The sequence below is a fragment of the Ceratotherium simum genome, chromosome 22, assembly GCF_057802395.1.
Source record: "Ceratotherium simum simum isolate JZ-2026a chromosome 22, ASM5780239v1, whole genome shotgun sequence".
In the NCBI taxonomy this organism is placed as follows: Eukaryota; Metazoa; Chordata; class Mammalia; order Perissodactyla; family Rhinocerotidae; genus Ceratotherium; species Ceratotherium simum.
Window position 1 is genome coordinate 26,174,329 of NC_141921.1, and position 128,145 is coordinate 26,302,473.

At 53.1% G+C, this 128,145-nt stretch overlaps 2 protein-coding genes and 1 long non-coding RNA gene across 13 annotated transcripts; all 3 read left to right on the plus strand.

Annotated features, from left to right (window-relative positions):
• Positions 1 to 20,484: 20,484 nt before the first annotated feature.
• Positions 20,485 to 45,581, plus strand: SPOCD1 (SPOC domain containing 1). The gene is made up of 16 exons (XM_087446387.1): positions 20,485 to 20,740; positions 21,500 to 21,963; positions 34,420 to 34,461; positions 35,682 to 35,858; positions 36,306 to 36,347; positions 36,504 to 36,564; positions 36,865 to 36,955; positions 37,704 to 37,863; positions 37,978 to 38,094; positions 39,681 to 39,806; positions 41,669 to 41,822; positions 42,046 to 42,196; positions 42,522 to 42,657; positions 43,219 to 43,308; positions 43,605 to 43,791; positions 44,743 to 45,581. Exons 1-16 carry the CDS (start codon positions 20,629 to 20,631, stop codon positions 45,405 to 45,407), a joined length of 2,775 nt encoding a protein of 924 aa, XP_087302513.1. The 5' UTR covers positions 20,485 to 20,628; the 3' UTR covers positions 45,408 to 45,581.
• Positions 45,582 to 48,372: 2,791 nt separating this feature from the next.
• LOC147914095 (uncharacterized) lies at positions 48,373 to 68,775 on the plus strand. The gene is made up of 3 exons (XR_015555713.1): positions 48,373 to 48,849; positions 68,127 to 68,286; positions 68,569 to 68,775. It is a non-coding gene; the product is annotated as an uncharacterized LOC147914095 (long non-coding RNA).
• A 2,949-nt stretch (positions 68,776 to 71,724) lies between these two features.
• ADGRB2 (adhesion G protein-coupled receptor B2) lies at positions 71,725 to 112,167 on the plus strand. Of its 11 annotated transcripts, XM_087446392.1 has the most exons (32): positions 76,402 to 78,793; positions 79,000 to 79,810; positions 91,166 to 91,249; positions 91,503 to 91,667; positions 92,871 to 93,035; positions 93,659 to 93,823; positions 93,906 to 94,073; positions 94,149 to 94,250; positions 94,392 to 94,498; positions 95,276 to 95,470; positions 95,644 to 95,712; positions 95,790 to 95,898; positions 96,211 to 96,544; positions 96,901 to 97,006; positions 97,194 to 97,237; positions 97,484 to 97,610; positions 98,046 to 98,149; positions 98,235 to 98,337; positions 99,062 to 99,212; positions 99,387 to 99,456; positions 99,865 to 99,931; positions 100,074 to 100,159; positions 100,451 to 100,549; positions 102,554 to 102,725; positions 103,049 to 103,144; positions 103,480 to 103,519; positions 104,200 to 104,819; positions 107,230 to 107,265; positions 107,571 to 107,669; positions 108,237 to 108,416; positions 108,756 to 108,944; positions 111,958 to 112,167. In XM_087446392.1, exons 1-32 carry the CDS (start codon positions 78,737 to 78,739, stop codon positions 111,976 to 111,978), a joined length of 4,941 nt encoding a protein of 1,646 aa, XP_087302518.1. In that variant the 5' UTR covers positions 76,402 to 78,736; the 3' UTR covers positions 111,979 to 112,167. The 11 variants fall into 11 exon arrangements, with proteins under 11 accessions (XP_014639575.2, XP_087302518.1, XP_087302514.1 ...); XM_014784089.2 differs by lacking the exons at positions 76,402 to 78,793; positions 111,958 to 112,167 and adding an exon at positions 71,725 to 72,108 and having other exon boundaries at positions 108,756 to 109,506; XM_087446388.1 differs by lacking the exon at positions 111,958 to 112,167 and having other exon boundaries at positions 108,756 to 109,506.
• Positions 112,168 to 128,145: the final 15,978 nt, after the last annotated feature.

Here is a 128,145-nt window from a genome sequence, read left to right on the forward strand (position 1 = left end):
TCATTTTGGTTTACTTCTTCTGTTACGTGTATATGGTCTCTCTTTGTAATTTTCTCTTGTCATTTAAACTTAAAAAAAAAATCTTTTTGGGGCCGGCCTGGTGATGCAGTGGTTAAGTGAGCGTGCTCTGCTGCGGTCGCCCAGGGTTCACTGGTTCGGATCCTGGGTGTGCACTGACGGACCACTTGGCAAGCCATGCTGTGGTGGCATCCCATATAAAGTGGAGGAAGATGGGCACGGATGTTAGCCCAAGGCCAGTCTTCCTCAGCAAAAAGAGGAGGATTGGCAGATGTCAGCTCAGGACTGATCTTCCTCACACACACACAAAAAAAGATTAAAAAAAAATCTTTTTGTTTCATCTTCCTCACTTCCCTCATTTCTATCCCCCCCCGTCCCTTAACATGCTTCAGCAGAGTCTGTTCTCTTTTATGCTATTTTCACGTTGACTTTCATTTCTGCCATATTGTAACTTTTCTTAGCCCTGACAGCTTGTTTTATTTCCTTTTGTCATCTTGCTATTATTTCCATGAGCTCTTGTATCTCTTCTCTGTACTCTTGTTTTAGAGAAATAAATGCTTCATTGAGGATTTTTGTTTGGTTTTGTTTTTATTCTGGTCAATGTTCTTTGGTTTTTGTTTATTTCTTTTTTCTTTTCATTTCTTTGCTTGTTATTGTGCTCTTTTTGTTTCCTGTATCTGTGTACAGATCTTGAGATGGTTCGTTGTTGATTACTGATATTTGAACGATATAAATTTTCCCTGGACCAGCTATTTGCAAGAGGTTCTTGTTGGGGAAGGGCCAGAGCTATTTCAGGACAGCAGGAATTAGTCTTATGACCCAGGGGTGTATATGAGTTCTTTGAGCCTTTACTTCTCCTTCACTAATGACGATAGGGCTTTTCACAGTTCAGAGTCCTTCTCCTCCCCCAAACCTTATTTGTCTGTGTGTAATTCTAAACTCAGCCTCAATTCCCCTGTTTCGTGAAACCCAAACAGGTCCAGGGAAGCTCCTGATGCTGGCCGCTGCCCACCCCATGTATGCCGTTTCCCTTGCGGGGTGCTTCTTACCATCTCGCTCTGAGATATGAATTCTCTACTTCCTCCTGAACTCCTTTCCAAGCCTTCCAGATTTTATCTGCCCTTCCACCTAATTGTGATTCGATTTCAGATTTCTTCTGTCTTCCTCGAAGATGGGCTTTGTATCTTTTCCCCCCTTCTTGTTGCTTTCTGAGAGGAGAAGTGGGAAAGTATTTTCTTTAGCATATGCAAACAAGATATTCCAACTATGTCATGAATGCATCCACTTCTCTCCTCTTCAGTGGATTTCCATTATGCCTAAATTAACGAGCAACTGCTCATCATGGCCTACAGTTCTGTTGACCTCTCTGGCCTCATTTTCATTGCACTCCACTCTGGCCACAGTCACCTCTTCCGTTTCATTTCCTTGAAAGCCCAAGATCTCCCTGCCTCAGGGCTTTTACTCTCACTTCCCCCTTTTCCTTCTGCTCTTTGCCTGGCTGACTCCTACTCATCCTCTGGATCGCAGCTGAAAAAGTCACCTCCCCAGGGAGACCTTCTTGGCTCCCCAGCCAAGGTTCTACAACCCTGTCAAATGCTCCAGGACTCTGTACCTTTCCTTCTGGTGCACAGAGTCAGGACACATTGTAATCTTTCCCCCACGTTGCTCTAATTCCATCCAAGAAATGACACTGGGTACTTCATCAGCCCATGAGGTCTTGTTCAGGGTGAGAGCACAATTTCTGTCTGGCCTTTTGAAATACCAACAATAGTACCTGGATCCCCACTGAAGAGGTACCCAGAGTTCCTGGGGTGAAATGAGGGTCTTAGTGTGGAAATGCCAGGTGCCTCTCCAGGGATTTTGAATCCCATGTAGAGGGACAGAAGATTCAGCAGGGTTGTTTCCTGGTATTGTTTGGGCAAAACCATGAGCGTCGGCCAATGGCAGGGTGGGGCTCTGGTCCGTGGAGCTCTCTGGAGGGACAGGGGCTAAACTGCCTTCCGGAGACAGCTTTGGTTGTTCTTTTAATTGTGTTTTGATTGCACAAATGACATTTAAACAGCACTAAAGGCAATGTTGAAAAAGAAAGAAAAGCCACTGGACCCTGTCCATCCAACACATCTGATATGTTGGAAAGAGGACTGGACTTGGAGTCCAACACACCAGGGTTGGCATCCCTTTCTGCCTATTACTGGCTGGGCCATCTCAGCCAGTGATTGCCCTTCTCTAATCCTTAATTGCCTTACCTATAAAGGCAACTCCTACCTCATAAAGATTTGGGGAGAATTGCGGAATCAAGGAGATCATGTACATGGAAGCCCTTGGCATAGTGTCTGGTGTATAGTGGACACTCTGTAAAGTTTCTCTTTTTTATCAAGTTAACTGTTTTCATTTTCTTGTATTTTCTGCCAAGCTTTCCTCAAGTCCAGATGAACATTTTGCACACTTAAGATCATGCTTTAAATTTAATTTTGTAGTCTGCTTGTAAACTTAACTATATCATAAGCATTTGTTTCAACATTCTCATAATTATTTAATGGTGAAACACTATGCCATTAAATCAATGTATCATTATTTATGTAACCATTCTTCTGCTACTGGACATTTTTTAGTGTTATAAATAATTCTGTATTGAATTCTATAGTCTATATTATTGTTGCTTCCTTTGTTTCTCATTTTTATTTCTCCTATTGAAGGTTGGATATTCTTCCATGTTTAGTTACTACTCCTATTTCCTCGCTTGAATTGCCTTCTCATGACCTTTGTCCAGATATCTCTTAGCAACTGAGATTTTTTAATTGATGTGTAGGAAATCTTTACATAATGTAGACATTAACCGTTTGCCATTTTCCCCATTCCCGGGTGACATTTTAATTTTAGCTCTTTTTCTAATATACAAACTTTAAAGGTTTTATCTATCAGTCTTTGCATTTGTGATTTCTTTAACTGAGTTAACTGTTTATCCAGCAAACCCTGTGTGAGCATCCGATCTGTGTGACAGGTGCATGGAGAGGTATGGGGTAGGGGGAGTAAAGGATTGATTTCCAGAAGGTCTCAGTTAAGTTGGGGATACAGACATGAAAATGATCACAATGTTGCCCTAATAAGTTCTAGAACAGTAGGATTGCAAACAGTAGCAGCAACAGCAGTCGACTGAGCTATTTCTCTGTGCCAGGCCTCGTTCTAAGATCTTGCATACACTATGTCATTTTAATCTCACAACAACTCTGTGACTTAGATACTATATTATTCCCATTTTATAGATGAGGAGAATGGTCCTTAGAATGATTACCTGACTTACCCAAGCCCCAACAGCTAGTAAGAACTGAAGCCAGTATTTGAAATCAGCCAGTTAGACTGCAGAGCTTGCCTTCTTAATATTAATATTAAATTATTAATATTAATAATTTAAATAAATTAAATTAATAATTTAAATAAAATAATTAAAATATTAATATTAATATTAAACCAGCTCCCCAGGGTAGGGTGGTGGTGGTGGTGATGATGGCGGTGGTAGAGATGGAGTTGTACATCAAGGAAGACCTCCAGGAGGAGGTGAGTCAAAGCTGAGAACTGAAAGATGAAGACACCTCCACCACGAGGCAAGGGGTTGAGGAGGAAAGGACATTCCATAAAGGAGCAGCTTTTCCAAAGGCATGGAGCTACAGCTCCCTGAAAGATTGTAGGTTGGCCAGTCGCCTCAAAGTACAGGTGGCTCTTTTATTTTTTTATTTATTATTTTTTTTTTTTAAAGATTTTATTTATTTAATTTTTCCCCCCAAAGCCCCAGCAGATAGTTGTATGTCATAGCTGCACATCCTTCCAGCTGCTGCATGTGGGACTCGGCCCCAGGATGGACGGAGAAGCGGTGCCTCGATGCGCACCCGGGATCCGAACCCGGGCCACCAGCATTGCAGCGCGCGCACTTAACCACCAAGCCACAGGGCCGGCCCGGGGTGGCTCTTTTATTACCCACATTTGATTTACCTGCTTATTCATCACAGGCTCCATCTTAGGTGCCGGGGAAAGAAGACATTCCAGATACCTGCCCCATGGAGCTTTCATTCAAGGTGGGGGAAATAGATAAGAAAGAAGATGTACTGAGTGTTTGTCATTCATCGCTGCCCAACAATTTAAAAAATTCCTTTCTACATTTTGATCATTCCTTATATCTTGAGTTCCTCCTTCCCAAAGCAGAAGCCAGCCTCCCTTGTAGCTAGGGTGCAGGTGTGTGACCTAGTTTCTTCCATCACACTTGGTACTTGAGCTACCAACCAGGAAATGAGCTATGTGGGGGAACAGCTGCATATGGGGCATCCCTTTTGCCGACCCGGGTGGTGGCCAAGGCAATGTGGTTCTGGAGTCAGTGACAGCGGCAGCAGCTCCCCCATCAGTCCCATTCTGCAATGTACTTCTTGGAGATGCACCTGAAAGCTGCATCTAGAACCTGTTTCTCCACCATCCAATGAGTCTAACGTGCCAAATAAGTTCCCTATCTACTTAAACCGGCCAGAGTGGACTCTGATGTCTGCAAGCAAGAATATTGATAGACGTGCAAACAGATAAATATACACACTGAGGAAACTAAGGGGTTGAGAGGTTAAGAGACTGGCCTGGGATCTCCCACTGTAGAGCTGAGATCCAAGAGATCCCAGGAGAGCGAGAATCCAGAGCCCAAACCCTCGTCTTAGATGCTGCTGGATCGACACCTCTGCCTGTAGGATCAGTCCTACAGGGCTTGCTGGCATCCTCAGATGATCATCCAGGCTTCCTCCTTGCACGTTCAGCCTGAGCAGAAGAGCACAGATTTTCCCTTCCCTTGTCAGGTGCACAGATTACAGGGGGCTGGGAAGAGAGCCTTTGCACATGGTGCCCTGCCCCCCCCACTCTTGATCTCTTGCAGGGACTGCTGTCCTGTCCTCTTCCCTTGAGGGCTGCAGTGTGATGGAATTGTGTGTTTTATTAACGTTATTGTCATGCAATTCTGTATCTATCTCATGGTCAGAAATAAGCTAGGGTGGAGCCTGACTGGACCTATATCCCAGGAGGGGAAGAAGGGGAGAAACAATCCAGAGGGTATGGCCTTGTGGTTTGGGCCATCCAGGCCCTGCATGTCTACGTGAAGGAGGCTGGCTTGGTGCCCTGGAAGCCAGGTTCATGCCCTTTGACATCACTGTTAAGACTAGCTGCAGACAATCTTCCTCAAGCAAATAGAGGACGATTGGCAACAGATGTTAGCTCAGGGCCACTCTTCCTCATCAAAAAAATAGAATTCAGGGCCGGCCCTGTGGCTTGGTGGTTAAGTGCGCGCGCTGCGATGCTGGTGGCCCGGGTTTGGATCCCGGGTGCGCATCGAGGCGCCGCTTCTCCGTTCATCCTGGGGCCGAGTCCCGCATGCAGCAACTAGAAGGATGTGCAGCTACGACATACAACTATCCACTGGGGCTTTGGGGGGAATAAATAAAAAAATCTTTAAAAAAAAAATAGAATTCAGAATGAAGTCACCTTACTTAAAAAAAAAAAAAAAAAAGACTAGCTGTAGAAGGGAAAATGGGGGCTCCTGTCCACAATTCAAGATCTGCTTTAATTAAATCAATGTCTCATCCCTGGAGACAAAACAACTCACCCAGAGCACTGAACTGACAGCAGGGAAGTTGATCACACAGAAGTGGTTTATCCACTGGCGGGGCCAGCCAGTTAGCAGCTCAAGATGAGAGGTGTTTTTCCGTTGGATGCTTTTCTTTGAATTTTCCAAGGCTGGTGGATCAATAACTACAAACAGCTAAAATAAATTTCTGTCTCTTCTCCCCACACCTTCAGATGGGGAGATGGGCCTTTAGTTAACTCAGGTTCCCATCAGGTGTTACTGCTGTCCAGGACCTCTCTAGATCCTCACAACAGCCTTGTGAGGTCAGGGCTACTGTGCCCATTTCAGAGATATGGAAACTGAGGCTCAGAGAGGGGACGTCATTACCCAGAGTCTCAGAGCTGGTTCTTGGCCTCAAGACCTCTGTGCACGTGAGCTGTTTATTACAAACTGTGTTATTACCCTTGTCAGTTTCCCAGGCTAGAGAGTAATAATGATCCTCAGAGAGGGGAAAGTTGCTTGCCCAAGGTCACATAGCCAGCGAATGGCAGGGCTGGAGTTAGAAGCCAGCTTGTCGGATTGCAGAGCCCTCTGCCACGAGACCTCTTGAGCCTGGCCTGGTCCGGCCTCTGCATGCCCACCCTAGAAATCAACGGGAGAAGGGCTGGAGGCACCAACATTTGAGTTTCTCTGAGAGGCCCCTGGAGGGAGAAGCAGGCTCCTTCCCCATCCACAGTACCAAGGGCATCAATTCTCGGCTCTCGAAGGAACTACTCCCCAAGGCTGCAGCTCTATTTTTAGCCTTGAATCCATCAATAAATGGAGCCTGGCAGAGCAGGCAACTCCTGGCTGCCTGATATTAATAAGAAGAGAGAAAGGGACCATTTATTAAGCATTTTCTGTGTGCTGGGCATTATATGAATTGCTTCACATGGATTATCTACTTAAATCTTTACAACATTCCTATGAAATGACTACTATTATTATCATCATTTTATTAACAGGGAACATGAGGCTCAAAGAGGTTAGGGAACTGGCTTGAGGCCACACAGCTGATAAGCTGCAGAGCCAGGATTCAAATGCAGATCACACCCAGGAGTGTGGGACCTTCAGCAAATAATCACAACACCGGGGAGGTTCCGTAAGGCAAGAAGGAGCCACAAGCCTCAGCTGGTTGGTTGGTTTCTGTCACTGAGAACAGACACCTGGACCTGAGAGTCCCTAGATGGAGAAAGGCTGGAAGAGAACTGTAGGCAGAGGGAATAGCACAGGCAAAGGCAAGGAGGTGTGAAGTGCATGGTCTGTTTGGGGAGCAGCGAACAGTCTAGTGGGATTTGGGTTGAGAAGGAAGACGAGGCCGGGGCGTAGAGCAGGGCAAGAGTCTGTAAGATCTTGAATCCCAGGGGGTTTCTGGATTCTGGATTCTGGAAGGATTGTGAGTGGACGAATCACACTGTCATGTCTGAGCTTTAGGGTAGAGGATGGTTTTGAGGGAGAGGCTGGGAGAGGGAGACCAACAACCCTTCCTAATACCAATAGTGATAATAGCTCCTGTTTACTGAGCACCTGCTATGCGTGTTAGGCATCATCTGACCTGCTTTTCACAAGTTATCACCTAATACACGGAGCAGGTGCTCAGTAGATGGGAACTATTTGGAGGCTATTATTATCCCTCTTTTATAGATAAGGAAACTGAGCCTTTGAGCAATCAAGTGACCGCCCAGGGCCACTAGAATCGGAATCCGAGTCTGATTGATTCCAGAGACCCTGAGGCTACACTGGCCAGAGGGGAGGGTGTGTAATAAAAACAGTCTCAGGCAAAAAGACATCTATCTCGAGTCCAGGAATGGAGACGATAAGGTAGGCTTGAAAGATAATAGAGAGGCAGATTTTTTCTTTTGTTTCGTCCTTTAAATAAGTTTACTCACGGGCGGCCCCGTGGCTTAGCGTGGCTTAGCGGTTAAGTGTGTGCGCTCTGCTGCCGGCGGCCTGGGTTCGGATCCCGGGCGTGCACCGACGCACCGCTTCTCTGGCCATGCTGAGGCCGCGTCCCACATACAGCAACTAGAAGGATGTGCAACTATGACATACGGCTATCTACTGGGGCTTGGGGGAAAAAAAAAGGAGGAGGATTGGCAATAGATGTTAGCTCACAGCCGGTATTCCTCAGCAAAAAAGAGGAGGATTAGCATGGATGTTAGCTCAGGGCTGATCTTCCTCACACACACACACAAAATAAATAAATAAATAAATAAATAAGTTTACTCACACACTGAGTATAGAAGTTATGCCACTAAGGTTACAAAGGTTTTCTGGCACCGGAACTGGCAGATAGACTCAGCCAGGGGAAAGGGCATTGTTCCCGCGGGACAGTGGCTGGGGGAGAGAGGAAAGGGCAGGGTTTAAAGTCCTGTGTCCAGCAGCTCCGAGGTCCACCACGATCAGAGGCGCAGCCAGGCCTTGGGGTTCGGAGGCCCAGTAGCAAATAGCTGGTAGGTGAAGGAGGGGGTCAGTCTGAGTCTCAACCGCATCTGACATCTGACATCGGGGGGGTTAAAAGTCTCCATGGGGGTAGGAAATATACCCCCCCACACACAATAATGGCGGAATGTCAAAATGTCAAAGAGACACAAAGCCAATTTAAAGAGCTCCCAGCCACCAAAGTTGGCAAAGTTGGAGCCACAAAATAAATAAAGTAGCATTGGATTATAACTCAAGAGTATAAAATAAATATCCACGAGTCCATACTGATATAAATGAATCATTGAATAAATTATATAAATAAATGATGGAGAAGAGACAAACCTCCCATGTTAATTTATGTAGACATAACAAACTCCAAATAATTTATGTAGATATTCCACTCTCAAGGAGGTGCTGCATGAGCCCCCCTGCTTAGGTGTGGGCTGTGCATAGCGACCTCCTTCCTAAGAGTGCAGTGGGGCACGGGGGGCAGAGTAAACTTTTCAGTGGAGAAACTGACAAACACAACCTCCACCAGGAGATCAAGGTCAACATCAACAGTGATGCATCATGTTGAGATGATCTGTGTCCAGCAGCAGCCTTGGTCAGGGCACCAGAAGCCCCTGGCTGCCTTGGGAAAGGTCCACTTTTCATAAGCACAAAGATATCCACCTGCAGCAGCCACAGCTCTAGTTTACTCCTGGCTGTGTGTCCACGTCCCGGCCGGATGGGGATCAGGAGTCCTGGAGCATCCGGCTGTCGCCGCAGCCCCTAGGACCTCAGAGGCACAAGAAATCCAGACACCTCGGCTGCAGCCCAAGACTTAGAGGTGCAGCCACGTTCAGTGGCCCAGCAGGGCCCGGCAAACTGGACCAGGACCCCCAGCCACAGGGTCTGCAGTGCCCAGTGGCAGCAGGCATGACCTTGACTGCAGGGGAGCAACAGTGTCTAGAGGAGGTCTCAGGGGCTGAGGTCAGAGGGCTGGCGGCGACTGGCAGCCTCAGCAGGGTCCTGCTGGTGGCCCTGAGGTGCAGTGGTGTCCATCTTTAGGCAGGGACTGAGCCTCGGGACACGGAGCTGCATGCCCTGTGTTCTGGAGCCTCCTGCCTGGGGCTCAGAGGGTCTGCTTCTGGTTCTCCAGTTCAAGAGGTCAACAACCTTGAACATGTCTTTCAGCCAATCAGGGAACCTGGGGGGTGGAGTGACTGCGAGCCAGAGGCATGTCCCGGCCGGGCTCGGTGGAGCTGCAAACAGCGGTGGTGACGTCTGGCCGAGCAGCCCCACTGCCTTCTGCTGAAGGGCACTGGGGCTCGGGGTGTGCAGTGCACAGCAATAGTGCCCACTGCTGGCTGGCAGAGGCCCAGCAGACATGGACTGGTAGTGTGGGGGGTGCGTCTGGGGAAGCGTGGTTCCCAGTGACTTTCTGTTCTCTCTCGAGGTGTTCACCTCCCAGCTGCTCAGTGTGGTCCACATCAGCCTCCCCTTTCCCTTGGTTCCACAGCTTGTAAAGCTAAGTTGAAGAATGTGCTCAAAGGCATTCAAGGAGAATGAACTTTTGTCCTCCCTACCCCTCCCCAGCAGCCGGAGAAGCCAATTTACAAAATTCAGTCTATCTCAGGGAAGCAAGACTGAGAGCTTCCCCCAGCTCAATCTACAATGGAATCCAGGGCGAAACACGCAGTGAAGAAGGCCCAGTCTCCTGCGTAATCCACTGAAAGGAATCCCACCGGCTGAGAGTGGCCAGGCGCCCCAGGAAGGGCCCCAGCCCTGGGAACCGCCAGGAAAAAGCAGAGAGAGAGGTGGAGTCCATAGACTTGGCTGATGAGAGGGCGGAGGCAAGGCTAATTGCCAGGCTTCTGGCCGGGGGTACCCTGGGGATGGACCCCAGGACACTGGGATGGGGATAAAGGAGGCAGGAACCAGGCATGGGGCACACGGGCAGGCTAGAGGCTGGGAGTGGAGCTGGCTCCTCTCGGGCCGGGCAGGACAGAGTCCTTTTCTGTCAGGACTCCACGTCTACTCGCTTGGCTGGTGCCCAGCCAGGGAGGCCTGGCCCCCAAACCCCTAATCAATGGCAGTTTCCCTGCCATACTTGCAGCTCCTTGGCCTCCTTCATCGGCGCCCACGTCTCTCCCTGATTCTCAGAAGCCCCTTTGATTCTCCTCTTCTGGGCCCCTTTCCTCCCTCCCTCAGGCTCGTGGAACTCCCAGGGCTCCGCAGCCCACTGAGCCAAGTGTCACTCCCACGAAACCTTCCAGCTTCTGAATCCAGACTGGGCCTCAGCCCACAGACTCTTTCGGGGGAGGAAGGGAGGGAAAGAACCACCAAGGGTTGAGTACCTACTGGTCTAGGTGCTCCTCAGTCCTCATGGGCATTCAGCCAGGCGTGTTGTCACCCTCTCTTACATCTCATAAGTGGCAGCCCTGGGATTTGAATCCACATCTGTCTGGCTCCAAAGTCAGTGTCTTTGCACAAGAGGAGCGCACGGTGATGCCACATGCTCTAAATGCTGAGCCAGCCCCTTGCCCCCGCGTCTCCACCACCCCTCTTCCCCGGCTCCTTCTTATATGGCTATAAACTCAGTGCTCCCTGTCTGGAAATCCTCTCCATTTGACCTTGCAATCCTCTCCTTCCTTTTGCTGTCAAACCTCTTGCTTGGTTCCCGTCTGTCTGTTGTCCCCACCCCTTATCCCTCTGAAGTTTGATCAGCTCACCACCCCCCACCTCCCCATCCCACATCCATCCACTCCCCCTAGAGTCCCGGATAACCTGGGGCATCACTGAGGGCCTTTTCTCAGTCTTTAATCCAGGTCCCCCTGCAGCAATTGACACTCTCAATAGATAAACTACTCCTTGAAAAAATAAAAGATTTATTTCTGCTTCTGAATTTAAAAGAAATACAGGCAAAAAACAAAACAAAACCCCTACACAGACACACATTTATTGCAGAAAGAAAGAAAGAAGGAAAGAAAGGAGAGAGAGAGGCTACCAAGCGTCAGAAAGTGGTCACTAAGAAGCTTGAAAACACCAAGTGATAGACAGGACGTGGATTCACCGGGTTTCTCGTCCACCTCTGACTGCAGTGTGATTTGGCAAAACCACTTGCAAACACAGATGGGCATTAGCTTGCAACGCTGAACATTCTTCTGTCTTGTCTGGCAGTTGCCTCTGGTGCCAGTGTCACATCCGCTCAGCTCACCTTGAATTTAAGCCACGGCTGCAGTCCCCGTCCCTGCTCCCCAGCTCAGGACTCACTCCCCGCTGACAGGTCCCACCTCAGCACAGTTGTACACCTTTCCGTTTTCTGCCCAGGGTTTTCTCTGTCGGGTGATTGGGAGTGGAAGGACTCAGCCCTTACACAAGCACAGCCCGGAAGTGTGGGGAAGGTAACATCCCAGGGGGAGCCCTTGGCCAACGGGGCTCAGGAGCCTGCAGATAGATGCCCCTGCCGTCCATCCTTCTGGCCCACAATCCCGGAAATCATGCCCCCAGCAGTGACTTGGATATTGCACCCTTATGTTATATTTTCCTCCTTCCCCATTTCACTCTCTCTGCTCCCTCCCCCCAACTTCCTGGCATTACTCCCCAAATAAACTGTCTGTCTCTTAGTCTTTGTCTGAGGTTCTGCTTTAGGGAAATCCTGAACTAAGACAACTATGACCCAGCAATTCCACTCCTAGCTCCATATCGAAGAGAAACTCCTACTACGTACATCAGGAGACACTTACAAGTGTGTTCCTGTTAGCACAAAACCACTGGCAGAAGAATAGACACATGAACTCTAGAATAATACACAATGGAATATTATACAGTAGTCAAAATGAATGCAATATGGTTAAACGCAACAATATGGATAGAATTTAGCAATATAATTTTGAGTGATAAAAGTACATCCCCAGGCGCAGGCCCCATGGCTTAGTGGTTAAGTGCTCGCGCTCTGCTACTGGCAGCCTGGGATGGGATCCCCGGTGCGCACCGACGCACCGATTGTCCGGTCATGCCGCGGCGGCGTCCCACATACAGCAACTAGCAGGATGTGCAGCTATGACATACAACTATCTACTGGGGCTTTGGGGAGAAAAAGGGAAAAAAAAAAAGAAATTAAAAAAAAAAAAACAAAAAGTACATCCCCAAATGTTGCACTCAACACAGTATTCTTTTCATAAAAATTGAACACTAGAAGGGCCGGCCCAGTCGTGTAGTTGTTAAGATCGTGCACTCTACTTTGGTGGCCTGGGGTTCATAGGTTCAGATCCCGGGCGCGGACATACGCACCACTTATCAAGCCAAGCTGTGGCAGGCGTCCCACATATAAAGCAGCAGAAGATGGGCATGGATGTTAGCCCAGGGCCAATCCTCTGCAGCAAAAAGAGGACTATTGGCAATGGATGTTAGCTCAGGGCTAATCTTCCTCACCAAAAAAAAAAAAAAAATTGAACACTAGGAAAAATATATAATTTTGGGAAATAGATATAGATGTGATAAAACTACATAAAAAGGAAAGCAAGAGAGCACTGAACACAGGATTCAAATTCACTTTGGGTGGATGGAAGGGAGGAGGACCATATTGGTAGATGCAAGTTCTTATCAGTGTTTTATTTTTCATATTGGGCAGTAGTTCCATGGATCTTTTTATATTATTAAACACACCAATACATACATTCATAAACAACTTAAGGAAGGCCTTACGTGTACCAATGATGAGAACATGTACTACATACCCAATGATTGTGACAAACCTAATTCTATGCACTTGAGGTCCAATAAAAAATTTAAACAAGATTATTGTAAATAAAATGGAAAAATACATAAAATCACAATGAAGAAATAAAAATTACCACCCAGTGATAACCCCAACTATCAACATATAATGAAAGTCTTATAATTTTTCCTATGAATAAATATAACTGTACGTATTGTTCGTAAAATGGAGGTGATCCTATATATAGTTTTTAAAAATTTTAAAAATGTTCAAATCATATACATTTGTTGTAGAACAGGGAAAAAGTGCAGAAAAGCAAAAGAGAGGAAAAGAAGCAATTTAGAAAGAACTCTGTTAACATTTTGATGCATTTCCTCCCATTCCTTGCCTATGCTTAACAACGCATCATGACACTTTTCTCCACGTCATTAAATATTTTTTGAAAACATTACCTCTTTCCGTCTTAAAACTCTTAAAACAGTAACTTTGCAGTGGAGAAGTCCAGAAAACACCATCTTACCATGTGATGAAGGTTAATATCACCTGTGATGTCATGTGGCTGTCACGTGCTCCTGGGACAATGTGAAGAGAAGGCACTTCCCCTCTGTGGCATTCTTGACAGAAAAACATCACAGAAACCCAAATTGAGTCACACTCCACAAAATACCTGATTTGTATTCCTCAAAACTGTCAAGGTCATGGAAAACAAGGAAAGAGAAACTATCACAGACCAGAGGAGATTGGGGAGACATGACAGCTGAACGCAACGTGGTACCAGGGTATCACATGACAGGTAAGCACAGACTGTCCCAGGGCACTTCTCTGGACCCTGAAGCAGAAAAAAAAGAGACATTAACGGGAAAACTGGTGAAATCCAAATAAAGTCTGTAGTTGAGTTAATAGTAATGTACCAATGTTGGTTTCTTAGTTGTGACAAATGTGGCACGGATAACGTAAGATACTAACAATGGAGGGAGATGGGTGAGGGGTATACAGACTCCCTGTATTATATTTGAAACTTTTCTGCGAACCTAAAATTATTTCAAGAGAAATCATTTATTAGAAGGAAAAAAAACCTCACAAAGCCATTACACAGGCCGGCCGCTACAGCCTAGTGGTTAAAGTTTGACTCTCTCCGCTTTGGCAGCCCAGTTTCGGTTCCCAGGTGTGGAACACCACCACTTCTCTGTTGGTGGCCATGCTGTGGTGGCGGCTCACATAAAAAAAAAAAAGAGGAAGATTGGCAACAGATGTTAGCTCAGGGCGAATCTTCCTCAGTAAAAAAAACAAAAAAAAAACAAAAAAAAACCCAAAACACTTTTTCCTTGGCTTCCATGATATTGTGCCACTATTCTCTTCCTACCTCGTGTGTGTGTGTTTTTCTTACTTACTAAATGACGGCTACCACATTAGGGACTGTGCCCTCATGGGAATGTAGTTTAGAAAATCGACTTTGGGTTGAGATGGACTTCAGGTTGAACCACCAGCGGTGCTTCTCCCCAGATCTTGCAGAATCCCAGGCAAGTCACTGCACCTATTTGAATCCCAGATTTCCTCTTCTGTAAAAAGGGAATAATGATGCTAATGCTACAGTGCTGATGTGAAGATTAAATGAGATAATATACAAAAAGTCCCAACCCATAGTAAATATTCAATGAATATTTACCAAAGAAACCATTGGACACCTGGATCATGTGTACAGCCTCCATGTAGTGACTCTATCTCTAGTTTCACTTCTTCTATGGAAGGAATTTAATGCAAGAAGCAACCAAGAGAAAAAAAATAGGTAAATCCTGGTGATAAATTGAAATAAGTATTGACGGTAGAAAAATTAAAGAATAATTTTTCTACCTCTTAAAAGTAAAGATAAAAAAAGGCTGAAATTGAAATAACCAGAAACGGAGGTATCTGGGGAGAAGCGAAAGCATGCTAAGGAAATTGTCTTACTTGGGAAAAGAACAAAAATGTCAATTTAGACTTTCTTAGAGAAATATAAATTAAAGTATATATGTTATAAATTTAAGGGTAACTGTTAAAGATTAGAAATAGGAAAACATAATTTGCAGTTTGGTTGAGGAAAATAAAGGGGGTAAGTATAATTTGATAAATCCTAAAGAAGGCAAAAAGGAAAAAAAGAAAGCAAAGAATTCATGATAAGAAAGCGTAAAAAGCAAAGGTAGAAATAAGACCAACTATATCAGTAGTCCCAATCATACGAATAGGTTAAACACATTGATGGAAGACAAAGATGCTCTGATCGGATTTCTAAAGTCTAGCTCAGGCCACTTACAAGAGGAATAGTGAAAAGCAAAACTACACATAAAGGTTAAAAATAAAAGGACAGAAAAATTATACCAGGTAAATAAGGACCAAAAGAAAGCAGTGTACTAATAGTAATATTGAAAAATTGAATTAAAGCAAAAGAACATTAATAGGAAGAAAGAAGATCATCTGGCACTAATGAAAGTTATAATCTACCATAAGGATGTAAAAATTTATGAATTTGAAAAAAAATTTATGAAGTTGTGTGCACCTTAAAAAGTGTTTGAGATATATAAAGCAGGAACTTACTGAAATAAAGGAAAAAATCGACAAGTCCACAATAATAGTGTGAGACTTTAAAGTACACCTCTCAGAAATTGATAGATGTAAAATAACAAAAAATACTGTAGAGGATAAGGTGGACTGACTCACTCAGCATCTATTCCCGTATCCTAGTGGGCCTTGTTAGACTACAGAGGATGGAAAGCTATTTCCCAGGTTCCTTTACAACTAGTGTTCCAGATGTGGATTAGTTTCCACCACTTGGTGCCACTGTGCAGGATCTGTAATGTGGATGAGAGGCGGGGACCACTGTCCTTTTCCTTTGGCTGTTACAGCTTACAAGCACAATTGCACAGCCATCAGTTTTTCTGTGCCAGCGTCTGGCCTCTAGTTTTGTGAATGTTGGGAAGTAGTGGCAGCAACTGTGTCTGGATCTTTGGCTTTGTTACAACAGCATATTTGGAAACATAGCTCTAGTGGTGGCCTCCCAGAGACCCAGCCTAGAGTGCACTCCTGCGGCCCTTCCCATGACTTTGTAAACACTTGCCGCCTCATTCTGCTTAAGACATCTGGAGTGGTTTCTGTTTTCTGCACTGAACACTGACATCTATATATTCAAGTTACTGTAGATAACTGTGGACTTGAAAAACATGATTAAAAAGCTTGAGTTAATATATAAAGAGGCAAGGAAAGCTTATACCATTAAACTGAGAATTTACATTATTTCAAGCTCACAACAAATACTAACAATGACTGACAAAATATCACAAAGGAAATCTTAAACATTTCTCAAAAATATCAACACCATGTGGACAATTTTATGTCATCACGACGCAGTAAAATTACATTTATTTTTAATAACAGGTAGCTTTAAAATTTTTCATTTATTTGAAAGCTAAATGCATACATAAACCTCTAAATTATCCATGAATTAGAGAGTAAATTATAATGGAAATTATAAAATATTTATAGCTGAATGACAATAAAAGTATCACCACCACTTATCAGGGCTTGTAGGATGCAGCTAAAGAAGTACTTAGATAAGAATGTATAGGACTAAATGAATTAATTATAAATGAAAAAAATTTTTTGAAATGAGCTGAAGGTTCAAGTTAAGAAGGAATTCAAAGAACAGTAGTAAACCAAAGGAAGCAGAAGAAATTAAATAATAAAAGAGCAGAAGATAATGAAATAGAAAATATAATGACAACAACAAAAGAGATAACAAACAAAACAAAAATCTAGCTCTTTGGAAAAAAACCTAGAAAGACTGATTGAGAGTGAGAGAAAAAAAGAGAGCAAGCACAAATAAACAGTATCAGGAATGAAAAGGAAAATATGACTCTGATAAAATAGAGATTTTTTGAATCATCAGAATACCATGAACAACTTTATGCCATTACATTTGAAAACCTAGATAAAATGGACAAATTCTAGGAAAATATAAATGACTAAAATTGGTTCAAAAAGAAATAGAACCGAACAGACTAATAGTCATCTAATAAACTGAGGTAGCAGTAAAAAGTCTCACTCACCAAAAGGCACCGGATAATTTTCCAATGAATTTCATGAAATGTTCAAGGAATAGGAAATTCTCACACACTGTTCCAGAGACTAGAAAAAGAAGGAAACCTACCTAATTCATATTATAAGGCTGGCACAATCTTTACATTAAAACTAGAAAAGGCAGAATAAGAAAATAAAACCATCAGCCTTCCTTATAAACATAGACGCAAAAACCTGACTAAAATGTATCAAATCAAATGCAGTCATGTTTTAAAAAATAATACACCCTATCTAAGTAGGGATTGTATTAGGAACGCAAAGATGGTTCAACATCAGAAAATTCTGTCAATGTATTTTATCACATTAACTCTTTTAAGCAGAAAAACTATCAAAAGATATAGAAGAAAACACAGTAAAATTCAAAATCCATTAATGGAAAAAGTATTTAGTAACTTAATCACAGAAGGGAACATCCTTAACCTAATATATATTATCTACCAAAACTCTATAGCAAAAATTGTGAAAATTTAGAAATTTTCTATTTAAGTAAAAAACAAAACAAAGATTCCTGTGCATCTATTCAATATTGCACTAGAAGTCCTAAACAATGCAATAAGATAAGAAAAAGAAATATGACATAGAAGGAATGGTGCAATCTACCAAAAAGATGTAAATGAAAAAGGAAATACAACTCTGATGCAATACAGCATGGAATTGTCATTATTTTCAGACCATATGATCATATAATTACATACAATTACAAGAGAATCAATAGAAAAATTATTAGAATCAATAAGAGAGTTCAGTAAAATTTCTGGACACACAGTCAAGAAAATACAATTGCCTTCCTTTTCATTGGTAATAACCAAGTGGAAAGGTAATACGAAAAAAGCAACAAGAATTATAAAGTACAGAATAATTTAATAAAAATGTACAATATTTTGATGGAGAAAAATCACAAAAATGAATTGATGACCCAAAAGAAAAGAGAGAAATATATCACATTTATGGATGAGAAGACTTAGTATTATAAATATTCAATTATATCTCTACTCTGTAAGTTCAATGAAGTTTTAATATAAATCCCAACAGAATTCTTCAAGGAACTTGAAAAAAATGATTCTACAGTTCACATGGAAGAATAAAAATATATAGATAGCTAAGACAATTACAAAAAATAGGAATCAAGTTGGGGGTGGAGCTTGCCCCAAGATATAAAGATGTTATCACAAAACCATAGATTTAAAACAATGGCATATTGGTCGGAAATGGACAAATTGATCAATGGAATAGAACAGACAGTCCAGAAATAAATCCATGCATTAATGGGAACGAGGTACACATCAGAGGTACTGTTACGAATCAATGGAGGAATCAGCAGACAATTTGGTAAAAGGCATTGGGCCAAAACCTGGGCAAAACCTTACTTTGATTACTTTTTATGACAATGAGACATTTTAGAATCTCAGGAGATAAAGAGACTGGCTGGGTTCCTAAACCAACTCTACCACTTACTAACCTCTGGCAAATTACTTAATTTTTCTGTGCTTATTTCCTCATCTGTAAAATAGGGATCATAACAGGACTTACCTCACAGACTTGGTGTAAGGTTAATACAGATAAACTAAAATAGGTACACGTAGGATTTAGATAGGCAAAGCATTTAGCTAGGCCCTGGCTCGAAGTAGCACTACATGTGTTAGTTATCACGGTCCTTTTATCCCCAATACCACATGTGATATAACATCTCCACTTTGCCTCCCTTTCTTTGCCTGATGGTGAGAGACTTCCATTATCCAAATTGACCAGAATAACAGTTCACTTGGTCTTAGGGGACCTGGTCCATGTCTCTGCCATCATGACCAGGACATTCCATAGTGGGAGGTCTTCTCACTTAAAAAAATTATTTATTTAGAGCAATAATTGCAGTCATTGGTGACATCCAATCTCAACTCTTACCTCATTTGTGACCCTGACAGCCAGATCATGATAGCTTTCAATATGGATCACACACAGCTTGCCGTTTGTTTTCTTTTTTGTAGCAAACATTTTTAGAAGCATTTTAGATTTACAGGAAAAAACTGAAGATTAGTACAGAGAGTTCCCATATACTCGACACTCAGTTTCCCTTATTATGAATATTATCTTGTTTTTTAAATTCAACATTATGTCTTTAAAATACATCCATGTTGATATATAGATCTAATTTATTCATCCTAATAGCAGTGTAGTATTCCATTGACCTGTAAATTTCTCAGGGTCTCACATGACACAGGTTTAGTGCTGGGGAATTCCATCTCCCTCTCAGTGAGGTCTATCAAATCCCTAGTTCTGCAGTGCAAGTATTTACACAGTCAAAATGTTATAAATGTCGTTTGGTTTTCAGTGTTAAGAATCAATCTAAGGCAAAGTACAGCAAACTGGATTATCTTTCCAGGATAGAATGTACCTGCTTCAAACCTTGACAAAGCAAAAGGAAAAGCTGAGGGGATGGAGGAAGGCAGATCAAGGGAAGTTATTCATTTCACACAGAAGAGAGTCAACAGATTCAATCTAAAGAAGAAGCAGACACTTAACACTATTATTGAAAGTGATAATAGTAACCAATAGAAAAACTAAAAATATAAAGAAAAAAAACTGAGAGGAGAAAGAGCTAAAGGGTGGTTAATGAAATCACACAACAGGGAGTCAACAGATACTGTTAACATTAGTAAATCAAGTAATAGAGGCATGCATATATTATTCACAATTATGAAAGTAACATAAGTAAAAAACTAAAACAACAAACATGGTAAAAAAAAAAAAGGAAAAAGAAGGGTTGCTCTGAAGAGTTGGGAAGTGAGAGGACGTTTTTAACTTTTTATTTCTAATCTTTCTGTTGGGCTTGGATGTGCATTTTCGTCTATATGAATTATATTTGAGATAATAATTTAAATAAATAATTAGGCACAAAATCTAGATCTGATTCTGACATTCTCCTAAGGATTCAGGCACTCTCAGTAACTCCCCATCGCCGTAGGATCAAGTTTAAACTCTCAGGCAGGCCTCTCTCAGCCTCCGACCCCTCGCCCCAGGAACCCACCTAATCCTGCTCAGGAGCTCGAGGTATTGCCACCTCTTCCGAGAAGCCCTCGGGAGGGAGAGTGCGCCCTCTGCCGGAGTAGGCCCGCCAGCACGCTCGGGGTACCGCCCTTTGCGTATCATTAGAAACTCCGCCCCCATTCCTCACCCAGGGCTCCCCGCATCACGTGATCCCAGCCCCCTCCCAGTTCCCCGGTGGAAACCCAGGAAGGGGAGCCGGGGGACCCCAGGTGAGAGCGTCTGGAGCGGTGGGCGCCGGTCCCCTGAGTGGTGGGGGACTGCTCTGGTCAGGCCTGGGACCCTGACTGGAGTGTCTGTCAGAAGGGGACCGAAGTGAGGCGGGCAGGCGGGGTGATGGGAATTAACACCTCTCAGGGTCTGCTCCGTGCCGAGAGGTTGAGAGCTGGGCCTTCTGTTGGGGAGAGAAGCCAGGCTCTTCCACTGCCATCTGCGTGTGCTTGGGCGAGGCACTCAGTGTTCTCGCTGGTGGCTGCCAGCGTGAAATGAAGTAATACGCATAAGTAATTGATAAGTGGTACCTGTTGTTATCACAGCCATTTCAGCAAGAGTATAAACTCTTTAGGGTTTTAAAAGACCTTAGGGTCGCTGTAGCTCGACCCTGTTTGGAGGTGGGTCGCCTCTCCCTCAGACGCTCCGTGATGAAGTCTCTTCTCTCTGTCTCCTCACAGGCCTGCCTTCTGCTTTTGGCCCCTGTAGGTGGACAGACATGTCTCGGGAGGGGGCTGCGGAGAGCCCCAGCACAGAGGACCCTGTTCTCTGCCCCCGACGCAGCTGTGGGCTTTTCCAGGAGGATGTGGCTGAAGTCGGCTCCATGTCAGGTGTGGCATCAGATACCCCAGGGGCTGTATACCTCTGGGCTGGCAGCAGGAAGAAGGTCCTCGAGGAAGAGGCCCACTGCCGTGCCAGCTGCAAGGCTGGGGGCGCTCCTGGGGCCAGCCTGGAGGCTGCCCACTTGATGGTCCTGGAGCTGCAGGCTGTGGGGCAGAGCCAGGATTTGGTGCCTGGCTCCAGGCTCCACATCCAGGTGCCCGCAGTGCCTGCTCAGGAGAGGGCTCAGGTCTCCAGGAGGCTCCAGATTTCTCTGCATGACACCTTAGCTGAAAGTTGGCCCGGGAATCTTTGTGATATGTCTGTGGGTCTCCCAGAGAGAGCTTTGGTTGGCAGGGAGAAGGCAGCAGGGGTGGAGAAGGTGAGCTGCCCCAGAACCAGAGAGGCTAGATAAGGTGGGAGTTCTCCAGAGTGTGATGGAAGAAGCCCCACCCTCAGCAAAGAGGAGCCTCCCAAAGGGGGCCTGCCATCCTCACCACGCCCAGCCCCTGTGGGGGCAAGAAAGGAAAGCAAGAAGTATGAGCCTTGCTCAGAGGGTGGGGAGGGGCTGGTGGCTTCTTGTGGCTTGGTCAGAGCCCTGGTGGGGACAAACCTCAGTCTGTGGGAGGCCCCCCCACAGGATGCTGACCTGGAGTCCTTGGGAGGCCCTTGCACTCCCCTGTCTCCTGGGTCTGGGCCTGGAGATGCAGGTGGAAGTTGGGTGGGATGTGCCTCAGGGACTGAGAAATTTGAATATATGCTTGCTGCAGGGGATGGGGCCCAGGCAGGTGTCGGGTTCCCACTGCCCACTGGAGGAGAGTCCCTCAGACCAGCTGCCCAGGATCCTCCGCAGAGTCCTGCACTGTGCCTGGGAGTGTCTGGAAAGGCTTCCACAGAGTGGCAAGAAGCTGAGCACATCCTGAGGGCTGGTGGTGATGATGGCCCTGCTGCCTCACGCAGCCAGGAGGAGCTGGAGGTCAAGGCTCAGCCGGTGTCCAGGGGGAGGCCAGGGCCAGGACTCACTGCTCCCTGGGACACCCTCGCCAGCTCCCTGGAGCCTGCAGCCAGCAAGGCTAGCTCAGGCTCATCCATGGGGCAGAGAAGATCTAAGTGTGCTAAGAAGTCAAGGAGGGGCCCTGTGCCCCAGGCCCAGAACCAGGGCACAGACAGAATCTCAGACAGCTCCAGCCGGGACCAGCCAGAGGAATCCAGCCCAAGAGGCTGTCCCAAACTGGTAAGTTGAGTCTGAGAGGTCGGGATAGGAAGGGCTGGGCCAGTCTCTCAACGTCATGCTTGGTGGTGGAATTTAATAGAACTACACTAGATGGGCTCTTAATGAACATTATCCCTCACACCCATTTTATACATGAGTAAACTGAGACCCACCAAGTCAGGAAAGAGAAAATAAACTACAATCACTGACATCGTGTGAGGGGTCATTCTCTTTTGGAGTTGATGAGTCCTGGGTTCAAATCTTGCCTCTGCCCACTTCCTAGCTGAGTGACCTTGGAAGATTTTTTAACCTAAATTTCCTCATCTGTAAAAAGGGCCTACTAATTCCAATTTAATGGGTTGTTTTGAGGATTAAATGAGATGATGGTGTAAAATAATGTGCCTAGCACAGCGTAAGGCATAAGGTAAATTATTTAATGTATGTTCAATTTGCTTTCCCTTGATTGTTACAATAGCCCTGTTAGGTAGGCATTAGCTCCATATTTCCAGATGGGGAAAATGAAGCTCAGAGAAGTTAACAAACTTCTCCAAACTCACACAGCAAGGAAGTCAGTGCTTGGCCATGTTCCCTGTATCCACTGCTTCCCTTTCCATTGTTCTTTTACTTATAATAATAATTGTCGTTTTATTAATAATTGTAGCTAACGTGTTTATACACCGAAGGCAGAAGCTGGCACTCCCTGTTTTTAGTGTATATTTCTCACCTAGTTGAATTTTTATCACATTTATTGACTATGTATTATGTGCTAGGTGCTTTTGATTTAATCTTCACATGAAGCCCAGAGAGGTAAGGTGACGGGCCGCAGGTCACACAGCTGGCAAATGACAGAGCCAGGATACAAAACCAGGCAGTCTGTCTTGAGAGCTTGCTGCCCTGCCGGACTGAGCATATTATATTCCCCCTTAGCATCACAGTGGTAATAGCACCTAGCCTGCTTACCATGAGCTGGGTACTGCACTGAGCACTTTATCTTCAATCTTCCTAGCAACCCTATGAGGTAGAGGCTATTGATATATACCCATTTTACTGATGTGGACACTGAGGCTCAGAGAGAGAAAATGACTAGTTCAAGGCCAAACAGCAAATTAGTAGAACTGGGATAGGAACCGATGAGCTGCCTGTGTAGTTTACGGTTATGTGGTAGTATAATTACATTAGAATGCTATTACATTGTAAACATCACTCAAAGACATTAACTTTTAATAAAAAACTAATGTGTTTATCATAGAAAATAAAAAAGAAATAAAAATCCCCATAAATGGCAACATTCAGAGCTGTCTCCTGTTGACATTTTGGTATAGGTCTTTTCTTCCATCTTTTTCCTGTGCATATATATCTTTTCTTCACCTAGAAAAGGGATCATTTTAACTTTTTTTTGATATTTAAAAATAATTTCACAGTTGATTTGTTAACGCAGAATGAGGAATTCTCTTTGAATGCCTCCTTGCCCCATCACCCTTGGTCTGGAGATAATCACTGTTAATGGTTAGCATCCTTCCAGTCTCCTTTTTATGAACTTGTATACATATGTGGACATCTGCATATTGCACCTTTTTGTGTATATTAATAGGCTCATACTACACTTCATTGTTCTGGGACTTGGGCTTTGTTTGTTTTTCAAGGGCTATAGTATTTGAAGAACTTTCCAACTTGGTACATATTGTTCTGCAGAATCCATGCTTTCCTGGAACCCTGCATCACAGCAGTCTACAGACACTTTTATCACAGCCACAGGCCCTGCCAGGACCAGAGGATGGGCTGGGCCTTCCTCTTCTCATTTCCGACTGCTGTCGTGTAGTTAAGAGCACGAAGCCTGGTGGCTGACAGACCGGCACCAGCTTTGCCACTATCTGAACAACCTAGGCAAGTGGCTTCACCTTTCTGAGCGTAATTTCCTCATGTGCAAAATAGGAGGATTAAAAGTCCTCACCTCACTGGCTGGTGGTGAGGAGCAAATGAGATGACCCGTGTTTGGCATTTAGCACGAGGCCTGGTACAAGAAAAATACTGAAAATGTTACCTATTATCGACATACCATTTTGTCCTCCTCTAAGTAATGCTGGGGTGAACATCCCTGCTCACCTGGCTTCTCTCCCCATTTCAGACTATTTATGTGGGCCAGATGCCCAGATTTGGGATTCCTGGGTCTGCAGCGTTTCGAGGGGCTTGTCTGAGCTTGGTGGTGGAGCCAGGTTCCCGCCTGCCTTGACCAGAGGCAGCCCACAGCTGCTCTCTCCTCCAGGCCCCATCCTTGACTCTGCGGCACAGCCCATCGTCCCACAGCTTCCCAAACAACTGTTACCATGGCAACTGGTGCCAGCTGCAGGAGAAGAATTGAGGCTGGGCTGTGACAGGGACGGGCGGTGGTTGAGGACAGGGGTGAGTGGGGCATGGGCAAGCGTGGGTATAGTGTCCAGCTGGTCTGGACACTATAGCGCCCTTTTAGCGCCCTAGCACCTTCTCATGGAGGCAGCCTGACTCGTGCCAGGGGCAGACAGAGGGGTTCAAGGTCAGGCTCTGCTTCTTACTACAGGGTAACTTTAGACAAGAGATGTCTCTTCCCTGAATCTTAGTTGCCTCTTCTAGGAAATGGGGGAATCAGCTGGGCCCCAGAACTGCTGGGAATCTGGTATGAGAGGTAGGTTGTGTTGTATTCTTCTGGCTCGAAATAGAGACTCTTGGAGGGGTGCGAGAAGGTGGGTTGAAACAGTGTTTTCTTCTCTGTCCTGAGCCCCGCAGTGGCCAGTGAGGTCTGGAGCTGCTCTGTGGATGGGACAGCAGGGAACATGGAGAGAGCAGCACTGGCAGTGCCCCCTGCTCTGCCCGTCACAGCCAGGGAGGCACACAGCTCCTCTGGCCCCACCTAGGCTCCCAGGCTCAGGTACCCTGTCTGCAGCTGCAAGGTATTAGGAGGTGTGTGAGGGAGGAGCATGTCTTTTCAGCAGATGGAGAGCCTAAGAATAGCTCTTTTAGTTGAGTGCTTAATATATACCAGGAACTTCCCATATGTAATCATCTCATATTTAATTCTCACAATAGTGTTAAAAGTCAGTGTTAATACCCCTGTTTTGCTGATTAAGAAAACTGGGATTCAGAGAAGCTAAGTGACTCACTCAGGGTCACACAGCGAGTTAGTGGTAGAGCCAGGATTTGAATCCAGGCCTGTACAACTCCAGAGTTCATGCTCTGAGCCAGGCTGTCAAAGGCCTGGCTAAGGGGTTTGGAGTTTTGTGGGACTTTATTATAATTTGTTCAACAAGCAGGGGAACTCCTCCAGGGATCTCATAGTCCAATGGGGGGAGTCAAACAAATAACCAGAGTCAAGATACAGGCTGAATCCCAGCAGACCCTGGATACCCAGAGGGCTATTGAGTTTCCATATATGTGGGATTGATTTCTGGTCTCCCCATGCTCATCTCATTCAAATTTCTTTCCCTTTGCTAAGGTTATACAATATTAATTATAGTAGCTTATTAACAATTCTTAATTATTTGGTGAAAGAAGTCTCCCAACTTTGTTTTCTGGAGGATCTTTACTCTTACATTCTTTTGCTCTTTCATATAAATATTACAGTCAGCTTGTCAATTTCCACACACACACACACACACACACACACACACAAAACCTGTTGGGATTTTGATTGGAAATATATCAACCTCTAAATCAGTTTAAGGAGGATTAACATCTTTACAATATTGAGTCTTTCAATCCATGAACATAGTATATTCCTCCATCTATTTTGATCATCTTTAATGTCTTTCAATAAAGTTTTATATTTTCTCGTAAAAATCTTGCATATCTTTTTCAGATTTGTCCTAGATACTATATCTATATCTATACATAACTTGTTGTTATGGAAAAATTCAAATATATGTAAAAGTAGACTGAGTTGTAAGCAGGGATTGGCAAATTATGGCCCGTGGGTTGGCCACCTCACCAGGTTTTTAAATAAAGTTTTAGTGGAACACGGGCATGATTATTTGTTTACATGTTGTCTATGGCTGACTTCAGGCTACAATGGCAGAATTGAGTGGTTGCAATCGAGACCATATCTTTGGTCTAAAATATTTTCTCTCTGGCTCTTTACAGAGAAGAATTCCCGGCTCCTAGCATGAAATCTCTTGTACTTGTCACCCAACCCTACCAACCATGTGTTATGTTGCCTAAAAGTTGACAATAATTCTTTAATTTCATCAAACATTCGCTCGATATCCAAATTTCCAATAGTGTCACAAAGATGATAATTTATTTTGGTAGTTTATCTTTTGAAAGTCAGTCACACATTGCAATCGCTTGATATGCCTAAGTCTCTTTTAACCTAAGGCGTCTCTCTCCATATCTTATTTTTCTTGCAGTCTGTTTTTGAAGAAACTAGATTGTCCTGTAGCTTCTTGCATCCGCGTGGTATAGTTAAACCTGTGCCTATCTTCTGTATTTCCTGTGAACTGGCGGTTGAATCTGGAGCTTTGATTAGATTCGGATTCAAAGTTTTTGGCTCCACTACTTTATAGGTGGTGGTGTGGTCTTTCCATCTGAAGGCACATAATGTCTGATTGCATTACGTTATATTTTTTGATACGGTTATAAAATGATAACTTTTTTAAAGAGACCTCAGTCTTTTTTTTTTGTGAGGAAGATCAGCCCTGAGCTAATATCCATGCTAATCCTCCTCTATTTGCTGAGGAAGACCGGCTCTGAGCTAACATCTATTGCTAATCCTCCTCCTTTTTTTCTTCCCCAGAGCCCCAGTAGATAGTTGTATGTCATAGTTGCACATCCTTCTAGTTGCTGTATGTGGGACGCGGCCTCAACATGGCCGGGGAGGCGGTGCATCGGTGCGCGTCCCGGGATCCGGGATCCGGGATCCGAACCCGGGTCGCCAGTAGCAGAGTGCGCGCACTTAACCGCTAAGCCATGGTGCCGGCCCTAAAATGATAACTTTTAAAAGTTGCAGTTTCTAACTGTTGCTAGCAGCCCTGGAGGTCTAGTGGTTAAGATTCGGAGCTCTGACTACTGAGACCCAGGTTCATTTCTGGTCAGGGAACCACACCACCCGACTGTCGGTTGTCATACTATGGTGGCTGCGTGTGGCTGTGATGCTGAAAGCTACGCCACCGGTATTTCAAATCCCAGCAGGGTCACCCATGGTGGACAGGTTTCAGCAGAGCTTCCAGACTAAGACAGACTAGGAAGAAGGACTTGGCAACTCACTTCCACAAAAAATTGGCCATGAAAACCCTTTGAATAGGATCTGAACCTTGTCTAATACAGCGCCGGAAGGTGAGAGGATGGCGCAAAAACGCTGGGCAGGGTTCCAGTCTGCTGTACACAAGGTCGCTAGGAGTCGGAATCGACTCGACGGCACTAACAACAAAAATCTGTTGATGGTGTATAAAAATGCAATTGATTTTGCAGAAATCTTTTTGAACTCTTTTACTAATTCATATAATTTATCTATTAGGATTTTGTTTTCTACGTAGACAATCATATCATCTGCAAATCATGACAGTTTTGTCATTTCCTTTCCAATGCTTATGTCTCCCCCACCCCCTTTCCTCATTGTGTGGCTAAGACCTTTAGTATAATGTTGAATAGAAGTGGTAATAGTAGGAACCGTCTTGTTCTGAAGTTTGAAGGACATGTGGTCGTCATTTCACCATGAGTATGATGTTCGCTATGTTTTTATATAGATGCTCTTTATCAAGTTAAGGAAGCTTCTATTCCTGGTTTGCTCTTTATTCTGAGTGGGCAGTATATTTTAACAAATATGTTTTCTCCATTTTTTGAGATAATATGCTTTTTATTCTCTAATTTATTAATGTGGTGAATTTATTTTTTTATTTTTTTAAAATTTTATTTATTTGTTTTTTTTGGGAGGAAGATCAGCCCTGAGCTAACATCCATGCTAATCCTCCTCTTTTTGCTGAGGAAGACCGGCTCTGAGCTAACATCTATTGCCAATCCTCCTCCTTTTTCTCCCAAAGCCCCAGTAGATAGTTGTACGTCATAGCTGCACATCCTTCTAGTTGCTGTATGTGGGACACCGCCTCAGCATGGCCAGAGAAACGGTGTGTCGGTGCGCGCCCGGGATCAGAACCCCGGGCCGCCAGCAGCGGAGCACGCGCACTTACCTGCTAAGCCACGGGGCCGGCCCCAATGTGGTGAATTTATTGAGTTGAGTTTTTAAAATAAATCAGTCTTGCATTTCTGAAATAAACTCAACTTGATCATGTTATATCTTTTTTATGCTTTCTAAATTCAATTTGATAGTATTTGGTTTGGAATTTTTGTATTTCTACTGATGAATTAACTGGCCCGAAATGATTTGTTCTCTTACTATCCTTGTGACGTTTTGGTTATCAAGGTTTTGCTAACTTCATAGAATGAATTGAAGAGTGTCTTTTTCTATTTGCTGCAATAATTTGTATAAGATTGGACTTATTTGTTCTTTGAACACTTTGGTAGAATTGCTGGTAAAAACAAAAAGTGTGAACTGGTGTTTTCTTTAGAGAAGAAGTTTCCTTTCCTACTGATTCAATTTATTTTATGGTTATAGGTTTATTCAGTTTTTTTCCCATGAGTCAATTTTGGCAAGTTATATTTTTCTAGAAATGTATCCATTTCATCTGAGTTTTCAAATTTATTGGCATGTTGGCATAAAGTATTGCACAGTAGCCTCTTATCTTTTTAATATCTGTGCACTCTTGATTACTCATTCCAAATATTGTCCATTGTAGCTTCCCTCTTTTCCTTCATCTTGCCAGAGAATTATGTGGTTTTTTATAGTCTTTTCAAAGAACTGATTTTTGGTTTTGTTAGTCTTTCCATGGTATGTTTGTGTTGAGTGTCATCTTTCTTTCCACTTATTCTCTTATTTTGTAATATCTTAAAAATGATGCTTAGTTCATTAATTTTCTTTTTTCCTTTCGAACAAAGTCATTTAAAGCTATAAAGGAACCTCTAATTATCATGTTAGCTGCATCCACACACTCTAATATATACTCTTTCTTATTATCATCAATTCTCAATATTTCATAATTTTTATTGCAATTTTTCTTTGACCTATGTGTTATTTAGAAGTATATTTCTTAATTTCCATTCATATGGATTTCTTTTCTTTCTCTCTCTCCCTCTCTCCCTCTCCTTCTTTCTCATTTTCTGTTATTGCTTTTTTAAAATAATTTTCTTTATTGAAATCACATTGGTTTATAACATTATATAAATTTCAGCTATACATCATTATATTTCAACTTCTGTATAGACTGCTGTTATTGCTTTTTAACTTAATCATATTGTGGCCTGAAAATGTGATCTTTATCTGAGTTGTCTGATATGGTAGCCACTAGCCACTTGTGTCTATTGAGCACTTGAAATTTGGCTAGTCCAGTGGAGATGTACTATAAGTATAAAATGCACGCTGGATTTCAATGACTTAGTACAGAAAAAAAAAGTTAAAATCTCATTAATAATTTTTTATATTGACTACAGTGTTGAAATGATAATATTTTGGATATGTTGTGTTAAAATATAAAATTAATTTCACTTGTTTCTTTTTACCTTTTTTTACTGTTGCTACTAGAAAACTTTAAATGTACACATATGGCTCACGTTTGTATTTCTTTTGGGCAGTGCTGGTCTAAAAAATACTAATCTTTTGAAATTTGTTGAGATTTGCTTTATGGCCCAGGCTGTTCTTAATTTTTATATATGTTCCATGCATACTTGAAAAGAATATGTGTTCTCTAGTTGTGAGAAGCAGTGTTCTATATATCTACGTAGATTAAGCTTAATTGTTTTCATTAAATCTTTTTTATCCTTACTGATTATTTTGTCAGCTAGATTTATCAGTTGTTAGAGAGATACATTAAAATTTCTTGCTATAATGGGGGATTTGTCTTTTTTCTCATTGCTTTGTCAATTTTTGCATTATATTTTTTGAGATTAGTTATTAGATGCTTATAAATTTAGAGTTATATGTTCCTGGTGAAACTGCTTATCATTATGTAGTGAGATCTTTGCCTCTAATTATTTTTTTCCTTAAAGTCTGTTTTATCTGATATTAATGTAGCTACAAAGCTTTATTTTGGTTAGTATTTGCCCGTTCACATATTACTCCATTTTTTTCTTAACCTTTTTGCATCGTTGTATTTTAGAAATAGGTCTTATAAATATCTTATAATTGAGTTTTCTTTTTTGAAAGGTCTGATAATTTTTTTATCGATGTTTTAATAGTTTATAACATTGTGTAATTTTTGGTTGTACATTTTTGTTTGTCCATCACCATATACATGTCTCCCTTCACCCCTTTTGCCCACCCCCTACCCCCATTGGCCCTGGTAACCACAATACAGTTTTCTCTGTCCATGTGTTGGTTTATATTCCACATATGAGTGAGATCATACGGTGTTTGTCTTTCTCTTTCTGGCTTATTTCACTTAACATAATACCCTCCAGGTCCATCCATGTCGTTGCAAATGGGACGATTTTGTCTTTTTTTATAGCTGAGTAGTATTCCATTGTATATATATACCACATCTTCTTGATCCAGTCATCAGTCGGGGGACACTTGGGTTGTTTCCACTTCTTGGCTATAGTGAATAATGCTGCAATGAACATAGGGATGCATAAGCCTCTTTGGATTGTTGATTTCAGGTTTGTTGATGGATTCCCAGTAGTGGGATAGCTGGATCATAGGGTATTTCTATTTTTAATTTTTTGAGGAATCTCCATACCGTTTTCCATAGAGGCTGCAGAAAGGTCTGATAATTTTTGTGTTTATCTGAAGTATTAGTCCATTTACGTTTGTTGTAGTTACTGGTTTATTTGAATCTGTTCCTACTGTCTTATTTTGTGCTTTGCATGTATCCTGCATTTTCTATACTTTTTCTCCTTTTATTGCCTCTTTTTGATTATTTTTTCTTGTTCCTTTTTATCCTTCTAGTAGTTTTGAAGTTCTCTGTGCACTCTTTATATTCTTTTGGCGGCTGTTCTAGAAATTTTAACACAAATACTTAACTTATCAAACCATAAGGTAGTTACTACTGATACTGGCCTGGGTGGGACCAGAGTCCTGGGTTAGAGCTGGCCCCTGGTGTGGGTCCTTGACCTCCTGCGGGAAAGAATTCAAGAGCGGGTCAGGAGAGCTTACAAGGATTTATTGAGAAAGGAAGATCAGGCTGATTGGGTGAAATACCAACAGATCAGACTCTAGGAAAGCAAGGCGGGCTGATGGGGTGGAAATAAGCCGACCAGCCCCCTCAGGTGTTTGGGGTACCGTTTTATAGCCACTGGGGTGGGTTGCTTCATGTGCTCGAAGCTGGTTGATTGGCAGTTGCTATTCGCCCGTCCCTCGCCCAGGCGCTTGTCTCCTGTTCCCAGAAAAGAGAAAGTGGCTTCTTTGGCCGTTGTAGGGGGAACCGCTTAGAGGAACTTTTTACCCCGCCCTGTCTCACTACCTTTATCTTCCTCTGAAATGATATGAGAATCTTGGAATGCTTTAATTCCAGGCATGCGCTTCCCAATTTATGTGCTGTTGTTATCCAATAAATCGGTCCTATCTTATTTTTTAATCCTACAAATTACACACTGTTAACAGTTTCATATGATCAATGTTTGTTTAGATTTAACAACATATTTATCATTTTCTTTGCTCAGAATTCCTCTTTGCACCTCAGCTTTTCTATCTGGGATCATTTTTCCTTCCTCCTGCCTCAAGTTCATCCTTTAACATTATGTTTATTCAGAAAAATAAAATTATTAAAAAGCAATAATTCGGTTTTGTCTATGGTATCTTTATTTTATCCTCATTCTCAAAAAATATTTTGTCTGGGTCCACAATTGATAGTTATTTTCTTTAATCATATTGAAAATATTATTCTACTATGTTTTACCTCCCGTTACTATTGAGAAGTTAGCTGTTAGTCTAGTTGCCATTCTTTTGTAGGTAAAATGTCTTTTGGTGAGGGGCATTATAGCGTAGTGGTTAAAGGTGTGGCTCTGGAATCAGACTGTCTGGATTTAAGCCCCAGCTCTGGTTTACCAGCTGTGTGACACTGGGCAAGCTGATTAACTTCTCTGTGCCTCTATGTGCCTCACTTTCCTCTTCCGTAAAATGGGGGCAATAATAATACCAGTACCTAGCTCATAGGGCTGTGGTGAGAATTAAATGAACTAACCTGTGAAGCATTCAGAACCGTGATAGCACATTTTCAGTGCTATTAAAGTATTAGCTGTCATTTTTTCTCTTGATGCTTTTGGGATCGCCTTATCATTGGTGTGGAGCAGTTTCACATGATGTGTTTGGGTGTGGATTTACTTTTATTTATCCAGTTTGAAATTCACTGAGCTTTTTGAATCTGTGAATTGTTGTGTTTTATCAGTTCTGGAAAATTCTTCACCATCTATCTTCAAATACTGCCTCTGCCCGATTCTCTCTCCTCTCTCCTTCTGGAACTTCAGTTAGATTAATTAGTCCTTTTCACTCTATCCTTTGTGTCTCTTTGACTGTGTTTCATGGTCTCTGTGCTGTGAATATTCTGGATAATTTCTTTAAATCTATTTTCTAGTTCACTAACTTACTTCAGCTTTGTCTAATATACTATTAAACCTATATATTGTTTTATTTTATTATTATTTTTTTCCTTTTCATTCTTTTTTTTTTAATTTTATTTATTTATTTATTTTTCCCCCCAAAGCCCCAGTAGATAGTTGTATGTCATAGCTGCACATCCTTCTAGTTGCTGTATGTGGGACGCGGCCTCAGCATGGCCGGAGAAGCAGTGTGTCCGTGCGCACCCGGGATCCGATCCTGGGCCGCCAGCAGCGGAGCGCACGCACTTAACCACTAAGCCACCGGGCCGGCCCTATGTATTGTTTTAAATTATTACTATTATCATCATCATATTTTTCATTTCCAGAAGTTGTGTTTGGTTCCTAACCAAATCTGCTTGGTCTTTTAAAATATTTTTTGCCCTTCACTCATAAGTTTGACTCCTTTTATTTCTTTAAACATATTATACATACATATTCTGTATTCTGGTCTGATAAGTCCAGTGTCTAAAGACTTTGCTGGTCTGATTCTGCTCCCTCTTGTTTTGGAGCCTCATAACACTGGTGGACAGACCCCTGAGACAGGGGCCAGCCAGAAGGTTTTAAACTGGACGGGCTGTTCTTGATATCTTTCCTGCTTCCCTTCTCAGATGTCCTGTTTTCTTTTTTCCCTCTTCTTTCTCAGTCTACTTTTTTTTGTGAGGAGGACTAGCCCTGAGCTAACATCTGCCAATCCTCCCCTTTTTTCTTGAGGAAGATTGGCCCTGAGCTAACACCTGTGCCCATCCTCCTCTACTTTATATGGGATGCCACCACAGCATGGCTTACCAAGCAGTGCGTCGGTGCGAACCCGGGATCCGAAACTGCGAACCCAGGGCAGCCGCAGCGGAGCGTGTGCACTTAACCGCTTGCACCACCGGGCTGGCCCCTCAGTCTACTTTTTTGAAAGACTGATCCATAGTTTAAAAAAAAAAAAAGTGAAGTCTCCTTCCCAGCTCCCAGTCCCTTTCCCGCTGGCAGCCTCGGTTATTATGTTCTTATGGATACTTCCAGAGACATTTTATGCAGATTCAAGCAAATACAAATTTAAATATTCTTTCTCTCTCTCTTTAACACAAATAGCAGTACAGTACATACATTGTTCTGAACTTGTTTTTTAATTTAAAAAATATGTTTCTTATTATAAAAGAAATACTTGCTCATTTTGAATAACATAAATACCCAAGTGTCTGCAAGTAGAAAGTGAAAGTCCCCCTGGAATTCCATTCCCCAGAGATAACCTCTATTATGCGGCTATAAATATATATTTACATAAATGGGCTTATGCAACAGATACTGTTCCATAACCTATTTTTTTCTTTTTTTCCAAATAATATGCCTTGACATCTTTCCATGAATCTTTCCGCGTCTGTCAGTGCTTTCCACATAGCCCAGCAGTTAAGTGCCTGGGCTTTGGATTCAGACAGAACTAGGTTCTAATCCTAGCTCTGCTGCTTAGTAGCTATGGGACTTTTCAGATCCTCTCCGAGCCTTAGTAGTTTCCTCATCTGTAAAATGGGGATAGAAATAGTACATACCTCATGGTGTTGTTCTGAGACCTTAATAAGATCATGTGTGACATGATTCCTCCAGGGCCAGCTACTTGATAAGCCCCCGATGAATGGTAGTTTTTATTATGACTCACTCTTTTTAACGGCCACTTAGAATCCCTAGTATGATGTGTCACTGTTTATTAACCATTCCCCCTTTGATAGACATTGGATTGTACTCAATTTTTTTGTTACAAATACCAACCCAGTGAACACTGAACATACGTCTTTCACCTTTGTGTGAGTGTCTTGTGAATTCCCTGCAGTGGGGTCACTGGGTCCTCTGAATTCTAATCTCCGCATCCTTTTTCTCTCCTAGGAGGAAATGAAAATGCCCCATGGGGTGAAGCATGTGTGTTACGTAGGTTTTCACTTTTTATTTCTCTTCTTCCTCTCTCTCCTCAGGTCTAGAGGGGTGGGAGGGGTCTTCTACAGTAGAGACAATCCCAGCCCCCCTGGCCTGCACTCCTCCAGAGCATCCTAGTACTCCCCACTCCCTGTGATGGTAAATCTCGGACTTCCAGTTTCCCTCAAACCTTGGAAACCGACCATTCATGGTAATTCATTCAAGGATTAGTTTTCAGACCCATCTGCTTTCAAAAAAGTTTCCTATGGTTTGCCATAAATTAAAAACATCAAAATATACTTAAAATGGGTAAAAGCCTAAAGAAAGCAAGAAGAGGGGGAGGAGAAGGGGAAATCTTGCTACAACAACCTCTCACCCTCTACCAACCCTGGAAAGGTACAATTGCTAGGCTCAAAGTTAACACTGAGCTTCCTGGTAGCCAAAGCAAAAAAGGAAGCAGGATAGATTCTATGGCTCATTAGAAGACCAAAAACCATTCTGTACCTTGAAATGATCTTTTTTTTTTTTAATAATTTTATTTATTTATTTATTTTTCCCCCAAAGCCCCAGTAGATAGTTGTATATCCTTCTAGTTGCTGTATGTGGGATGCGGCCTCAGCATGGCCGGACAAGCGTTGTGTCAGTGGGCGCCCGGGATCCGAACCCGGGCCGTCAGCAGCGGAGCGCACACACTTAACCACTAAGCCACGGGGCTGGCCCATGAAATGATCTTGAAGGGCTTTCTCTCAGGGGCAATAGAGGGGTGATTGGAAGTCTTTCAGAGGGGGTGATGGATGTGTTCACCATGTGGCTGCTTCGGGGCGGGGGGGGGCAAAGAGCAAGTCAGTGACACCCAAAAAGGGGGATGACAGAGCTTTAAGGAGGAGAAGGTGGACTCAGAATAGGATATGTCCCGCTGATGAGATGCATCTCTAGTCAGGAGGGTGAGAAGGGTCTCACTACAGGATCCGGTTAACTCTGAATGTGGCTGGGAATGGAAGACAGGCTTCTCTCCTGGGACAGAGGCCAGGCAGTCAGCAAACGTTTATTGAACGCTACTTTGTGCCAGGCCTTTTCTAGGCATTGGGAATATGGTGGGGACCAAGACACGTGTTCCCTGTCCTCATGGAGCTTACAGTCTAGTGGGGGAGGGCGACATTAAACAATTACAGGTGAGGCGAGCACTCTGAACGGCCTATGCTGCTTGGTGCTGAAGTGCTCTTCTCTCCCTGCAGCTTGGTTCCCCGGCAGTGATCCACCTCCTGGGGGCCATCAGCCACGGCCAGGCAGGGGGGCCGCAGCCGCCAAAGCTGGAGGTTCTGGAGAACATGATGGAGATCAGCTCAGCCTTACCTGCTCAGAGGCCCAGAAGGAAGGAAAGGCCTGTGGCCCGGGGCCCCACTGGGTGCCAGGTACAGAGCAGGTTCTTTACACTGGCGATGTCACTTAATCCTGCTGAGAGAGGCACCTTCATACTGACTCAGAGATGTCACTGCAGCCCAGAAATTTGGTGTGACTTGCTCATAGTCAAGCAGAACATAATAGGCAGAGGCGGGGTTAGACCCTACCTGGCTGTTAGCCCTGGGCATCTGCGAGCTTTTTCTCCTGACCTACTGAATTCAGGGGCTGCACTGCAGCCAGGGAGGGGCTGCGCCTACCTCGCATTTGGAGAGGGAGCCTCACCGACCTTTGTCCTTTCTCCAGGCCGACCAGCCTATCCTGCCATCCCAAGGCCCTCTAGCTTCTTCCTTCAGGAGGGACAGCGTGGGGCTCTAGTGGCCTCTCTGACCCCATCCACCATCTGGGAGTCCTTCCCTGCCCTTCAGGGAGCCCCCCCCCACATCCTCTTTCTCTTGCAGGAGGGGGTGCCTGTTCAGGAGGCTGATGCTGAGAGTCCAGTGGTGAGTGCTTCGGCCCCTGCCACATGGACTCTGTCGCTTGAGTACGGGTCAGGGAGAAGGTGGGAGTCAGGAGGGGACTGGGGGGAGCACTGTGCCCCTGGGGTCAGGAGGCTGCCCCCAGAGACACAGCCTCAGGTCCTCACCCCTCCCCCACAGCGCGGCCCAGTGGAGGCTGAAGAGCAGGATCCTGGCGAACATGATGGGGGAGAGGACCCAGGTGAGGGCCATGGAGGGGGCCCCTTAGCAGCTGCCTGTCTTCCAGGGACTCCTGGGGACTGGAGGGGGTGCATGCCCAGCTCCCGGCCCCACCCCTGCTAAGGACTCTTCTCTCCCCCGTAGTCAGTCTGTAGTCCTTCCCCAAAGGGGTGGGGGCTGCTGGCTGTCTGGGCTCGGTTCCCAGACAGAGATCCTAGGCATCCTAGGTCCCTCCCTTACCTGCCTAAACCCCTCAGGATTGAGTCGCCCCTCCCCTTCCCCTGAGCATCCCCTGGGAGCCCGTGACTCTCTTTCCCCACAGGTCAGCTTCAACCCCAACAGGAGAAGCCAGCCCTGGGTATTGGGGTACGGAGCACTGTGGTCCGTGCCATACAGGAGGTGCTATGGAGTCGGTAAGGCCTTGCTGCCCACTTCCCTGACATCCTGACGGGCTGCCCTCACCTACCACCACCTCCCAGGGCCCTGCCATGTTCTGAGGGCTTCAGTGTGTATGATTAACCCCATTTGGTAGCTGTGAGGTCACTCACCCACACAATGAGCCAGAGGAGAGCTGAAATCTGGCTTGAGTCTCTCTGACTTCAAGGTCTTGCTTTCCCAGTAAGCTACTCCAGCTCTCAGCGTCTGCTCAGGTCCTTGTGGGTGTCACCCGCAGCAAATGCTTTCAGACGCAGTGAGACTCGGCACTGGCAGCGTCTCAGAGATTTGAGCCCAGAGCTCTCATTTACTAGGCCCAAAGAGGGCGGGGCTTTGCAAAGGCCACACAGCAAGTCAGTGGCAGATTCAGGGTTACATCCAGGGTCAGGCCTCCGTGCCCTGCCCTGACTGATGCCTTACCCTGCTCTCCACACATTCCCTGGTTCCACTGGCCAGGGATAGAGCATGGGCGGGGGGGGGCAGTCAGATCTTGCTTTGCCACTAATCATGTGGCCTTGGGCAAGCCCCTTATCTCCTCTGAGCCCCAGTCACCCCATCTGTTAATGGAGAATGATAATACTTCTTTTAAATGGGCTCGTGGGAAAATGCCCAGAATAGAAACTAGAGTTGGCCTGGAGCTTGCTCCCCACGCATATCTCCCTCTCGGGCTGAGTGCCTGGATAACCTCACGGGCTCAGAGCCGTGGCCCTGCCCTGACCCCCGCAGCCTTCAGGAGCTCCCAGACCTGGTGCTGAGGGAGGAGGCAGTGGAGGGCGTCGCTGCTGGCATTGAGGCAGCCCTCTTCGACCTGACACGAGCCACCAACTGCCGCTACAAGACAAAGTACCGCAGCCTGCTTTTCAACCTGCGTGACCCCAGGAACCCCGTGAGCGGGGCTTTGGGCTGGGCCGGGACCCCCTCAGAGGCGTGAAGTCCTGGCAGGATGTTGGGGTGGGGGCTCTCGGAGCAGTATGGTGCAGGCCTGCCCCTGCCCCTGCAGGACCTGTTTCTCAAGGTGGTCCGTGGAGACGTCACCCCTCACGGCTTGGTACGGATGAGCTCAATCCAGCTGGCCCCCCAAAGGCTGGCCCGCTGGCGGGACCAGGAGGAGAAAAGGGTGAGCTCTTGGGTCGAGTCAGGATAGGCGACAGGACATGGGAGGGAGCGGGGTGGCCCGAGGATGGAGCAGAGAGAGACAGAAACAGAGTAGAGTGAGGAGGAAGGCGGTGAGACAGGGGAGCACAGACAGAGAAACATAGAAACGAGGGAACAGAGAGAAAGAGCAGGCAGACAGGGAGAGAGAGAGAGAGTAAGAGAGACTCTCCAAACCAGGGGAAAAAAAAAGGATGAAAGGGATTAGGGATTGAGAACTCAGGAGAGAGGTGAAACGCCTGAGGGTGGTCGTCTTCCACTTGCTTTTCTCTGGAGCTGGGCTGGAGTGGAGGGCTGGGGATGATGGTCCAGAGTCTGGAGTCCAAGATTGTCATCCACCATGGGGGGCAGACCCTCTGGGGTGCCCCTGTTTCCCTCCCAGCCTAGAAGCCCCAGAAAAGGCTGGAAGTCTTCCTGGTCCCCCAGACTGGGTGAGGGACCCCACAGCCTCTGCACTCCACAGTTACATCCCCATGTACTTTGTGTCTGTGGGTCTCTCTCTGCCTGGGAATTGCTCAGGGGGCAGGGAAGGTGGGCCCTGAGGGGGCTTTGGGGTTGTTTGTGTAATGGTTGTAATTCTAGTCAGCCCAGTGAGACAGGGAACAACTGACCCAGGGAGTAGGCAGTGGGGTGGGTGGGGCGCTAAGGCCCTGTTCTGGTAGATGCTGGGCTGATTAGAATGAATAACTAGAACCCATTGGGTGAATCCATCCGCTATATGCTGAGCTTCTGTCCAGGTGCTGTGGGGGACCAGGGAGCAGGACCAGCTACATAATTTGTGGGGCCAGTGCAGAATGAAAATGCGGGGCCCTTTGTTCAACGGCTATTAATAATTTCAAGATGACAACAGCATTGAGCACAGGGCCCTTCTAAGCACAGGGCCCTGTGCACCTGCGCGGAGCGCACGCCCACGAAGCCAGCCCTGCCCGGGAGGATAGGACCGCTGTCCTCCAGGGGTTGCTAGAAAGGGAGAGACAGGCTTTCAGGAAACATTTAAGATAGGATGACGTTGATTAACGATAAGAATCACAAGTAGCATTTGTTATGAGCCAGGATCCAGGCTAAGCACTGTACATATGCAGTTTAATATAATGCTCTTAATTTAATTCCTAGAGACCAGATAAACTGAGGCTTAGAGCAGTGAAGTGCTTGCCCAAGGCCAGACGACGACCTTATGGGTCTTTATTAATGGCCTGGCTGGCGTTCTGGAGCCTGCACTCTTTTGACCTCACCATGCTCTTCCCAGGATGGGGGCGGGGGTGCAGTCAGAAGCAGAATTGGCTTGTGGGTGAAGGTGAAATTCAGGAAGGCTTCCTGGAGGAGGCAGGGCTTGAGTTGGAGGGTGAAGGAGTGGAATATGGAGAGGCAGGGCTGAGGGTGGAGGGCTTTCCAGGTGAGAATGAGTGAAGTTAAAGTGTGGAGGAAAGGAAGGGCCTGGCACAGAAGGGGAACCACAGGAGAGGGGCCTTCTCAGAGGAAAGGGAGCACTTGGGCTCTTGGCGGCGAGAGACCCCCGAACCTGGTTGAACTTGGGCTGCTCCGCCTTCTCAGGGCCTGAAGATCATTGAGCAGCAACAGAAGGAGCCGTGCCACCTCCCGGCCTCCAAACTGACCCACAAAGGTGAAGTCGAGATCCTGCGGGACACGGACCAGATGCTGACCCTGGAGGACCTGGTGGTAAGTGGGAGCCTGACCCGGTGCCGGGCGGGGCCTATGCCCAGAGATCCCACTCCCACCTCACCAGCTCTGTGGCCCTGGGCAAGTCACCTGACGGCTCTGAGGCCCATGGTTTTTGTTATAAAGCGGGGTAATGACCGGGTGAGGATGGGGCAAGACAGCCACCAGCAAGGGCCTCTCAGGGCCTCTGAGTGCTGGTCCCCCTCCTTTTGGCCTAACCCCAAGACACCCCGTGTGAGTGGTAGTAGGTGCTGTCTCCGCAATCCCCCCAACCTCAGACACTGCGACGAGATCTCTGGTTGGGAAGCAGGAGGGCTACACTGTTCGAGGCAGTGACTTTTCTGGATGTGAGGAAGCAAGACCTGCTCTATTCAGTGGAAGGACTTAGGGGTGCTCCAGGTAGGGAACCACCGGAGCCAGGGCAGTGGGTGCAGTCTCCTTTTGTCGCCGGGAATCTGCTCCATCCTCATGGCCATCTTGCACATGGCCTGACATGGTGGCCCACAGTCCTCAAATCAGTGAACCCATCAGCTCAACCTCCTGCAGCCAATCAGATCTCCCCCTTGGCTCACTCCAGTCACTCGCAGAAGAATGCCGTTCGGGCTTTGGTTGGGGGTTCCGTGGGTCACCCCAGTCTAATCAACTGTGTGTCCAGGGTCGGGGAGTGTGGGGCTGATCCCCTGAGCCATGTTCACTGGGAAAATGGCAGTGATGAACATGACAGCCAAAAACCCCTGCTCCCCGCACCCAATATCCAGGCCAACAACCAGGAGCACTGCTGCCTGTGCAAAGAGGAGTCCTCAGGGGGATGGCTGCTCCCCAGCCCAAACCAGTCTGCATTCCCTGAATAAATTGAATGTAAATATAGGGGGAGGAGCTAGGAAGACACAGAGAGAAGCCCTTGCCCAAGAGAGAGGAAGAGAAAGGGTAGCAGAGTAGGGGAGGGGAAAATAAACACATAATAGGAATCTTTATTTCTTATTGAACACCTACTGTGTGCCCCTGTTACAAACAGTGCCTCCTTCCTGCCTCACAATGACCTATGAGGTAGGCGATGCCCATTTCCTGGGTGAGGAACCTGAAGTCCTTCACCCAAGGTCACTTAGTTGGCGGTGGTGGATTTGAACCCAGGCTGTGTGACCTCAAAGCCAGTGCCTTGGCATTGCTCTGGAGGTGGTTTATAAGGCCAGAGTAGAGTTTCAAAATCATCTTAAATCTTCCTAAAGCAATGTTTGTTTTGGGTTTAAACCTGTTTCTATTATGAGGAAAAAAGGTGATTTGGCAGTGGGCATCAAGAGTCTTAAAAATGTTCATTCTCTCTGATTTGGTCATCAGCTTCTAGAACTTGTCCTAAGGAGATAACTGAAAGTTTAGGAAAATGCTTTCTGCACAAGGATGGCCTCAGTGCTGTCTGTAATAGTGGAAACCTGGGAACAACCCAGTTGTCTAGCAACACAGGTGACACATACACCTCAGTCCACTCCGTTGGTGTATGTCTACAGGGACTATATAACGTGGCAAATGCCTCGGCTGTAATTCATGGACAGAATGAGAATACAAGTTTGAATATTTAATCCCAGCTATTTTAGTAAAACCCTGTGTACAGAAAAAATATTATAAACGAATACCAGAATGTCAACAGTTGTCTCTGAGTGGTGGGACAAGGGGAGATTTTTTTTTTTTAATTTTCAAATTTTCTGTGTTTTCCAAATTTCTTTTAACAAGTTCATGGTACTTTTAAAATAAAAGAATATATTATTTGGAGAAATAAAAACACGTCCCTGAGGCTCTCTGCTCATGGAGGGCTGCTGACTTCCCCAGCCGCCTTCCCCGTCCACCCCCTCTCCTCCTGCACCTCCCAGGGACCCACGGTATCCAAAGACTGCAGCCCACTGGCCCTGCCTGCCACGTCAAAGGACACCACAGAGCAGCACGAGGACATCGCGGAGCAGCAGGAGGACACCACGGAGCAGCACGAGCACCATTTCCTAGACCCCAGCTGCCGCATCTGCATGGGTCGGGGGGAGACGCAGGAGTGGAGCACGGTGGTGGGCAGGCTGGGCTGTGGGGTTCAGCAGCAACAGGGATTTGTGGCCTGGGTAAAAGGTGGCAGGGTGGGGATGCCTGTGCCCCAGGTCACCTCAAAAAGAACCTGGTTAAAACCCTGGTTCTAAAGCCCTGGGCTGGCTTCAGCCTAGCTGCCTGCCCCTGTTTCAGCTCCTGCCTCTGCTGTTTGCAGACTGGGAGCCCTCATGTGAGCTGCCAGGCTCCTTCAAAGCCACCAGCAGGTTGGCGGACAGTGTCTTCCGGAGAGCCCCAAGCCCGGCCCCTGTGTCCTCTCCAGAGATGCCCCAAATCGGGGAGAAGCCTTCCACAGAGCCCCAGGACAGGTGTGGGGCTGGAGGCAGGGAGGGGGCTACCCGGCAGGGTCAGGGGGGAAGTCTACCTGCTGGAGCAGCGGACACAGCATGGGCTTTTCTTGCTATATGGCCTTGGGCAAATCTTACTTCTTGTGTGTGTCTCAGTTTCCCCATCTGTGCAATGGAACTAACCATCCCAGCCTACTGGTTCCTTCCACTGCACAAGGCCATGCTTGGACCAATGTTCCAGCACCCACAATGGGGACATAGGACCTGCTCTGAAGAGTAAAGAGATGCTGGGAGAAGTCTTAATGACTTGCTCTGCCTGGCCCTGTCTCTCTGTCACTCCCTCTAGGCTCCAAATGCCTGCTGGGCCCACAAAGGCCCTGCCCAGCCAGCCACCTTGGGAGGGGACTCTGGACATGTTCTCCATCAAGCGGTTCCGGGCCAAGGCCCAGCTGGTCTCAGGACACAGCTCTCAGCTCATCATGGTACTCCTGTCCTGTCCGCTAGGGACTCCCTCACACACTGACCAGCCCAGTCAGCTACTCACACCCCCATTCATTCATTCATTCTTTTACTCGCTCATTCTCAAAGGAGTCATTGGCCCCCTCTCTGTGCCTGCCCTGTGCTAAGCATGGGAGCAAATGAGATGCCAATCCCACTCCTGCAGAGACACTCATGGGTAAAGGAGTCCCTATAACTCACGGCATAAAGCAAGAAGGGCCCAGGAGAGGAGTCTGGTGCCTCCCTGGCCCAGAGGAGGGTTTTAGGAGTGATGGTTGAGTGACTGCATGATCAGCGAAAGTGTTGGGTGAGGGTGGGAGGTTAGAGGAGGAAATGAGGGGCTTCTGAGAAGTTGTAGGAGATTGGTCAGGACAGGCTGTAGGCCTCCAGGGGCGATTAGGGCTTCCTGGGCAACCACTGGGGGACCTGATACATTGCGTGGTCATCCTGTTTGCCGCAGGCTGTGGCTTCCAGGTGGCTGGTATTGAGTCTGCCCTAAGTGGGTGGGAAGCTGGGGGCTGACTGGCCATCCTACCTGCTCCCAGGCCCTGCCCGAGGTGATCCGCTCAGCAGGCTGCATCCCCCCCACCACTGTCTGGGACCTTCTGGCCAGCGTCTGCCCAGCCAAGGCCAAGGTAACTGCCTACCCATGGGCACCACGTCTTCTCCTAGCACTGTACCCCAAGTACCCCAAGCCTGTGCCCACTCTCTCGCCACCTCTGGAGCAGAGGCCTGGTTTAGGATATCCGAGGCTAGTTCCCACTGTGACTGCAGACTCACTGTGTGACCCTGGGCAAGTCCCTCTGTTTCCTCCTCTGGAAAGTGGGGACACACTTCCTCACAGGGTTCTCAGAGGTTTAGATGAGACCAGGGGTGTTCGCGGGAGCAAAGGATGACTGCTCCTAAGGCTGCTGTCTTCCTGCAACCACAGGACGTCTGCGTGGTCAGACTGTGCCCACACGGAGCCCGGGACACACAGAACTGCCGCCTTCTCTACTCCTACCTCAACAATAAGCAGCACCATGGCCTGGCCGCCGTGGAACACGTGGGGGTGGTCCTGCTGCCCCTGCCTGCCTTCCAGCCCCTGCCCACCAGACTGCGCCCTCTTGGAGGCCCAGGTAAGTGCCCTGATGCCCATACATGCCTCTCACTTGATGGGGCATGGTTGACACAGTCACCATGTCTCCATGGAGGCAAGCATGTCTCAGAAGGGACTCTTGAAACAGGCAAATGGGATAACAATAACATATAATAGCTCATACTTCCATATTGCTTACTACATGCCAGACAGTGTTCTGAAAGCTTTACTTCTATTAATTCATTTAGTCCTCAAAATAACCCCATCAGAATGGTACTGTAAGTTTCCTCATTTCACAGATGAGGAATCTGAGGTAGGGAGAAAGCATGAGCCCAGAGCCACACAGCCAGTCCATAGCAGAGCCAGGCTTCCCAGCTGGGCAGCATGGCTGCAGAAGCTGGGCTCCTAGCTGCCATACGGTACTGCCTCTCCAATTAGGCACCTTGAATAGAAACTCATGGGACAGCCACATTCGACCCAGACACAGCAGGATAGAGGCAGGGCCCACAAAGAGTTGACTGAAAGCATCATCTAAGAGAAAAAGGAGGGATGCTTTCACCACAGCTGTCCTGGGCCAAGCTTGGCCTTTGCACGGATGGCCTCCAGGGCGTGGGTCTGGGAAAGCACCTGCGGGGAGTGGAGGTGGGGATCCAGGGGTGGACTGTGCCCATTCTTTAACAGAGTGCTTGGCCTTTCTGGGCTGCCTGTCCTGGGGACAATGTGGTAGACTGAATCCATACAGTCTTGAGATCAAACCATCCATGCCCCACCCTCAGCCAGGAGAACCCTTTCCCACACTGAGAGCAAATCTTCCGAGACAGGCTCACCCTGCCACTTACTTTTCCCAGCCTCTCATGGGCCCTCATCTCACTGCTGGAAATCTCTTCTGAGATCTAACCTCCAGGCCTCCTGCTGCAGCCAGAATTCAGCTTCTGGGGGCTATGTATTCTCTCCTACCAGGCTTCTGGTCTCGCATCTCTTCTTTCCGCAGGCCTGGAAGCCACTCACTCAAGCCTGCTGCTGGCCGTGCTGCTTCCTAAGGCAGGGCTTCCAGACACAGCAGAGACCAGCCTCTTGTGGGGGAAGGTTCGCAAAGTGGTCTCCTTCAACAGAAAAGTGGAGATGAGATACTACCAGCTGGAGGACAGAAGGCCAGATGTGGCCCTGAAGGGCTCCCGTCCCCTTAGGAGTGCCCTGCCCCAGAGCCTGGGCAAAGGCAGCTTGGCACCAAGGGGAATTTGTGCTTGGCGGAGGTCCCCCAGAGGCAGGGGGAGACTGTGGGGAGAGCCTGATACCTGGCAGGGTCGTGGGCGAGGGCAGTGGCCCCCAAAACCAGGCTGGTGCCAATCTGAGCATCCCTGTTCAACAGCACCAGCCAGCCATGGCCAGCACCTCCACAGGGCCTCTTGTCCCCACCAAGCCCTGCTCCAGCATCTCGAATCCCTAGTGACCATAAGCTACCAGCTCCAAGCCTCACTGAGATCCCCAGGCCAGGAGGTCCTTCCTCCACCCGCTGCCCAGCCCCCTGCAGCCCCTGGAATTCTTGGCCTCCTCTGCCAGCCCCCTGCAGCTCCAGAGCCCCCTGACCCAGCCCCTGACTCCTCTTTGGGCCCTACAGACGGAGCCTGCTCTGAGTGGGGGGCTTACCCCCACTGACACCTGACCCTCATTACCCACCAAGAGAGGGGCTTTGATTCCCTCACCAGTGCTGAGCCCTGAGCTGTTCCACGGAGAGAGGCAGAGGCAGAGGAAGGGGAGGGTCAGCTGTTTGAGTTTCTTGTTCTGCAGTCTGCTTGGTGTTGATTTTTGGTTCAATAAAGAATTTGGCAAAGTTGAGACTGCATCTCCTGGCTGGTCAGGAGAGACCATGGGCCAGGCTAGGTGTGCGTTAGGGTGGGGGTGTCTGTGAGTTTCTGTGCACAGATGTGGCAGAGCTAAAGAGCTGGGAATGGAGGAGGCAGCCTTGCCAGTTGCTTCTCTGAGGTCCTGAACCATCACTGTGCTCCAGGGCATCGTGGCTGCCATGGTGGGTTCTGGAAACATTTTGCAAGTATTCTGAACTAGGAGGAAGACAAGGTGACAGGAGAAAAGGGAGGACTAGGGTAGGGAGAGAGAGAAATGAGGCTTTTGAAGGGGCACAGACACCTAGAGATTGTCAGGGAGAAAAAGGAGAGCAAGTTGCAATGGTTTTTAAATGTTTCAGTTACCAAGATTTTTTCCTTTCGATAGTTGGGGGACACTACCATATTCCCTGTGTCTGTGTTCTTGTGTGCATCTGTGCGAGTCTCTGTGTGTGCATGTGCCTGTGATCATGGGTGTGTGTCTGATTGTAACTGAACTCAGCGGGTTCCTCTCTTGGTGAATGCGGAGCAGAAAAGCCCAACCAAGGCAGAAGTAGGTGAAGAACGGTTTATTGATTGCACAAGCAGTGGAGAACACCAGGGATAGCTCCCAATGCAGCGTCTCCCCTAGCTCAGTGCTGGTGGAGACTTTATACACAAGAGAGCAGAAGATACAAGATTTATTTGTAACAACTGTTTAAGAACCGTATTCATTTAGGGTGCATGCAGGTAAACATGCTATTACATACATGGTGTAATCTAAAAATGGCTGTTTGGACCCTCCCAGAGGAGGAGAATTTAAGATGCTAATGAGTTTAAGGTAGCTTTAGGATGCTTGGGGCTGGAATATTTTGCAGGGACCTTGCTGCAAACGTGTAAGTTTCTCTGTAAGATAGCAACTTCTGCAAAACAGAACACACAGTTTCTTCTGAAAAACATTTGACAGACCATGTTAGTTGTTGACCAGATCCTCAGTAACCCTTTCTTTGCCTGGTTCCTGGGTCATGTGATTACATGCCATATGTGGACGGGAAGTTGAGGAAGTTGGGAGATCCATATAGGATGACTTCTCTATATCTCTTGGTAACTGCCAGAGACTGAGAAAGCAAGGGTGTTGCCCTGGGGGTGGACATTCAGGGTGGGATTGGAGGCTGGTGTTAGGGCTGACTGGTGCTGTTTTGCCTGGGGCCTGGAATGAACTCCTAACAGCAGCCACAATTGTAAAGCATCTCATTGTGGGGTGTACCTCCAGAGAACTGAGTCTGGGACTGACCCCAGGAACTGTCTGCCCCCTGGCTACCTAACTGAGCACGGAGAAGCAGGGCCTGGCTTGGAGGAGAGAATTTCTGGCAGGACCCCCACCCCCACCCCCCGCTCCGGGTCGGAAGGTGTGTACCCCTGCCCACTCCTTCTCGAAGTCTACCCAGGTACTAGCCTCTCCTTGGACCGTGCTGGACTGAGAAGGATGGGGCGTTGGTGGTTTGGGGGAGTCCCTCTTCTCTGCCCCCTGAGCTCTGCTGCTGCCCTACCCGCAGCTGACAGCAGAGGGGGCCCTCGGCCTTGGGATGGAGGTCGGGGCTGGCAGGACTGGAGGCCGAGCTGGGGGCGGGGCGAGGTGTGGGATTTTAGCCGAAGGAATTGGAAGCAGGGGCGGGGTGGGAGGGGACTGGACGGGTGAACTAGGGAAGGGGGCGGAGCTGCTTCGGGAACTTTTCCGGCTGCGAAGGGCTTTTGAGCGCCACAGCCTCCGTGCTATATGTAAATGATACAAATTATTATGCAACCTACAGCTCGATTCTCAGTTGGCAACATGGATACTTTTCCTAACGCTGTTGGAACAGGTGGGGAGAGACAGCTGTGCACCCCTTCCCTCAGGCCCAGGGCTTCCACTCAGGGAGACGGGAGAGGTTCTGCCGCTTTCCCGGGGCACTCGGGGAAGAACAAGCTCTGTACTCTGGGCTGGGACTTCCTTTCGGAGCTTCAGTTTTCCCCTCTGTAAATGGGGGTCATAATTTAGCCCTCCTCGCCCCGCGGAGAGGACTAAAGGTGGACCCCCGAAATCCTGCTGCTTGTTTCGAGGCTGAGAGCGGGACAACATGATCTTCACCCGCCTTTTGGCCTTAGTCCACAAGCCCCTAGCCTGTCTTTTGGCAGAGGAGGCCAGGAGCGCGGATTAGGCGAGCCGTTGCTAGCGGGCGTGGCCGGCGGTTGCTAGGCTCGAGGGACGTTGCTAGGCAACGCTGGGCGGGGCTCACGTTGCTAGGCCGGAGTACGAGTCTCCAGGGACCCATGGGCCACCTAGCTCCCTTCAGTTGTAGTGGACGGCGCCCCACGACGCTGCTCTCCCGGGGACTTCCTCCGGGCCTCAGCTTCCCCCGGGCTGGACACCGCCTCCAAGGGTCCTTCCGGTTCACACCCTCCGCGACTCCGTGATCCTCTGGGCTCTGGAGCAAGGAACCCTGGGTCTTTATGCACGTGTCTGTGCGCTTGCTTGTGCGGTGGGGGAAGGGGAGTCGCTTTGGGGTTTCCATAGCAACCCCTCCTGTGTCACCCCATTGCTCCCAAAGGTTTGAGCCAGTTCCTGTACAAATTTACATATATCTGCATGTCATTAACATAGAGGCGGGGCCGAACTTGTTTGGGCAAAGATCCCTGGATAGTTCCCTTTGCTTCTGTCTCATCCTGCCTGATGGGCACGTGGGTGAGTGTTTTGCATATTAATATTCCCAAATTAGGGGTAGGTGGGTAAACTGTAATAGCGACCACCGGCTCCAGGCCCTGGGTCAGGTCACCTTATTGAACCATTAGCATGAATCTGTCCAGGTACCCCTGACCAAAGACACCCAGCCTCCCCAGGCAATGACAGACCTGATTGGAATCCCAGGTCTGCCCTTTCCTGTCTGTGTGGCCTTGGGCAAGTTTAGTTCCCCTCTTGTTGGCTCAGTTTCCTTCTCTGTACCTGGGGATGCTAATCCCTAACTCATCAGGTTATGTGAGGGTTCAATGAGATGCCTCTTTTGCATACACTTATTGCTGTTTCTGGCACACAGTAGGCACTCAGTGGTAGCTCCCTCCCTCCTTCCATAGAGCCCAGCTCCTCTCAGGACCCAGCTAAAGCAAATCTACTTGTTTTGCAGCTGAAGACATGACAACCAAAGACCAGGAAGTACTTCCAGATGTCAAGGCAGACTGGATTTGAGGCACAGGATGAGGACTATGGGTTGGCCCGTTTGTCTTTCTTGGAGGCTGGAGGCCAGGTTGGTGAAGCATGGACTACCACCCCCTCACCTCCCGCCCCCACCCCCAACCATCACCACCACCACACACATTTACACTCTTACACCCTTGTCTCAGGGGTCAACTGTTTCCAGAAACCTTGCTTTCCTGTCTCAAAGGCACAGGAGCCTGAGGCGGCTGCAGCAGTGGCAGCCGAGGCTGGGAGGTGGTGACCAAGAAAGTCTCCTCCAGGACTGAGATGTCTGGGGTGGAGCAGGGTCCAGTGGAAGGCTGAGGGCAGAAACTGTGCTTGGCGAGCCACATATCTGAGCCTTTGCCAGAGAGGACTGGGGGACCCTGGGGCCACTCCATTGCTCTTTCTGGGCCTCAGTGTCCCCATTGTGGACAATTGGGACTCCTCTGCCGGGCAGGGGGAGGCAGAAGTCAGCTCAGTAGAGAGAACCCCGTCACTGCTGCAGCTGTGTAGCAGTGCCGTGGAGGAGGTGAGGTCCCTGATTTGGGGCTGTGAAAGCAGAGGCTGAGGGCTCCTTGAGCATGGCTGGGATGGAGCAGCAGATCTCCTCCTGGAAGTTCTTGTTCTTATTTGAACTCTAATTGTTCCAGAAAGCCTCTTCAAAAGCTGGGAAGTCCTTCCTGGGTCTAACTTCACCTTCCTGCTCTGGCAGAAGCTCCTTGTTGCTCTCCTTTCTCCCAGTGGCTCTGGAACCTTAACAGCTTGACTGCTAGGGTCGGAGGGGAGGCAGAGGAGGCGTTAAAGGAGAACCTGTTCCACTCCTTGTTGGTCCCTTAGTCCTCAATTAGGTTCAGATATTTAAAATAAATGAGGTTGGCTCCTATCCTGGGTAGACAAAAGTTGTTGGTGATGGAGAGGGAGTGTAGGAGCTGGATTTTGATTGGTTGGTTGGCTTCCTGGAGGAGGAAGGATTCCATGGGGGCAGTACCCTGCAGTTGTCACTCTGATGGCTGTATGCAGGATTGCTGTCTACTGGCGGATGGCCGGGGGCCAACTCCTTTCCTGGTAGCCACCTGTGCTCCACAGGTAAGGCTTCCAGGGACAGGCTGAGAGCCTGGCAGTGCCCGGCTGGCCCGCTTGTGTCCCACTCTGGGGGCCAATTAAGTCTCCATCCCTAGCCGCGCCGATTAACAGTTAATAAGGCAGCAAACACCTGCAGCTATGGAGGCGAATTAAGAGCAACAGTCGGCATAATACACAACCCGATAAGTGAGCAATTAACAACCGGAGAAAGATTAATAGAAGCAATTACGTCCTACTCAGAGCTCTGTAAATACGACTGTCAATGGCTGGGGGATCAGTCCAGTCTCACCTGGCCCACCCCGGGCCACAGCCTCTGCCGGGAGGGGAGCCAGTCCAACCAGCCTGTGGATTCCAGACCACAGAGCCATATACACATGAGAAATGCACATAGATGCCAACATGCACGTAGGCATACATATACAGACATGCTAAGAGAGACAGTCCACAAAATGCAGTCACACAGATACACAAATCCCCCTCTGTCACCCACACTCACATTCACACAAATGGGTACACACAGCTACACATAAGTCCTGCTAGAATTACATACAGACATACGCGGAAAAATACCCGCAGTGTCACAAAGAGACACTTCTCTGTTTTACCCAGAGCTAGAGCCACACAGAGTACCAGATATACAGTGACACACATATACAAATTTGGACATGTAGACACATACAACTACATAGTCATAAGTTCCCCTAGGCATATGGCATCTGCCCTCCTTTGATGCCCAGCTTGCAAAGAGTCATCCACAGTGAGTGAGAGCTACAGCAGGGCATTGGACTGAGAGAAATGGAGTGAGGGTGGGAGGGGACGGAATGTGTGTGGACACTTGCAAGCATGTCTGCATGCATGTAACTCTAAGCATGTGTGTCCTTGTAAGAGTGTGTTTTACCAATGTATGGACACGTTCCTGGGTGTAAACACGCATGTGCCTGTACATCCGTGTGCCTGGATGAGGGTTTGTGTGTCGTGATGTACGCATGGGTATGTGTATATATGCATGTGTCCAGTGGATCTGTGGCTACACATGTGGGTTTCTGGTTCATGTGCGATGCTATGCCAGTGCCCACGTCTGGGTAATTGTGTGACTGTACCTCAGAGTGGCTTATGTGTGTCCTGTCTCTGTGCTGGGGAAGGGGAGGGGAGTCTCTACGGGATGCTTCCCGGGGAGCCTGGGAGTTCTGATGATGCCTGAAACCACGGTCCACCTCCAGGGAATGGGGCTTGAGGAGTCAGGGAGCCCCTAGGACTCCTCGGGCTGACTGGGTTTTCTCAGAGGGACTTCCAGGCCCTCGAGTGGGACTCGGCACTATTGGGTCTTACCCAGACAGGAGGAGAGAAATGAGAACAGTTTCTAAAGAAATGGACCTGGAGGTTAATTCCTCCTGACTGAAAAGCCGAGCCAGGAATTCACTGAGAATGGGCACCTTCCTCTCAAGGCCACAGCTCGGGTCCCCACTGGGCCTGAGCCCTCCCAACTCCTGTCTCCACCTCGGAGCTTCCCATGGAAAAGCGCCAGACCAAGACCCATGCACTTAGCCCACGGTCTGGTCCGCATGCCATCATACACAGAGACCCCAGACCACGAGGATACAGTCATGCAGACACACACACATAGACAATCACGAATACAAACACATAAAGTCCTACTCACAGTCACACCCAGACTTACCGCCCACACACAGTCTTACCACACACTCAAAATCACACACACAGGGGCACACGTGCAGCGATGCTCACACACACCTGCACTCCCACATGCCCACGCTCCCATCACCCTCTGAGACGAGCCTAGTGCCAAGCCTGAGGGCCCAGAGGGGTGTCCTATGACGGGTCCCCCCACCTTCTCCAACAGCCTAGCCAGATGGCAGAGGCCGCCAGGCCCCAGGAGAGCTCTCCATCACCGATAACCCGCCAGCTGACAGGCGGGTACACTGAGGCCTGGCTCTGCTGGAGGGGGCAGGGGTGTAAATAAAGAGGTAATGAGGCTCACCAGCCTCCCCAACCCCCTACCCTAGACCTGGATGCCGCCTTCTCCAGGGCCCCTCGTTGCTGGGCAGGGGGGAGCTTCTGGGCAGGGACACACAGACACAGAGACACACACTCAGACCTCCACAGGACACAAAGGACCCAGATACAGACAGGCACGGCCCCTCCCCAAGCATGAGCCGCTCACCACAGCCAGGGGTGACCTTGTAGAGAGCCTGGCCAGGTCCCTCATCTACTTCTCTGCCTGCCAGCATCTGATGAAAGCAGACAGGAAACAATGATGTAGTTCAGGGAATCAGCTCTGAGGGCCCCCAAAGCGAAAACATCTGCCTGTCAGTCTGTCTTCTGTCAGTCAATCCAGCCTGCTGTTTGACTTTCATTCATTCATTCATTCAATCTTTGTTTTTCATTTGTTCATTTGTTCACTCATTCATTCAACCAATACGGACATTAAATAAATCATTACACTCAGTCCAATGACCTGGCTGCCCTCCTGGCATCCTAGCCTGGGGGTGTTTAGCTGGGGAGGGAGAAAAGTGGGATCTGGGCTCTGAGGGAGGAGGGGGAAGGAGTGGAAGGGATGTCCCCATCCCTTACTTCTTCCTCAGTCTCTCAAAGTGAAAGAAAAGGTGCTTCTTCTGCAGCTGGTGGGAAAAAAGCCAAATCCCAGGCTAATAGATAATAATAGCTAACACTTATACGCTCTCACTCTGTGCCGGGCTCCATTCTAAGTGCTTTACATGAATTAACTCACTTCATCCTCATAACAACTCTATGAGGCAGGTACTATTATTAACCCCACTGGGGGGCACAAGGAGGTTAGTAACTTGCCTAAGGTCAAACAGCTTGTCAGAGCCACCTCAAATGTTTAAAGAGCCTAGGGCAAGAATACAAAAGGAGGCCCCCAGCCCTCTACCCCTCCTGTGAGGGGCCTTGTATGCAGGCCTGTGGACGCCCCAACACTCTAGTCCCTGCTTGGTCCACACTCTTGGCAAATAGCCACCTTTCTGCCACCCTTTGGGCTTGAGGAGAAAGGATGTGGGAAATAGGCCACCCAGGCCCTGGCAGCTGGCTTAGGGCTGTTTGGGGAGGGAGTTCTGGGGTCCTAAGTTGGGGTATGGTCTAGAAGGGGCTGGAGCTCCAGGTGGGCACAACCCTGTGGGCCTGTGGACCTTCAGATTCTTTATCCCATGCAGAAGAGGGCCAAAGTGGGGGACGGGGGGGGCAGGGCAGGGGCCTCGGTTGCCCAGGTCTGAGAGTATTGGAGTGGCAGATCAGATCAAGATATGATCCAAGGCACTCTGGCTAGAGTCAGCTCTTAACCAGACTGGTGAGGACTGTGGGGGTCAGGGGCTGATGGGAGGGGCAGAGTTCTACCTCCCCCTCCCCACTCCCAACTCTGCCCTTACCAGATTCAGGCCATTCCCACCCAGCAGCATGCTCTGTGCCCAGCTCTATCAGGGTGCCGGGGGCTCTCAAGGATGACTTGATTCTCAATCTTATCGCCCCTCCCACCCCATTCCCACTGACATCCCCACCCCTCCTGCAGCACGGATTAGGGAAGAAGTGGAGGCTCCTGGGATTGAATGGAGACGGGTAACATCAACACATTCAGCTCCCTGCCTTGGTTTCCCTGGCCCCAGGATTCCTGCTCAGTCTGCAGAGGTTTTTTCACACAATTACCCAGGCTAGGAATTTCGATCTCCGGTGCCAGCCAGGCCCTTGTTATGCAAATATAGGCAAATGAGATGCAAACGGAGCAGTCCCAGATTAACAGAGAAATCCCCAGCAGCTGGAGGAGTCACCATAAAGTCAGCTCCCTCGAGCTCCCCAGAACCCCCCTCCGCCAGTCTCCGTCCACCCGGGTCTGTCTGGTCCCTCCCTGTCCTTGCCACCACTGCTCTGCCCCCGTCGGGAGCCATCTGCTCAGAAACAGGGAGGGTCTGGACAAGGGGGGACACCAAGGTCCAGGCTTTCCACCAGCTTCCAGCTTGAGATCTCTGCCGTCCCCCCACTTTCAGGAGATCCCGGCAGGGGTGGGGGCTATGGATGGGTGGGGCTGGGAGATAGGGGGAGCTCTGTTTTAGCCCTGTAGAAGAGGGAATTCACACAGAGTTGAGGGTGAGGGTCGCCCCTAAGATGCACACACGTCAGTCAGACACAAGCCCCACACACTCTACCGCAGAAATCTGGCCACGCCCCCCACCCCTTCTTCCCCAACACACCACAAATTAAGCCACAGGCATCAACAGGCTGGCGTAGCAGGGCAGGCTGTGTCGCCATTCCTGGGGCCTGGAGGGTGGAGGATAGTGCTGGTAGAAGGACTCTGGGTCTGTGTGAAGACAGAAGGGAGTAGAAAATCCTGCCCAGGGCAGGACTCTGAGGAAGGAGGCTGGAGGTGTGTAGAAGAAGCCTCGGCCTGGGCAGTCCCTACCAGAACCCTCCAGGGGGGTGGAGGCCGGCGTCTATGCCTTCAGGCACTGCCCCGGGGGAGCCCGGCCCGCTGGCTGGCCCAACCAGCCCAGGCCCAACTTCTAAAAATAAGAGTCGAGAATCTAAGCCCCTGGTTGGTTCTGCAGGAGCCTGTTGCCTTGGCAACCCCTTCTCAGAGGCCTCCCTCCTGGCTGGGCTGCCCCGTTTGGCTGCTGGTCCCTCTGCCAGCCCTCTGTCCTGTCCTCCTGAGGAGGGAGTGGGGGGTGAGGGGCTGGGGGTGGAGCAGCCGGGAGGACCTTGGGGGCTCCAGCTGAGCACAATGGCCTGAGTGTGAGACCAGTCTGGGGCTGTCTGACTGTGGGTGTGTGACTGTGTGTGCGACAGGGCCTGTGTCTGACAGCCTACGTCAGGCTGTGTCTCCGTGTATATCGCTGCCTGTGACTTGACTCTCAGAATCCCCATGGGGACTGTATTCTTTCTCTGTGGATCCAGGTCCATGTGTGTGACAGTACATCTATGTCCTGTCCTAGCTGTGGCCTTTCTATGCCTGCTCTTGCTCATGTCCCCCCAATCCCCGTGGGCTTTCCCTTAACCCTACCCACCCCCACTTTCCGGGGGCTGCAGGCTGGGAGTACAGAGGCATTGGGGTGCCCAGGGTGAGGCAGAGGTCCGGTGTGGTGACTGGACCAAGGTCAGCGTCTCTTCCAGGGTCTGCAGCCAAATATCAAATAAGCCCCAAATCTGCCCCTCTGGGGAAATTGGGGAGAAAGCCACTCTCGCAACTGTGCAATCTAAATCTCTGCGTGCGCGCTGTGTGTGTGCGCTACAGTCATGGGCAGAGGCAGAGCCGCCCCGCCCCCACGTAGCCTCCCCTCTCCAATTAATCACCAAGTCCTGTCAAATCTCCTCATAATCACTGCTCCAGCCGGCCCCTCCTCTCTTCCTCTCTGCCACCACCACCCAGCCCAGGCCAGCCCCTTCTCCACCCAGACGATGCAACAGCCTCCTAACAGCTCTCCCCCCGCTTCTAGGTTCCACATCTTGCCTCACCCTATCTCCCATGCCCTAACCCCTCTCCATTCTGTGGCCAGGATGATCTTTCTAAAACACAGCTCGGATCCTGTTACATCCCCTGCTTAGGACCATCAATACTCGACTTTATTCTCAGGGCAAAGCACCAGCTCCTCAGCCTCGTCTTCCAGTCTGCTCTGCTCACCGCCTGGGTTTACCTGTTGCCCCTTCACCCAGCCACACAAGCTACCAAGAGTTTCCAGAAGAGGTCAGGATCTCTTCTACCTCTGTGCCTTTGCATATACTGTTTCCTAGCCTAGAACCAATCCTCCCTCCTTTGGATAAAGCTTACTCGTTCTGAGACTCAGCACAGGCATCACCTCCACCAGGAAGACTTCCCTGACTGCCCCCAGGCTAGGTTAGGAGCCTCTGTGTTCTCATAACATCCTGGGATGCCCACACACATTGCATGTATTTCTAATGACTTTTTCCCAAAAAATTTGTACGAGATTTAGAAGAAACACAAAAGTATTGATTGAAACAAAAAATCACCCATAGTCCTCTCAGATTAACTCTCGGTTTATTTCCTTCCAGACTTTCTTTCAATGAATTGATTAAATATTTTCTTTCTAAAATTAAGGACATCTTATATGTATAGTTTGTTTCTTGCTTTGTTTCACTTATCATTATATAGTGAGCATTTTTGCCAGATTATTAAAAATTCTTCAAGAACATGACTTTTAATGGTTACATAATATTCTTATATATGGCTATATCATAATTTATTTAACCAACGCTCTATTGCTAGACATTTATGTTGGTTGTAATTTTTCACAGTTATAAATAATGGCAATAAGCATCCTTACGTGTGGTTTTTTTTTCAACATCTTTGGTTATTTGTTGGATTGAGTTCCTAAAAGTAGATCCACAGGACCAACGGGTCTGTCTGTTTCTAAAGCTCTTGACACCATGGCCCAGTGGCCTTCCAGAAAAGTTGTTCTAATTTACTCTTCCGTCAGTGGAGTCTGAGGGCGCCTCAGATTTCAGTTCTCACCAACACTGGTGCTGTCTTTAAAAAAACAAACTGTATTAATTTCAGTAGGTAAAACTGCATCGTATTGTTGTTTTAATTCGCACGTCTTTGATTGCTGGTGAGAATGAACCTTTTGTGTTTCCTCTTTTGTGTCATGCACAGATCACACTGAGCTATAATTATGTTTTTACATCCTGCGTCTTCTCACCAAGCTCAGCTCTTGAGGGCAGAGCGTGTTTGGGTCCAATTCTCTATATCAGGAGCAGGGTCAGAGGACGTGTTCTCAGAGTACCAGATGGATTGAATTGAGGGTGTCTTCAACCTGAGCTTGGACAGTGGGCAGACCTGGGGTCAAGCTTAGCTCTGAGGCTTGAACTCGGGCAAATCATTTCACTTGTGTGGGCCTCAGTTTCCTCATATGTTAAGTGGGTTTGAGTGAGGATTCAACACAATAAAGAGTGTGAAGAGGCACATAAAGGGCTGTGAGCAAGTGTCTATTATTTGAGGTCTGCTCACGTTTGGGATGCTGGCTTTGCTGAGGGAGGAAGGAACGTGCAGGAATGGCCGAGTCCCCCCTTCCAGAGACAAGATGGTGCCCAGATGCTTCTTGGTCCAGAGGTGGGCAGGGAGCATCGAGCGAAGGGTCTGGGCAGGACTGGGCTATGGCAGCAGAGAGGCCCAAGTTCAAGATCAGCTGAGACAATGGGGGTTGTGCCCTTGTATAAGTCCGAGAGGGGAACTGCTGACTCTGTTCACATCTGGCAAGGTTGTGTGTTGTGGGCTGTTACCACACCTGGTATGGTTTAATCACCATCATGGGTGCCCACTGAACAGAGAGGGAGAGCACCTCTGCCCTAGTGGCACAGCATCTCTTCCTGACATTGGCCCTCTGCCACAGGGAGCATCTTGGAGACAAACCCTGGCGGGGGGCACCCTTACCCATTCTGGCTCAGGACATGTTCCAAGACAGACACGCACAATTTCTCTGCACATTACCAGCCTAATGATACTGTCATTTGGAGTCTGGAAATGAGGAGAAATCGGCTTTTTCTTGGTAATTAACGTGAGTGATGGGCCTTGAGATGGAGTGGCAGACCCCCAAGTGAGAACCAAGCTCCCAGGAAAGTTAGCTAGGTCATCCCCCTGCCTCTGGGAAGGTCTGTATTCCATCCCTGGCCTCTGCTTGGTCTCCTTTAGATAGGACAAGACCCCCACCCTCTGACCCCCTCCCCCATTAGTCTTCCCTTTAGGGATCATTTTAGGGGCTGAGCCCTGATGGTCAGATGGTTCCTCCTTGACTCTGCCCACAGTCCTTCATGCTGCAGTTCAGTTTGCTGTGCCATTGTCCTCATGAGACTTGCCTTGTTGTTGTTGTTGTTTGGTATCCTTAGCTTAGTAGGGGCTTTCTTTATCTCATTTGTTGAAAGCAGAGATGAACACACCTGGATAAGAGTGGGTTGAAGTAAGGTGCTCCGAGTTTTGTGAGGGTGTTCAGGAAAAAACCTGGAGGGATGGGGGCAGAGCTTGGCTCCAGTGGGCCGAGGGCTGAAAGCTGACTCCACTTTCTTTTCCAAGTGCAGCATCTCCCAGATTCAGGAATACTTCTCTGGTTCCCTGCCTCAGTTTCCCCACTATCCTCAGGGAAAAATGTTTTTATCCCATCTCTTTATCTTCTCTGTTCATTCATTTTCTGTGCTGGATGAAGGAGACATGGAGTGAATCTGCTCCAGGCCCTGCCCATGAGCAGCTCCGAGTCCAGTGGGACAGGCAGGTGCTGATACCAAAGCTCCGCTACAGAGTGAAAGGTCCCACAGAAGCGGAGGTTACAAAGGGAGCTCGGAGGGGAGAAGAACTGGTGCTTCCTGGAGGAACCTGGGAGGCAGGGGAGGGGCCTGGAAAGATGCATTCAGTTACAAGGGAGGGGTGTTGGCAGAGCAATCCACGCAGAGGGAACAGCATGGTCAAAGGCTGGAAGGTGAGAAAGAGCCTGGCACCATCAAGAAATGGGGTCTGGTTCCTAGGACACAAGGTGTGGAGGTGAGAAAGACAGGGAGAGCTGGGAGGTCTTCAGGGGCCAAATGGTAAAGGGCAACGACTGCTGAGGTGGGGAGTCTGAACTTTATCCTGAGAGCACTGGGGAGCCATTGAGGGTTTAAGCAAAGGAGGAGTATGGTTGGGTTTGTTCCTTTGGGTGGTCACTTGGGGAAATATGGACAGGGGATGGAGGACAGGACTGGCAGCTACTGCTATAGTCTCTGTGGTCCGGAACAAGGGCAGCGGGTTCCAGAGATGTTAAGAATGGAGACCAGATGGGACCCCATGGCAGCTGTCAGTGGGATGGGTGGTTGCCAGTGATCCAAGGTCAGGAGACCAAGATGCATCTCAGCACAGTCTCCTCCTCCCACCCTGAGCCCCCCCGTGGCTCCCACGGCCTCCAGGAGAATGTTTAAATTCCCAGTCTGGCCCTACTTTCCTCTGAGGCCTCAGCTCCCCCCACCATCCTGTGCTCTGAGCCACTGGTTTCTCTGTTAGTCCTGAGCTCATATGACCCATTCCAGCATCCAAGCCTTTATTCATGTTAATTACCATCCCCCCATATCTTCCCTTCTCGCTGTCCCCCCAGATCCTCCCCACCTCCTCAGTGAAACCAGCCCTGTCTGCCTCAGCTCCCCTCTATCCCCACAGCCCACCTTCCTTCGCTTTCTTCCATGCCCTTCTCTTAGCAAAGGCCTGGGCAGACCATGTCATCAGCATAAACAGTAGCTTAAAGATCCTTAAAGGAGAACTGCAGACTTTGGTCCAAGTCAGGGTAGAAGCCGGCTCCCACCCTCCAGGGCCTCTGATAGGGGCAGGCCGGGTGAACAGTCTTGTCTGCAGCTATTTCACCTCGGCCAATGGAGCTGTTGTTATTGCTCCAAATTAGGCACCAATTTGCCCGTGTAATTGTTTGCTAATTGGCATGAAATCCTAATGTAATTAGTTGGGCCCCTTATCGGGGAGCCCGGGGAGCCAGAGGCAGTGGGGGGCCGCTGGAGCAGGGAGGGTCTAGGAGGCTGGGGAAATGTGTCTGAGAGAAGAGGCCCTGAGCTGCCATCAGGGCTGACAAGGGATGATAGAAATGGCAGAATCTCACAGTTGAAAGGGCCTTTGGAGAGGCCAGCAGTTGCTGCCTATCTTACAGATGGGGAAACTGAGGACAGGCAGGGGGAGGCACCTCCTGGGGGCTGGTGGCAGAGCTGAGCCAGATATCCAGGTCACCCGTCTACAGTGACTACAGCTGTGGTCTGGCTGTGGGTCAGGATGGCATGACCTCTATTTCCAAATAAAGGAGTCCTTTAGGGGGAAGGTAGGGAAAGGGGGGAAGGCTGTGGGTACCAGCCCACTTTTTGAGCAGGCAATGCAGTGGGCAGAGGGCCTGGGAAGGATGTCAAATGGTTAAAGTCAGAGGAGAAAAGGGGGCAGACAAAAGGCTCTGAGCCTCTCCCTGGGGAATGACTTGGGCATTGAGAGGGAGGATGGGGAAGCTGGAAAGCCTGGCTTTCCTCCCTCCGCACCTATGGGCAGATCCCCCAAGTTCCACCCCAGGCTTTTTGCCCCTTCTATCTCTCTGGAAAGGGTCTGGCAAGGGTGTTGGAGCCAGCTCATGCCAGCTTGCGAGAGCCGATTGTTAAATGTGTGGGAATTTTGCCAGCCAGTTGACTTCACATTGGTAGTTTAAATTGGCCATCGTGGGAGCATTTACACCATGGAAATTGGCAAATGCTACACGTCAAGGCTACACGTCCCCATTTGCTATCCAGAGCCAGTTGTTGAACAGTTAGCAGCAGACACTGAAACCAGCTGAAATGTCATCAAAGAACCTCAGAGATTCTGATCATGTTAAGGCTGGAAAGTCCTGCTAAGATGTTGTCCCTCCAAATCCCAACACAATGGGAAACTGAGGCTCAGAGGCCACCTAGGAAGTCTGTGGCCCTCCAGACTCTCAATCCAGGCTCCCTCATTCCCTAGGACTGATAACAGGTGAGGGGGCTGCAGAGTTACTTGAGGATTCAGTCTCAAGTGAGAGGAAGGAAGCACCAGAGGCGGACAGGTTGGCTCTGATGGCCAGGATGGGGGCAGAGGGAGCCCAGGGGACCACAGGAGGTCATGTTGAAAGGGGCTCCTGTCAACATCCTAGCCTGTTTCCCTGGCTCTCTCCCAGGCAGGAGGGTAGTTTGGCAAATGAGGAGAGGCTGTGGGCCCAGGCAGGACCAGGAGGAGAGGCAGCTAATACCAGGACCATTCTGGGATGCCATTTTAGTCACATGATCCCCACGCCCCACTCCCCATCCCTAGCAGCCAGTCTCTCCAAAATTGACTCTCATGCCTCAAGTTGCTCCCCATCCTCTTCCCCGCAGTCTATCCTTAATCTCTCCTACTGCATCAGTTCCCAAGGTTCCACTCTCTCTAATCACTGTCTATACCCAAATCTCTCCTGTTTCCTGGTCACTGTCCCTGGATGTCCTGAAGGCACCTCAACGCAGCATGTCCAAAATAGGAATCATCGACTTCCCACAAGTCTTTCCCCATCTGGGTAAATGGCACGCTCCCCCTCAGGGCCTTTGCACTGGAAATTTCCCTTATTTGGACAGCTCTTCCTCCAAATATCCCTCATGTCCTTCAGGTCTCTGCTCAGACGTCACCTTCTCAGAGACACCTTCCCTGACCCCCTTACCTAAAGTAGCCCCCTGTGCTCCTCTATCACTCCTGCCTCCCTACCCGACACTCTTTTCCTTCTTTCTACTTATCAACACTAACATGCCATGTATTTTTATGCTTTTGTGTCTGCCTCCCCTCCCCCACTAGAAGGTAAGCTTCACAGAAACACAGCAGTTATGTGGTCAGGTTCTAGAAGTTCCTTGAGGTCCTAGATTGTATCCATTTCACTCACTCGTGGAAAGACACTTTTAGTAGGCTCTCAAGAAATATTCATTGAAGGAATGAATGAATGAACAAACAAATGAGCCTCTAACCAGTCCCCTTCTCCAATCCTGACTCCTCAAATCCACCTTCCAGTTACCCCAGTTGTCTTTCCTTAAATGAACTCTACTGTGACTCTTTCCTGTCCAAAACCTTTCATAAAGCTCTGTTGCTTTCAGAGTAAAATCTACCTCTGGTTTAGCTTACAAGGCTTTCAGTGATGTATTTCCAGCCTGACCCCAGCTTCACATGTCCTCCCCCAGACCCAGCCCTCCCCCCGGCACGCACAGAGCTGTGCACAGAGCCTGGATATACTATCTGTGCCTCTTTATGGTGCTCCCTCAGCCCTTAGGTGATCCTCTGCATTCTCAGACTCATTTCTTTCTCTCCTTTCTTCAGTCGATAGTGTTTTTGGAGCAGCCCCTTGGTACCAGGCCCCTTGCTGAGCCTTGCTGGGAGGAGTCAGCCCCCACCCCTTCTCAAAATGCTCCCAATCTGGCAGGGAAGGAGGATCTGACACCATCATCTCATCCCTAGTTCCTCTTTTATTGTCCTTTGAGCATCCTGACATCACCTCCCTGTGCCCAGCCAGGCCCTGGGGGCCCCCCATGAGGAGGCAGCCCCTGGCTCTTGCCTGCCTCTGGCTGTGGGATGGCACATTATGGGAATAACTGGATTTGGGGTCTTTGTGCCCCCCCCGCCTTCCAGCTTCTGGGAGAGAGGATGCAGGGTGAACCATCCCTGTCAGGGCCCAATCTAGGGCCTGCCAGAGTAAAGGGAACATGGAGTGACTCAGGCTGCCCCTTTGCTCTAGGACTTCTGAGCCTCATCCCCCTTCATAGGGTCCAAAACCCAGGGAGGGGTAAGGTTGTTCAAGTGAATGTGAGATGTGCACATGAACTTGCCTGTGTCTCTGGATTATTGTGTGTGTGTGAGTGTGTGCACTCCTAGATGTGCACCAGTGGGCCTGCCCCCTGAGCCCAGTGTCAGGGGCCTGTCCCACATCCTTGTGTGTGTTAGGTGTGCTTGGGCATGTGCCCAGGTGTCTGAGTTAGGGCTCATGTGTGCACGTGCCTGTTAAGAGACAGCGCCCCCTAGGGACCCGGCAGTCCTTCCTGCCCTCTAGCTTGAGTCTCTAGTGCAGCCACAGGTCGGTGAAGATCTCACAGCAGCGCAGGCCTATTGCCCAAGATGGATGAGCTGCTCCCATGCCCTGAGAAGAGTGAGAGCGTGAAATGGGCGCCGCTCCGGCCCTCTGGCTAACGGCCCATCCTCTCCGGCCATTGCCTCCAAGATTCCATTGAGCGCCCGCGGGTCGGCGAGCTGGGCCGCTAGGGGAAGAGCGGCGAGGGGGGCGGGGTGCCCTGGGCTGGCGACGGGCTAGCTCGCCCTCCGGAGTCGGCCTGGCCCGAGGTCTCTGCGAGGAGAGGGCCGTTCACACAGCCTCCTGCGGGCGCCCACGAAGGGCCAGCGGCGGCGCTGACACACAGCACGGGGCGCGTGGGCGGCAGTGTGGGGCGCGGGCCTGCTTTCCCCGCCCCCACCCCGCGCTCCGTGCGCCGTGCCCCGACCGCACGCTCACGCTCACCCATTCCGGCAGCTGCACGCTAGCACAGACACACCTACCCCCGCAGGCGCAAACGCTTGCGGAAACACACCATGACACAGACACCCAAGCACACAAACGCACGGACACACTCGCAGACTCACGCAGGGGCTGGGGGGCGGACACAGAAAGACAGACACGCGCATAGACTCGTTCCTACAAATGTACGCCCACACAGACTCACAGATGCAAACGCTCGTCCACACGTGCGCAGACACACTGACACACCCTCACACCCCTGCAGACGTCCACTCAGTGACAGAGACAGCGAGCACCCAAACGCACCGACACACACACGCTCGTAAAGACTCGTCCTAAAAATACACGCAGATGCAAACGGCTGTCCACAAGCGCGGACAGACACCGACACGCTCCCGGGCACGTTCTTACAGTGACGGAGACCCCCTAACACTCGGGCTTACTGACACTCACTTGCAGCCCACGCAAGGGCTCCCACAGAGGCGCAATCACACAACACGTTGACCCAGACACGCGACACACGCAGGCGCGTATTAGCAGACACACCAGCGCCGCACACACCATCGCACAACGCAGACGCACACGGGCCCCAGCCGCCTTTGAAATTCAAATCCCGGCTCCCTTCCGCCACCGGCGGCCCGCGGCCCCGCACCCCGCCGCCGCCTCTGCTGGCTCGGGACTCATTAGGGCTGCCACCCCGAGCGGAAATTAAAATTCATTTCAGGGGAGACCTGGGCAGGGCGCGGGGCGCGCGGGCGGCCTAGGCGGTAGGGCCCTTTGTAAGAGGGGAGGGGTGCTGGGCACCGCAGGAGAAGGAGCCCCTGTGCCTCCCGCTATGTGATCTTGACCCGGTGGCCGGCAGTTTCTGGGTTCCCTCAGGAGAGCTCCCCCCACCGAGGCAAGTGCAGAGCTCGCCAAGCTGGTTGGCAGTGTACAGCATGGCCAAGATCTCAGCCTGGGGAGGTGGGGGAGGCTTCCTGGGAAGCATTAGTTCAAAAAGTCCCGAAAGACAAGAATCACAGTGTCACACGTACAGATCTGCAGACATACACAACACACTAATCCACACTCCTCATGGAGGCACATATATATAACACCGGGGCCCACCACCACTCACAGACACACACCAAATAGTATCATACACAGCCTTCCCTCCCAACTTGAAGGCCTGCCAACACCTCCAAGCACACACAGGGACACACACCACAGGCTGGCACACAGCCAGATGTATACCCAACACTGACACACAGAAACACAGTCACACATAGGCCTGCAAAAGCCATACACCCTGACTCATACCCCACCCAAAGGCACAGACACACACAGGCTGAACACGTTCCCCTACACACACACACAGGCTCACACACACATTGAACGCAAAGAAACATCACACATTCTGGTTGCACCCACACTCCAACAACACACAAACACTGCCCTGTCGACACCCCACATTCACCCAGACACTGAGTGGGTGCAAAAACCCTGGCATCACACACGTGTGCATTCTACACCATACATATATGGTATGTGTGTAGCATTCCATACTGCCAGTGTGCCCCATGCCTGCCAAGTGTCCCAGGCCCTCCCTGAGGGATTCCCCTTCTCCCTCCACTGGGGAAGGAAGCTGGGAGCAGCTCTTCTCAGGCCCCCCTGCCTGTCCACCAGCCTGGGTGTGTGGATACAGGGTATGGTGCTGTGCTTTCTGGGTGTCTGGAGTGGCTGCCAGGGCTCCTTGCCTTCAAGACCTGCAGCAGGGGAGTGCTGGGCTGTATGGTGCATTCTACACCATACATATATGGTATGAAACAGAAAAATAAATGCACGAAACACCACACACCCTGCTTATAAGACACACACACACACAGAGCAGAGATCCCCAGAGCCAGGCCCAGGCTTCTGACGTACAAGGCCTAGGCAGACACACACAAAACCTGCGCACAGGCATACCATATACACACACAGACTCTCCCCCCACACATTGACGCACACAACCACCCACACGTGTACCGGAGCTCAGCCCCACTCACTCCCACTCTGACACACAGAACACGGGCTCGGCGACGCACCCCAGGGCCTCTCCCCTCCAACCACAACACTCAGGAGCCTTCTCCCCCCCCCAACCCCTCCTCATCCGCAGGCCTCGCCCCCAAGCCGGGACCCCCAGAGATCAGAGTTGTGCCAGGGTTGGCAGTGAGACAGAAGGCCCAGCAGTGACTGCTTTATTGCCAGCATGAGGTGGTGTATGTTCAAGCGAGAGGGATGTTCTCCTGGGGTATGTCAGCGAGGAGTGTGGTTGTGCCTGCCAGGGAGGTGTGTAGGTGTCAGTGGTCCCGTGCAATGTCCTTCCCAACACCCTCAGCAACTCTGACTGCCTCCCCCCAAATCTGGGAGTCCAGCCCTCAGCCTCTTCTCGCAGGGACCATGCCTGGGAGTCAGAGCCCTCAAATCTCTCACCCCGAGGGAGCTGGTCTTCTCTGGAAGATCAGCTCTAATCCTGAAATAAATTATTTTCCACATTTGGCGCTCGGTCTGTCCTCTAGTGGGTGGCAAGGAGGATGAGACGAGGCAGGACTGAGGCAAGGCCTTCTTGAATGAGGGGCGGCCTGGGTCCTCTCTCCAAGCCACAATTTCCTTGTCTGTGAAATCGGGGCCACCACACCAATTTAAGGTGTGGTTGTTGCGAGGGTTAATTGTGACAAGTTAAAAGCAGCTGACACAGTGTCCAACCCACAGAGGGGCTCAAAGGATGAGCTGGTCCCTCTAGACCTCTAGGTCACCACTAGTCCTGCTGGCTATGCTCATTGTGTCCTGTTTGGCACAAGTCCAGTCCAGCAGGATCCAGGTGGCACAGAGCCTGGGGCAGAGAACTTGGGGCATCCCAGATGGTGGGAACACACTGGCCCCCCACTGCCAGTGTGCCCCATGCCTGCCAAGTGTCCCAGGCCCTCCCTGAGGGATTCCCCTTCTCCCTCCACTGGGGAAGGAAGCTGGGAGCAGCTCTTCTCAGGCCCCCCTGCCTGTCCACCAGCCTGGGTGTGTGGATACAGAGTATGGTGCTGTGATTTCTGGGTGCCTGGAGTGGCTGCCAGGGCTCCTTGCCTTCAAGACCTGCAGCAGGGGAGTGCTGGGCTGTCTCCTGTCAACCTGCAGGGATTGTGCCTGACCTCAGCCTAGAGCGGGAGGTGACAGGACTGACAGATAAACCAGACAGGTCCCCACTGGACCAGAAAAAATGGAGGGAGGTTGTGTCCTGGGCTTGTGTGTGTGGTTCTTTATGTACCTGTGTATCCCCATCAAGTGTCTATGTCTGTGGGCCAGTGACTGTGGAAGTGTGTGGATATGGGTTTGTCTGTACATGCATCCGTGTATATACGTGTGTGTGTTTACACAGACATGGGAGGCAGAAACAGGAGAGGGGCTTCCAAATAAGGAGAGGAGGTGCTGCAGAGAAGTGGATCCAGATTCAGTTTCTCCGCAGGGATCACGCACACACACTGTCCTGGTCACACGGTGGCTCTGGCTGCCTCCTTCGCTGCAATGATCTCAGCAGATAAGAACTCCCACTGGTATGCCTCTCTTCCTGGGAGGAGGAAGGGGGCACTGGGAAGGTCTCAAGGTCAGGGCCCGATTCTGAGTCATTTCTGTGTCCCCAGAACCTGGAACAGCCTGCAGCCCTGAGTAATTCTGCAAGGGGTCCACACTCATGCAGCTGACATCTCCCCAGGTCTGGCAGTGTGTGCGGCACTTCATCTTTATCTTTCATGGGACTCACGTCAGCTCTGCTAGGTTGGGATCATTATTTCCATTTTACAGAAGAGAAAACTGAGGCTTGGAGAACATAAGTGACCTGTCCAAGGTCACACAACCAGTGAGGGACACAGGCAGAAGTCCAGATCTGTGTGGTCTCAGGGCCTGAACTCTCTGGTTCATCACATGGGAAACTGTAAAACACTACTTTATTGGGCAAACATCAACCAAGGATCACAGACTGGAAGCTCCGTGAGGGCAGGGCCTTTGCTTGCCCTTTCACCATTCATTCACTCAACAAATATTTACTGAGTACCTACTACATACCTGGCATAGTGCTTCTTGCCAGGGGATCCAACTGTGAGTGAATGGACAAGGTCCCTGCCTTTATAGAACTCATAGTCCAGCGGGGGAAACAGATGACATGTGTGTAAATAGACAACTTATTTTCAGAGTAATGAGTGCTACGAAGGATATACAACAAGGCCATGGGATAGAGCTACTGGGGGTGGGTAGGGTTGCTTTAGAAGTGTAATCAGGGGAGGCCTCCTAGAGGAGGTGATGTTGGAACTGAGACCTTCCTAATGAGAAGGAGGCAGCAATGATAAGTGCTAGGAGAAGAAGGGTTTGGAGTTTTCCAAGAACAGCCAGGAGATCTGTGTTACTGGAGCATAGTGTGAGTAGGGGGGAGTGGAGATGGCTCTGGAGAGGCTGGTAAGGGCCAGATCATGCAGGGCCTGGAAGGTCACCATGCTAAGTACAGTGGGTAGCCATTGGAGGGCTTAAGAAGAGGTGCTCTGGGCCGGCCTCGTGGCTTAGTGGTTAAGTGCGTGCGCTCCGCTGCTGGTGGCCCGGGTTCGGATCCCGGGCGCGCACCGACGCACCGCTTCTCCGGCCATGCTGAGGCCGCGTCCCATATACAGCAACTAGAAGGATGTGCAGCTATGACATACAACTATCTACTGGGGCTTTGGGGGGAAAATAAATAAATAAAATCTTTAAAAAAAAATAAAAAAAATAAAAAAGAAGAGGTGCTCTGATTTACATGTTAAAAAGATGGCTTGGTGGGCTCCAGAGAATGGATTGGGGTAGGACGTAGAAGTGGGAGCCCGGAGATTAAATATGATGGTGGCTTGGACTCTGGTGTTGGCAGTGGGGACGTGAAGAGTGAATAGATTTGGAATATTTTGGGAGGTAGAAGCAATGGGATGTGCTGATGGCCTGGATCCCAGGGCCTAGAACACAGTGAACAATAAATATTTGTTGAATGAGTGAGTGAAGACACCTTCTTGGTGCCAGGCTCTTGCGCATACCCTCCAGTATAAGACATGTATGTAAAGATCACCCAGGACACTCAAGGTCTTCTCCACCCTCTGCCTCAGGGGCCTGGGGCCAGAGAATGCAGGCATTACCCAGAGGGCTGCACACAAAGCAGACACTGACCTGGGAAGATCTGGCTGGGGAGCAACAAATCCTCCCTTCTCTCCCTAATCTACAGCACCAGAAAAATGACGAACCCCTAGCTTGGCTCCTGACCCATTTGGCATCTGCAGCAGGAAGGATGGAAGTTAGACAAGCAGGACTTCCTGCAGGTGGAGAGGGCCAGTCCACCTTTTCCAGGATACCCCTCCAGGATCCCTGACATCCAGAGCAGTGAGGTATTTGTCATATGAGCTCTGGGGCTGACCCTGGTAAAAGACTGTCACATGGATTTGGGTGTCTCTGGGTACATGTTATGAGCTCCTGATAGGTGTCGTGGGGGACTAGGAGACTTTGGTACCCAGAGCTTTGGGTTGCTGTGGGTGCCTGGCTGAGTGGCAATGGAGGGAGGGGCAGAGGGAGGGGTGCTCCTAGATCCCGGCTGGAAGGAAACCTGCCCAGGCTCTGGGCCAAATAAATCATTGGGAAGGGAAGAAGAACATTTTCTCATCTGTTTAAAGGGCAACGAAGCATGGCGGTGGCTGGCCCAGCGGGAGGCAGGCTGAGGCCAGGCGGCTGAGGCCCCGGTTGTTCCCCTCCTCAACCCACCATCCTCTCCCGAGCTGCCCCACTGAGGGCTGTGCTGCCTCCCGACTGGGCCACTGGTGGTTGTTACTGTTAACAAAAATACAAATTAATTGGTAATAAAATAATTATTTAAAAAGGCCCCTTTCAGAGGCATAGCTCTTATTAATCCATATCTTTTTTCTTACTGGAGCCCAGGTGAGGGCATTTATACCATTTCACAGATAAGGAAACAGAGGCCCAGAAAGCTGAAGGGACTTTCTCAAGATCACCTAGCATGGCAGTGTGAGAGCCCTAGAGAGCCTGACTGCTGGTTGCCTATGTGGCTCCATCCCATGAGAGGTTCCAGAGCGAGCCCCAGCGGGGCTAAAGGGCTGGGGTCATTGTCCTTTCCCCAGTCTGTGTGTGTTGGGGGGAGGCGAGGGGATGTGTTGAGGGGAGGCGAGGGGATGTCCCTTCACTCTGCCCAAGACCTCTGTGCTCAAGCTCTGGCTGCTGCCCCTTCCCCTGTCCTGTCTCAGCCCCAGGCTCCCCGGAGGCCCCTCCTGGGGCTAAGACTTGTTCTTCCCACCCCCGCCTGGGCTGTCAGAGAAGTAATTTCTCTTCAACCAGCTGGATTTGAATATGGAAACGATTTGTAATTACTCCAAGTCCTCCCGGGCGGCATTATCACCAGAGTGAGTCTGGAAGGGCAGGGGCTCCTGGGAAAGGAGGTGGGGAAACCCTGATGCAGGGAGGCACCTCGGGGAGAGCCTTCCAGAGGTTTGCCCTAGTCTAGACTGCTTTTGCACAACCCCTGGGAGGCCCTGCTCTCTCCACTCAGCTCCCACAGCCCTTCCTGCCTTGCTGACCTCCCCACCCCTCCCCGGTGAGCCCCTAGGGACGGGGTACCATCTCTGTCAGTCCCTCACTCTGTCTGACCACTTGTCTTTCCTAGGGCATACATTTTTGTGGCTGAATGAACGAGGTCAAGAAGTCAGAGGGCTACCAAGGAACAGAGAAACAGACAAAACGCTGTTGTCTATCCAGCCAGCCCCTCTGATTACCCCACATCCAGCTGGATCCTGGGGGGACGGGGAGGGCCTCAGGGATCCAGCTGCATCACATCTGCAAGAGACCTGCTGTGGTTTCTCTGGGCTCTGGGTCTCTAGTACACTAATATCATGAATATTCATAAAGAGGGAGGCAGGCTCCCTGTCGAGTGGAAGGGGCTGGAGCTCTGAAGGACAGGGTCCTAGAGGCTTCTGAGGGCCTGTCTTCACATCTCTGCCGGGACCTCATGTCCCAATCACTCTCCCCACCTTTGCCTACCTCCTAAGGCCTCAGCCTCAGCCACCCTATTGCTCCTCACAGTGCCCAAGTAAGGAGGCCCAAGATCTCCCACTGCCCTTGGGGTGGCTCTCAACACACCGTGCAGATGGCAAGGCCGCCTGGCTTGGCTTTCACAGCGGTGGCTGAGCCTCCAAACTCAGAGACCCGGAGCGTGTTTGAGGGTGCCCAGCAAGAACCCAGGAGCCCTGCCCGCCAGTGCTAGGCCCAAGGCACAGGCCTCCCTGGGCTCCCGCTGGGAAAGGAAAGGTGCCAGCCCTCCTCCCGGCTCATAATAATTCCCTTAAGGTGACGGGTGAGAATCCTTCATCGCCCCTTATTACCTCCTTCCATTAAAGTCGATAATCTCTCACAATCACTCACAACAAATGTCACAAATGTCACTGTGACTGCTGGAGCAGGGAGGGTCAGGGAGAGGGAGCAGGGGGCTTTTCTCTCTTCCTTTTCCTGGTCTTGCTCCTCGGGAGAGGTGAAGTCTTCTCATCCTGCCCTGGTCTCCAGGGTGACACAACTCCAGGGGCTTTAGTGGAGAGGTAGGGTTGGGATTGGGTAGACTGGGGACTTCCTTGCTCCCAGGTTTGGCCCCCTCCTGGCCAGAGAACCTTCAAAAAGTGGAGCTCCTGAAACCATCCCACACTCACTGCAAAGCTGCCCCCTGCTGGCTTCTCCTCTGACCACAGCCTTCTGATTAACCTGTCTTTGGCTGAAGTGGTGTGTCCTGATCTGCCCACCTTCCTGGTGGCAACATGCCCAGGCCACAAACCGCCGGACCAGGGCCCGGAGCCATGGCATTTCCCTGGGTACTGCTTGAACCGTGTGGGCTCTGGCCCCACCCAACTGTCCCTGGGCACAGTGCCAGGATGGGGAGGGGGCGGGTCTGTACATTTCTGCTGCTTCTACTCAAACAGATGCAACATGGGGGCGCCCCTGGCACAGGGAGAGGCACTTGTGGGAATAGACAGGCAGTCAGGAAAACATGTAACACACTGCACACGTGTAGCATCCCCGTGCCTAGGGACATGCAACATTGCAGAGTTTACTCCAGAGTATGCACCAAACATACCACACTGCAGTGCATGGATGTGGCTCCTACGTAGAAGTGACCCACAGCACTCAGCACATATGTGGCACTTGTAGGCTTGTATACATATAGCATTCCTACCCACAGGAACAAGCAACATGCATTCAGGACCTGAGCACATGTTAACACACTATGCATGTGTGTAGCAGTTGCACGCACAGAGCCAGGCAACATTACAGTGCACACATAGGGCACCTGTATGCATAAGCATGTGCAAAGTTCAGCGCACATCAGTTGCACCTTGCAGGCACAGGGATATGCAATTTACAATGCACGGGGGGAAGGGGAGACCCTGGCTGCGCAAGATGCTTCTGGCCTCGGGTATCGCTGGAGGGGCATCGCGGATCGCCTCATCCTGCGGTCCAGGAGGCCGCGGGCAGGGCGGGGGCTTACCCGGGGCTTCTCCCGCGCCGGCGCCTGGGGCTCAGGGCGGGGAGGGGGAGGGTGCGCTTGGCTCGGGCTGGCGCTGCTCCCCCTTTAACAGGAGGCGGCGCGCGTCGCCCCCGCCCCCCGCCCCTCTCCCGCGGCTCCTCGCTCCCGGCCCGGCGCGCGCCCCCACCCGGGCCCGGCCCGCGCAGGCGCCGCGTCCCGACTCGGCCGTCACTCGGTCCGGCGCGCGCTGCGGGCAGCGGCCGGAGCGGCCGGAGGAACCCGGTTTGGCGGCGGCGGCGGCGGCGGCGGCGGCGGCGGCGGCAGCGGCGACAGCGCTCGGAGACCTAGGAGGATGCGGCGCCGGCTCCTAGAGCCCGGGGCTGCGGCCGCCGCCCGCAAATAGGAGGCAGCGCGCGGCGCGGGCGGTGCTCCGGGCGGGGGAGAGAGGAGCGGGGGGGCGGCGCGGCGAGGAGGCGGCGGCAGGAGCCCGCGCCGGGCCCGGCGCCCGCCCCGCGCTGCTCCCCGGCGCCTTTTCTGCACCCGCCGCTCCGCGGAGCGGGAGCCTCGGCCCTCCGCGCGGCTGCCGCGAGCTGCCCCGCGCCCGGCCAGGCCCCCGCCTTAGGGATGGCAAACTTGTGCCCCGTGGCCGCCTCCGCCTGCGCCGGCCCCCGCTCCTGCTGCTGACGGCGCCCAGGTGAGTGCTCGGCCCCAGACCCCAACCCGGCCCCGCACCGAACCCTCCCGGCGCGGTCCCGAGTTTCCGCACCGGCCCGGACGCGGGGCGCTCCCCTAGTCCATCTCTGCTGAATTCTGCCCCGCCCGAACTGAGTTCGTTCACCCACTCCCGTCTCTTTGGGAACTTCCAAGCCTGGGGCCGAAGCCCCCTTCATCTCTGATGAGTCCCTTTTCCGCCCCGCTCCCTTTTACCCATCTCTGCTAAAGCCCCCCACCCCCATCCCCTCAGAATCCTGACCCAGACCTTACCCCCATCGCTGTCTCGAGTCTCTGTCTCAGTCTGGATCCGGGCAGTGCGCCCCCCACCTTGATTAGAGCCCCTGTCTCCAACCTGCAGCTCTACTGTGTTTCCCCTTCCAGTCCCCCCCTCCTCGTCTGGATGCCACACTGCTTCTCCCCTCCACTTAGTGGAGTCCTTCCTGTCCCCATCCATGTCTGCCCGTAGTTACTGCCTTTCTCGGCGCCGGCACCCTGACCATGCTTCTCCTCTTATTTCTGTCCCGATTGCTCCCACCCTCATATCTGCCCAGGGTCCCGCTGTCCCTCGCCAGTCTCTGCTGCAAGTCTCCTCCCCCTCGGCCTGGACTTGGGGCCGTGTCCCCCATGTCTGCTCCGAGCCACCTCCTCTCCAGCCGGGATCTCGACTGGCTTCGCAGTCCTGGCTCCTGTGTCCCTCTTTGGCCGGAGTCTATCTGTCCATCCCCTATTTCTCTCCTCCCACCCCCGGGGCATAGAGCCGGGCACCAAACGCACCCTCCTGCAGCCCGGGGGGCTGGCATGATGTGTGTGTGTGGGGGGGTTGTAGGCTCTGAAGTTGGCGGCCACTCCCGCAGTCGGCTCGGTCCGAGGGAAGTCTTCCGCGCCGCGGCGGGTGCAGAGCGGGCGAAGGATCTGGTGCCCGCGGGGGGAGGGGCTCCTGGGCCGAGAGATACTGCCCGCCTGCCCGCCTCGGCAGCTGCCAGCCGGGCCCCTCGGCGTCCTCTGGCGCCCCCTGCCCGCAGCCCTGGACCCGCTGCCCCTTTTCCTCCCGCGGGCACCCCCAGGTTTCCGCAGCAGGAGCAGCAGTGGCTGCAGGACTAGCGCTGGGAAGTCCCTGGGGAGAGGAGTTCGGTGGGCGACGCCGGGTGCCCCCTCGCGCTAGCCGCTATCCGTGCGGGAACAGTCCTGGTTGTCAGGCCACGGGCTCTGGGAACGGGGTGGGGTGGGGTGGAGGGCTCATCCCAGCAGCAGTTCAGGAGCCCTTTGAGCCATCAGACACCGACCAGCAGGACTGGCCCCTGGATTTGAGATGGTCTGGTTGGGCTTGTTTGGGCTTGGGCAGGTGTCCCCAGGGAGCCTCTATCTGTCTACCCCATGGCAGTCCCCACTAGGTGGGGGGGGGGGCGCAAAGGTGGCCTCTGTCTGGCTTGGGCATGAAACAGGCGATGGGGGAGTCCACCTGGGACAGAGCAGGCACCTGGGGAGTGTCCCTCGTGCTGGACACAGGGGTGGGGGTCAGTGTGGACTCTGTACAGGGTATGCCCTGGTGGTGGTGGGGGTGTAAGGGAGGGTCTTTCCTGGACCAAGATTGACCAATTTCCCTCTCTTCTTCTCTTCTCAGCCTTCTTTTCTCCTTCTCCTTCCCTCTTCTGCCCCCTCCCCCATCACTCTTCAGAAAGGGATATGTCTAGCCTGGGGTGTGTGTGTGGTAGGCATTTCTGTAACCCAGACTAAGGCCCCAGCTGGTCTCTGCCCTCTTCCCTCCCTTCCAACCCTCAGGTAATGGAGCTGAGTAAGTATTTAGGAACTCTGCTTTTGGTCAGTTGACCTGGGTTCAAAAGCTGTGTGACCTGGGCAAGCTACATAACCTTTCTGAGCCTCAGTTGGCCCTCAGTACAATGGGTCAGTGATCACTGCCTCATATAGTTGCAGGCAGAATGAAATTAGATCGTTTGTATAGAGTGTCTGGCACCTGGTAATGCTCAACAGTGATAGGTGTATTGGGCTGTTTCTCTTCAAGGCCAAGGTCAGACCCCTTTCCACTCCACTCCTAATTCCAGAGGAGAGATGCAGAACAGGTTCAAGTGCCTTCACTCCAACCCGCAAGATAATCAAGCCAGAAAATACCTTTAGCCTCCCAGAGTCTCCCCCTTACTCACCTCCCCCTCCTTCAGCATCCCAGGGGACTGCTCTGGGATCAGCTCTGGCCTGAGAGGCATCAGTGAAAGCAGGCCAAGGTCTTTGAGGTCCTGGTTCAAGTGTCGAGGCAGGGCAGGTGGGATAAGTACAGAGCAGAAACCCAAGTCCAGGCCCCCAAAGGTAGGCTGCCTATTAGGGGCATCCATGTGGGTAATCAGTCACAGAGGGGCACGTGGGGCACAGAGGAGGCGCTCCCTCCCTCCAGGAGGTCAGAGCCATCAGGAACTTTCCAAGGCAGTTAGTGCTTCAGGTCAGAGTTAGGGGGCGACCTGGCCCGAGCGCCCCAAGAGTTTTAAGAATCCTGGCTTTGGCGTGAGTGGCTTGGTGAAGGGCGGGTAAGTGGAGGAGAGGGGGCTCGGGTCCATGACGTTATGCTGGGCCGGAAGTCCTCTGGGCACTGTGGCTGGGCCTGGGTCCCACCCGGGAGTGGCAGCCCCGCAGCCCTGACATTGGGGAACAAAAGCTTTCGGTTCCTGTAGCAACGGAGGCTCCAGCTGCTGCAAAGTTCCGGGGAGGCGGGCGGAGGGCGGCTGAGTCACCGCCCCCTCCCCCCGCCACCGCGCGGCACCGCCCCCGGGGGCTGGGGGCCGCCTCTCCTCCCCTCCTCCCCCTCCTATGCTGTGCGAGAAGCCCCCTCGAAAACCCCCTCCCGGGACTGAGAGACCCTCGAGAGAGGCGGAGCGACCTGTCTGCCATTCGGAGAGGGAGAGCCCGCACTGGGGGGGGGGGGCGCCCCCTCCCCTCGGTCGTGCCCACCGGCTCCAGAGGCTGGATGGAGGGTGTGCGCCCTCCTCGGTGCCAGAGCCCCGGGAGGGAGGTCCTCGAGGACCCCGCCCCTCGGCCGGGGCACGGGCAGGGGACCCGGAGGCCCGGAGTGGGGGTCCCCGTCTGCGTGTTGGCCTGGGCTCGGCCCCGCAGCAAGCACCCGGGAGACGGAGGGTGAGTGACGGACGGGCGAATTGGAGCTGCCAGGTGGATAAACGCGACGGATGTGCGCACTGCCGCGCCCCCTCCCCCGCCCGCTGCCCGGGCTCCCGGTTCCCTGCGACCCAGCGCCGCTGCTCTAGGCGGGCCGGCAGATAGGGGTCGATTCCGGGGATCCCGGAGACCCAGCCCTTGCCCTGAGCTGCCCCTCCCCGCCCTAGTCTTGTCTTGGCCCTCCCAGCTGCTGCAAAAGCCTCCGATTCCCTCACTGGTGCAGAAGGGAAGCCAGAGGCTGGGCAGGCCTGAGGGGTCTGGGAGGAAGGGGGCCTGAGTGTGCTTGGGCAGAGAGTAGGATTCTCAGGTTTGATGGGGGGCAGCAGCCCTGCGGTGAAGGGGGTCCCTGAGACTGAGATTACTCCAACCAGCAACTCATCCATCTCACTGAGAGAAGTCCTGGTGTGGGAGGCCTTTTGATTATCCTCTCCATTAATCTCCTGACCCAGGAAGTTCTTCCTCCCAGTCGACCTCCATACCTCTCCTCTCTAGCTCTTGTGCATGGAGGGGTTTGTGGTCTTACTGGGCTTGGAGGTGGCAAAGCCACTCTTGTGGTTCAACCCAGAGAGCCTTCCCAGAAGCAGTGGTGGACCTCAGCAGGAAGGAGGGGAGAGTTTGTGAGGTTCTGAGAAGAGGGAGAGGAGAAGGGGAAGGGAATGTGTGAGTACTCTCCTGTGCCAGGCTCTGTGGTGGGAACTCATTGGGAGGCTGAATGAGAAGGTGTAGGCAATCCTCAGGGCAGGGAGCATGGTCTCCATTCCACAGAGGGGAAACTGAGGCTTAGGGAGGTCAATCATGGCTAATAACCCCTTGGGCTGCCTGTGAGGATCCTTCTAGATCCTTTCCTAAGGGAGGCTCTCTGTGACCCAGCTTGGAATTGGGCTCCTTGCCTTATTTTCTGGGTGGGGAGTGATATAAAAAGGGGCCCCTAAAGGGTCTAATGTCACAGCAGGAACAATGAGAGTCATGCATACGCAGGGTGACGTTCCAGAATTGGTGTGAAGGGGGTGTCTGAAGGAGACTGAGAAGAGGAGGGGGCTTGGGCAGGGTTTAGAGGTGGCTCAGTTCTGGAGAAGCCAGGCTGTGGCTCTGAAAGATGTGGACTTAGTGCTTCTTGATGGGTTGGGGCTATGGAGAAGGGAGCAGCAGAACCCAGGAGGTGGGGCTGGGAGATCTGAGCCCCCAGCTTCAGGAACACAAAGGGAGGAGCAGCAGATCAGATCCTTAGGTCTTAGCCGTCATATGCTGAGCCTCAAAGAACCAAATACCTGTGTGTGTTCACACTGGAGAGTACATTTGTATCTCTGTGCATGTGTAGAAGTGTCTGGCTCTTTACACCCTTATAGATGTGAGTGTGTGCACCTGTGTCTACACGTGAGTTCATGCATCTGTAGTTTACACGAATCTATGTGCCTGTCTGTGTGCCTGTGAACGTCTGTCCATACATGCGTCTGTGCATACGTGCTTTTGCGTGCATGTCTGCAGGGCACAGGGATCTTCAAGCCCACGTGTGTTGGGGTGTGTGGGGAGATTTCCTGCCCTGCTCTAAGTGGGGGAGGCGAGGCCAGTTATAATGAGCCCCCACCTCCCCTCCGCTGAGCGGCAGCCATGGCCTGAATTTTGCAGCCTGCTTAAAAATAATTGGGGGCAGCGGGGGGATTGGATGTCATTCATCATCAGCCGCTGGCTTCACTGGTGTCACAGCAGGCCGGGCAGGCTGAACGGTGTGGGACAGGCATGCTGTGGGGCAGGTAAGGCCAGGGGTCTGGTCCTTTTTTCAGCTCCTTGGGGGGCAGTAGAGACACAGCCTATTCTGGCTTCTGCTGAATAACTCCAGGCGGGTCTTTGGAGGAGGGTGGGCTGGCTCCCCCCCAGTAAATGGGCCTGCCTTGAGCTTGCCTCTCCCCCATTCCCCCCACCCACCTGTGGCTGGGGAGGGGCAAGTACTTGTTTGTGGCTAGGGCTTGGACCTGGCTGAGAGCTGGAGCATGTGGGAGCTGGGGCAGTGAGGAGCTCCATGGATACTCAGGGATTGGAATTCTGGGCTTCTAATTCCTGCCCCCATGCACCCCCTGGCCACTATTTAGACTCCTGAGCAGCCAGGAGAAAATCTGCCCCTGGGGAGCAGGGTGTGTCTTGGGAAAATCGAGCCACACCTGTGAATTATCCTGTTTGAGGTTCAGTTCCCAGAGCTAATGGCTTGTCCATCAGACCTGGAGCCTGAAGGAGGAAGGGGATGGAGCAAGAGGCTGTTGGTGGGTGAGAGAGAAACCCAGGCTAGGCCCTCAGGTCCTGGACTCCAGTCCCAGCTTGGCCACTCTTGTGTGATCTTGAGCAGGTTGCCTGCCCTCTTGGAGCCTCATCCTTTCTCATCTAATGTGGAACAACCAGGCTCTAGGGGCCCATCCAGTGCTGTGAGCTCTGTGTGGGCATGAAGGAGGAAGGCAGTGTGGATCACTCTGGGGGCAGGGCTAGAAGTGGGGCTGAGCCAGCCCAGGCCCCAGGCTCTGTCTTCTGGACAGCTAGGGTGGAGGCTGGGCAGGCTGTGAGCAGTGGCTCTGTCCTGGCCTGGTGGGTGGGAGGGCACCTGCAGGTGCTCCCCAGCCCTTCTCGTCCACTTTGGCCTGACTGCCCTGTGTGTCTGTCAGGGTAGGGCGTGGGGCCTGGCTGCCCTCCCACACCTGGAGGACATTCACACCTGCTGGGAGCTCAGCTTAGTGCAGCACTTGGCGGGGAGGTAGAAGTCAGCGAACTCTGGTCTCCACTCTTAGGATCTTGAAGACGCATGAGATGAGCAAGCTAGCCCTGGGGAGATAGCAAGGGATGGAGGTCATGATTGGGTGATGCAGACTTTCAGGCAAGGGCTATGGGAGCTAAGAGCAGGGAGATGGCATGGTGGCCTCCTGGGGGTAGCAGGCCCTGAGCCAGGCCTTGGAGGATAACCCCATGGTGGAAGAGGAAGAGAGGTCAGAGGGAAATTACTGCACCCATTTTCCAGATGCCTCTCCCCCTTGTTTCCACCAGGAAATCCACAGCCGCGCTACTCATGACGTTCATACTTGCCATGCCCTCCCATGCGCATGGCTCAGGTTGTGCGCAGTCCCTGGCACCCTGTGGCGGTAACTCCTCCCCTTTCTCTCCCACTCAGTAAAGCAAGTGAGTGAGAATGACCTTGTTCTGGGAATAACCTTGAATCGCTCTGATTTATAAAAAAGCAAATCGTTGTCAAACATCGCTACTTTGACAATTACTGCCGGGCTACACGTGACACGCCTCACAGCTGATCACGACACACTGCGGCTGGGAGCAACAGTCCTGGGGAATACAGGTTGGGTGGTGGGGACGGGGCTGGATCTGAATGTCGGGCCGAGGTGCTTGTGGTTGATAGGACTGACTGAGGAACGAGAGGATAATAGTAACAACAACAACTCATGTTTCTTAAGGGCTTCAAGATTCCACGCACTCTCCTGAGTCCCTCCATTTTACAGGTAAGGAAACTGAGGCTCAGAGAGGTCAAGTCCCTTGTCTAAGATAACACATGTGGACCTAAAAGAACTTGGTTCACAAGTTCTTGGGGACTTAAAAGAGCCAGGAGGGTCTTAACCACGAGGCCCACTCCCTGTAGCTGGCCGCAGGAGATTCAGCGCCCATGCTGGCTGTGCCTGGAGCCACTGACCACTGTCTCTCTCCACAGGGCAAGGGACATAGGATGACCCCAGCCTGTCCCCTCTTACTATCTGTGATTCTGTCCCTGCGCCTGGCTGCCGCCTTCGACCCCGCCCCCAGCGCCTGCTCCGCCCTGGCCTCGGGCGTGCTCTACGGGGCCTTCTCCCTGCAGGACCTCTTTCCTACCATCGCCTCGGGCTGCTCCTGGACCCTGGAGAACCCTGACCCCACCAAGTACTCCCTCTACCTGCGCTTCAACCGCCAGGAGCAGGTGTGCGCCCACTTTGCCCCCCGCCTGCTGCCCCTGGACCACTACCTGGTCAACTTTACCTGCCTGCGGCCCAGCCCCGAGGAGACGGTGGCCCAGGCGGAGTCGGAGGTGGGGCGGCCGGAGGTGGAGGAGGAGGCAGTGGGGTTGGAGCTGTGCGGCGGCTCGGGCCCCTTTACCTTCCTGCACTTCGACAAGAACTTCGTGCAGCTGTGCCTGTCAGCTGAGCCCTCGGAGGCCCCGCGCCTGCTGGCGCCCGCTGCTCTGGCCTTCCGCTTTGTCGAGGTCTTGCTCATCAACAACAACAACTCTAGCCAGTTCACCTGCGGTGTGCTCTGCCGCTGGAGCGAGGAGTGTGGCCGCGCTGCCGGCAGGGCCTGTGGCTTTGCCCAGCCGGGCTGCAGCTGCCCTGGTGAGGCGGGGACCGGCCCTGCCACCACCACGCCTCCAGGTCCTCCTGCTGCCCACACCCTGTCCAATGCCCTGGTGCCTGGGGGCCCAGCCCCACCTGCTGAGGCCGACTTGCACTCGGGGAGCAGCAATGACCTGTTCACAACCGAGATGAGATATGGTGAGTCTGAGGGGGTCCTGGGTGGGATGGGTGTGTCCAGGGGGCTGATGGTGCCCATTGGTGCCCATCTTGGCAAGTTCTTGAATCGCTCTGGGGCCATTCACATAGTCGTTTACCCATGTTCCCCCTGTGTTCAGCCTTGCCCAGATGTTGGGGTCACCAAAATGGATGGGGGTCAGACCTCTCGAAGAGTTTGCTGTCTGGGTGGATGAGTGGGGGGTGTAAATCAGATAATGCAGCTTGATAAACCCAGAGAGGGGACCCCCTAATTGGGCAGTCAGGGAAGGCTTCCTGCAGGAAGTGATACAGGAGCAGAGATCTAAAGGACAAGTGGAAGCCTGCCAAGCCACAGGAGTGGTGAGGGCATTCCAGGCATAGGGAGCAGTGTATGAAAAGGCCCAAAGCTGGGAGTGACTGTGGCAGGCCCCTGGCACTGCACGTTGACAAGTTTGCCTGGAGGCTGAAGTAGGGAGGGAGCAGGGATGTGTTCCTGCCCACATGGGTCAGTGATTCTGGCAGTGGCCCCAGGGTCAGGGCAGAGGGAGGCGTGGAAGAATGTGCCTGGATGAAGATGCCTGAGCTTCGAAGCTGCCGTGGAGGGCTGAGCTGGCTCAGCTCCCAGGGTCCCCTGTCTCCCTCCTCTGGGCCCATGTCTTCTGGGACTGAGGCCGCCAGCTGCTAGAGCTTCCTGCTGACTGGGCAAAAGCTCTCAAGCCCCTGAGTCCTGTCTGCTCCTGCTCCCACCCCAGCTCCCTCCGCCACAGCCACCTTCTGCTGACCCTCCTTCCTGCAGCTTCTAGGCCCCAAGCCCCTCAGCTGATCCTACAAGCCTGCTGAACGGTGCTGGGCCAGGGACTGGCCAGGTGGCCTGGCAGGGAACAGGGGGCCTAGGACATGGGAGTGGGAGGGAGGCAGATCTGGGATCTGGTCTCTAGCTCTAGTACTAACAGGAAGTTCCTTCCCCTCTCTGGGCCTCAGTTTCCCTATTTGGGATAACAGATGCTGGCCTACCATTATGAGGATGTCACGCAGGGATGGAAGTCAGAAGGGGCACCTGGATCTGACTGAGAGTGTTTACAAGGAGGAGGGGGGTCTCATGTGAGGGCTGCTAGGAGTACTGGAGGAGCATGATCGGTCCCCATGCCTGCTTTGGAGACCAGAGCCCTGGAGTTGGGAACTGCCTTTGACTGTTACTTTGAGTGGATCCCTTTTTTTTTTTTTTTCCCATCAGTTTCTTCATCTGTAAAATGGGGAGATATCCCTGAATTAATTAGAGGGGATCTTTATCTGACAGTAGCCTCACCCGCTGCTTTGGGAGAAGGGTTTCTCAGCTTCCCCCATGAGATATCCGGCATCATGCCCATCCATGGCACATGCCCAGTGGCCTTGCTCTGGCCTCTCCCGTAGGCCAGCTTGGCCTCTAACAGTGGTCGATGAAGCCGTCTGAGTGACAGCCAGGCCATGGGCAGGTCTCCGGCCCTGGAGGCTGGCCTGGGATTTAGTGCCTGCAGGAAGAAATTGAATTTCACTTCTTTGTCGAACATCGGCAGAGAGCACCAGGCATATATCAGGAGGTTTATGGCTCTTCCTGCCTGGCCGCCACTGCCTGTCACTCTGTGGGGGCCTCCCCCATCATGCTCAGCAAAGGGTGGGTTCTTTTGTCTGGTTTTCCCTGTGGTCCATCAGCCCAGTGGTCTGCAGTGGATGGAGCAAGGCTCTGCCCTCATGGGCAGGCACCATCTGGGCAGGCTGCCATGTGGAGCACAGAGCCAGGAGCAGCCAGCTGGGCTTGGGTGAAGCCGGAAGCAGGAGTTGGTTGGTAGCTGGGGTGTCTTTGGGGGTCAGAGAGGGCCGGTGACGGGAAGGGCACCATCATCCCACCAACATCAGAGCCTCTGCAGGCGCCTCTGGCACTGAGGATGGGTGGAAATTGGATGCTGGTTGATTCTGGGCATGAGGCCTAGTATCATCTCTGAGCAGGGAGCCCTGGGCTCCCAGCTGTTCCCAGGCCTGACCTCTGCTCATGCCCCTTGTCCTGCTTGGCATGTTTCCAAGCTGCTCCCTGGGGTTGCCTGCAGGGAGGGCTCTTGCAGGGTGTTGCAGGGGGTGATGTGCCATCAGAAGTGGTCTCTCTCGGCACACTGGTGCCCAGAGCTGGGCTGGCACAGCCCCTTCCTCTCCCCTGGCAGGTAAGAGGCTCTTCCTCTCTGCCACCTCCTCCCTTCTGCCCAACCTCTCTGGGGAGGTGATGGGCACAAGACTTAGTTTGTTCCATGTGGCAGAGGGCATCTGAGGGCCAGTGGCATCATCAGGGCCTGGAGCACTCTGTGCCTGGTGGCAGCACCACCTTTGCCAAGCCCTTGGCCTCACCTCCATGCCCCCCTTCACCTCCTCCCCGCTGGGCCAGCTGGACACATGTACCAGCTGTAGGAGAACCGGCTGGCACAGAGAGCTGCCAGATTGAGAGTAAGATTGGTGGGGACAGTGGTGAACAGGAAGTGTGAGACCCTCGTCCCAGCCCCTCTGCCAGGCACTGGGGCAGGGGAGCTGTGCTCTTCTTCTCTGGCACACCCCACGTAGGATCAACAGCAAGGCCAAGCGGGTGGGGCTGGGTAGGTACTGGAAGAGCGGTGAGGCCAGGGGCTGGTGGGCAGTGACGGAGCGGAGTGACTGGGCCCGCCTCAGAGCCGAGTGCGTTTGACAACAGGGTACAGGCGCCTGTTAATTTCACGCAAACTGCCTTTGATAGATCTCTTGTTATTTTTGGTGAGTTGAGCCATAAATTTGTGCCATCTTGCTGCCGCAATCTGTTAAGTGGGGGGAGAGGAAGAAAGGGAAGATAGGCGGGAAGGCGCTTGGCCGAGGACTGGCACAGAGGCTGGCTGAGGCCAGGGCAGGAAGGCGGGTCGTAGAGGTAGTGCCAGCTGCAGAGCCCAGCTCCTGGGGGCCGGCCGCCAATGTGCAGTTCCTGCCCACTGACCCGCCCATCCTGAGGAGGTGCTGGCCAATGGGGATGGCTGTGCAGAGTGACACCTGGGACAAAGTGTCTTTCATTCTTGCAACCCCCCTCCCTCCTCTGCCACACTCCCTGCCTCCCCCCAGGGGCACTGTCCCACTCTTGGCTGTTTTGTGCTAGTCCACCCTCCCCATCATCCAGGCTCCATTCCTGAGGCATGGCACCGGGTGAGCCTGGGGTCTCCTGAGTGTCAGGCCTGGGAGGCAAGAGTGGGTTCAGATCCCCATTCTGCCACTGTTGCTGTGTGACTTGGATAAGGTGCTGCCCCTCTGGGCCTCAGGACCCCTGGTTCTCTGTGTGTCACTTCCCTGATCCGGCCTCCAGTGACTCCCCATCATGGCCCAAACTCCTCAGCCCGGCATTCCAGCTGCAGCCTGCTTTCCAGCCTTCCCTCTGATTCTCTCCTACCCTTTCAACTGGGGCTCCTCACTGGCCCCAGAACCCCCTGCTTTCTGGCCTCCCTGCCTTTGCTTGGGCTGTTTCCCTCATCCGGAATGCCCTTTGCCCTTGGTTGTCCAGAACTTCTCCCTCCTTCCAAGCACAGCTCAAGCCCTGTCTCCTCTAGGAAGCTCCTCTGACCTGCCCAACCCAGTCCTATACTGGCCTCTCTCCTCGCAGCGCTCGGCCCCTGCTGTCCTCTTTCGGCCAGCCTGGCCTGGAGGCGGGAAGTGGGGCCCTACCTGCCTGTTTGGGGCTCAGACATCAGGGAGGCAGGGTCTCTCTCAGGGTTGGGGCGGGGAGACCTAGCACACGGGATGCGTTTCCTAGAAAGTCCTTCCAGCCAGATCTGTGCTGCGGGAGCTCTGAGTGCTCCATCATGGATGGAGAGTGGGGCACAGACTCCCCAGACATCTCAGCAGGGACCGAGTCCCAGCCCATCCACCACACACGTCTTCACGTCTTTCTCAGGGTGGAGCTTGTGCCAGGCCTTGGGCCAGCTCTGACTGAATGAGATCCGAGGTGAACCGGGCAGACCTTCTGCCCTCTGTGGGGGAGAGTGACCGCTAGTGTACATTGGTGGTCAAGGCCACAGGCTGAGGTCACCCAGCCCCAGGTTCGAGTCAAGACCCCACCACTGACCAGCTGTGTGACCGTGGGCAAGTTTCTTCACCCCCATTTCATCACCTGTAAAATAGAGGCAGAGCTATTCCAGAGTAATGGTGAGGATTCAGCAAGAGAATGTGGTTAGCACGGTGCCTGGCGCATGGTAAATCCCTAATAAATATTTGCATGTTGTCATCATTTAGTGTAATAAGGATGACGAACATGTGCCGGATGTCAGGGGAGGAGGAAGAGTGAGGGATTAAACCACAAAGGAATGGCAAGGCAGTCTAAAGAAGGTGATTCTGAGTTGAGTTTTGAAGAGTGAGTAGGAATTCACTAGCCTGTGAAATTTTTCCTTAAATCGAATCGCTTTTTAAATGTAGTATATTAAAAAGAAATTTCATGTCATAAATGGAAGAAGAGGATCACATATCTGAAATAGAAGATAACCGAAGAAACAACCACAGTGAAAACAAAGCGACATTATTAAATTCCAGCACGATGCTCGTCCCTCCTCTCGATTTGTTAGAAAGAGAAATTAGCACGTGCTGTGGATGTGTTAAAGTCTCGGACTGCACAGAGACTTTATCTTTCATGCATTTGGAAGGATTAAAAGTAAGTTGACCATATAATTTTTCATCTAAACCGGGACATTTTTGAGGTTATAAAGGGAGGGAGGTACTATTAATTACATCAGGACGACATCCCAGGCAGATTGGCAAATAGTCACCCTAATTAAAAGAGACCTGGAAAGGGGATACCTTCCTCGGTCCATGATCCAGTGTTATTTAATGGCCTGTTTGTGAGCCACCCCAGGTCATCTCCCACCACACGCTTTGGGAAACCCTGCGGGAGGAAGGGCTTTGAAGGTAGAGGAAGCAGCCTGTGCAAGGGCGTGGAGGCGTGAATGGCCAGGGGCAGGGAGCCAGTAGACTGGTGTTGCTGGACAGTAGCCCCACTGGTGGGGGACGAGGCCAAGGCTCTGACTGCTGTCCCCAAATACTGGGACCTCACCTTGTTGGCCAAAGGCTGCCAGGCAGCAAGAAGTTGGGCGTTGTTGGGGAGGCAGGGTGAGTCAGATGTGGTCCCTGCTCTCGAGGAGCTCCTGGCCATGTGGGGGAGGCAGCAGGACCCCGCTAGTGATGTTGGGAGGCTGGGCAGAGAGGCCAGCAGCTGGGGGAGGAAGTCATCAGAGGGGGACTGGCCTTCTGGCTGGGCATCTGGTCTTACAGAGATACACAGTCGCATTGGACTGCAGAGGTAGAGCCTGGAATTTTCAAAAGCCACCTCCCTCTGCCTCTGCCCCCATGGGATTCTGATGCACTGTGGGGTACAAGGAGTCGTGCTGGGGTGGGGAGCCATGGAGGGACGTGACAGAGCCCTGTTTCAAGGGGATCCGTGGGTGCCTCCTCAGGGCTCTGGGGCCGGCCTCAGGGAGGATGCAGAGAGCCCTGGAGGGGAGGACGGCTTTGTAAATCGCACCGCTCTCTCGTGTGGAAGTGATGATTATCGTGGTTATTTTTAACACGTTCACGACAAAGGAGGCTGAGGGGGCTGGACTGTGTGGAGGCTGGAGGAGCAGGGTCTGCGGAGCATGGTGTAGCAGGTGCCTGCAGTCCTGCTCAGATGGCAGAGGGCCTGTGCCCACCCTGCCTGCCACGGCCAAGGGGAGATGAGAGTGGCCCCTGTGGGGTTGGGTGGAGGAACCCTCAGGGATATCTGGCCCCTGTTTGCTGAATGCCTGTCTTGTGTCTGACTGCTCAAAGCTAGGCCCTCTGTGCAAGAGGGACGAGGGAGACAAGACCCTTCCTCAGGGCCCACGAGAGGGACCAGCCCAGGATACTTGCAGCTGCAGCCAGGAGGCAGCCTGGGGTCTAAGCCACAGAAGAAGAGACCAACGTACCCAAACCCCTGTGTGGTCATCCTAGGAAGGCTTCCTGGAGGAGGTGACATTTGACATGTAGAAGATTTTGGCAGATTGAGGTGAAGAAAGGGCATTCCAAGGGGACAGAAAACCATTAGCAGATGCATGGAGGGAGGAAAGTATTTGCATGTTCAAGGGATAGCAAGAAGGGGGTGGCAGCTCCTTTTTATTGAGAGCTTATGGTACTCCAGGTGGTCCATGTCTCTTGATTCATTTAATTCTCACCATATACCTGTGGTAGGAAGTGTCATCTTTATTTTCAGTTAAAGATTTTTAAGCTCAGAGAGGTGAGGCAACTTGCCCGAGGGCACACAGCAAGACTGTGGCAGAGTTGGGAATCAAACCTACATCTGCTTGGTTCCTGAATCTTTGTCCTTCCCACTGGCCCACATGGCCTCACAGTGTGCTTGGCTGTCTGGCTGGGAGGGGAAAACAGGGCTGGACGGATCAGCAGAGGTCAGAGCATGCCAGGCTCTGAGATTTACACTGTGGCTGAAGCAGTGGGGAGCCACTGCAGGTTCCTCAGCAGGGCAGTGTGTGTGGCTGGAGCTGGGCTCCCAGGGGATCACTTTGGAGGCTATGGAGGCAAATCAGGCTCATGGTAGGGGAGGGAGGAGTAGATGTGCAAAGGAACAATCAGAAAGTGGTATGAAAACAGGATAATAGAGGCAAGTCTGAGGGGCTTCGTTGGGGCGAGGGAGTGACTCGGGGTCCATGGGAATTTGGAAAGCCATCACTGAGGAGGTCCAAGTCAAGTTGCATTGTGTCAGAGCCAGCACAGTTCAGTAGAAAGAGCATGGCCACCGGAGTCAGGGAGGCCTGGTTTCGAATCCCACATCAGCCTCTCCGGTGTGAGACCTTGGAGCCTCGTTCCTCATTAGTCAGATGGGAGAACCCTCTTAATGAGGATTCAGTGAGGTGATGTTGAGTGCACAGTGATGGCACGTAGGGGTTGTGTAGTAAATGTTTCCTTATTCAACACAAAACAGAACAGTTAAGAGGTCATCAGGGCTGAGCCGGGAAGCATGTCCCAGGCCGCAGGTCCGTCTGTGCCCACGGCAGGCAGCCAGGTGGGAAAGCTGCTGGATCGCAAGACTGCGAGCATCGGAGCGCCTGGTCCAGCAGGCCTGCGGAGCTCACTGGGTGGGACGCTCGGGAGTTCTGGGGGTGCACACACCCGTTCCCGGAGCCCTCCTTGTCCTCTTGCCTCAGCTGCCTCTCTGACTCCCCCTGCTGTGGGCCCAGAGCCCTGGGGCCTGCACGCAGTATATGCTGAATAAACGTTTATTTCAATAATGACACCTCTGGCCTTATCCGTCTTCTTCCCCCTTCAGGGAGAACTGGCTGTCACGTGTGGGGGAAACACATTGCTGGCCTCTTCTCTGAGGGAGGTGGGGGGAGGGCGGAAGGGAGGGCCATCAGTGTAGGCCCTAGCTGTGTGACCTTGGGCTTGTTCCTTTCCCTCTCTGGCTCAGCCCAGGAGGCTAGGAGAGGGACTCAGAGCTGGACCTGTGACATGTTCTGATTTTCAAATAGGATGGGTTCTAGAAACCATCGACACCACCTCTGGTTATATCGGGGGGCTGGCCAGCAAACAGTTGGTGAGCGGTTGGTAGAGGACATGGGGACTGCAGGAAGCAGTGAATCCACGACAATCATATCAGGCTGCTTTCTCACACATCTGGGTTTGGTGGGCTTACCGGATGCCAGGCTGGTGGATGGGGGGTGCGACAGACACAGTGATGGCCAAGATGCCAATACAGGAGCTGGACGAGGGGACTCGGCTGGCTTTGCAAAAAGTGGAACCACATCTCCAGAATGTGTATTAATAAATGGGTGTCAAGGGCCGGCCCTGTGGCTTGGTGGTTAAGTGCGCGCACTGCGATGCTGGCGGCCCGGGTTCGGATCCCGGGTGCGCATCGAGGCACCACTTCTCCGTTCATCCTGAGGCCGAGTCCCACATACAGCAACTAGAAGGATGTGCAGCTACGACACACAACTATCCACTGGGGCTTTGGGGGGGAAAAAAAAAATCTTTAAAAAAATAAATAAATAAATAAATGGGTGTCAGGCTTGGGGTGATCTAGGTGGAGGACTCCTGGGCAGAGCTGATACTCAAGATTACAAATGACCATTTCCAGTGACCCTCCTGGGGTAGGGGGGAAGCCAGGATCAGTGGTGTTCATTGGTGTTTATTGATATTTCTCTGGGCCAGATTCGGTGTCGGTGTTCACTGTGGTCAGGGAGATGGCTCACACACAGCCTTCTTTCAGAGGGCTCATGGGTGGGGGTAAGTTCAGACAGTCGGAAGATGGAATCATCTGATGAGAGGGCATGTAGAAGAGGGGGCAGCCAACTCTTTCTGGGGAGTGGGGGACAAGAAAGAGTTAGTTCACAGATGAGAGGTCATTTAAGGTGGGTTTTGAAAGTCAAGTAGGAGTTTTCCAGGCAAAGAAGGTGGGGAATAAGCAGATGGAGGTTTGAGAGGAGATGATGATCCTATTTTGGACATGCTGAGTTTGAGGGCCCCCTGTCAAGAGACCTGTTCGGGAGGCAGGAGGCTATACAGGAGAGAAGCACTGGCGGTGGGGGTCGGGGCTGGGAATAATGACTTGGGAGCAGCCATTCAGAAGGCGTTATTTAAGCCTTGAGCTGGGGGAGTGTGCAGTGAAAACAGGACGAGCGTGGATGCCCGATGTGGGAAGCAACAGGAAGACAGACCAGTCTAGGAGCCTGAGACAGGGAAGCCAGAGAGCTGGAAGGAAACCGGGAGAGTCGGGGAGGGGAGCGTTTCAAGGTGGAAGAGTCAGCGGGGCCGAATGCTGCCGAGGGGTCAAGCGAGAGAGGCTGCAAAGCGTCCGTAGGATTTAGCAACATGGAGGGCGTCCATGACTGTCAGGAACAGGTCCAGCAGAAAGATGCCGTCAGAAGCCAGACTGCAGTGAATTACCAGGCGAGGTGACATTTGAGCCAGGACGTGAGTGGCAGGTGAGAAACTGGAGTGCCAGCTGTGGACCACTCATCGGTGGCGAAGAGAAGCCAGAGGGCAGTGGCTGAGGGAGGAAGGAGGGTCCAAGGAGGTTTCCCCACGGAATGGGGGAGGCCTCGGTCCGTTCACGGGCTGCGACGAAGGGAGAATGCTGACGAAATGCTGGGGAGAGAGGGGGCAGTGGATGAGCCCTCCTGAGAAGGGGGGAGGAGTAGGATGCAGGACCAGGCTGAGGGGCTGGCCTTTGTGAGAAGGGCTGCAGGGAAGTTGGGAGTCGGAGGGGTGGGGCAAGAAGTGGGGGGGCTCCCGAGTCATAGCTTCTGCTTTGTCTGTAAAGGAGCTTGTTGCAGGGAGAGTGGGCAGAGACGGGCTTGAGGAGAGAGGTCACAGTCTGGCCTGGCCAGCGGAGGCGGGGAATGGGGAAGGCAGGGGGCCGAGCGGATGTGCAGCCCTGAATCTGTCGAGGTGCCAGTTGGCACAGCCATAGATTTCTTTGGCAGCCTGGGGGTGGGCGTGGAGAAGGCGGCTTGTCACAAGGCTCCGGGGCTGGGGACTGGCTGAGCTGGTGTGGTGGAAGGCCTGAGTGAGGGGATTCAGGAGTTGACAGGTGTAGCACCAATACCTTCTCTGTGGCCCTGATAGAGACAGGGCCCCAAGTGAGGCCAGGAGGGATCACAGATCCTGTTCAAAGGGAGGAGGCCTAGGGGGCTGAAGGGTGGCATGTGAGGGTGCAGAAGAGGTAGAGATTGGGAGGGGAGGGGAGATGGTAAAAATAAACTGGATAGTTACTGCCTTCTGAGCACTTGCCACGTGCCCAGCAGAGTGCTAAGGGCCTCATGGCCTCCTGTCAGGGCATCCTCGAGTCAGCCCTCGAGGTAGGGGTATTCTGAGTGTTGTTCTACAGAGATGAAAACGGTCAGAGAGGCAAAGACATTTTCCCAAGGTCACACAGCTGGTCACTGTCCGCGCCCCAGTTGGGATCCAGGGCTGCCTGACTCTGAAGCTGTCCTGGGGTCCAGGCTTCAGAGATGTTGGAGAAGTTTCTGGGATGATGGAGATCAGGTTCTGAGACTGGTGTCTGAGGTGGAGGGAAGGGCCTTGGCGTTGATGAGACCAGAAGAAGCTGGGCTGAGTGGCAGTTCAGGGTCCCCTGGACAGTGGGTTTGCCCAGGGTGGCCACTCTTTATGCCTGGTCAGGAAGAGCTTTCTCTCGGATGCAGAGCCTGCACGGGGTGGCAGGAGACAGGAAGAGTACAGCGCTCTCGGGTTCCTTCAGACAGAGTGCCTGTTCGGTGCTGCCTTTCAGAAATAGGAGAGGGCCTGGGGGTCGGGGAGAGGAGTACTGTCTAGTTTGGGGACGGCATGGGCTGAGCCCTGTCCCCAAATGCTATTCCAGTCCCATCTGCCCAGCATCCTCTACATGGGCCAGGTCTTCCCCTCTGCACTTAGGTCTGCCTCCATCCTCGCTACCCAGCGTGTAGGGGAGGGCCTGGATGAGCTCATGTCTGAGCAGGAAGGGCCGGCTTTGGAGCATGGGAGCTCCTAGCCCCTCCGCCAGGGCTGGCGGTGCTTCCAAGACGTAGACCAGACACGTAAATCAGGGTGGCCAAGGGCCCGTGAGGCTGGGGCCGAGGCAGCAGTGGCCTCCTGGAGCACCTGCTGCTCTCCCGGCTGCCGGGGCAGTGGGGAGGAGGGTCTGCTGGATGCAGGCACCTGCCCCAGGCCCTTGGGTCTCAGAGGAGCAGCATTCTGACCTGTGCCTCCAGGTCACAGTCCAGTGGTGCTTGGGGAGCAGCATCCGGGCCCAAGACCCAGCCCCTGGCTTGGCATGAATCTCGTGCCAGAGGCAGGCTTAGTTAGGGGGTAGTCGCAGCTGCCTGACTTGGCTGTTCATCAGCCCTGGGAGTCAGCCCAGTGAGGGGAAAGAGCCCGGGCTTCAGGCTCACTAAGCTGTGTGGTCTTGGACAAGTCATTTCCCCTCTTTGGGTCCTCAGTTTCCTCATCTTTAAACAGAGATGATGATCCCTACTTCCCAGGGGAGGATTAAAAGAGATAAGTATGGACAGCATTTGGCACAGAAGCCTCCAGGGCTCATTAATATGAGCAGCCGCTCCTTTCCAGTCTCCCCAGTCTGGCAAAGGCAAGAGGAGGAAAAGATGCTTCTGAGGCTTGCGGATGTCCTTGTGTGGCCTTCTGAGCCTCAGTTTCCTTATCCATAAAATGGTTGGGGGGGCAGGGGACAGGAGGTGATGTTCTCTCAGCATCTCCTGTGGTTGGTTCCTGGCTCTCAGGCTGAGGGTAAGCAAGGCTGCCTTCTCTGCGCCACTCTGGCAGGACAGAGCTGGCCTTTGCTGAGCCCCTGCCACCACCTCCGTGTTCCAGGTGAGGAGCCGGAAGAGGAACCGAAGGTGAAAACTCAGTGGCCAAGGTCTGCAGATGAGCCTGGGCTGTACATGGCGCAGACAGGTAACTCGGGCCCGCCTCCCTTCCTCTGCGGCGGGAGCCCGACTCTGTGGCGTCTGTTGGCGTGTGTGCTTGGCATGTGCCCGTCTGTGTCTGTGTCCTGGAGCTCAGTCACGTCTCTCTGCCACGTGAGGCCTGTGGGCAGGGCCGGGTTGCCTCCTGAAGAACCTGTCACTTGGGGTCAGGGTAGGGGGATCCCTAGAGACTGAGTGTTTGGGAGGTGCCCCCTGCCGCCGACGCTGTCCCTTTCTTGTAGGCGACCCGGCGGCTGAGGAGTGGTCCCCGTGGAGCGTGTGTTCCCTGACGTGTGGGCAGGGTCTGCAGGTGCGGACCCGCTCCTGCGTGTCCTCCCCCTATGGGACCCTGTGCAGCGGGCCCCTGCGGGAGACCCGGCCCTGCAACAATTCTGCCACCTGCCCAGGTATGCCCGTCCTCCCCGCCCCGTTTGCCTGCAGGGTTTGGTCCTGCCTGGGACTTGGGCAGGTTAATCTTCCAAAGATAGTTGGTTGCCTCCTTTCTTTCTTTCAACAAATTTGACTGTCCCCCACACCGTGCCCAGCCCCGCACAGGGCACTGGGCACACAAGTGGATCAGACCGGGGCCCACACCAGTGGGCTCGGTGCTGGGCACATCACTCCCCTCGTGCCTACGTCTTGGTGATCAAGGCTCATCTTTCTACCCTCATCGCTCTCCTTGTTCCCTACGCTCTGGCCGCACCAGCACCTCTTGTACTGTCCCACCTCCCTGCATTTGCTTATTCTCGTCCTATCCCCCCCACCCCACCTTGGCTATTAAAATTCAGCCTGTCCTTTGAAATCTAAGACAAATACCTTTTTTTTTTTTAATGAAACCTTCCTTGACCATCCCCTCCCTCCTGTGGCTCCCCATCCTACTCCCCAGGGAGCACCCCAGACCCCTAAGCCTTCCTCAGTTCAGCATGGAGTTATGGAGAACATGCATGTGCCTGCCTGGGACAGGTGGTCCACCACGAGGGGTGGGGCTGGGCAGCTTCAGCCAGTCCTGCTCCTTGTGCCCCGGGGGAGTGAAGTGGTGCCTAGGCTGTGACCAGCTCCAGGCTATGGATTTAAAGTAGGGCCTCCCTGGGAAGGAGTCTTGGTACCCGAGGGTGTGGCAGGAGCTTGCAGAGGGCTGGGGCCAAGCTGTGTTCCAGAGTGGGAGCGCTTTGTGTCAGTGTCCGTGTAGAGGTTCGTGTCTGTTGTGTGTCCATGCGCTTGGGGCTGGGAGGGGCACTTCTCTTGCTCCAAGCCTGCCATGTTGAATTCATGCTCCGGGTCTGGGGGTGGGGAGGGGTGGAGTTGGGTGGGGTGGGGTGGATCTTGAGCCCTTTCCCGGGACCCCTGGTTCCCCTCCTGGGTTGATCCTAGTCTTTCTGACCGGGTGTCCACAGGAGGTGCCCTGTGTGAGTTGGGACTAGAAGCCTGTGTCTTCCACATCCCCTCAAAGGGCGGAGTGCTGGCGCCCTGAGAGAGCCCCCTGGCAACAGAACCCAGGGAAGAGCCAGTGAGGAGCGGTCGCAGAGCTGCCGAACTCCTGATTTGTGGGCGGATGGGCAGTGGGCGGGGCCAAGGTGCCGCCCAGCCACCGGCCACGTGCTTCCTTGCAGTGCACGGCGTGTGGGAGGAGTGGGGGTCCTGGAGCCTGTGCTCCCGCAGCTGCGGGCGGGGGTCCCGGAGCCGGATGCGGACCTGCGTGCCCCCCCAGCACGGCGGCAAGGCCTGCGAGGGTCCCGAGCTGCAGACTAAGCTCTGCAGTATGGCCGCCTGCCCGGGTCAGTAGCGCCCGTGGGCTTCCAGGCGGGCGCTGCCCAGCCGGGTGGGGGTCGGGAGACCCAGGGGAGGCAGTCAGGTCCAGTGCCCTGCCCCTGGGGGCCCCATGAACTTTGACCAAGCATGGGGAGACTGACGAAGTATACCTGCTAGTATGGGAGGTGACCCGGCCCAGTCCAGACTTGGCATTGGCACACTGTGATCCCATCAAAAGGGGGCTGCTTACCAGTGCCCCTTCCCCTAAGCCCTGGGCTACCCTTGCTGTTCATAGCACTTTGGTGCTTATGGCCAGCTGGGCTGGGAGGGGACACAGAGCTGGGCTTAAGCAGGGACAAATATCAGAAGGTGCCCCTGGGGGCCCCTTTCCCTAGCCAAAAGAGAGCACGTGCCTTGGTGCTGAGTGGAGAGGTATCCTGTGTTCCTGGAGCTGGTGACAGGCAGGCAGGACCAGGCCCAGGCACCACCTGCTCCCTCCAGTCCCCCTTCATCCACCCCTCTTACGTGGGTCTGGCCTGGCTCAAGTCTGAAAGACAGCAGGCTCTGCCATCTCCCTGTGGTGCTCTGCCCTCACCAGTCCCCACACCCCTTGCTCAACGGCCACCCCTGCTTGTGTCTCCCCATGCAGTGGAAGGCCAGTGGCTAGAATGGGGTCCCTGGGGCCCATGTTCCACATCCTGTGCCAACGGGACCCAGCAGCGCAGCCGGAAGTGCAGTGTGGCGGGCCCAGCCTGGGCTACGTGTACGGGTGCCCTCACCGACACCCGCGAGTGCGGCAACCTTGAGTGCCCGGGTGAGTGCTCGGCGCAAGGGCGGCAAGTGGCAGCCCTGGCCCTGGGGGCACCTGGGGCCACTCACGCCCCCCTCTCCCGCAGCCACAGATGGCAAGTGGGGGCCGTGGAACGCGTGGAGCCTGTGCTCCAAGACGTGTGACACAGGCTGGCAGCGCCGCTTCCGCATGTGCCAGGCCACAGGCGTGCAGGGCTACCCCTGCGAGGGCACCGGAGAGGAGGTGAAGCCGTGCAGTGAGAAGAGGTGTCCAGGTACTGCCCGCACGACTCAGGGGGCTGGGGGGACAAGCATGTGGGCCTGGCTGAGCCCCTCCGCTGTCCCTACAGCCTTCCATGAGATGTGCAGGGATGAGTACGTGATGCTGATGACATGGAAGAAGGCGGCTGCTGGCGAGATCATCTACAACAAGTGTCCCCCTAATGCCTCAGGTGAGGGGCGGGGTGGCTCTCCCCACAGGCCCCCACCCCCGCCTAGGCCCCCAGCCTCATTGACCCTCCATTCTGAGGTGCGGAGCAAAGTGAGTGAGAGCTTGGCCCGCACTCCCAACCCTCTTTCCTGTCCCCCTGCAGGGTCTGCCAGCCGCCGCTGCCTCCTCAGCGCCCAGGGTGTGGCATACTGGGGGCTGCCCAGCTTTGCCCGCTGCATCTCCCATGAGTACCGCTACCTGTATCTGTCAGTGAGTGTGCCCTGCTGGGACGGGGTGACATAGGATCTGTCCCAGACTCTGGTAGGGGGTAGGGGGACCTTGGTTGTTGCCCATGCCCGTGTGCCTTGGCATATATACGCTGTGCCCACTTATGCCTGGCTGTGCCTCTCCTTGTCTGGCAAACTCCTACTCATACCTCAAGGCCTAACTCTCAAGTGTCTTCCCTTATCCCTCGTGCCCACCTCTGTGCTCCTACAGCCCCCCGAACTTCTCAGTCATTAGGTGTTATAAGTGCTCGTTGAAATATCTGTGTCCTGTTGGACTGGGAGCCCCTTGAAGGCAAGGACAAAGTTGAATTTATTTTTGTGTCCCCAGGGTCTGCCATGGGGTAAGAATGTTGTCAGTGAATGTGGCCTGTTGTGTATGTGTTTGTCTGACTATAATTGGTATTTGTTGTGCATTTGCATTTGGAGCTTGTATTTGAGAGAGAGCACATTACATTCCAGAGTGTTCGTGACCCCTCTGGGTTGGGGAGGTACCCTGTCCCTGTACTGTGCTTATCATCTTTTATATGTACATCTGAGCACCACCTTTCTCTAGCTATTTCTGTTTCAGCCTTTTTAAAGTATCTTTGGAGATTCTCTCTTTATGGATCTCTTTCTTGACCCCCTTCAAGCATCTCTATGTAACCTTTTCCCCCTCTCTCTCCCCCTGGATATAAGCAATAGGTGGACTGGAGTGGGAGGGGCCAGGGGCTGGTCCCAGCTCCTGACACACCAGTGATAGCGGCCCATCTGTCACCTACAGCTTCGGGAGCACCTGGCCAAGGGGCAGCGCATGCTGGCGGGCGAGGGCATGTCACAAGTGGTGCGCAGCCTGCAGGAGCTGCTGGCCCGGCGCACCTACTACAGCGGGGACCTGCTGTTCTCTGTGGACATCCTGAGGAACGTCACTGACACCTTCAAGAGGGCCACGTATGTGCCCTCAGCTGATGACGTGCAGGTACCACCCTGCTCCGCTGAGAGGAAGGACAGCTGAGGGTGCAGAGGCCCCAGCCTGAAGGGGGAGGCCTGGCCCCAGTGGCAGAGTCTGCTGGGGGTGACAGGTGTGGCTGTAGTGGGAGATCTCCCGTCCCTGGGGCTGGCATCTGCCGACACTTACTGCTCTCTCCCCAGCGCTTCTTCCAGGTGGTGAGCTTCATGGTGGACGCAGAGAACAAGGATAAGTGGGATGATGCTCAGCAGGTGAGGGACTGGGCTTCCAAGCTTCTTCCCCCATGAGCCACCCCCGCCTTGGACCCTTACACACTCTCTGCCCCCAGGTGTCCCCTGGCTCTGTGCACCTGCTCCGTGTCGTGGAGGACTTCATTCACCTGGTGGGCGATGCTCTCAAGGCCTTCCAGAGCTCTCTAATTGTCACGGACAACCTGGGTACTAGCAGGCAGGGGAGGGGGTGCTGGATGTGGCGGAACCCAGGCCGCCATGGGGGAGGGATGGTTTCTGAGGGCTCTCCCTGTTTCTCTCTCTCTGCGTCTCTGGCCCTGTCTTTCCCTCATTTAACTCCTTATTTTTATCTCTGTCTTTGTGTTTCTTCCGCTCCTCCATCTATGTGTTTGTATCAACCTCCGTGTCTGCATCTGCCTTCCTGGTGTGTCTCCCCCACCTCTGTCTCTTCCCTGGTGTCTGTCCCCTCTGTCTCTCTGTTTGTCTCCGGTGCGGTCTGCCCACCCTCCTCCCCTGCAGTGATCAGCATTCAGCGAGAGCCCGTCTCGGCCGTGTCCAGCGACATCACGTTCCCCATGCGGGGCCGCCGGGGCATGAAGGACTGGGTGCGGCACTCCGAGGACCGCCTCTTCCTGCCCAAGGAGGTGCTCAGCCTCTCCTCCCCAGGGAAGCCGGCTGCATCTGGGGCAGCAGTGGGCAGCCCTGGCAGGGGGAAGGGCCCGGGAACAGTGCCCCCTGGCCCAGGCTACTCGCACCAGCGCCTCCTCCCGGCAGACCCCGAGGAGTCCTCCTCCTACTTTGTCATCGGTGCTGTGCTCTACCGCACCCTTGGTCTCATCCTGCCGCCCCCCAGGTGAGTCCCTGGGAGGGGTGGAGGAGGCTGCTGAGGGTCCAGGAGGCCCAGGTGAGAGAAGGGGCTGAGCGTGTGCTGACCACAGAGAGATCCACCTGTGGCCTCCTGCAGCCTTAGGGACCCCTTGCCTGGCTCTGGACACAAGCGCTTCTCAGAGACGCCCATGCAGCTCCCAGAGGCTTCACGGGGGGTCCAGGGGGTGTTGGACTGAGCTCTAGACCCCACTGAGCTCTAGGCCTTCCCCCAGGCCTTGGCCCCCTGGTTGCCTTCCACCCCCCATCCAAAGCACTTTTGGGGATCCTGCCTGGGTCTGGGCACCTGCTGGGCAGGAGCTGACCTCAGTACCTGTTCCTCAGGCCCCCGCTGGCCGTCACATCCAGGGTGATGACAGTGACCGTGCGGCCCCCCACCCAGCCACCAGCTGAGCCCCTCATCACGGTGGAGCTCTCCTACATCATCAACGTGAGTGGGGGCCCAGGCAGGGACTCCAGGTGTACCCTAACGTGGGTAGCCAAAGGCCTGTCTGATGGGGAAGTGGTCTGCCCTGACAGCAGGCCGAACCCCTGCCCTGTGTGGGGCCTGCCGTGGGTGGTGGTCAGGGCTGGTGAGCTCCCCACTGCACACTGCACTCACGTCTCCTGCTCCCCAGGGCACCACGGATCCCCACTGCGCCAGCTGGGACTACTCCAGAGCGTGAGTTGGGCAGCGGCTCCGTGTGGGGAAGGGGGCAGCCCCAGGACTCCTCCTCAGGAGGAGGTCTCTTGTCTGGAAGGCCAGAGGGCGCCCTGGTGCCATCCTCGGCCTAAGGGATCAAGGGCATATCCTGGGGCTCCCAACTGCCTGCTTTTTGGATGTGGCCTTGCCCTGGATCTCACCTGTCCTTGGGCAGTGGCCAGTGCAGCTGGGCTGGGGCTCACTCCACCTCTCCCCTCACCCAAGAGATGCCAGCTCAGGGGACTGGGACACTGAGAGCTGCCAGACCCTGGAGACCCAGGCAGCCCACACCCGCTGCCAGTGCCAGCGCCTATCCACCTTTGCCGTGCTGGCCCAGCCGCCCAAGGACCTGGTGAGTGAGAGGGAAAGCCTGGGCCAGGCAGGGGAGGAGGCTCCTGAGTTGCCAGCGGCCATCTGTGATGGTGTTGGCAGGGACCTGGGTGATCCCGTGTGTGTGTCTGAGCAGGTGCACTTGTGGGATTGCACATGGAAGTCTGTGCCCCTGGGATGGTGCTCACAGTGATGACACGTGCCTGGGGGGTGTGGCGGTGGGCAATTGCCTGCATAGACACACACGTGTGTGTCTGGTTGTGTGTGGAAGAGAGAGTGACTGAGCATAAATATGCATCCACGTATGTGGCTGGGTCTGCTCTGTGCACATGTGAATGCAATGGTGAGGCCCCTTCTGCATGTGAGTGTGACAAAGGTGCAGGTGCCAGTCTGTACTAGACATGGAGTGGGGAGGGTGAGGCCACCCCTGCCCTCTCCCTCCGCTCATCTCCCCCAGACCCTGGAGCTGGCGGGCACCCCCTCGGTCCCCCTGGTGATCGGCTGTGCTGTGTCCTGCATGGCACTGCTCACCCTCCTCGCCATCTATGCTGCCTTCTGGAGGTAGGTGGGAGGTAGGTGGGCAGGGTGGGGTGGGAGGTGGGCAGGGCAGCTAGCTCCTCTGTCTCTGCCCACTGTGCCCTCTCAGGTTCATAAAATCTGAGCGCTCCATCATCTTGCTGAACTTCTGCCTGTCCATCCTGGCATCCAACATCCTGATCCTTGTGGGCCAGTCGCGGGTGCTGAGCAAGGCAGGTGCAGGCTCACGGGGGTGCAGGGTGTGAGGGAGGGGTAGGGGGTGCTGCAGAAAGCGTTTGCAGGTGACGGTGCATGTGTACTTAAGTGACAGATGTTTGTATACACTTGAGCCCTGTGTTGGGTGAGGGTGTGTGGGGGAAATAGTGTGTGTGAGCATCCGTGAGGGCGTTGGGGGGGGCATGTGTACTCGAGTGATGAACGTCTGTGTACATCTGTGAACGTGTACGTGAGCTGAGTGCCTGTGTGCATGTGTGTCGGGCAGGTGGCATTTTTGGAGCCTGGGCCGCCTCATGTCTGCGGGCATGTGGGAGCCCAAGCAAGGCCTCTCGTGCCACCTGCCTGTGGATGACCTGTGCTGGCTGTCCTTTGTGCCCCCTTGGCCTTGTCTGCCCAGTGCCAGCACTGTGAGTGCCGGGCATGGGGCCCGTCTGGCCGTGACGTGGTAGGTGCTCCTGTCTGTCCCCCTCCCTGCCAGCCCCGTCTACATGTGGGAGGCCTGCCCACCCGCCTCCCGGATGCCGAGTGCTGCGTGCATGTCACTGGGCCTGTGTCGTGCTGTGCGTGGGTGCAGGAAGACGGGGGTGCCTGGCAGGGCTCTGTGGTGGGTGGAGCTCGGGTGGGCAGCCATGGCAGCGCCCAGCAGCGGGCGTGGGAAGCCTGGTACCTCGCACCCTGACGGCTGCTCAGGGCCACCCCTCCCTTCTCCTCTCCCTGCAGGGCGTGTGCACCATGACAGCCGCCTTCCTGCACTTCTTCTTCCTCTCCTCCTTCTGCTGGGTGCTCACTGAGGCCTGGCAGTCCTACCTGGCTGTCATTGGGCGGATGCGCACCCGCCTTGTTCGCAAGCGCTTCCTCTGCCTGGGCTGGGGTGAGCAGGGCCCATGCTGGCCTCTGTCACTGGGCCTTGGGGGCAGGGGCTGCGAGAGAGGTTCAGCTGTGGCCTTGGCTCTCTGGGCACGGGGGCAGCTGGGCTGGGGGTCTGGGAGGATGAGAGGACCCTGAGGCCTGGCAGCCATCTCACTCGCTCCTCCCGCTCCCCTAGGTCTGCCTGCCCTGGTGGTGGCCGTGTCTGTCGGCTTTACCCGCACCAAAGGATACGGTACATCCAGCTAGTACGTGGGCCTCCCGCGGTGGGCAGGGGGGTTAGGGGACCTGTTAGGGCACAGACTGGGCATCAGGTCTTCTCAGGCTGCAATCGTAGCCCATGCCTGCTTGGGATTTTGGACAAATTCTTCCCAGTCTCTGAGCCTCAATTTCCCTGACTGAAAAAGGATGTGTTGGGATTGGATAATCTCTGAGAACCATGTAGCTCAGGGATCAGCCTTCTTTGATCCCCATGGTAGCCCCAGGGGCTGGGCCTTTGTTAGAGGGGAACCTGAGGCTCAGCAGGAGCCAGTGGCTCACTCCAACCCCGTCTGTTGTTGTGGGCCTGGCAGCCCCGGGGGCACTGAGGGCTGGTGTTTGAGGGTGGGGAGCAAGGCCGCTGGTGTCTGACGCCCCCTCTTTGCCCCCCACCCCAGCTGCTGGCTTTCCCTGGAGGGTGGCCTGCTCTATGCCTTTGTGGGTCCTGCTGCCGTCATTGTCCTGGTATGTGCCCCTTCAGCGTCCTGGGATGCCGTGGCCTTGGGTCTACCTCCTCCCTGCACTCCAGCTCCCACCTGGGGGTTTCCCTGCCAGGAGGGCACCTGGTGATCCTGTCTCCCCCCACCCCACTCCACCGGGCCCCCAGGTGAATATGCTCATCGGGATCATCGTCTTCAACAAGCTCATGGCGCGTGATGGCATCTCAGACAAGTCCAAGAAGCAGAGGGCCGGGTAAGGAGGTCTCTGCGACTTGGCCTTGAGGGAAATGGTCTAGGGAGGGCCACGGCCACTCTCGGAGACTCAGGGCTTCACGGCGTGACCGGGGCTCCCTGACCTTGATGCATCGAGGGTGCAGGCGAGGTGGGCACCCAGAGTGCTCAGCTGCAGCCCCTCACCCACCCTAACCCACCTCTCTCTCTCGTCTGCCCTCCCCCTCCCACCCCACTCGGGGCTTATGCTGCCCCGTCTCCTCCCACTTCCCATGTGTTTCCCCCCTTCTCCCATGTCTGTGCCGCCCCCGAGGTCGGAGCGGTGCCCCTGGGCCAGCCTGCTCCTCCCCTGCTCAGCGTGTGGAGCGGTCCCCAGCCCCCTGCTCAGCTCAGCCTCGGCCAGGAACGCCATGTTAGTTGTGCCCCCGGGGGAGAGGGGGGACGGGTGGGTGGGGGCAAAAGAATGGGGGGCAGTGCCCATGGTGGGGGGAGGAGGGACATCAGCCCAGTGCCGTGGAAAGCTTGCCCTGCCCCGCCAACTGCCACACACTCTCAAGGGCTCAGCGTCCAAGTGGCAAAGGGTGACAGGGAGTGAATGTCTGTGCCTCCCAGAAAATGCTGGGTTCCTGTGCCCACCCCTTGCTCCCCACCCCCGCCCACACTCCTGGCTTATGTTTTATCCAGACACAGCCACAGACCCTTCCTTATACCCCCACCCTACACAGGCTCATAGAATCTTAGGCCCTTAGAATTTTTAAGCCCATAGAACCTTAGAATTAGAATGATAGAATCTTAGAATAAGACAATCAGAAGCTAAGAATGTTAGAATGAGTGAATCATAAAGTCTTATCATCTGTCATAGAATTTGAGACTTAGAAATTCAGAGGCATTGAATCTCACAATCAGTAGAGGGACAGAGAATCTTGGAGGTAGAGACTTATTTTACTGAGACCCCTCCTGGCAGCTGAGAATCTTAAAATCCCAGCCATGTGAGAGTGGAATGAATGAATCCACAGGGCCAGAAATCCATCTGAGCCTCCCTAACCAGTGGGATCCAGCTTTACCTTGCACACCTTCACCGTCAGGGAGCTCACTGCCTCTGGAGGCAGCTGACACCATCTCTGGACAGCTCCGCGTAGTAGAAAGCTCCCTCTCACTTGCGCCGCCATCTGCCTCTCGGACCCGGTCTCTCAGAACCAGCAGTTAAAAGTCTGGGCTTTGGCAGCGGCCAAGCTGGTTTTGCGTCCCAGCTCTGTCTCTCTCTGTCCAGCTGGGCGCCCTCCAGTTGCCTCATCTGTAAATTGGGATAATAATCCCCATGCCTGTTTATTGGAGTTGTTTTGATCACAGTGTGAACTAATGTATGTAAAGTGCTCAGTGTAGGGCCTGGCAGAGAATTGTGGTTAATCAATGGTGGCTCGTATGACTGTGATTAGGGCTGTCTTAGTCTTGGCTCTGCCCCCGGGGCTGTGGAGACCACTGGGCCCGCCCCCCGCCAGGCTGAACAGCCCTAAACTGCTCCTCCTAGGACAGGTTTTGGCCCCCTGCCCATCTCTCTGCCGTGTCCAGAGCTGTGCCCACCGCAGCCTGGCTTTCCCACCAGGGGTGTTCATGAGGCAGAGTGGGCAGGGTGTGGCACCTGGCCCAGTAGGGCAAGACTGCCCTGCTGTGCCCGCATGGCCTGTAGCCAGTGGGGGCGGGCTGGCTCTGGGGCCTGGATGCCAGGGCCCATCTGCCTTTTGTCCTCTGTCAAGGACCGAGGTGGGTGTGTGGGGGTTAGGCTGTGACCCCGGCTCTTACGCCCAGCCCCAGCTATGATCTTTCTGCCCAGGGCTCTGAGTAGCTCCTGAGAGCCTGGCGCCTCCTCCTTGGAAAACAGGGGGAAGAGCCTCTGCTGTACCAGCCCTGGCCCCCATCTTCTCCCCAAAGATTTGTGCTCTGCCTGTTTAATCTTTTTGTGTGGTTCTGCCTGTCTCACGCTCTCTCTCACTACGTCTGTTGTCTCTCTTTGTCTTCTCCTTCTCTCACACAATCTCTGGGGATGTGGCCCAGGCCTGTGGTTTTGTGCAAATTGGGGCTGAAACTCATGGCATCTGCCTCTGTCTCCCTCTTCCCCTCTTCTCCCACTGTCTCCTTCCACCTTCTCCATCTCCATCCCCTGATGCTGCCTCTGTCTTTGGCTCAGTCCTGCTGTGTCAGTGTGTCTGTCCCTCCCACCTCCTGGTCCCTGCCCTGGCCCCACAGTTCTCCACTCTCTGTCTGTGTTCTGTTTCTCTGGCTCCTCAGCCCCTCTCTGCCTGGGAACATTACTGAGGTCTTGGAGTTTGGGGCCCTGCCAGTCTTGGGCAGCTTACAGGCCCGGGCTCAGCCCACCCTGTCCCCTGGAGTATCATGATGGACCCTCTGCTGTCCTCAGGGCCTCGCTCTGGAGCTCCTGCGTGGTGCTGCCCCTGCTGGCGCTCACCTGGATGTCTGCCGTCCTGGCCATGACCGACCGCCGCTCCGTCCTCTTCCAGGCCCTCTTTGCTGTCTTCAACTCTGCGCAGGGCTTTGTCATCACCGCTGTGCACTGCTTCCTGCGCCGAGAGGTGGGGCTGGGCCTGTCCCGCTCCTGCCTGCCCCCCTCCCCATACCAGTCCTCTAGCTTCTCCCCACTGTGCAGTTGGGGAGGATTGAGGCCCCGACCAGGCCCCCAGCTGGGCAGCGCTTGGTATGGAAGCTGTTAGCCTGGGGCAGCTTTGGCCTTGGCCTCCTGGTCTCGTGGGGCTCCTTCTCCCCTCTGACCTTCCCCTAGGCTGGATGTGCTGCTTTCTTTCCACACCTGCCTGGGTGCCTGGGGTGGGAGGCACAGCCAGTTGTGGCCAGGGGCCCTGTGTTGGCCTCAGGCCCAGGAGGCCCCCGCTGCCCCCAGGTCCAGGACGTGGTGAAGTGCCAGATGGGTGTGTGCCGGGCCGATGAGAGTGAAGACTCCCCTGACTCGTGTAAGAACGGGCAGCTGCAGATCCTGGTGAGTGAGGAGGCCTGGGCACAGGTGGGTTCTGAGCCCCCCACCATCCCCCTGCCCCAGACCCCTCACCTACCCCATCCATGGCAGGGAGGGGACAGAGACTGGGTTTGATTCAGGCTCAGCCACTGACAGCTGGTGGCACTGGGCAAGTCCCTCCCCATTCAGTTTCTCCACCCATAGGTGGGCTGGAGTAGACCTTGTCGGGGGCCCCTCTAGGCTCTGTTGGGCAGTGTGCTGTGGGCAGCACCTCTGGGTGGGTAGGGAGGGGCCTGAGCCCCCTCACCCTGGTACATTGATCCTGTCTCTGCCCATTTGTTCTCTCTCTCTGCCTATAGTCAGACTTTGAAAAGGATGTGGATCTGGCTTGTCAGACAGGTGAGTGTGCTGGGGCGGAGCTGAGGATGGCTCTGGAGAGAGGCAAGAAGGGAGGGCGCCCAGCCTCATCATGGGAGGCCCTGATATGGGTCTGGCTATGGGATCTAGCTTTCAGCCAGACAGCCCTGAGTTAGATTTAAGGCTGTGAACACCACTTACTGCGTGACTTCAGGTGAACAGCTTACCTCTCTGAGCCTCAGTTAACACACCTGTAAAGGAGAGAAATCTGTCCTCCTGGGGTGGATAGGGGCCTTAAATGAATTAGGGGATGTCAGGTGCTGAACAAGGTGCTTGGCACATGGTGGCTGTTACATTATTATATCCTTTCCATGATTCTTACCAGAATCTCTTTCCAGGTCTATCTCCTGGAGAGAAGCTGCCCAGGGAGGGGGGAGGAACAAGGCCCTTTGGACAGCCTTGAGGCCGTGGGGTCAGAGGTTAGGACCTGCACCAGGGCACCGTGAGAGCTGGGCCTTGCCCTGCCTTGCTGTGGGCCTCTGGGATAGTCGTTGTTTTAACCCTCATGGTGTGTGAGAGTGTACTGACCACCTAGCCACCTCTCCAGGACTCAGTTTCCTCCTCTGTCCAAGCTCAGGGGCTTGGTACCTGCCCCGCATGGGCAAGGGCATCTGGGGGCTCCTTCTCCCCAGGACTTACCTCCCTCCCACTCCTGCCCCCAGTTCTGTTCAAGGAGGTCAACACGTGCAACCCGTCCACCATCACGGGCACCCTGTCCCGCCTGTCCCTGGACGAGGACGAGGAGCCCAAGTCCTGCCTCGTGGGTCCCGAGGGCAGCCTCAGCTTCTCACCGCTGCCTGGGAATATCCTGGTGCCCATGGGAGCCTCACCAGGGCTGGGGGAGCCGCCGCCTCCCCAGGAGGCCAACCCTGTGTACATGTGTGGGGAGGGCGGCCTGCGGCAGCTGGACCTCACATGGCTGCGGCCGGCCGAGCCCGGCTCGGAGGGGGACTACATGGTGCTGCCCCGGCGGACTCTGAGCCTGCAGCCTGGCAGTGGAGGCGGAGGCGGCGAGGATCCCCAGCGGGCCCGGCCCGAGGGCACCCCCCGGCGGGCTGCCAAGGCACTGACCCACACCGAAGGCTACCCCAGCTTCCTGTCTGTGGACCACTCGGGCCTGGGGCTGGGCCCTGCCTATGGGTCCCTACAGAACCCCTACGGGATGAGCTTCCAACCGCCACCGCCGACGCCCAGCGCCCGCCAAGTGCCCGAGCCGGGGGAGCGCAGCCGGACCATGCCCCGCACCGTGCCCGGCTCCACCATGAAGCTGGGTTCCCTGGAGGTGAGGGGCCGTAGGGTGGTGAGACTGTGTCTAAGTCACAGGCAGCAGCCGGGAAGGGACAGCCAGCAACCCCCATAGAGCAGCAGCTTTGTACAAAGTCTCCGGGAGTGTGTGTGCCGTGCATTCCTCTGTCCCTGTGTGCTCACAGCAGCTCCAAGGGAATCCCGGCTTCTCTGAACTCCTCACATGGGCTCAGACTTCGTGTGCTGAGGGTGCACTTCTTGATGCATCCCCACTTGCTTTAGTGTCTGCTTTGGGGTGACTGGTTAGGATGGGTCTTCTTTTAAGGGGCCCGTGGCTCAGGCCAGGTGCTGTGTTGTTAGGAAGAGACATAATAGGGGCAGAGAGCCAGTTCAGATCTGGGGGCTGCTGATCAGCAGTGAGATCTTGAGCACAATCTCTCTCAGCCTTAATCTCCCTGAGCCTCAGTTTCCTCATTTGTAAAGTGTGGATAAGATAGCAGCCTCTTTGTAGACTTGTTGTGAGGACTGATTGAGTGATATAAAACGTTTATCTCTGTGTGGAGCAGGTAGAAAGTGCTAGATAATTGGGAATTGCCGCTCTCATCATCCCTGAAATCAGCCTCAGGCGCTGCCCATAGGCCTGTGATAATTGACCCTCTCTTCCTGAGAAAAAGGAAGCCCCTCTCTGTCCCTGTCTGTTTGTTTTCTGCAGATGCCCCACCTTCTCTCTCTCTCGCCTTCTCAGGCCTGCTCCCAGCAGGGAATCACTGGGAACAAGCGGGTAGTAGTGGCCCACTGTAGAACTCGAGAACATTCTAGAACTCTAGTTGGAGGGATGAGGGGGAGGTGGATAAGGAAAGGGGCAGAAGTCACAGCTCAGACACCGTTGGCTGCTCATGTTCTGCCTCAGAAACCTGCTCCCCATCCTCCGCACAGAGGAAATTAAGTTAGCAGCTAGAGGGTTCACAAGTTTAGTTTTTCTCCCAAAATGTTTCTTGAACATTTGGTGCCTGCTCCTGCTGCAGATGGCAGAGACAGGAAGGCATAACAAAGACAGAAAACTCGACACCGGCATTGGGGAGGGGGACGCACAGCATCATGGCAGGTTTCATTCTGTGGACACCTGCCCATGGTTGGGCCACTGAAGAGGGGTCGGTGTTGGGCTCCCTGTGTGGGAGGTAGCCATAAATGTGGCAGCGTCTTGAGGGGTCAAGGATGACGTCCAGAATTCTGCTGTAGGCAACTGCCATGGGGCGGAGGCGGAGGAATGGGTTTGGGGCTGGGAATTCTGAGTTTTTTCGGTTGGGCGCAGCTGTGTGTGCAGTGCCTGTGGGCAGCAGGGGACAGGGAGAGTGTCCTCCTGCCTCCAGAGAACAAGATGTGACCGAGAATGGAGAGGACACACATGCATGGTGAAGGGCAGGAGAACATCCGGGCAGAGCGCGGAGGGCCTAGAGTTGGGGAAGCCAGGGTGGGTGGCAGAGAAACAGCAGGCAGGGAGGTGGCGGACCAAGAGAATGGTGTCCCGAAGGCCAGTGGTGGTGAGCATGTCTTCTGGGCCTGGGATTTGGGAGATCTAGATGGTGGTTTTAGCATCATCCCTCAGGGCGCTGGGGCAAGTCCCTTCCCCTTCCTGGACCTCAGTTTCCCCAGTGTAACCTGGGAAAGTTGGCCTAGGTCTCACGAGCAGTCCCAGCGCAGCATTCTAAGACTCCAAGGCCTCCTCTTTGAGCGGCATTAGATGCTGTGGAGGTTGGAGGTTGTTGAGACCTTGAAAGTGGTCTTGGGCAGTGAGGGCCCGGAGAGGCATGACGGGGCCAGGAGGTGAGGGAGGCAGGGCCTGGTTTGGCAGGAAAAGGAGGAAGGTGGGGTCAAAGGAAGGACTGAAAAGCTGAGTCCTTGTCTTTGCAGGACAGGTGGAGGGTTCCCGGGAGAGGGGAGGCTGTGCTGGCAGAGAGAACGGGGGAAGATGGGGCAGGACAGAAGGATAGAATCCTGGGTACAGAGGAAGGAGCATCTGCTCTGTGATCCCGGTGGGAGTCCGTGTCCCTGCCACGTTGGAAGCCTGCGCTGTGACATTTGGCCCATGTGCAGTCATGGATCTGTGCGTGTGCCAGTGTGTATGTGTGCGCATGTGTGTACTCCCTGTAAGTGTCTGCCTGCAGGTTTGGGCATGTGTGTGCATCACGGGCAGCAGGGAGTGTGGGCCTGGGGCCGGAGCTGCAGCCCTGTGGCAGGGTGGTGCCTCGGCTCTTCAGCCACCAGGCCTCAGCCCCGGTCCCCACAACCCCAAGGGCTGCCCTTTAAGGATTCCTAACTCCTGGGCCTGGGCTGGGGGATGGTGCAACGGGCAGAGTCTGGGGTAAAAGGTTTCTTATCCCAAAACCCCTGCATGTGGTAAAAAGCTTTCTTCTCTCCTTCACTGCCTCCTTGGTGCTCCTTCCCAGCGAAAGAAGTTACGGTACTCTGACCTGGACTTTGAGGTAAGTGTTCTGTGTGTGTGTGTTGTGTGTGTGTTGGGGGGCATCTGTCTGTGGTGTCTGTTCCTGGAGGGTCCAGTCTTAGAATTAGCCCACACCCTATTGCAGAGCCTGACCCAGGCCCCCGAGCCTGTGGTTTCTGTGAGATCTCCCTGACATCCCCCCCTGCCCAAGCCTGTAGCTCTGCGGTGCAGAGAGAGCCAGGCCAGCCGGAGGGCCGGCTGCAGGCAGGGATGTGGGGACCCAGGAGGCAGAGCGCCCTGGGTGGGGCAGGGGGAGCATCTCCTCTGACGGCCTGTGGCTCCCAGAAGGTGATGCACACCCGGAAACGGCACTCGGAACTCTACCACGAGCTCAACCAGAAATTCCACACTTTCGACCGCTACCGCAGCCAGTCTGCAGCCAAGGTGAGGCCCCTCCCGTGGCGGCCCCTGCCCGAAGCTCAGGGCCTGACCTGGCGTAGTGGCCCCTGGGGTCAGACTCTCATCCCCTGTGGCCCCCCGTGGCCCCCATTGCAGAGAGAGAAGTGGTGGGGTGTGTCCTCGGGTGGGGCAGCTGGGACCGTGTCCAGCATAGGCCCCCCTGGGCTGGGGTGGGGGTGAGGTGGGCTCTGAGGGACTCATTCCCTCCCTGCCCTCCTTCCCTGCCTGGGCAACCTCAGCTCGCCTACCGAAGGCATAAGTGACAGTGCTGGGGCTGCGCAGGGATGGGGAGCATCTAGAGGGGCCCCGCCAGGATCTTGAGGAGGGTGGGCAACAGGAGACCTGGTCCCAGGGGGCCACTGTGAGCACAGGGGTCAGGAACCCAACTCTGGAGCCAGGCGGATCTGGATTTGAATCCTCCTTTGGCACCTTGATTGCTCAGTAACTTGGGGCATCAGTGGGCCCTCTCTGGGCCTCCTCAGTTTATTCACCCGTGCAATGAGTGAGAACGTATTGGCCCATCTCCACGGGCCCTTCCTGCTCCCCCTCCAGGAGAAGCCCAGCCCAGGGGAGCGTCCTGGCTTGTCCCAGCCGCGGCGACATCAGAGCTGGAGCACCTTCAAGTCTATGACGTTGGGCTCGCTGCCCCCCAAGCCCCGAGAACGGCTGGCCCTGCACCGAGCAGCAGCCTGGGAGCCCACAGACCCGCCTGATGGTGACTTCCAGACAGAGGTGTGAGTGCGACGCCGGACTGCCTACTGCGTATAAATATATATATCTCTCTATTTTCACACTCCACTTTGGAACTACCCAGGAGCCAGCGCCCCCTCCCCTCTCCCGAGGGCTGGGCAGGGAGGCGCAGTGGACTCAGCCGGGCTGGGGGAGCCAGACGCGGCGTGGCCTGGGGGGCCAGGGCCCTTCCCTGTTTCTCAGAGGCCCCTCAGCCACTGGAGCCCCATCTTTGCCCCAGCCTGTCTGTCCCTGTCCCGGGCTGGGGAGGGGGGAGGGGAACTTTGTTGGGAATAAACTTCACTCTGTGGATTTTGCTGCTGAGCTGTTTGTTTCCCCCAGGTGAAGGCCCAGCCCCAGGACTCCAACTTTGTTCCTCCATCTCCTTGCTTCACCTCGCTTGGACTCATCACATTGTGTGATGGGGTCAGGCCTGCCCTGACTGGGAGGGGGCGCCTGGGCTCTGACCCTATCTTGCCCTTGACTCCCTGGGTGACCTTGGAGACATGCCTTCCTCTGTCAGGGCCTGGGGTAAGCAGATTGGGAATGTGGGATGGGACCCCTTGCAGGGGGCCTTCCCCAGTGGCTATGATGGTCATGGCTGCTATTCACTGGGGCCCAGAAGCCAGACTGCCTGGGTTGGAGCCAAGGCAGAGCTTAGTGACCTCAGTTTCCACATCTGTGAAATGGGGATGGTAATAGTGCCTACCTCATAGGGTTGTTATGAGGATGAAACAAATTAATACATGTAAAGCGCGTAGCAAGTGCCTGGCACAGAAGCAGCTCCTTAAGTATTGGCTGTTACCACTTGGCACTCTGTCTTATGCTGTGCTCTGTGCTAGGAGCTTCACACACATGACCCCTGACCCCTTTATACAACCTTATGGGAAGGTTTTAGGTTGCCCATTTTGTGAATAGGAAAATGAGGCCAGAGATGGGGAGTGACTTGCTCAAGGCCATGGTCAGAGGCAGGGCTGGGACTTCAAGCCCAGGCTTGGTGGATGGTGGAGCCCCCTCGCACCTTCACCTTTATCACCCTCCCCCTGGTAGGACAGGAAGCTTGAGCTCAGCTTCCTGGGACCCGACCTTCATGGCTGCAGGGGAGCAGTGGGGAGCTTTGGGTTCCAGGGCTGAGGGTGGGTGTGGGGTGGAGGGGCCAGGCCACCCTGGCCAGAGGGCAAGGGTGGGAGACTCATTGCTGGGGTGTTTTCTTTACACACCTGAGTGGATGGCCCCCTGCTCAGTTCCTGGGCACCCAGGAAGAGGGGGCGTAGGATCAGTATGTGGAAACGTCCTGTCGTGTACACTGTGGCTCTTTGGTGGTCAGGCAGCATAGGGAGCAGGGGCCACAGGTGCAGCTGCTGGCCTGGTCATTTAGTGGCATGGGCACCTCTGGGCCCCTCCCCAGGGACTCAGACACAGGCCCTTGGAGAGCTGACAGTCTCCGGGGGTGGCCAACACATCAGAGGGAGGGCTTCGATGCTGTAGGAGCCGGGATGGGGGAGAAGGAAGAAGGGACTGGCTGCTGGGGTGGGGGGTGTTACAGCTAATGGCATCCTGGAGGGGCTGGAGGAGTGGTGGCCGTGGTGGTGCAGGCTCCGTCAGTCTCTGAATCCTGCCTGCTGTGGGCCTGGTCGGAGGAGGAGGGCAGAGTCCTCAGGCCTGTGTCCCTAGGCCCTGAGCTTTTGCAGGCCCCTGCTCTCTTGTGATTGCTCATCACCTCGGCCTCCCTCCCCTTGGGCAGCCCCAGCACTGATGTGTACAAAGCACTCACTCAGGCACCACCTCATCTGAGTGTTCAAGGTGGGGATTGTGACTCCCCCGTTTTACAGATGAGGAAGTCAAGGCTCAGAGAGGGGACATGACTTTCCCAAATTCCACAGCCTGTAAGTGACTATACTGGGACTTGTGGCCAGGAGAAGCAGAACTCTGAAATTTGTCCACTCAGGAGTTACGAGCCACAGCAAGGACAGTGGTGGCATGTGTGGCTGGCTGTGGGTGATGGGACCCCGGGTCAGAGTGCTGCCAGGTGTTCCGTCCCTTCTGGCTGCCCTGTGTCAGCTTCATTCTTAGTCAGCAAGCTTCCTTACCCACCCTGGGCCCACCAGGCTTCCTTCTCCCAGCCCCCATCACTCAACATTGCCCCTAGAGGGGCAGAAACTTTCTCTTGAATTCCAGTCGGAAAACACGGCCCTGTGATTGGCACAGACAAAGCCCTCCATCCCCTGACCTTGTGCCAGCAGGCACCACCGACATCCTGGGCCAGGCCTGAGCCACCACCCAAAGCCTTCTTGTTGCCTTTCCCGTGTGTCTGTCTCCTTCCTTTGCCGGGCTCCGCTGGCACCATAGGATTTCTCTGGGGCTGAGCTGCGATGTGCCTGTCCCTCCCCTCTTGTAGTTTCTTGCTTTGCATCTGGTTTGAGGAGGAAGTGGAGTATCACCTTGTTGCTTCTGCTCAGACAGCAACCATAGCTGCAGCAGAGGCTCCCGAGGGCTTTGAGACTCAGCCACTTCTGTGGTCGGGGCGGAGCTTTCCTGGGTTGAGGGCTATGCTCCCCTCTGCCCCTCGGTCCCCGCTCCCCCAGGCACTGACTTGCCGTGTAACCTTGGACAGGTCACTGGACCCTGTCTGACTTGGGTTTCCTTATCTGTAGGCCTATTAGCCCTTCCGTTTGGGCTAATATCTACCAACCTGTCGTTTCTTTCCTGGACTTGAATTTCTCTTCTCGTTGTCCTCCTTATTCTCGCGCCCCCAGTCTCTAGTCCTTTGTCCACCTGGCCCAGGTGTGATCTTTCCAAAATGCACATCTGGCCAGGCCACTGCCCTGCTCAGAAGCCTTCCAAGGATCCTAGAATTAGCCTAGAATGCAAGGCCCTGGTGCTGTTACTCTTGCCTACCTCTCCTGGCCTATCTCTCTCACCCCCGTGCCTATGCGCACGCCATCCCTTCTGCCTGGAACTTCTTCCTGTTACACTGGCAAACTCCCCTTCATCCTTCCAGACCCAGCCCAAGTGGCCCTCCTATGAAGCCATCCCTGAACTCCCCAGTGCAGCAATCAGCACTCGCCGGGCTCCCACAGCCCTGGCCCACACTTTCGCTATCTCACTGCTCACACAGAATTGCTGTCATCTGTGTCGACCTGCTTCAGGTTTGTGTGCTCAGCTGAGGGCTCCACACGGAGCAGGCATCAGTGGATCTTTACTGAGTGAACAGATGGAATGCACAAATCTCTCTGAACATTGGTTTCCTCATCTGCAAAATGGGGAAAATGATAATTCCTACCCAGCCTTCCTCACTGGGTATCCGGAACATGACTTGAGATTATTCATGGGGAGTACTGTGCAGGTGGTATCTACCCTTCCCCCAGTTATTCCTTCCTGGCCTCCGGTGCTATCCTAGGACCCCAAGTGGGAGGCCAGCCCTGGATGCTGTCCAGGGTTCTGAAAGGACCTGCCACCCTCCCAAGAGAGATGGAGGTAGCTTATATGGAGATATGGAGACAGGCTCACCCAAGCTCACCTGCAGCTTTTCCTTGCCTTCCAGACTGTGCAGGGTCATGGATGATCAGACCAGCCCTACCTTCATAAGACCAGACCCTGGGGAATGTCTAATAGAAAAAATAATGCAAACTACATATGTAATTTTAAATTTTCTAATAGCCATTTTTTAAAAAGTAAAAAAAAAAAATAGGTGAAATTCATTTTAATGATATATTTAACCCAATATATCAAAAACATCATTTCAACACATAATCAATAAAGAAAATTACCAATGAGATACTTTACATTCTTTTTTCATACTAAGTCTTTGAAATCTAGTGTGTGTTTTACACGTACAGCACATCTGCATTCAGTCTGGCCACTTTCTGGGTGCTCAGTAACCACGTGTGGCTAGTGGCTACCGTATTGGACAGCACAGCTCTAGACCGAACAAAGGCAGTGACCTTGGGCAAGTCAATTGTGTCCTCTGTGAAAAGGAGGTGTGAGTACGATCCGCCTCACTGGGTCGTGGTGAGGGTTCAAGGAGGTGATGCAGGGAAGGTTCCCAGCATTGTGCCAGCACAGAGTAGGTCCTAAGTCAGTGTTCCTGGAATCCAGGTATTCAGGGGATACAGGTGGGCAGGGAGGGGGTGTTGGGGAAGTACGAGAAGGTCCCGAGGAGACCTGTGCACTGGTATCAGGCCTACCTCAGCAGGGCTGGGGGAAGGGTGCACCCCCTCCCCCCACCCCTACAATCACCCCACTTCCAGTCTTCTTTCCTTCCACCTGCAGCCCCAGACCCTGGGGGAAGGGAGGCAAGTTGGGACTGGCACATGAACAGACACAATAAAGCTCAATTGGGTTTAATTCACTTCCATTAGGCACCAATTAAAAGGAAATTAGGTAGCCTAGGTGGCCTGAGGGAGAACCTGGGTGGGGATGCTGCCAACTTCTGCCTCTCTGGACTCATTTCCGTCTTGCCCACTTGGCAACTCATGGGGTCCCGCAATTGGGGTTTTTTAGGGCCAGTCCCTAGTACCCCCCCCATTATTGCTCACCGCACTCCTCCAAGGCCACCAACCCCAGGAATACCCCTACCCTCTCAGGTCCTCAAAACACATGCTAGGATCCAGGACAGGGGAGACTCTGATAAAGGTTTTGGCATTTCAGCCTAGTGGGAAGTCAAGAAGGGTTTGAGCAGGGGACTGGCATGACCAAATTTATATATTAACAGGATTGCTCTGGGTGGATGGGAAATGGATGGGCGGGGGGTGGGGGGGTGGGTGCAGAGAGACCAGTGAGGAGACCATTCATATGAAGGAAAGCTTCAGGGGGTTTTCCATGGAGGGGGCATGGAATCTATATGTATGTAGTGGATGCAATTGTCAGCCCCTGGTATGGACGGTATGGGAAGGAGCCAAGGATGATTTGTGGGCTTCTGTCTTACACACCTGGATGGACGACCATGCCATTGGATTTGGGGCACAGGAAGAGGACCAGCTTTGGGGAAGACAGTCATGACTTTGGCCTTGGGCATATTAACCTTGAAATACCTTGGAGATGGTCAAGGGGGAATTTCAAGTAGAAGTAGGTGGTTAGAACTGGAACTCAGGAGAAGGGCTAGCCTAGAATCATTGGCATGGCAGGAAGCCATATTGGAGCGGGCCGTAGAGTGAGTGGGAGGTGAAGAAATGAAGATGCTATAGACAATTTTTGAAGTGGGGCTATGAAAAGAGGGAGAGAAAGCTCAGGGCCCACTGTAGGCTCTGAAGGTGAGTTAGCTAGAGAGGATGATGGAATGTTTCCAGGAATGGAGAGGCTGTCCTTACCCCCTCCCCAAGATCCTACATAATGACAGACCAAAAATAACCAGCCCTACCATCCTGGGAGGCAGGGTCCTGAGACCTGGTAATGGATATCATCACAGAGATTGATTCTGCTCATTTGTTGGGCTGCAGGCCAGCCACAGTTCCTGAAGGGGAGATGGGGGATGGGGAGCACTCAACAAAACCTCAGCTCTAAGACCTTCTGGGAGGAGGGAACTCTGGACTCCATAGGGAGCTGCCAGGGCACAAGATGGAGATATAGACACAGTGCCCTGGGCTCTCTGCAGCGCCTGCCCCTGCTCCTCCTGACCAGGCAGGAGCAGGGACGAGCTCTCCACCCAGGCCTCAGCTCCCCACTGGGCCTGCTCCAGGCTGGTATGTCCCCATCCCCTGCGGTGGCAGGCACAGCCCCAGCCGTCAATCCAAGCATCCCTAGAGTCAACTAAGAAAGTCAATATTTAATTTGGGCACCATGTTAATGCCATTGATCGCTGACTGCCCCCCTCCACTTCCTGAGGCTCATTTGTCACTTCCCACCCACCGGAGGAGGGGGATGCTGGCATCCAGTGGAGGCAGAGCTCAGCCTGGGGTTGGCTTGGGAAAACTGGCCTGTGTGTGGGGGTGTTGCCCTGAGCCACTCAGCTTCCCATTCTCCCTAAGAATCACTGATCTGCTTTGAGTTTTCCAAGCCCAGTCTCCAGAGAGGGCGGTGAGGTGGGGAGGGGAGGTCAGCTTTCCTCGCGGGCAGGGACTGAGTCTAATTCCCTGCAAGGCCCATCCACAGAGCAGGTGTGGTGGGGGGTTGAATGACGGAGGGAAGGATAGATCCTGTGAAGTAGCCACTGCGAGAGAGAAGCGAGAGGCAATCCTAAGACCAGAGCCTGAGAGCTGTGCCGGGTGCTCAGCGCCGTGCCTGTGTGATGCTATGGAACCCACATGGGGACCTTGAGACGAGGGTCCATCTCTAGGCCCCAGAGAGGGGGTTGGGGGAGTGTTGATCTTAAGAGTCCAGCTGGGCAGCGAAAGAGGCTTGGGGGAGGGCAGGGCCCGCCTCAAGGCTGGGCTGGGTCCAGCTCCACCATTTGTTCTTGTCAGCTCTGTGGATCCAGATATGGGCAGATGGGCTGTGCATTCTTCCCCGCCCAGCCCAGCCACCCTCAGGAAGGGAATGGAGTCTGCTTTGGGGGCCAGGCTTGTACTCAAATCACAGCTCCGCCCCCAGCTTGCTGAGTGACCTTGGGCAAGTTAAATAACCTCTCTGAGCCTTAGGTTCCTCCTCTGAGAAGTTTCTTAGGGCCTTGATCACTTTGTACAGTTTTCAGAGGGGTGGGCAGGGGCAAGCTTTGGTGGCCCGGTGGGTGTTATCAGAGTTCTCATACTAAACAGCTGCCAAATCTGATGCAGCTTTGAGAAGCTGCCAACAGTGCTACTATGGGGCTGCTCGCTATCAGCTAGGGCTGGCCACCATGGCACCCTTGGTGCTCCTCGTTATCCTAAGTCCACGAGCCAAGACCACATCACTGAGGGGACAGTTGGGCCAGGCCTGCCCTCTAGCACTGGGTGACCCTGTGGGCAGACAGTCCAGCTGGAGGCATCAGCAAGGTGGCAGCAACATGTATACACGCATAAGCATAAAGAAATTCTGCTTTGGTGAATTCATCCAAAATTTTGCAACTGAAAAATCTAAAAAGAAGTTGCTTTCATTTTAGCATACATGTAAGTATTATGCTCCATGGATTAGTATTATTTCTGTTATGAATTATGTATGGGGAACAGCAGACTCTTTTCAATGGGTAGGGCATCTAAGTGTCTTAATCTGGCCCAGATGACTCCCATCCTCAGCTGCCTGGCTGACCCACTCTGAACCACTCAGCCAAGCCTTGGCCCAGGAGAGCCTGACTTGGTCATTCATTTATTCACTAAACGTTACTTGATGCCAACTCATGCCAGGCCTTGAGCTGGGCACTGACAACGTAAAGATGAGGAAGACACAGTCTGGAAGAAGGATACCAAAGAGGAGGGAAGCAGGGGAAAGAGATGGATTTTGCTTCCTCTGCCCAAAACCTTCTAGGGCCTCCCATGGCTCTTAGAATAAAGTTAAGGCTCCTCACTGTGGCCCAAGAGGCAGGCCTGATCTGGTCCCCACCCACCGCTCTGACTGAGTCTCCTGCCACTCTCTCCTCACTGACCGAGCTCCAGCCACGTGGCCTCCTTTCTGCTCCTAAAACACCTTTCATGGTTTTTCCCACCCCAGGGCCTTTGCATGTGCTCTACCATCTACTTGAAAGGCTCTTCCCCAGTTGTCTGCTTTGCTGGCTCCTCATCTTTTGATTGGAGCTCTAATGCCACCTCCTCAGAAAGGCTTTCCTTGCATACCCTTTGCCCCTCTGAGTCATTTTTTATCACATCACTCTAATCCTGCCATAGTACCTCTTCTCCCGATCTGAAATGACAGCACCTATTTCCTCTTTATGGTCTGTCTCCCCCACTAGACTGTAAGCCTCTGAGGGCAGAACAAGGTGATATTCACTGACATACATACTATTACCTGGGACATGATAGGAACTTAATAGATATTGTAGAATGGATGAATGAACGAATGTGGAGTTTAAGGTTCCCATAGGACATCAAGATGGGGGTATCCAGGAAGCAGGTAGAGCTAAAGGTGTGACCCTTGGTGCCCTGCCACAGGCAGACTGTGTTGCGTCTCGGCCTGGGAAGGGGAGAGCCCCACAGGCCAGCAGCCTCAGGGCATGCATATTGCAGGAGGCTCATTCCTTGCATGTTAACTTGCTGCTGGACTGGCAGCTCCAGCTGCTCCTGAATTTTTCACTGTCAGGGCCAATGGCTGATCGGGGATGGGGGTTGGGAGGACAGAGCATCCACATCCAAAGGCCACAGACTCTTTCGTGTGAGGGTGTCCTGTGCAGTTATTTCGGCAGGGGCTTGCTCCCAGGTGGCCAGGCATGGGTGCTACACGTGCAGCTGCGTGTCTGAGCATGCTCTGCCCTTAGCTGGCCTGCAGTGCATGCAGGTGAATTGTGTTTTACATGCCAACTCTTCAAGCCCAACTGAGAGAGGGGCCCTTAGAGACCACTGAGTTCCACTCCCGGCATTGTGCACAGAGGAAAAGTGAGGCCCACAGAGAGGGGAGGTTGCTAAGGTCACATCAGGAGTCCATGGAGGGTCAGGGCTAATGCTTTCTGGACAGTGAGAATTTATGGAGAACCTAACGTGTACCTGGCACCATGCTGGGCCCTGGGGACTCACCAGAGAAGCCCACAGTCCAGGAAATGGCACTTGGGGAAGAAGGAGACAGACATGGACATGAACAACAGGCTCCAGAGCAGGAGGGGTCTCCTCTGCCTCCGGGAGGAGGGTGGCAGGGAAGACTTCTTAAAGAAGGAAACACGAGGTGAGCTGTGAAGACTAATTGAAAGCTCAGCAGGCAGAGAAAGGGGAAAGGGCACTCCAGGCGGAGGGTGCCACGTAAGCAAAGGCGCAGAGGCACGAAACAGCCTGGCAAGTTTGGGGAACTGCAAATCGTGTGGTTGGGCTGGAGCGGAGAGTGTGGGGAGGATGGGCAGCAGAGATGAGGCCGCGGGGGAGGGAGGCTCTGACCACAGCGGGCCGGTGAGCTATCCTAGGGGTTTGGATTTTATTCTGAGGGCTGCCAGGGAAACACTGAAGCTGACTTGGGTTTTAGGCAGATCTCCGTAGCTACGGAGGAAAAGTGAATTCAGCAAATACATTGTGAGCACTCACTATGTGGCAGACACCACGTGGATCCTGAGGATTCAATTCTGAATGAGGCACATGCAGTCTCAGCCCTGTGGTGGGGATACAGCAGACAGGTGCAGCAGGTAGGAATCTTGGCACGCAAACTCAAGAAATACCCCATTTCTCTATTCTTGTTAATCAGCTCCAATCTGACTCACTCTAAGCCGTTTCCTACCCGTTGGCAGAAAATTCAATCTGAGGCATCACTGGGGCCCCCTGCCACCTCCTCCAGAGGCTTGTACAAGAACCCGCTGTCCCACCTGGGCCTAAGCATGGAGCAGGTGCCTCCTGTCTTTGGTCTAGATTGGTCACACAGAGATGCCCATTGCCCTAGTCCACGTGGTCCCTTGAAGTTTGGCAACTCAGCTGTTCCTCTGTCTGTTCGGGGCATTGAGGCTAGTACCCCAGTGCCTGGGCTCCAGCCTCCCCAGATGCACCACCACCCATCCCCCACAGCTCCCATCACCTGTTGGAGGAGGGGCTGCTGGACACAGGTCCAGGACTCTTACAGGACCCCCATTTCTGCCCCCTTTGCAGCTAGCTGCTCTCTCCTTTCTCTGCCCCCATCAGCTGCCCTCTTCTCCCTGTCCCTTGGGAACAGCCAGCACAGTCACTTCCAGAAGGTGAGCTTTTTCAAAAGTCAGGATGAGCCATCAGACTTCAAGCAGCTTTTGTGTTTAGCCCTGCACAGTTCCCGGAGGCTAGGAAAATCAGAGAGCTTAGCTGCCGGCTTGGAACTGGGGGGGGGAGCAAACCAATTACCATCTCAATAAACTATCCTTCCATCAGAGTGGATAGATGATGAGAGACCCAGGCAGTGACACTCTGAGAGGGGCAGGGATGCACTGGGAGCTGTGGGAGCTCAGACAAGGGGGTCAGGAAAGGAGGGGAGTTTTTGCCAGTCTGAGCCCTGAAGACAGCAAGGAAAAGTGTTCCAGGAAAAGGGAACAGCAGGTGTGAAAACCACACCCTGTTGGTGAGAGCCAACAGGGGTGTGTGCGGAACCGACAGTTGCCCTGTGAGAATAGCTAGGACTGAAAGAGGCGGGGCTGGGGGCTGAAGAGCCTCGTAAGTCCCAGCCAAGGTTTGGGGTTCATCTTGACCGTGAGAAACCACTGAAAGATTTCAATCAAGGAAGTGACACGACCAGATTTCTGGTTTAGAAACACTAGTTGGCTAGTTGTAGAAGAATGGATGGGGAGAGGGTAAAATTGGAGGCAGGGGGAGTCTTTGGCAGAGCTGCAGGGATCCAGGCAAAGGATGGTGGCTGCCTGGACCTGTGGCAGTGGCTGTGATGGAGAGAAGAGGGCATTATCCACAGACAATTATGAGAGAGAAGGGACGGGACTTGGAGTTGGGGGAAGAGGGGAGGACAGATCTTCGAATGACTATCTGAGGCAAATCCCTGAGATGGAGCAGACTGAGCAGAATGGTGGTGTGCAGGCGCCAGAGGGACATCCAGGCAGAGGAAGGATTCGGGGTGCAATGGACCCCTCCCCCCCACCCCACCTCTGCATCCCGCGATTCCCAGACTTCCCACTAGATGGAGGGCTGGTGCTGGGAGACCGCCTCCGCCTTCCATCCTCCGCCCTCACCTCCAGTGAGATGGGCCTCCATTAGGGCCTCCCCAAACCCCACGTCCCTGAACTCCTCACGAGAATGCAGGTATTTAGGGCCATCAGCTGCCTCCACCCCCCAGGACTGTGGCCTCAGCCTCTAGGGTCCAGTAGCAGAGGCATCAGCCCAGAGACCTGGGCCCCAGGTGCCTCCGTGTGTCACTCGGCGCCCGCGTAGGTGTTTCCGTGCTCGGGGCTGCCACAGCCACCTCCACCTCCAAGACCGCCGGCTCCCACAGATACGTCCTCAGTCTAGAGGCCTCCGGGTCATCGGCGCCATTGTTGCCCCCCGACACTCTCCTTCTCCCTGGCCCCACGCTGGGGCCGCCATTCCCCTCACTTCTGTCCCAGCCCCCAGAGGCAGGCCCAGCTCCAGTTCCAGCCTGTCAGAGGCCCGGCGTCTAGGCCTCTCTGGATCTTGGGAACAGGATGCAAGGTTGGCCAGAGCTGGGCGGAGCCAGATAGGAGGCGGGGCCTAGGGTGGAGTCAGGGAAGGCCCCCTGGCCATGGGTGTGGCCCAAGGGGGCCGGGGGCGTGGTCAGAGTGGGCTGGAGGCGTGGCCAACGGCGGGGTGGGGTCGGGATCCCCGAACCTGCGAGCTTCGTCCCTTCTTCAGTCGCCCGTCAGCTCCGCCTGCCCTGGCCCTCAGTCCAAGAGCCAGCCAGACCGACCGTCGGAGACTCTTGTCCCCGCTTGACAGAGGTCGTTTCTCCCGAGGCCGCGCCCAGCTCCCTGAAACTGCCAGGCCTCGCGGGGAGGGCGGGGGATGGGGGCCGCACTCTCTGAGCCTGCGCCTCACCCCCGTCGTGCTACCATTCTTTTCTAGATAGACAGCTGGAGGGGACTGAGCCCCGAGCGGGAGGAGCTGGCCTGCGCCGCCACGAGGTCCTACTTCCCTGCCCCCCTGCGCTCAGGCCTGGAGCCGGCTCTAAAAATAGACCAAGGCGCAGGAACATGCCCACCCAGGAGGGGTCTGGGAGGCCTGAGTCACCCTGCCGGGAGGGCCTCCCCGCATCCCCGGGAGCCGAGGCCGCCTTGACGGCCGGGCATCACTCCGACTCTGTTGGCCCGAGGCTGCGCTCTTGTCCTTGCCATGTCCCCGTCCCAGCCCGGGGGAGCGGCCAGGCGATGGTCCAGGCCGGGTGAGCGGTAGCAGCCACAGCCGGGAAAGATTAGGAGTGCCTGGTCCTGATTTATTTAGTTGTTTTTGTGCGTCTGGCGGCGGCGCCCCCCACCCCCTCCCCCTGGCGGGACAGTCACGTCGACACCTGCCCTTCTCTCCCGCCCAGGCCCACGGGGCTTTTCTAGGCTTCTGGGTGGGGACCTGGGCTCGGAACAGCAAAAAGTCCCAACTTGAATCTTAGAGGTTCTGGAGCTAACACCCCCATTCTACAGATGAGGAAACTGAGTCCCAAAGAGAGAAAGGGGCATATCCAACAGCAGAGTGTGCTGTAATAGCCCTGGATTCAAATCCCAGCTCTGCCTCTTAGCAAACCATTTCTTAAGGCCTGTTGTGTGTGTGAAGTGCTCAGCTTGAGGATGACACCCATTCACCTGTAAAATAGGAATAATGATAGATACTTAGGATTGACCTGATGATTTAAATTATTTTTGAAAAAGCAGCCATGACGTATTGGGAGTTACATACACCTGGGTTCAGTTCCAGCTCAGCAAGTTAGTTACCATCTCTGACACCTATTTTTCTCCCTTTCTGGATGTACAGAGAAGGATTAATGGGTGTGGTGTGGTGAGCTCCCCTCCCTGGAGAGGCTCAGCTAAGGTGGTGTGGGGCATGGGCGGATGTGGAACACCTGGTAAACGCTAAGGTGTGTTCTGGGCCTGAGTCGGGGAACAAGGGGCAGCATCCTGAGCTTTGCACGGGTCTGGCTCACCTCAACCTGTTCCCTGTTCTGAGGAGGGGGCATGTTTGGGTCATTACAGGTTTAAGACCCTCAGACTTGGGGAATGAAAGGGCCCCAGAGTCCCCAGGTTCAGCCTTCCCCTGTTGCCAAAGGGCAAGGACCATCCTCAAGCCAAATAATGCATCAAGGCAGACCCTGCCCTTGAAGCTGGTCCCAGTCCCAGGCCCCTTTCCCCTACCATCCCAACACCAGTGTCAGGCCTGTTCTGAATGGTCAAGGCTGACAATACTCCAGCTGGTTTTATCTCTACTATTATTTATTTAGGCCACTTCGTGGAAAAAAAAAACCTGTCATATATCTGTTGGAAATGTCATTGACCTCTCAAAGCTACATGAAATCAGCTATGTAAATGGTGAAGGGCAGCAGGGGGGACTGTCAGAGATGAATGTGGGTGTGAGGTGCAGGGCAAGAGTCCCTGGTGAATTACTAGCCCTCCCAAATAATAAAAAAATGTTAATAATGAACATTTTTGAGTGTTTACTATGTAGATTCATGCATTGTCTCATTTAATTCTCCCCAAAATTCCATGTGGTTAGGTGTTATTGTGATCACCCCATTTCACAGATATGGAAACTAAAGGCTCAGAGAGGTGAAGGAATTTGCCTAAGAGAACAAAGCCAAGAAGTCGCAGAGCCAGGACCAAACCCTCTTTGATCTTTATTTTCTGCCTTCATGAAAAAGTTGGGTTTTTACCCTGATCTTTCCCCTCCCCTGCCCACTCCCTCAGCCTCCCTTTCCAGCCAGGTTGTCAGACCTTCTCCCCCTCCCTCCCCAACTACTGGGAGGAGGCGGGGCTGGGCAGCAGCCAAGGCCTCTCTCCACCCAGAGATTCCAGGATTCGAAGAATTTAGCAGTCCAACTGTCTGAGGCTCTGGCATACAAAGAATCTGGGAGTTCCTGAATGCTCCCCTCCTCACCACACCTCACCTAGGAGACTCCTTGGCTTACCCTCCATGGAGGGGAGTTTGTCCTCGGAAGGGAGCTGGGCCCCCCTTTCATTCGTGCAGCAATTATTTATAGAGTGCCTGTCTCTGTCATAGGCTCTAGGGATAAAGTGGCAGCAAAAGCAGCTCTTTCTGTGTCTAGCAGGAATCAGAGACGCTCAAACCCATCAACGGCTGATAATCCATTACCCCCCTCCCCCTCCCAAGCTTCTGCTCAGATCTGCCCCTTCTGGGAGTCTGTTCCCAATTGCCTTCCCCACCCCAAAGTGGGAAGGAACGTGAAGATGGTCTCAAAGCTAAATATGCGAGGGGGAAGGTGGGGAGGGAAGCCACAGGGGGTTGTGTGTGTTGCCGTGGTCAGGATATGCTCTCTCATCGTGTGTGCGGAATTGCTGGCATCTACTGAGTTCCAGGACCCAGGCTCAGCACTTTAAATGTGTCATCTCAAGGAACCTCCCAGCATCCTTGTGAGCTGTAGACAATTCCCTTTTACCAACAAGGAAACTGAAGCTCACTCTAAGAGGTGAAGTGATTTGCCAAAAGTCACACAGGTAGTAAGTGGTAGAGGTGTGGTTTGAACCCAGTTATTCCAGGGCTGGAGCCACCCCCCTTAACCACTATGCTGAGTTCTTGTTTGATTTTTAGGTGAAAAAACTAAGACTCAGAGAGGCCTAGGGATTGACTAATAGTCACACAGCACAGCAGGACTGACTTGAGTTGGTTGCTAGCCAAAGGGATACTTGGGTAAGGGTATACAAACACTCCAGGGCCTTGGGAGGCCAACTCTTGCCCCTACAGGGATCACTGGATGTGGGGCAGGGCCTGGAGGAAGGCTGGGGGCCAGGGCAGCCTGTGCTCCACCGTCAGGCCCGCTCCAGGAGGCCCTGTGCTGTGGGGCAAGGGCCCTTTGGGATGCCTTGATAGATGGGGGCTATATCCCACGGCCCCTCCTGTGCTCATTCTGAGATATCTCTGTGCCCTGCTCTGTGCAGGCCTGGGGAGGTGGCGGTAGGTAGGAGAAGAGGAAGTTTTAGTCCTTCGCCCTCTGGAAGCTTCCGGTCTGTCTGGGGAGGGGTGGGAGTTGCCTGTATTGAGGATCATTGTGCTGGCGAGCATTTATGAACGTTTACTGGGTGCCCGCACCATGAGAGGGGCTCTCCGTTTGTCATCATCTCTTTTAATCCTTTCAGAAACCCCTAAGTGATAGATATTGCTGCTTTTCAGAAGAGGTTAAAGGATACCCCAAGTTATAGAGCCAGCAAGAGCCAGAGCCAGGATTTGAACCCAGGTACAGGCCACCTAACATCATCTAACTGTAGGGTCCTCAGATGTGGTCCCTGGGCCAGCAGCATCAGCATCACCTGGGAACTTGCTCAAAGAGCAAACACTGCTGAATCACAAACTCTTGGGGTGGGGCCTGACAACCTGTGTTTAAGTCCTCCAAACTTGAGAATTTCTGCTCTACTGCGCTATTTATAGCACTTGTGGGGCTACGGGTGACCTGAGAAAGATCATGGGCCCTGGGGTCAGGCAGAGCTGAGTTCAAATCTCTGCTTCCCGCTTCCGAGTCCTATGACCTTGAGACTTAAATCTTGAATTCTTGCCTTTCTCGCCTGTGAAATGGAGGTGATAACAGCGCCTTACCTCCTAGAATTGTCGCCAGGTTAAATGAGAGAGTAGATTCCATTTGACAGATGAAAAAACGGAGGCTCAGAGAGCGAAAAGGACGTGCCCAGGCTCCTGCTGTGTGGGCTCTTCCCCAGGGAGGACTCTGCCCTCTGAGTCTGCCCCAAAATGACCAGTTCAAATCTAGCTCCATCCTCACCAGCTGTGTGACGGTGAGCTGATGACTCACCTTCTCTCTGCCTGCCTCCTCATGCTTAGAATGGGGATGGGAATAGCGCCTGGGCCTCCTGTGGTTGTTGTGAGACTAAAGTGAGTCGTCGTCGTCGTCTCCCCCCCCCCCCCATCTACTGCCGGCCAGCACTTTCAAAGGGCTCAATAAATGTTAGCTGCCCTTGTTGGAGGCAAGGCTGGGATCAAACTCTGGTGCCCTCTAACGGCCCCACCCCTGGTCAGAGTATGATTAAGAGTTGAAAGGAGGTCAGAGAGTGTGGGAACTCTGAGGAACGGAATCTTCTCCTTGGGGAAGAGCAGGGTTTCTCCACCTCGACACTATTGACCTCTGGGGCCGGATAATTCTACGTCGTGAGGGTCTGTCCTGTGCGTGGTAGGATGCTGAGCAGCATCCCTGGCCTCTACCCTCCAGGTGCCAGTAGTTCCCCCGCAACAAGTTGTGACAACCAAACATGTCTCTAGACATTGCCAAATGTCCCCTGGGGAGCAAAATGGCCCTGGTGGCGAACTGCTGAGGTAGAGTAATCAGGTGAGGTGCTTTTAGGTGCTTCAGCACACCAGGTGGGTCAATGTGGGATCCTACAGGTTACCTCATGGTCCAGTGAGGAGGCTGGGGCCCAGGGTTGCACAGTGGGTAGAGTAGGACGGGAATCCAGAGCTCTTGTGCCTGTCACCTCTCCACGGGTCCCTCAGGACAGGTGGGCAGAGCCCGGGGAACAACAAGCTGGGGCCCTCAGTGTCCACTTGCCTGGCCGTTGCGACCTCCACAGCAGTGCCCATCAGAGCCTGGGCTTACCTCACCAGAAGCTCCAGGCGGTCAAGTGAAGCAGGTGCCTCGTGCCATGAGCTACTGAAGTAAGATGCCCTGGTTGGGCATCTAAAGATGTTGCTGGGGGGCCGGCCCAGTGGCATAGTGGTTAAGTTCGATGCACTCCGCTTCGGTGGCCCGGGTTTGCGGGTTCAGATCCTGAGCGCGCACCTACACTGCTCGTCAGCTATGCTGTGGTGACGATGCCCATACAAAATAGAAGAAGACAGGCACAAATGTTAGCTCAGAACTAATCTTCCTCAAGCAAAAAAAGAGGAAGATTGGCACAGATGTCAGCTCAGGGCTAATCTTCCTTGAGCAAAAAGAGGAAGATTGGCAACAGATGTTAGCTCAGGGCCAATCTTCCTCACCAAAAAAAAAAAAAATGTTGCCAGGGCCAGGGGTGTCAGTGTGGAGCTCACCATGGCCCTGCAGGGAAGGTGGGCATCAGCACAGTGGAACACCAGCCTGCCTGTTTGCACCATAAAACTGCCACCAGAGGTGAAAGATGGGTGTCCCTGCCAAAGGGACATGGACAGCCATGGAGACGTGGTGGCAGGGCTGATTTAGGGTAAGGAGCAGGAAGCATGGAGAACGAGAGACAGAGTCAGAGAGTCAGAGATACAGAGCCAGAAGCAGAGACACAGGCAGATAGAGACAGAGACAGGGTGAAGAGAAGCAGAGAACAAGGAGGCTCCGAGATAAGGAGAGACAGGAGACAGGGATATAAAGACACAGAAAGTGTGAGAAAAAGAGAGAGACCAGAGACACAGAGAGATAGAGACGTGGAGTTAGAGACGCAGATCCAAAAACAAAGGGTAACAGGAGAGTTAGAGAGACAAAGGCGAGAGAGAGAGCTGAAGAGGGGGCCGGAGTCATAGAGAGGGAGGAAAGAGAGCCTGAGAACCAGAGACTTGACACAAAGACAGAGAAAACATGACAGGGACAGTGGGAGAGAGGGCTGGAGTCATAAGGAGACAGGACAGAGAAAGCGAAAGAGGCAGAGAGAGACTTTGGTCCTCTGGTCTCAGTCTCTCCTCTGACCCAGAAACTGCGTGTGTGTTCTCTGCACACATGTACATTCATGTGTGTGCTTGCGTGCCATACCTCCTGTGGTTGCACGTCTGTGTCTGAGTGCTCGGACATTGCTCGTGTGCATTCATCCACTAACTCACCAGCGGGCGCCTGTGGGGTGCCAGGCTGAGCTGTGGGGTGGTGAGTACCAGTGGACAGGCCCCTCATGGAGCCTCTTCCTTCTTAGTAGAAAAAGACAATATACAAACAAATCCCAGAGCTATGCAGAGATTTACAACAGTCATGTGATAGGGAGTGACTCGGGGCTCCTCTAGATCTGGTGGTCAGGGAAGGCCACTCTGAGGAGGTGACTTATGAGGTGAGACCTGGATGTCAAAGGGCCAGCGTAGCAGAGCTCAGGGGCACATCCTCCCAGAGGGAAGACTTGGTGCAAAAGCCCTGAGGGGAAACCAACTTGGCGAATTCAGGACTGAGAAGGGAAGCCAGTGGGGCCATAGCTTCTGGGGTGAGGCACCTGGACAGGAAGGCAGAGGCTAGATCATGAAGGATTTGGTAAGGCCAAGGGAAAGATTTGTGTTTTTTTCTAGGCGGAATGAAAACGGGAAGATTGAAGCAGGAGAGAGAAACCAACGGATACAGGTTTGGAAAAGTCTTGCTGGCTGCTGAGTGGGAAGTCGGGGGTTGGGAGGCTCCTGCAACAGTCCAGACAGAAGAGGATGGCGGCCTGGGTGAGGGTGAAGAGCAGTGGGTGGATGCGGGCTGTGTTTTGGGGGTACAATCAACAGGATGCGGGGGAAAGGAAGGAGCCAAGGATCACTCCTAGGTTTCTGGCCTGAGCATCTGAATGAATTATGGTGGCGTTTACTAGAACGAGGAAGACAGGGAGAAGCAGATCTGTGGGAAATAATCAAGAGGTCTGTTTTGGCCATGTGTGATATGCCTGTGTGTGTAACTGTGTGCACATATGCCAGGGCCCAGGTGTGCGCATGTGCGTAGGGGGGTTCAGACCACCTCTGCTTGGTTGCATGGGGACTTCTCAGTCTGTCCTGGGACGGAGCCCTGTCTTGGCTCTTCACTTTCCCCCAGCCCCAGGGGCTGCCCCTGCCAGATGGGGATTCCCAAATGGCCAGCTGGGCCAGTGGGGTGGGCAGGGCCCTGGGAACTGCCGACATCTGGGCATACTACCCCAGGCCCAGGAGGCCTTGGTAGCCCCACCCGGCAGTGGCAGGCAGGCTCCAGGGCAGCTGGTGGCAATTAGCAGCGTTGATTACCTCGTGCGATGCCATCTGGGGTGAGGGCACTGAGCCCAGCCCCACGGGATACCCTGCTTGCTGGTGTGCAGGGCTTTCTGGGGCTGAATGCATGTAAATGTGTCAGCATTGCCGCATGTGTGTATGTGTGTCAGTGTGTGCATATCTGAGTGGGGGTTTCTGTGGGAGCCGAGTCTATGTGGCCACCTGTGTCTGTGTGCACACGTGTATGTGCTGTAGGTCTGCACATTTCTCTGCTTGCATATATGGGTCATTATGCCTGTGGACACTTGTGTGTTTCTATGTGTATGTTGGTGGACACACACGTCTGTGCGTGTGCATATCCAAGTACATGCAGTGCTGTACACATGCATTCTGAGAATTGTGCACCTGTGTTTTAGTATGTGCAGGGACATATTTCTGCGGGTTCATCTGTGCTCACACACGTCTCTGTGTGTCTGTTTGTATGGAGGCGTATCATATGTGTCCATGTGTCTGTGTGAACACAAGTGCCTACATATACATGTGGAGTCTACACACATGTCGTGAGAGAGCATATCTGACTGCATGCTGCTGGATGTGTGCACATATGTGTCAGAGGGAGGAAGGCGCATAGGCACATTTCTAGACTGTGTCTATGATAGTGGATCCAGGCCTAGGGTGTGCCCCAGGCTTGGCTGTTCTTGTGAGCACCCTTGGGGTGTTGTGGGATGGTATCTGGACTCCCTCTTCTCAGATCCCTCCAGCTCTGGCTGCTGTGGGTCCAGCCATCCCCTCCTGCCTGGGAGAGTCTAGGGTACGAATGGGGGAAGGGTAAGAGTTGCCCTGGATGGCACAGTGATTAAGAGCTTGTGCTGTGAGCCCAGGCTAACAGGGCGTGGGTCCCTGCTCCACCACTGACTAACCACGTGCTCTTGGCAAGTTGTGTTGTTTCTATGCTCCAGGTTTCCCGATCTGTACAATGGGGATAAGAATAGACTTCTCCCTCCTGGGGTTGTTGTAAGGATTAAAGACGTTAGCCTATATGAAGTTCTTAGCACAGAGCCTGACCCATACATATGGCGTATTCCTTCCCAAGCGCCCACCACTGGGGCAGCACCCTATGGACAGGCCCGGCCTGTGCTTACCCACCCCGGGGCCAGAGCGCCCAGAAAGCCCCACCCCTCCACTTCCCGCCTGCTGAGCTCAGCGCTTCCCAGGCCCCACCACTGTTG

Bases quoted from the DNA above. Each gene is read 5' to 3' on its own strand.
- ADGRB2 (XM_087446388.1), top strand. From the start codon at position 78,737: ATGTTTCTTAAGGGCTTCAAGATTCCACGCACTCTCCTGAGTCCCTCC. The intron at 91,250-91,502 runs GTAACTCGGGCC...CCTTTCTTGTAG, and splicing joins GCTGTACATGGCGCAGACAG to GCGACCCGGCGGCTGAGGAG. The intron at 93,824-93,905 runs GTGAGTGCTCGG...CCTCTCCCGCAG, and splicing joins CGGCAACCTTGAGTGCCCGG to CCACAGATGGCAAGTGGGGG.
- SPOCD1 (XM_087446387.1), top strand. From the start codon at position 20,629: ATGTCTCGGGAGGGGGCTGCGGAGAGCCCCAGCACAGAGGACCCTGTT. The intron at 21,964-34,419 runs GTAAGTTGAGTC...TTTCTCTCCTAG, and splicing joins CAAGAGGCTGTCCCAAACTG to GAGGAAATGAAAATGCCCCA. The intron at 36,565-36,864 runs GTGAGGGCCATG...CTTTCCCCACAG, and splicing joins TGATGGGGGAGAGGACCCAG to GTCAGCTTCAACCCCAACAG.